Raw genomic sequence first — 144179 nt, forward strand, 5'->3', positions numbered from 1 at the left:
AGGCTGCAGGGTCTATTCATGCATCTTAAGTATCATAAAACAATAAATATATTTCACTTGTCAAAGTACTACTCCCAGGAAAAGCTTATGAACATTTCAAGGATTGGTGTGTGAATGGTGCAGCCCCTCATAAAGGGATTTTCTTTACAGCTCTCCTCATGCTCTGGTATTTGAGTACCCTAGAGCCTGCTGTAGCTAGACAGTGCCAGCATCTCCTCTAGGGTGTCCTAGGTAAGCATCCTTCATCCCTTCTGGAGTGCCAAGTGTTCCTGAATTCCTTCTTGGTTTGTCTTGCCCTTCACAGGAAAGGCCGTGCTGGATGTTTTGGACCCTGCTGTTCCCTGCCTGACCAAACCCTCGTGGGCAGGCTGGGAAGGTGCACCCACTCTCTGTCCTGGGGATGGGGCACAGCTGACAGGAGATCTGAGGGCTGTGTGCTGTAAGCCTTCTCACAAGTATTCATGCTAATCAGCCTTTGACTTTTGAAAAACATTTCTCCTGCTCTTGAGCTGATTTTTCTCTGCACAGTGAGGGCTTGGGATGACAACAAAGTCTTTAATGATGGCAGTATTAAATCATAGCACTCAGCAGTGCCAGGGCTTGGTTATAATTTAAGCAGAAGAACGTTTCTAGAAAAATTAATTAATTGCTCATATGAATACATTATTCTTTTTTTTTTCTGCTTAAGTCTGGCCAAGCAGAATTCTTTCCTAAGTCCTCCACCACAGCCCTTTGCAGATCATCTTTTCCCTTACAGATTTTGTTTCTAGTTACCTAAAGAGTCCTCTTGAGCCCTCAGGAAAATTTTCATAAATGCAGGAATTCAGGTGAAATGATTCTCTGACAATGCACTTTCTTATCCCTGGAGGCTACCAGTCTAGGACTGAAAGTGAGGAATTGAGCTATGCAAGGAATGAGGGTAATTTGGTGTCCGCCTGCTTCTCTGCTCATTCCATTTTCACAGAGGTATGACATCAGGTCCTGAAGCTGGAGTTGTGGGTGTACCACTCACTGGAACAATTGGTCACTTCTAGCACAGATCTTTTCCCCAAAAAGCTGAATATTTTAGAATACATCATGATATCGCTTGCCACCCAAGAGCTAAACTCGTGTGCCACCATCTCTGTCTACAGAACAGGCTGAGAATAAACACCTTCCTAAATAGGTGCAATCTGCTGGAGAGGGGGTGCATAAAAGCTGGCATTGTCTTTGCAGGGTAAGTGCTTAATACATCCAGATCACAGAGGGGGGGCCTCAGTGTGGAAATGCTGGAGGTGCTGCAGGCACCCTTGTTCTGCACAGCACCAGAGTGGCATCCCTGGGAGAAAGCAGATGTGTAAAAACCTTGAGAGCTGGCACTGGTAGCCTAAAGCACTGAGAAGCAGGGAAGTGTTTGAGGGAGGAAATGACTGTGGGAACTGAACTGCACCTTGAGGTGCAGTTAAGGAAAGTGTTAGTGAATGGAAGGTGTTATATCATGACCGGAACCCTTGTCTTGCTGAGTTTAGCTTATTTTGAAACAAAAAGAACACATGGCATTCTTGCATGCCAGGCTACTGGAGCATCTTGTGTTCCAGTTTGCACCATCTGCTCTGGATGAAGCAGCTCTGGCAGGCAGAAGGGAGGAGGACAATCCAAAAATCAGTGTTCAGCTTCCCAACCTTTGCCTTTCCCTGCTGTGGCAGCAGCTCTGGCCAACCTTCTGCCTGCCTGCACCCGTGTAAATGTGGCTCCCCTCTCAGCTTCCCCTTCACATTCCTTCCTGGCAGCCTTGGGGCTCCTGGCAGCTCATGGGCTCAAGAGCTGCCAGCCTCTCCCAGTGCAGGGCAGCCCCTTCCTGCGGGGTGAGAGCTGCTCTCGTGTCCTGGGCTTGGTGCTGGCAGGGCGGGGCTGGAGGGGACAGGGAACAGGGTTCCATGGGCACAGGACCACGTCAGGGAGACAGGAGGCACAGTGCCAGCATGATCTCAGTGCTTCCAAGATGCCCTAAACATGTTTTTGGGAACAGGGGTGATGGTGAGACCAGGTATCAACTGCAGGCCTGCTGTGGGATGCCCAGGAAAGCCAAACGCTGGCAAGAGCAGGTCCCAGCGGTGCCTGATGCTCGGGCCAGCGCTGCCGGCAGGGTTAGCTGAGGACAGGAGCAGAAGACAGCAGGACGTGCTCAGCCAGCGGGAGCTGCAGTGCTGTGCTCCAGCCAGAGGAGGAACATGGACTAAGGAATCAGCCCCTTCCCTGTCCTTGCAGCAAATATTTTCCCTGCTCCCCAATAAGCTGCAGCACTTTTCTGTCATCTGACTGCACAGGTTCTTGCAGGTTTATTGATGCTTTCTCATAGATAAAACCCTCAGATTTTTTTCAGCCTCGCCTCCTTTGCTGTTTCTTACGCAGTCCCTGCTCTGCAGTCCCGTGAGGACGGGCGGTGCGGAGCCCTGCATGCTGCTGGACCGCCCCGCAGTGCCCTGGCCAGCTCCTGCCCTCCGCCGAGACCTGCGCCTGCCAAACGCCCTCCCGCCACTGCTGCCTCCTGCTGAAAGAGACCTAAAATAATGCATTCGTTCAGCCAAGTCTGTCTTTAGGCTCGGGGATATTTTAAGGACTCTGCCACAGTCTGGGTTTGCACAACTTCTGTGAGCTGCTGTATCGTGCAAAGGGAAGGCACGGTGCTACGAGTCGGTGTCCATTAATAGTGTGCAGGTTGCTTTTTCTTTTGACACCCTAGGCGCAATGACTCCTGAGATCTTGCCATTAACACTAATGCAGTTTGAATTAGTCTGTCACAGTGGGGGACCCCTGACACTCAGGACCAGAAGCAAAACAAAGCCATCAGGTGCCCAGACCTGCCGTGCACAGCCTCAGTGACATAAACCACCCATCTAATGTGCTGCTTACCAAGGATGTCTGTGAATTAAACTCCTTGTTTAGGCAGGATCCCAGGAGACACTTATGTGCAAACCCCTTTGCTCTGCCCTGCGTGCACCATGGGCTCTGTGTGTGTCGGTGTGCAGCAGTCATAGATACAATCACGGATACAATCAGGGACACAGCTGTTCTTCCAGCAGCTCTCAATCCCAGCATCACAAACTGACTCTGGTGCTTCATTTTGTTTCTGCAGAGCTCCCCCCTCCCTGCGGCGCGTTCTGTACGAGCGAGCGGACGTGGCTCCTGAAGGAAAAGTACAGACTGTGCTCTGCTCCTGCACTGACAAAAATTGATCTCTGCATTAATTAAAGCCTCTATTGTAAGTGACCTCGAGCTGCTAATGCATTTTAAAAATGAAGCTTTGCCAACAGCAAATTCATACACGTAGGGGCGACCAGGGGGAGAATCCTGCCATGGGCTGTGATGTGTCCCAGGAGGGTGTCCGACTCCACAAGCACATGCCTGTGGCTCACCCTCAAATCCCTGTCTGACCAGGCAGGACACAGAGCTGATGTCCACAGCCACTTGCAGGGTTAGAACACCACCATCCTGACACCATCTTGTGCAATGGTCCCGTTGCCAATGGGTTGTCTCTACTCCCTCAGCCTGTGGCCATGGGATGCTCTTGGCTTTCCCCTTCTGCACAGGTTGTGGGCATGCAGCCATCGAGACCGTTCCCTATCCTCACATCACAATTCACACCCACAATGAGCGAGGCCCAAAAACAGCCAGGGAGGGAAGAAATTCACTCTGAGGTGGGGACTCCCTGGGGGTCACCCTTGAGCCCCTTGATGGGCTGCCTGGTGCAGTGGCCTCCAGCGTGCAGCACTGCATTGGCCCCACAAAGAAAATTCCTCTGTGCATGTTTGTATTTGAAGGCTTGGGGGCTGGAGTCACCTGCAATGAACTGACGTGAAAGGGGAAAAGAACACAAAAAGGCTCTCACAGGAGAAAGGAGGGATGTAGCTGCTGGAGGGTGTGGCTGGTCTCACAGGCACCATGGTAACACCACGGCTGCTGAGCTGCACCGAGCCCCGGCCATGCTGGGCCCTGTGGGGTCAGCAGGAGGGCTTGGGCTGGGGATCTACCCTGGGCTCACGCCACAGGAGTGACTGTGTGCTGTGAGAGCAGTTTTTGGGTACTGTCCCTGGGCCACGGCTCCCTGCAGTGATGCACTGGTTGTAGGACCATGGGATGGTGGGGACTGGGTATTCCCCATGTCAGCTGCTGCAGGCTGATGGCTTCCTCTGCTTTTTGACCTGCCTGGTGACCATTTCACCCAGCAACAAGTGCCTGACAGAGGCAGCAGAAACTCCTACCCAGGCAAGCTGCTTTTCATCCCAGTACTGGTGGAGGAGCCCCCTCAGGAGAGGTGAAATCCCAAGGGTGTGTGTGCCCTGAGCACAGGACTGCTCCTGGCTCTGCCCCACTTGCAAATTCACCTCAGCACCAGGAGCCCAGAGAGGCCCTGCTCCCTGCTTGCCCTGTGCTTTTGGCCTGCCTGTTTCCAGAGGGCAGGGCTGGTCCCACCACCACATGCTGCCTGCTACCTTTCGTCAGGGCTCTGATGCACCTAATGATGAATTCCCAGCCCTTTGAGAAGGGATTATGTCTTCCAGAGACTAGAACAAAATATTATAAACTTAAAATAGCTGCTTCCTTATGGAATATGCCAACAAGCCCTACTGAATACTCAGTAGAGTTTAAATTTGCATCCATTTGCATACATATCCATAATTTCTGCCTCACCCATCATCCCTGCTCCATAAAGATGCACTGCCTGACATTGTGGGCAGATGATGGTGTTTGACACAGGCCAGCACCAACGAGGCCCCTCAGTGCCACTGCCCCAACCCCCATCAGAGACAGGGAGGTGTGACTGTCCCCAGCCCTCAGTTCCTGCCTGCATCCCTCCCCAGGGACCCTGGCATCATTCCTTCCCCTTCTACCATGAGAAGACTTTCTCACCTCGAAGAATAACAGAATAAATTCCCAAAGGTCCAAGAGGGTTTCTTACCTATCAGTCCAGGCACAGAAGGAAGGAGCAAGGTCCAGAAGTTCCCCTGGGGATGGAATTGCTTAACCAGGATTGCACCTCACCAGCACCCAGTGGACAGGAGTGGGAGGAGGAATGGGGACCTGAGCAGAGATTCCCAGCACTGAGCACGCTGCTGGAAAGCAAAACAACCTTGCAGCTAATGGGTTCAGGCCCTGAAGGCTCTGGGTCATATTCTAAAATGTGTCTGAGCACTGAATTTCTGTCATGCATCCAGGGAGGCTTCCTTCAACCTGCTGTGTGCCCTGGGACAAATCCAGCACAGTGCTGGCTAAAGCATGGGGTGCTGAGCTAGACCCCAACTTCCCTGGATACCATCTGAGACCCAAATCTCAGTGTTGAACTATCTAAAAAGAACTGACACCTGCAAAATACAGTTTAAAACCCAGAAGTAACACCAGGGAGGCCATGTCCATGTGACTGAGTCCCAGCAGTGAAGGTTTGCTATGGTTTCCTTCACTGCACAGACATTTTTATTCAGGTGGGATCTGCTTCTGGCTTGAATCCCAGCAGGAGTGATGTGAGGGACTGTGAGGAGCTGTGAGGGTTGGAGAGGTGGTGATATCCCCAAGAGAGTGGTGTCTACCCCCAGCATGAGTCCACACCATCAGGTCTCTGTCTCACTGGCATCGTACAGAGGGTTGAGGTAGAACACCTGGAGATCTTTGGGTATCACTTCTCCAAGGTCAACATCTGGAGGCTCCTGCAACAGCAAAGGAGGAAAAACAAGCGATGGGGAAGAGAAGCAAAACCCTTGGGCAAAACCCTCCCAGGGCTGAGTCCCTGCAGCAGCTGAGAAGCTGGTGAGGGAGAGTAGGAATGTCCCAAAACCCCTCCTGGCCTGGGGAAAGCAGGGCCCCTCTCAGGGTAACCCCAAGAGGCTTTTGGAAGTGTCACAGCCCTCAGCAGCTCCCGCCCATGCCCCGAGCACCCCAGGGTCCCTGGCAGTGGTGACTCACCACGCTGAACACGGGGTTGTCAAAGCCTTTGTCACTGGCTGGTGCAGGGGACGCTGGCTCCTCCATTCTCTGCCAGGGGTGGGTCTGGCGCAGAGCAGGAATCCTGGGGAAGAGCTGGGCATCACCATCCACAACCCTCCCATCCCTGCAGCTCCCCCAGCTGAAACCTGGAGTCCTTAGGAGGTGGATGGGAAATTATACAGGGGCAAAATGTGAGGCTGGTACTGAAATGGGGTATTTGTAGCCCTTCCCAGGGAAAAGCAGCAATATCCAGCAGAAATCATTCAGCCTGGAGATCTGGGACCTGCATTCTGGAGGGAGGAGTTTGCAGAGGCAGACAACTCTAGCACAGGCTTCACTTTGGAGGAATCATTCCTTCCCTGTGGCCTAAATGAATTGCCACAGAGCTGACACCTGTTCCCAGTATAATCTCAACAACTATTAATTACTTTTATCATTACTTTTATCACATTATCATTTTAATCACCATCACTACTTGTATTATTTTCTTCATTACTTTTATCCTAAGGGTCCCAGTCACTGAGGACTCCCCTGCACTGGGCACCTGCTGCAGGTGGGCTCAGCAGCAGCCCCATGCACATCCCCTCAGGAGCTCTGAGGGAAGCTCTGCCAGGCCCCTTTCAGTGGAAATAAGGGAGACCTGCAGCACAAGGGACAGGCCCTGGGCTCGTGTTCAGTTCTGTCTCCTGTAGCTACTGACTACTAAATTCCCTCCTGCTGCTGACAGAGCTGGTTTCAAAGGCCTGTCCAGCATCCAAAGAAGCATCAGTGAAAAATAAATCATCAAGTAGCAATTATGGGTCTGGGAGTTTTATTTAGAAATTAAATGAAGGCATGGGTTTACTGCTAGGAAATATCATGTCAGCACGTGTCAAGCAGCAGGGCAAGTGCTCCTGGCCAGAGCCACTGCTGCATGGTGACAAATCCCAGTGGAGGAGGCAGAAGGGAACAAACAACCTGACTCGTGAGCCTGTGACACAGCAGCCCCACACCAGGGAGCTCAGCACCCCCTGGCAGACACAGGTGCACTTTGCACATGCAAATTTAAACAATTCCTGGCCCCTGGTTATCAAGTGTGCTAAGTCAACTCCATTTGCCCACAGCTGGGTACCCTGCAAAACCCTCCACAAGTGGAGGGTGCATGTGGGAGAGGCAGAGGTGGGTGCCCCAAGCACCTGCCATGGGCACTGCTGGGATGCCCTAATCACTGCCAGGCCCCATATCCACGCTGTGAGGGAAAATGGTGATGGAGAGGGGGTACTTCTGACTAGTCCCCAGCTGTGGTGCAGTCAGGTGCACCCTCCAGCCCTGCCCTGGGACCTGCACTCTGTACTCCATGCTGTGTGAACAAGCAATGCACCAGAAGCTGCACTTGCTCTTGGATGCTGTCTCCCTTTAACAGTTCTGAAGCTGTGGGACAAGTATTTTGCATTATTTTGATGCATTTCTATTGAGCTGCTGGCAGGTTCAGTCCTCCCCTCCCTAGCAGGGCTGCAAATTAATGGTGCCAAGGAACAGGAGATGTCACCAGGCACCATGACTAGGCTGTGCAGAGCTCCAGCCAAGCTGCAGCAGCCCTGCTCCCACCCAAGCACAGTGCACCCTGCCAAGAGGCAGCTCCTCCTGGTCATGGAGGAGAGTGAAGCAACAGTCCAAGAGTACAGAAGTGCCTTTCAGCCACCTCACCTCCAGAAAACCATGAGGAGCAGGAACAAGTTTTAAACTGACACAGGGCAGGTTTAGATTAGATATTGGGAACAAATCTTTACTGTGAGGGCAGTGAGGCCCTGGCACAGGTTGCCCAGAGAAGCTGTGGATGCTCCATCCCTGGAAGTGTTCAAGGCCAGGCTGGCTGGGACTCTGAGCAACCTGGTCTAGTGGAAGGTGTTGCTGGCTATGGCAGGGGGCTGGAACTGGATGATCTTGGATGTCCTTCCAACCCAACCCATGTTGTGGTTCTGTGAACAGTAATGCTGGGGGTAGCAGGGTGCCAGGGCATGCCCCTCTCTGGGAGTTCTGGGCAGCACTGTGTGCCCGGTGTGCCAGGCTGGAAGGAGCCTGAGCTGGCAGCTCCCAAGCAGAGGCAGCCTGAATATCTGCTGCTGGCAGAAGCCCCATACCTACCTCAGCTTTCCCCTTCTGTAGAGAAAGAGGATCCCTCCAAGGAGCAGGAGACTGAAGAGTAGCCCCATGACTGTCCCTGCTGTGATCCTGCTCACTGGGAGGCTCCCCACGTGCCCGCTGGCAGTGCTGCCAGTGGCCACTTCCATTTTGCCACTTGAAATGCCGAGAGCTTCACCTGGGAAGAAAAAGGGATGAGGATTGTACAGGGCAACACATCCCCACACCCATGGCACAGGGAGCCTTCAGCTGGGTCTCGTCCTGCCTGCCTGGTTGATTGCCTTTCCCTGGGAACAGGGATGGGATTCACAGGTGGATGGACTCAATGGGGACAAGCCCCTGTGGGTCTGCCACCCACAAAATGACCACCAGCTCCCCTGGCTGTGACCTGTGTGCCCATCAGCATCTGCCAGCTTCCACTGTCTGCCTCCACAAGCAGCATTCTGGCTGCAGAGCAGCTCTGCAGACTTGGGGGCCCTGGCAGGCACTCAGCTGGTCATGGTCAGACATGGCATGGAAGCACACAGGTATCCCAGGCTGCAGGAGGAGAATTGCCAGCAGGGCAAGGGAAGTGACCCTTCCACTCTGCTCTGCCCTGCCCCTCTCAGCTGCAGCACTGAGCCAGGCTCCTCTCAGCAGCACCCAGTGACAGGGCACGAGACAACGGGCAGATGCTGAATATGGTAAATGTTGACCCTTCCACTCTGCCCTGCCCTGCCCTGGTGAGCCACAGCTGCAGCACTGAGCCAGGCTCCTCTCAGCAGCACCCAGTGACAGGGCACGAGGCAACGGGCAGATGCTGAATATGGTAAATTCCACTTAAATACCTGTATTTATCTAAGTATTTATATATAAAAAACTAGTTTACTGCAAAGATGGTCAGTTGTGCAGACAGGCTGCAGAGAGATGCTGTCCAATCTCCATCCTTAGAGACATTCAAACCCCACTGGCCATGAGGGCTGCTGGCAGGGAGTACAAAGCTCTGGCCAGCAGTGGGTCTGGGTGCCCCTGCAGGGCACCTGCTGAGGAGGACAGGGGTGTTACCGTGCTGTGCTATGCTCTGCATGATGTCTGCTGCCAGCTGCTCCGCAGCGGTGCCCGCCTGCACTCCCTCTCTGTCATCAATCAGCACGATCTGGATGAGAGGAGCGGCGCTTCGGGACACGACGCCCAGGAAGGTCTGTGCTCTGTGCACCTTGGATATGGCCATCTGCACGCCAGCGTATTTGGGCTTCCCAAAACACAAGGAGACACGTAAATCCAGTGACAGGGTAGGAAAAAATCAGTCACACTCCAGACAGCCACGATGGGTGCAGCTGCAAGGCCCACCTGAACCTTCACGTGAGCCCCAGCACAGAGCTGCCATCCCTGTCACGGCAGCGCCGCTGCATTTCCCAAAGGAGAGGCTTGTACATCTCCTCTCTCCCAAGCTGTGACCAGCACCCAGCACGCAAAGAGCCCCCATGCAAGGAGAGCAAGCTGAGAAGGCAATTTCATGTATCACACCCATTAAAAGCTGTATTAAGATGTGTGGCTGTAAGGAGGGCAGGCAGACAGCTTTCAGCTCAGGATCAATAGAGCAATACCCTGGTATCGAACCTCCCAGTGCAACACAGAGCACATCTCCTCCCCAGCAGCCCCTGGCAAAGAGCAGGGATGTCATGCTGTAAGTGATGCTTTGTAGAGCATCTGAGAGCTGGCCAGTGCCAGTCACCCACCAGTACTTGCCTGCTAGGGATGGCCAGAGGCCAGGGAATGCCCTGCTGCAGGTTTGCACCATCCCAGCTGGGTGCACTGAGCTCCCCTGGGACCTAGACCTGCTCTCCTCTGTTTTCTAGAGCAGCAAGCCCCACTGCATCCTTCCCCACTGCAAGCCAGCAGCTCTTCCTGCCCTGAGCTCAGCGGATGGTGGGGCTGTGGTGGGGAGCAAGGACCCAGCTCCCACAGCAAGCAGGCACATCCAAGAGGTCACACGGGGAGTGTGGGCCCTGCAGGGTGCTGGGGAGTGAGCTGCACCTCTGGCACTGCTGGGACTGCATGCCCCAGACAGTCCCACAGCCATCAAGCCACTGGCAGGTGTGGCCAGTGGCTTGTGGTTTCATTAGCCCCTCCCAATCTGACAGGCTCAGTACCTGGCTCAGCAACTCTTGGACCAATTTGTCCTGGTACTTCTGCAGGTCAAAATCAGGAGTGAAATCCAGGTTAATGGTGGCCCCTGCAGCCAGAAAACAGAGAGACATTAAACTCACCACGTGTGGGCAGAGAGCAGCCACAGCAGCACAGCTCTGACTGCCACGATAGGCACTGAGGACCCTCTGGTACCCTGGGCAACTGCTTTGGCTGGGCTCAGAGAGAAACCTCCCCTGATGGTCTTTTTGTCAGCTGGGTTTGATAAAAGGCTTTTGACTTTCCAACATATTCCGGAGAGAAGTTCCCAGGAAAGTTTTCTCCTGCTTATGCCTCTGGGAAGCTCTTCATGTCTTGGGTTTTGGGGCCATGAGGCTGTGGTGCAGCAGCACTACCCTGGCTTTGGGGGGAAGGCTGAGAGGAAGGGAACACCTGTGCTTCCCCATGCTTCCCCACAAAACTGCACTGCAGTCATGGAGACAAATATTTTCCTGGAAAAAAAAATACAATTAAGCATTTGCTGAAATTTTAAATTGTCCTAAAGACCGTAAGGGACTATGCTTTTAGGAGCACATTGGAGAAACATATGGTGCCATTTTAATGAATTTGGTATGACATACCAAATATTGGATGCCAAGTATCCAGGTACAACTGTGCATGAAAAATTGCCCCTAGCAACATTTCATGCAGATTAATGGAGGAGCATCCATTGTAAGAGAACGCTGTCAATCTGCATGCTTTTATTTTAAATGAAATTAAACAAGCTGGCTGTTGGGGAGCTGACATTGCAGTGGAAAAGGGTGCATTTTCTCTGCATGTTTTTGGCTGCATAAACTCAGCAGAGCCCTATTAGCTTGACAATCTGTGACATCCTGACAGGATAAACCAGAAGCAGGGACAAAGGGCTGCGACTCAGAACAGGCTCCCAAAAGCCAGAATCTCTGCAGAGAGACGTGCTGGGAAGGTGGCACGATGAGATCTGCACATGGGACCCACAGATGGGACCCTTGGCAGCAGTGATACAGCAAAACTTCAGCTTACAAAGAGCAGCAAGCAGTCCCTGCTCCCAACTTCCCCCATGGAGCCAGGGGAAGCAGGCTGGGGCAGCTGGCATGGCAGGGAGGAGGAATAGGGTCGTGTCCCCCACTCACCACAGACCCCACAGCAGTGGCCAAGGGGCTGCAAAGGGCTCTGGCACGCTGGCTCTGGGCACTGGCTCCCTGATGCCCTGAGCAGGGCTGCGCAGATGCGGGGGCCATCCTAAAAGAGAGCAGGGCAGTCAGTCCTTGTCCCACAAACTGCACTGGAGCCCCCAAAATGGGAAAAGGAAGACTCACCAGGGTGTTCCCGCAGGCACAGCCAGACTTATCAGGACAGCCAGTGCCTGTCACCTGGAGAGTGCCATTGCCATGAAACTGCAGCGGGGCAGAGGGGCCCTCCAGGTACTCAGCCCAGGATGATGGGGTGCTCAGCTCCTGTGCAGGGAAGAGCAGCAAAGCAGGTGAGTACCCCAGGACAGGTCCCAGTGCTGGCCCCAGGCACCCAGCCATGCTGCTGAGACACCTGGTGTCACATCCGATGGCCATCACTGGGAAGCCCCACTGCAGGCAGTGGGAAAACCCTGCCAATGCACCCATTCCATCTTTTCCCCTGGACCAACAGAAAAACTCTCTCAAACCAAAAATAATGACAATGAGAAGGCTGGGCCTTTTCTTCTTTTACTTTCCACCTTTCTGCTGGCTCAGAGAATTCAAGTTACCAGCTTTTCACTACTAGGAGAAAGGGGGCTGGGTCTGAGCTGTTTCCTTCTGTCTGGGAAGAATTTCTATGTGCTTGGCATTAGCAAAGGCTGAGCTGGACTGACCAGCCTCATCCTGCCAAGTCACCGGTGATTCCCTCACCCACTCTCTTCCACAGGAAGTGTCTCCATGCTCTGGCACAACAGGCAGATTTCTCAGGCCCTGGGATGAAAACACTCATCACATAGCACAGAGTAGGCTGGGTACAAAGGGATAGAGAAGCTCAAATGGTCAGTTCATGAAAAGCACCTTCTCCTTCCATCTCATCACTCAGCAGCAGCCCCTGCCCTGAGGGACAGCCAGTCACTGGGTGGGTTGATGTGCTGTGGGGTAGTCTGCAGCATCAGCAGGACCAGCATCACTCTGAGCACCCAAGATCATCCACCTCTGCATCCCTGGGGCTGTGTGGGCTTGGGGTGAGCTCCACTGGGGCGCTGCCTTGATCAGACTTGCCTGCACCTGCCTGGGCACTGAGTCTATTACTCAAAAAGCAGCTACCTAATGCCTGGCCCCGAAATGGCAGATCCCAGCCAGCGCAGCAGCAGAAATAATAAATAACTTATGAAACGCCTGCCGCATCTCCCACTCCTGGAAGGAGCCTGTGTTTACCGCTGCAGCGCCTGTGATCTTCTGCTCCTCCAACCAGGAGGGACAGGGCTCCTGGGGACCCTGATTCCCGGGCTGAGGCACAGCAGGCTGCCAGCGCTTCTATAATTATCCCTCCAATCAATTAAAGAGCAGTGCTGAAGCAAAGCTGGGAGATGATCACTGGGCCACAGGCCATGTTAAGGTCGGGGGCAGGAGGGAGGTGTCCCCAGAGGGTCCCCGAGCAGCACGGCTGCAGACACATGCCTGGGATGGGAGCGACCCCTGGGAGCCACAGAAGCTGCCATTTGCTGAAGGTTTGACCTGCGCATATCGGCCCTTTTTAAACACGCACAGTGAGACAGCCTGCACTCCCACACTGCAGGGAGGGAGCCGATAACAAACTGGTTGATGCAAAAAGCCATCGAGGCCATCCACAGCAGCAGCAGCTCATGTAGCTGCAGCCCCGCGGGAGTGCCCCATCTCCCTGTACAGCGCTGCTCCCCCACTCGGGGCTGTGCTGAGAAGGCGTCCAGCCAGCTCCTCTTCCTGCCCGCCTTACCTGGCCCATGACAGAGATGCTGCGGAGGTGAATCACGGGCTGCGATGAGTCGGTGTTTACCCGGAAGGAGGTTTCTGGCTGGAAGATAACATCATCGTGGCGGCACGGGACGCGCTCCTCATGCACGGAGAAGAGGGGCGCGCTCGGCCTGAGCGCCCCGCCGGGACGGACATCCCGCCACAGCGTGGGGTCGAACCACGCGCGGTGCTCAGCGTCAGCGAACCTCGCTGCTCCACCTGCAAAAGGGACACAAAAGGCTGAGCGTGACCCCAACGCAAAGCCAAAGCCCCAGCAGATGCATCTGGGTTGGTAGAACCAGGCACTGTCCGGCCTGAAGTGAAGGATCTCTGCGGGCAGGGAGCTGAGAGCTGGCCCTGGCATCCCCCTCATGGGCACCCACTGCAGGCATTTCCCAGAGCTTGGCAAAGCTTCCCAGAACTCAGGGCTGGGGTCTCAGCCCAAATCCCACATCTGTCTGCAGGCTTCCAGGCCCAGATCCCACAGGATATTTTTTTCCCCATTTTTTAAAGTTCATCCTTCTGGTTAAGGAGGAGAACATCTGCCTGAATGCTGAGTAACAGCTAAATCTGATAAAAATGGCTGTGATAATTCATGCCCCAGTTTCCCAGCAGCCTGGCAGGTCTGCAGAAATGTGACCAGCCCTATTCCCTGGAGCCGGCAACCCCAAAGCCAGTGCTCAATTTAACTATCAATTATTTAACCATTAACCATTTCCCTACTGGTTAGTCTTATCATGCAGTGCTCTGATTCCTTCTCTCCCTTCCCAGCAGCTGAACCTTTACCAATTCAACCAGCATGCAGGTATTTAGTGACTGAATTATTTGCATTCATTTTGAAATCATGCTTTAGAGAAGTCTATTTGTGAAAGCTGTCCTGGAAACACCAGCTGATTTCAGGGGAGCAGTGCATGGTCAGCAGGAAAAGCCCAGTGCCAAGCACAGATGCTAGAGCATCCCTGCTGGGGGGCAAACAGCCCCAAAACAAAAAAATTATAGGGATGAAGGATTTCAGACTGGCTCCAGACAGTCTTAAGATACAATCCTTCCTCTGGGGAGACTGATTTAGACTTTTTCTCTCTTTTTTTTCTCTCTCTCTCTTTTTTTCTTTTTTTTTCTTTTTTTTTTTTTTTTTCCATTCAAAGGGCAGGCACAGGTGCTCTGTTTGAATACTTCCTTCCCTGTAGAGGAACTAAAAAGTTACTCGCTGCTGAAAGCATGGGGTAGTTCTTAAGCACCCAAAATACACTTCCCTAGAAAATAGCTTTCAGATAAAAGCAGGCATCAATGACACAAAGCTGCTGTCTCAGCCATGGGCTGGGGGAGGGGAGGATGTTTGTGTGGGGCCAAAGGCTAGCTTGTTGTGATGGCCATGGTTTGGCTCACCAGAGTGTAACTCCTAACTGTTTCTTTAGAAACACCATGGCAGAGAAAATAAGGGCTTTGATGTGGCTACATGCTTAATAGACACGGGAAAATACAAACAATATTTACCTCTCTGCTACAACTTCAAAGGCTTCCCTACTATAATTACCTTTTAAGAAGACAGGTGATCTAGGAGGAAAAAAAGATCTGATGTGAGGGAGGTCATCAAAGGAAAGGTAAGTATTGAAGAGGAGTGATTCACTTTGCTCTGAGGTAGGACCTTTGTAGAGGTATTTGGGCTGAATTTACATGATTCATCACAGCCTGATGGGTACTAAATACCTGAGTCACAGCCTGGATCCCAGCTGCCGTCGAAAGCTGTGAAGGCTGCACCAGCTGCCAGCACGAATTCTCCGTTCAGGGGCAGGTACTAGATGAAGGATGCAGAGTGTTACTGTCCTGCTGCCAGCCACCCAGGCTCGTTACCAAATAGCACTGCTAATTGTTAGGCTGCCTATTACACTCACAGTCTCCAAGGCACTTTACAGTTATCAGGAGCTACTCTTACCGTGCCCCATGTACATGGGAAAGCATCAGCTCCTGGTTTTATGGATGGGATCCTGCAATGGGGAGAGGCAGCATGATGTTATCCTCCACAACACAGAACAGCATCCAGAGGAGCAAGAACAGGAAAAAGCAAAATAAGCTCTTTGACAGTTTCTTCCTCCTCTGGTACACACTCGCAGCAGCTCAGGAATGGATTTATACATGGTTGGTACACCAAGAAAAACCCAACCTTATTCTGCAAGTGCCAGATGCTCCCTCACTTAATGGTTCCTACCTCCAGGGGCTGTGCTTGCCCCACAACATATAAATCATGGGCTCATGTTGTGTTTGGTACAGTGTCAGGAAGTGAATTTGCACTGAGCACAAGCTAAGGGAAACACACAGTGGCATTTGGAGCAGCCTGCCATAGCCAGACTCTCTTCTTGTTGGGTAGGACATCACCAGCTGGTAGACAGGACCACAGTACTGACCTGGCTTCAGCCTGCAGGGCCCACCCATTGATGAACCTCAGCTCTGCCATGGGAACCTTTCCAGCAAGCAACTGTGGCCACCTGGGTCACCAGCCAGCACTGCTAACTCTGGGACAAGCCCTGACAAAAGATCAACTCAGGCAACTCACCCACAGCAAACAGGTTATTCAGCCCAGCCCATCTTATTTTACGTTTAGAAATTGCAGAGGGAAAGTCATGGCTTCTTCCAGTATTTTAGAGTCAGTGATGCTCAAGGCATCCTTCTCTAATTTGGTCCATCCAGTATTTTAGCATCACTTCCAACAGCAGCTGAAAGCCCTCCCAGACTGAGTTATGCCAATGTACAGGGTCCTGTGCTCAGGTAGAAAAAGCTAAATGGGATTTTAAGGTTCATCTACTTAACTGGTCTTTAAATATGTATGTAGGTTAGAGAAAGCAAGACTTATGACTGACTGCTGCATGGTGGCCATGACAGCTCTCTGTCCCTGGCAAGTCTTGCCTGAGGATGCTCGGTCCCACTCAGAGGCCACCATGGGGAAGGGATGGGGGAGGTGGACAAGACAAAAGCTCATCACCCCCAACTGTAGGTGGGCACCTGTTAAGAAGTTTAGTGCCTTGTTGGTGCAGCACTTTGAAGGCCTAAGCCCTGGTGCCCCTCTCTTGGTTCAGGAACCATGAGAAGCCAGGACAGCAAGCAGAGGGTGGCTGTCACCAAGACAAGACCCACAGTACTCCTCTGCACCATCTGCTGTGGACCCAGCAATGCCATACATTGGGCTGGACAAGAGGGGATGACACTGGGAATAACTGAGGTTGGGGCAACATGCCCCAAGGGTGTAGAGTCTCCCCCAGCCAGGAAGAAGCCTTTGCCCATGGACACTGCTCCATCAGACCACAGCCTGTGTCCTGCCATCAGGTGCTTTGAATTTCTATTACTTTTGATTAGAGGAAATTTGTCCAACACCAAAGCACTGAAAAAGGCTGAAAGGTCTGCCAGGATACAAAAGGCATCACGTCCTTTAGCTGCAGATGAAAAAGCCATCAAAACATGCCTGTTTTGAGGCTCAGAACTTGGCCTGCATTCAGCTGGGTGAGGGCAATGCTACCAGCTTCAACCACAAAATGCTGTACTTTGGTTCAAGTGCCCTGGCTTGTTTCCCCGTGAGCTCAGGCAGAAGCAGGTGATGGGACATTTTGGAGCAGTCAGCTGCCACCCATGCTCAGGCCAGTGCCAGCAGCACTGCCAGCCCCGTCCCTTCTTCCAGACTGGCTGGGCCATTGCAGCCTGGAGCCCCTGGGCACTGCCTCTTGCCTGGTTTGCAGGCTGGCCCCTGCGGCTGGCTGTGCACAGCAGGGCCAGGCAGGAAGGGTGGCCAGCTGGCTGCTGGGCCATCTGAGCTGCTCAGAGTGGGGCTTTGGATGGGATGCAGCAGATCCTTTCACCAGCACAGGGTACCAGCTCTTCACAGCAGTCAGCTCTGGGCATCCTGCATGTGCTTGGGAGGGTAAGCAGGTCTGGATGGGCCAGCAGGACACAGCACCAGTTCTACGCAAGAGGAGAGCTGGGAGAATCGTCTCAGGCCAAATCTGCCTCATGCCAAATCGGTCCCATGCCTGCAGCACCTGTGCTCTGGAGACACTGGCCTCTGAGCTCTCTGGACAAGATGCAGCTTCTCCAGCCACCAGAGGAGATCCCCCTCCACTGCTGAGGCCAAAACCCCAGGCTGGCTGGCCTTCCAGAGGAAGCTGCTCATGTGCGTGTCAGTGTGGCAGGGAAATGAGAGTGAGCACACACCATGTCCCTTCACACCCTGGGATTACCCAAATACTGCAAGCACCAGCCCTGGAATTAAAATGCAACACAACATGATGCAAGACAGGGGACAGAGTCACCTCATCTCCACAAACATGAAGTTCAGGAAGAGCTCTGTACTTCTGCTTTGCCACAGGAATTTCTGGGGCTGGGCCCTGCAGCTACGGCTCCCTGCCCACTGAGGCAGCTGTGCTGCACATCCACCACCAGCCCTGCCTGAGATTCTCACCACTGGGCAGTGTTTCAGGAGTGTCTCCATCATCCAGTGGATCTTTGTAAATAATTTGCCCTTTCTTTTTTCCTAACATAAGTTAAGCATCTCAGCTCACTGCAGAGGACAAATAGACGCTCTGGTTGGGCAGTGGTTTTCTACCTTTGGGAGTTTAGTATGGAAATTGCATACAGGTTGGGCCACTTTCCAAGTACATTTTGAACTGAGCAATGACAGGTACCAGTGGACCAAAGCCAAAAAGCTGGCAGTTTCATCTGCTTTCCCTTCCTCCTGCCAACCTGTACTCCAGGGCCATTAATATAGCAAGTGTTTAGAGTCCCATTAGTCATTTTCCATCCCTGATACAGGTAAATCACTTATCTCCTCAGTTATCATTATCAAGTGTAATGACAACCAAAGCACAGTCATAATTTTTCTTATCAAAGTCTGGGGAAAAAAAAAATAAAAAAGAGGAAAGACCCCATGTGGCTCTTGGACCAGCCCCAGCATTGCTGTACCAGAAAGAATCTGCTCCCCCAATGCATAAGTGAAGAAGAAACTAACCTCCAAAATGTGAAAGGAAAAACAGCAAATTCCTGAGAGATGGCTTTCCAGTCAGGTGGCCTCTGATTGGAACCAGCCTCTGGCACATCCTTGAGTCGCAAGCATCAGGCTGAGATGACTGACAGGAGCACTGTGACTGGCATGGCACCATCACCAGGCCAGGAAAAATGCAGCACTTGTGCTTTAACCTGGGTGAACAACACTTGTGACTGCAGCCAGGTCTTCCCCCAGCCTTGCTTTTATTTGCAGTATTGATGCATTTGAATTCCTTGATTGGACGAGATGGTGCCACCATCCCCATCACTCAACACTAAGACTGCCTGGGCTCACTGAGCTCCACAGTGCTGCCTCCACAGCTGCACCAGCAGGCAGGTCAGCAGCCATCACCCCTGGGTACATCCCCCTGCCTGGCACCCAGCCCAGGAGCAGCTGCTGGCCCTGGTGCTGCTGGCCCTCCACTGAAAAACATCACTGGGACAGGCTGCAGGTGGGCTATGGCTCCAACACAGACTGCTGTAACCCACCACAAGCAATAATGCACAAGGGAAATTATTTCCATTCCATCTTTCCCAGTACAGCCCTGCTGGGGCAGTGGCAGCAGCAGGCAGCCAGGGCAGCAGCCGGGTGGGCCCTGCCCATTCTGCCCACAGGTGGGAAAAGCAGGGATTTTCCCAGTGTCTGCTGGGGGTCTCAGCACAGCTGGTGGCAATGCCTGGGTGATATCCAGCAGTTGGCTGACACCCCAGAAAGGCACAGGGCCAGGATCATCCACAGGTGATCTGGATAATCTGGATTCCTCTGATAATTCTGGAGCATTGCCAGGGGCTCACTTTCAGCCCAGCATTTCTTGGGTTCAGTACTGGGGCTTCAATTATTGACCTTCTGGTCCAGGTGAAGCTTTCACCTACACCCTCAGGACAGTGCCCTTCCCTTCAGCCACTCCACACCCCCAGTTTGCTGCCAGAGACAGCCCGTTCCTGCCACAGCCCTCGATCCCACAGAAGCTAGTCCAGGTCCCCGGCAAGGCAGGATGACCTCCTGCTACCCCAAGACCTCTGTGCAAGGGTCACCTGCTGCTGGAGCAGCACCTTGCTGCCCAAAGACCTCCCTGCCCAGGCACATGGTCCCATAAAGAATAAGGCTTTAACTTCCCAAAGAAACCAGGCCAGAACTGCAGCCTGTAACCCCATGAAGCCATGCTCGTGCAGGCTGCTGCAGCATGCCTGGGGCACAGAAGCTGGTGCTGCTGTCCATGGGCCCCATCAGCAGTGATGGGGGATGCCCACAGCCCTGCCCTGACCCCAGCAACAGCTCACCCCTCTGCTTCTGACCCAGAGCAGGCAGGAGCACAGGAGTGGAGTGCCAGGGGATATCATCATTTCAGCGTCATCCCCTGCAAGCTAACGAGGTGCTTGGCTGCTGTCCCTCCCCTCCAGCCCAGCAGCAGCAGCACAGCCGCGCTGTCATTAGTGCCAGAGCCAGCTCCCCTGCTGGCTCTGCTCGTCACGTTTCAGGTTGTGCTTCAGCACACGGGCTCCCCACAGCACCTGGCCAACTTGGCCCTGCCACCACATCCCCTGGCACAGGGTGACACATCAGGTTCCCAACACATCACAGTCCTGCCCATCCCTACAGAGAAGCTACAGCTCCTGGCCATGCCACACAGCTGCTGCCTGGTACAGCACCTGCCAAACCTCCCACAGGGCCCAGTGAAAGCCATGGGAGGATAAAAAAAACAAACAACAGACCCAAAAAGCCCATTAACTTAATTGCAAATGCCCAGAACAGACTTCTAGCTGAACAGGTCCCAATGGTGTACAGAAATCAGGTGTCACAGGGACATGGGAAGCCCCTTGGGTAGCTGAAGACATTGAGCTCTGTATGCAGAAGACAGAGAGAGGCTTAAAGCCATTTGCCAAATCTATTTCAGATTAGTTAAGCTCCTTTTCCTGAACTTTTCTCTACAGACAAGGTCAGAGAAAGCCAGAAAGAGGCTTGAGGCGTGTGCATAAGGGCCATGCCCAGCAGTCAAGGGATGGCAGACTGTCCATGGAGCAGCTTCCCAGCCAGACAGGCTCCAGCATCCACTGCAGCCCAGGATGCTGGCAAGCTGCTCTGCTCATCAGACTTTAGTAACTCCTCCTGCTGGACACCAGCCTGGAATGAGCAAATAGACTCGGGGAGATGAGTGTAAATGGCTGTTTTACCGAACTCCTTTCCTGCACACACCTCCATTGTAAACGCTGACACAGGAAAGACTGCAGGATTTCATCTTGGAATTCCACCCCTGAATTTTTTTATCCTCATCTTAGGGGAAGGAAAAATAATCCCTTTTCTGGTTGTCTCATTACCCCGCTGACTGGGAAGAGGTGGGGGAGGGAGCACCGGTGCCTGGGACTAGCGCGAACTGTGGCAATTCATTAGAGCCGGTGCCCCTGGAGAGCAATTGGCATTTCAAGATCAATCTCTGCCAGGAACCGAGCGGGAGCATCCTGCAGCAAAGCTGAGCACATTCTGCTCTCGCAATTAGGCGGCTAAAAATATAAGGCTGGGGGAAGTGTCCCTGGTCAGACCCCAGTGCCACTCCAAAGCCTTGCCCAGCCTTGCAGCCCCTCGTGGGGCAGGCAGGGAGGGGGTAGGGACAGATGCCGCCCCACAGCAGAGCTCGGGGATGGGGCAGAGCTGGAAATGTGATGTCAGGGCTGCTGAGTAACCCCAGCCAGTGTCCTGACCCTGGGGTCGAGCAAGGCTGCTCTGCCCATGTGAATAAACCCGACCCCTGCCACCCCGAAAACAGAAGCAGCAGCATCCATCCCTGGCCCACATGCCAGTGCTGGCCGGCACAGGGACAAACTGCACCAGGGCTGGTGTTACTGGGGCAAACACCAGGCTCACTGCTGCAGCCTGGCCTGGCTCCCTTTGGAAGCACAGACATAGCTAGAGGGCCCACTCACTCTCAGGAGTCTTCCTCCTCCATCAGGAGACAAACAAATCCAAAGTCTGCCTTGCCCTGGAGCACCCATGCCAGGCATCATCACCTCCATTTCCATCTTTTCTGCACATTTAGTCTCAGGCACCTCCAAAAGCTGGCTAAATACTGATCTGCATCTTTAGGCAGCTAAACACTGTAGAAAATCCAGCCTAATCACAACGGTTGTGCATCAAAGCCACTTATGCTTTAAGCTGGATTTGGATTTAATGTGTGACTGAATTAGGGATCCATTTGAAACTTCAAATAACTGCTGAGCTGGGTGCTCAGTGGGTGAGCTCTGAGCAGGGAGGCAGGCTCTGTGTCCCAACAGCCCTCTCCCAAGAAAGCATCTCCCAGCACTTGGCTGGGGCACACATGGGGTGGATGGGGAGGGGAGCTGGAGAGCTCACCATACAGAAGTGAGCTTTCACATGAATGTCTAGGACAGGAGCGATGGTGACACACGAGGACAGCCTGGCGCTCCACTCAGCTGGGGAGTTACGATGGGAGATCTCATGCTGTCCCTCCACCACCAGCACCAAGCATCCTCCCCTACACTTGCCACAGCAGGCACTTATCTTCATGAAAGTCACAGAGAGCCTAATCCCTCCTCAGCCATGAATTTCCTTCTATGGTACTATAGCAAACAACATTCTGCTTTTTTTTTTTTTTGGCCAAAGGCTGTATAGCATCTCCATGGTGACTCTAAAGCTTAATGTATTCTTGCTGATTTAAGTGATTAATGCTCCAGCGCGTGTGGCTGGCAGCCGAACAGGTGCAGCCCACCCTCCCTGCAAAAATCCTCATGACCAATTCATTTTCTAACCAGCTGGTTGCCAAATTTCATGCCATTTGCATGAGTGGCAGCCTAGCTCAGGTGGTGGGTTTCATTCCTTTTTCATCCCTAACCTTGGCAGTCCCTCTATCACCTGGTGACAGCAAAGCATGGCAGTGAACAGGAGGGAAGTGCCTGAGTTGAAATTACAAAGAAATATTAACCACCTCACTAAGAGACATGCTGGGACAGTTCAGAGGGAATGGCTGGGGCAGTGCTGCTCAGAAGGAAGGTGTGAGCTGCAGCACAGGTTATAGGCAGGGTTGGCTGCTCACCTGCAGTGCAATTCAGTGCAGGAGGGGAATGGTGCCCTCACAGCCCATGTGATGCTTCGTTCCCTCACGGATCCCCTTAGCAGTCCTCCCCATCTGCACAGCAGTGGGACTGCAAAATTCACTGTAACCCTGGAGCCTGTGCAGCTGCCTGCCAGCAGAAACCCCAAGGCAGCAGAGGGTCCCCGCAGGCTCCTGCCAGCACTCTGGATCCTTTGACAGGGATGAGCCAGGGGTCACTGGGGCATCCTGACCCATCCCCCAGTTGCAACAGGAGCCATCCACCCGAGCAGGGGGCAGGGCCATGGACGTTGGTTTGTGTTTGCAAAGGTTGTGTGGATCTCCCTCTCCCCAGCTCAGCTCTGCTCTCCAGCTTGGCTGCAGGAGGCTCAGCAGTAATGACTGACGCTGCTCTGCAATTATGCACTTTGCAGGCCTCTGATGAAAGTACTTTAGAATATTATACATTCATCTGTAAGTAAAATAAAATCTACTGGAGTGGTATTTTGCTCTTCTCTTCTCTGGGTAAATTCCACATCATTTATTACATTATATTTGTACGTATTTCCCCAGTACATTCTTTCCTTCAAAAATTCATATTTAAAATGCCATATAAATAAAGTATCTTTTCCAAATATTTGTAGAGGGATTAAACGTGGCACATGGCGTTATTAAAGCATCAAAACTATTAGTGGCGTAGACAGCCTGAACAAATTACACCACATAAATTTCAAGGGCTTCTTCAAATTTAATGGCCAATAAAAGAGCAAAGCTGCCCTAAAACCAAGAGAGGAGCCTCATCCACAAGCTCATCAGGTTTAGAGGAGGAGGTTTTCCAAACAGGATTCAGCCTATCTCTTCCTGACCCAGCACTGAGAGAGGGCTCACTGATGACCCATCGCCCAAAGCCCTCTCTCAGTGCTTTTCCCTTTAATTCCTCCCTGTTAAATTTTCGCTCACTGATGACCCATCGCCCACTGGCAGGCTGGGGCAGAAGGTTTGCTTTTCCCTTTAATTCCTCCCTGTTAAATTTTACCCTCCAAGCCACAGAGATTAAGAGCCCATTAAGAGCTCCTGTCAGCCTGCTCTGGGGCAGAGTTCCTCATGTGGGGCAGGTTGCTCAGAAACCCACTCTGAGCTGAGCTCCCCCCCAGTCTCATATCACTCAACACACACATTTCAGCAGGGTGTCATGCCCATCCTGCCACAGCTAGACTGAAAATACCACAGAAAAATATAAAACCCAATGGCACTTGAAAGAAAATTTCTCAAGCAACATTTTGGGATTTCCCAGAACAGTTTGTTTTCATTTCAAGATATTTTGATGTCAGCTTCACTTAGCTTCTGCCCAGGGCTAGTGCCTGCTCTGTCAGCAATGCTGTGGGTTGGTGCTCCTCAGCCAACTACTGCTAAACTCTCCATCACATGGAGGGGGTTTTATCCCTCCTTTGAGGAGAAAAAAATCAATTTCTTTCAAATAAAATTAGATTTTGCTGTATTCTTTCTCATCTCCCCTAAATAAAAAAAACAACAAAGCAAACAAACAAAAAACAAACAAACAACAAAACCAAACCAACCAACCAAAACAAGCAGAAATGGGCTTTTTGGTTCCATGTACAGAGAAATCCAGGCTACTGTAGGACTCCTGTTCCTTTCCTCAGCTGAGGCATCCTTGGTCTGGCTGGACCATGGAGGAAAGTGTCAAAGGCCATGGAATGACTTTAAACTGACAGAGGACAGTAGGACATTAGATCCTAGGAAGAAATTCTTTACTGTGAGGGTGATGAGACACTGGCACAGGCTTCCCAGAGAAAGTGTGGACGTCCCACACCTGGAAGTGTTCAGGGCTGGGTTGGACAGGACTTTGAGCAACCTGGTCTGCTGGAAGGTGTCCCTGTCCATGGCAGGGGGTTGGGATGATCACCTTTAAGGTCCGTTCCAAGCCAAACAATTTAGTGACTCTGTGGAGAGGGGAATGTGCCACCAGGCAGAGCTGCAGAGCTGGCCCTGCCCTCACCCACCATGCCTTACCATGTCTGTCAGCGCGTGGGGAGACCTGACGAACACCGAGACAACCTGTAAGAAAAGCAAGAATAAAGTCTGCTTTGCCCTGTCAGGTAAAGGGGCTTTTCCAATGCCTGACGGTGTTTTGTGGAAACAAAAATAAAATAAATTTTAAACATCTATACCTTGTCCTTCTCAAAGTGAACCACATCCCTGGCACAGGGGACTCTGCCTTTATCCCAGTTGGAGGCAGTTTCAAAATTGGTGTTGGGGATCCACTGCTTGTACACGGCAGTGGTGGCACCTGGGAGGGAACGGAAAAAACAGTTTAACCCAGTCCATGGGAGGAACTGCGAGCCTGCTCTGGGAGGTGCTTTAGGATGGCTTGGCATTTATAGGTCAGATTTGGGAATTTTCTATCCAAAAGCAGCTCCTGCATTGTCCCAGCTGAGCAGCCACAGCCTTTATCTACATGGGGGATTTTTTTTTTTTTTTGGCTGGGTGATGGTTTTAGCCACCCAGACAGGAAGAGAAGCAAGGGACAAACACTCAGCACGCAGACAGAAGGCAGGGAAATGTCCTGCAGGCAAAAGGTAAGAATAACATACACCTGGTAGTTAAGCAATCCATGCAGGGGGGTTTAGTTGTCACTCAGACTAATTAAACAAGTAAAGACTCCTCAGCCTTTGGTTTCCAGAAGGTACAGAGTGGGCATGCAGAGCTGTGATGCCACTAAGACAAGGCAAGAGAAGAAAGAGCATTTGCTATGGGACATGTAGCACAAGTACAGGCCTGGTTTCATGTGTTTGGAGCTAGAGATGGAGGATTCAGTAAGTGTACTTCAGCCTGAGGCACAAACATGTTGGGAAACAGGGTTCTTCCCCTTGGGGTTTCCTGGGACAGGGGCAGTCCTGTCCTTGGGGCCCCAGAGGGATGAGCCTGCTGGCCAGGGACAGGACACGGGAGGGGATTTTCAGTCTGACCTCTCTGTTTGCACAAGCACAGCAGAGCAGCCTCCCAGCCTGACATTTCCCAGGCATGGCTGGGGGATGCATGTTCAGCTGAAGATGAATGAATCTCCAGAAGCCTGAATTAAATGGCTTCAGGCAAGTGATTATGAGACACAGAAGAGAAAACGATAAAAAAAAACCCCACCCTACTTTTGTAATATTAATGGATCGTCTTTTCTGAAGGAGAAAGACCCACAAAATTAGAAAATATGTAGAAAGCCCGTGGTGGAAGGGGCTGGGGCACTGGAGAGGGAAGGTCAGCCCAGCCCAGGGGGGCTCGGAATGGCTCCAGCTGAGAGGAAGGCGCTGCACAAAGCCTGGCCCGGCTCCTCCAAACGATGTGGCTGCAGAGGCTCTATCAGAACACAGGGATCACCCTGAGGTGCAATCTGCGCTGTTTTACTGTGCCAGGGGCTCTGCTGAGACCGCTGGCTGTAGTAGCCATCTCCAGATGGACGGAAACGATGTATTTTTAACCAGAATGAAAGTCCTGGAGCCCAGGTGCAACCGCGGAGGGGCTCCCCTGCCTCACGCCGGGCTGCGGGTGCCTGAGGGAGCCCTCAGGCCGAGCGAACACACCCGTGCCGTGTGCTCTTCAAAACCCTCCGAGAGGGAATAAAAACATTACCGGCGCTAAGAACTGCAGCCAAGCAGCTGCTCGCAGTGTTGTGGGCATAAACACCTTCCTGGCTCAGAGCAAAAAAGAGCTTAAGAAGGAAAAAAAAAAAAAAAAAGAATACCGGACGGCAGTGGCAAGTTGTTCCATCCTTGCTGCGGTTCCCTCGTGTCCCTGCCACCCGGGAAGGTCGGAGCTGCAGCCGAAAGGCTCGGCCAGCCCCATGGCACAAAGCCTCACGGCCCGCAGGCCCAGCGAGCCCACAGCCGGGCCGGGCCCACCCTAGACACGGCTCCGCTCCCGCCCGGCTGCAGCCGCGGCTCCTCCGGCCGGAGGTTAACCCCTTCGCCCCGCGCCTTCCAGCACCCTCCCAGCCCTGGAAGTATCAGTGTGCTATTTAATCGGCCCTGTCTCCCGGGAAGCGCAGTCCTTGAACATCAAAGCTACATGCATATTCAACAGGGAGCGTGTCCTGCAGCGCAGCGCTGCTGACTTCAAATGAGAGGCTCAGCAGGCTCCGCACGGCCATCCCAGCCCCGGTCCCTGCCTGCCTTCCCCGTGCCCGGCTGGAAATGCCTTCTCCCGTTTGCCTGTCAGGCACGCTGGGAGTGACAGAGCCTGCAGCTCTGCTCCGGACCAGGGCTGAGGTCGCCCAGCGGTCACCCCTGCTCGCCACGGCGGCCGGGCCCTGGGCGTACTCACCCAGGAGCTGCAGGATGCCCAGGAGGGAGAGCAGGAGCTTCATGTCGCAGCCGGCTGCCATCCCTCGGCTCCGCGATCCCTGCCCGGCTGGACCTTGCACCTTCCCGGGCACGTGATGGGCCCAGCCCGGCGAGGCTGCAGGGAGTCCATCACAATGGGAGGCAGGCTTCCCCCAGCACGAACCTCAGCCTTGCTCTGTCCCAGAAGCTCAGCTCCCTTCCCACTCGCCCTGTTTGCTTGGAACCCGTTGGGAATCTTCCCAATCTAAGAGGAAGCAGCTGGGGAGGCCCCCCAGCTTGGCTCCCCAGCCACCCAGGTGCAGCTGAGGGGGGTCGGGGTGAGCACGCTGCGTGCACATCCCACGCCACTCTCCCCTGCTGAACAGCAGCTACCCCCTAATTACCAATAATGGCCTCCGTGTATTTTCAATTAGCTCTCTTGGAAGGGAGCAGCTCCCAGCCACGACTGGTAATTGTACTTTGGCCACCAGCTGATTTGTCATTAGCCGGCAGCGCCAGCGCAGCCCCACGCTGCTCCTGTGGCGGCTGCTGGCAGCGGCACCGGTGCATGGGGGTGCAGCAGGAGGGGGGACTGCACCACCCCTGCCGTCTGCCACAGCATGGAGCAGCGCTGCACGCCGGTCCAGGTGTGTTAGGAGAAAACAAGGATGGGGGGAGAGCATGGATGGTGGCAGAGGCAGATGCCAAGGAGAGAGGTGTGGAGCTCAGCTGCCCTTCCCCTGACACTGGTACCAGCAGGGCAAGGGCAGAAGATGAGTGAATGCAGGGATTTACTAGAGGCCAGAAGGAAACTGGTGAAGTTCTTGGAAGGGTCATCCAGTAGAAGGCACACAGACCACAAGAAGCTTTCACCTGACGTCTTCAAGGATTTAAGAGTGCAGGCATAGGAAGCAAACCATCCCCATCCCACCATTCATACTGCCTCTGCTTCCTAGCTTCCAGCTGGGCAGACTGACTGAGGTGCCAGGAGAGAAAGCTCCTTAGAGCTGCAGCTCTAAATTTGGGCATCAGCCAAAACACAGTCAGCACTTTCTACCCAGGGAGCTCAATGCTGAGAGATGTCCTCGAGGTGAAAGGCTCCTGCACTCTAATTACCACTCACAAATCTCTCCTAGGGGACTCTCAGGGTGAATGCTGGCTGCAGTGAGATGTCCTGTATTTTAATAGTGAGAGGAAAAATTAGAAATCATGGATACTTGGCAATAAGAACTTGGAGAAAGGACTGCAGTGAGCAGAGGGCAGGTGCTTGCTTGTCTGTGGCTCCAGCATCCTGCAGTACAGCCAGGATGGGAGAAGCTGCTCATGGGACCCTGTGCAGAGAGCAGTGCCACAGCCCCTGAAACCCAGAGTGCTGGAGTGTTCTCCACACCCTTAGTTTTACTTTCTGTACTCTGCAGCTGCTGCTTCTCAGTGCTGCTTGTGCCACCAAAGCTGGTACTTGATTTTAAATGAGCTGGAACTCATCTGGCAAGCAGGCAGAGGTCAAAAATCCCCAGTCTGCCTGTGAAACTCTGCTCAAGGATGGACAGTCCCTGCTCCAGCACCAGGGTAGGACAGGGCAGGGTAGAGGAATGACAGAAATTCCAGCAAAACTCATTACTGGGGCCAGGTGCTCACTGCAGCATTGCTGAATAACCTGGTCAGAATAACCTGAACCTCACTGCAGGTCTCTCCCCATGGCTGGAGTACACTCCTCTCCATCCCAGCTTTTGTTGTTGCTACTGTCCCAAGATGCTGTTGAGCCTCAGGACCAGACAGGCACAATGGGAGATTGCACAGGAGCAAGTTTTGGGTCAGGTGGTTACAGGGAGAGTGAAACAAAGTTGAAAGGAAGGAGAAATCAGTCCCCAGAAATCAAAGCAGCTGTCCTAATGCAGAGATCAGTATATTTCACTCCTTGCTGCCTGCCCATCCTTCTGCTCCCCTGTGCTGGCTGCCCACAATGCCCCTGGGAGGGGCAAGAACATCACCATCACAGAGGGCAAACAGCACTCAGTGGATGCTTGACCTTCCCAGCACTGAGTTATAAGTGGGCATCAAAGCCAAAAACACTGTTCTGCTTAGGGAGCCAGCAGAGCCACCTCCTTAAGCCCTTCAGGGACATCCAGCACCTCCCAGAATTTCTCTGTTGTACAACTGCATCTCTCCTCACTGCTTAAAAGTTGTGACCTGCAACACAAGGGACTTTCCCCAGTATGAGCACTCAGACCCAGGACTTTGCATCTGGACAGGGAGCTCAGTGCTGAGCACAAAGCAGTGATGCTGTGTGTGCAGGCCCCAAGGTGGATGGCTGCCCCCCACACGCTTCCTGCAGCCCTCCAAGCAGCCAAGCAGCAATGGCACCATCCCCAGAAAGTCATTAAGTGCATGGGAAAATTATTCTGTGGTAATTGTATTACATGCCATGGCCTCAAACAGAGAGAAGGGAGAAGTAAAGGTGTGCCAAACTGGCTCCAAACCCTCAGTGCTGAAGCCACCCACTCTGGGATCTGGGCTGTACACAGGCACACAATGTTTGCCAGTCTCCTTGGCACAGTGCAGCACTGCTGAAGGTTTGAACATGAACTTAGCTTAAATAAATGAGGAGAAATGGCCTGGCAAGGGACAGCCCCTCTAGCTGTTTTCTATCTCATGGCTTCCCTTAAAACAGGCAGCCCCTAGCATCAACCAGAAAAAATCCCCATGTGATATTTCCTTTAATTTAAGAAAAAGATAGTCTTGGGTGCAACAGCACCATCTATACTGCCAGAAGCAATCTCTGGTGGCAGAGGAGCTGTGTGTGCTGCTGGGAGAGGCACGGCCTCATTTCAGGACTGGTCAGGAGCTGAAGCTGAATACACAGTCAGGCTGTGGAGTTAAATCCCTCTTTGGAGCTCCACACCAACTCAGCAAGAGGAACTCCCCCAGCTTACAGGCCTCCAGCAGCCACACAGTCACCTTACCCTCGGGGCAACAAGGCAGGAGCAGTCACTGGACAGGGTCACATTTGATCTCAGAGCTACCTGGAAGCCACACCCCAGCTCACTTTTTATCCTGTAGTGTGAAGCAGGGGAACAAGAGCTTCCTGTTAGGGGTGTCCACAAGGAGCGAGATCTCTGCGGATGCAGGGGTGTGAGCAACCAGGTTTGCTTCTCAGCCCTGAGCCCAGGCCAAGCTGCACATGGAACCAGCCCACTCCATCCAACCCTGTGCATGGCTGGGATTTCTTTTTATCCTCAGAAAACTGAGTGTCTTTCACCAGCCATCACTACCTACCCCAGGGACACCTGCTAAAGGGGCCACAGCTGGGAAAATCCAAGTAATCTCTGCAAAGCTTCTGTGTTGGCACAAAGCAGCCATGGAGTGTGCACAGCAGTGTCTGCAGAGAGCTCCCACCTCTGCTCACACAGCCACGCTGCCAAAACACAGCTGCAACCAAACCAGCTGTGCCCAGACATTGCTTAACCCAAGGTGCAGCCTGCGGGGTGGAAGTCGGTTCCTGAGGTCTCTTCTGTGTTTGCCAGCCCAGCCAGTGGGAATTCCGTTCCTGGCTTGGGCCATTCCCCATTCTTGTGAGCATGCAGAACACACCAGAGCACATGCTGAGGTCCAGTGCTCACTGCCAAAAACCCTTGAAGGAACAAGAGATCTGAGAGGGCTCAGCTTCCCCAGGTGCCACATTTGTCAAGGGGCGGGTAGGGAAGATACTTGGTTTTCACCTGTTTTGGCCAAACAACAAGCCAGACACATTACTCAACAGGAACAGCCTCCAGGGCTCAATACAGGCGTGCAGGAAGGAGCCACACAACTGACTCAGGGAATAACTGGCTTTGGGGAAGGTTGGGGGAAATCACCTATTTCACCACTTATTTTGATCACTGAATATTTCCCCATTCTTTAGACAATTCCAGGGCTTGGTCACATTGAAGCAAACAAGGAGCAGGATACACAGGACTGAACATTTTGAAAACCTCTGACTTCTTACCAGACAGCAAGCAAACCCAAGATTTGAAACTCTGGAAAATTTCCCAAAAACTTTTTAAAAAACCCCTGCAATTCTTCCAAAAGATGGCCCTCGCAGCAGGTCCAGGCTCTGGCAGTGCTCCTGTCAGCCAGCACCCTCTGTAGCCCAGGAGCTCCTCACCCTGCTCTTCCTGGCTGTTTGGAGCTCCCAGAGCTGGCACTCTGCTCCTGTCAGCTTAAGTACCAGATGGTCCACTGGGAGAAAGCACCCCATGAAGATGACAGTCACCTTCTGGGACCTGGCATGAAGGAGAAACCTTCTATAAAGGCTCACTGGAGCCAGGAAGGGCACCACGTGCCATTTCAGTTATGATTCTTTGCTGGGGGAGGAGGAGTAGGGAGGTGAGAATTAGTGTTTCCCTTCACGTTTAAAGCAATTTGTTTCCTCTCTGCTTATCCTGCTGCTCTGTAATGATGGAAGTGACACATCTGAGCAGCAAGCTCCCCAATTTGGGAGGAGGAGACTCCTCTCCAGAGGACCCTGCTGGAAGGTAACCCACTTCATTAAGGCGAGGAAGCTCACCACCCCTTCACGCTCCACAGCAGAGATATGAAGAGCTCCAGGCAGTGCAGCCTCAAGTGCCAACGCTGGGAGTGCGAGTGGAAAGGCTGATGAGCAGGACAGCTGGCACACGGAGCATCCAGAGTGACACAGTGACTGCTCCCAGCAGCAAAGGGAATATCCCCCCTGCACGAGGTGAGGATGGCACTCCTTAGCCACCCTCCCCTTTCACCATGCCCACCTGCCTGCAATTGCCATTTCTCTGGCATCCCCACTTTATCAGAAGGCACTCGGCTGCCCAGCACTTTCAGAGAGCCTGTTCCAAACACCGGTATGGGCTGGCCAGGTCCTTCTCACATTCCAGGCCAGCAACGCGGTGGGGCTTTTGCCAAGACACTGCGGTCTTGTGTCTGAGCACAGGCAGGACATTCCTGCATTGCTAAACCCAGTACTGCCCCTGCAGCGATGGGAAGGAAGGGAAACGGCAATTTCAGTAAAAGAGGGGTGGGAAGGACAATAGGAAAGAAACAACAGTGTGGTGCTCGGTAGAAGTTACATGCTTCATACAAAACCCCAGGGGATCAGGGTTTTCATCCCTAGGCTGAACCTGAAACGTGGTGGAAATATTATTGCTCCACACATTCCAGAACTGTCTGGTGTTTTTACAGACTGCATCATGTTCTGTGACTTCGAGCACACACTTTGCACGCGGTTCTGAGCTGAGAAGAGTCACTAATGACAAAAGAGGAGAAAAAATAAGAAATCTAAATCTTTAGACATTTAAGCGATGCTTCAACTATCCTTTCCCATACCTCTTTGGGAAAGCGGTGTACCACAAATGCATAAAAAGCCATTCCATTTATTTCTACTCTGTTTGCATGAGGGCTCTCAACTCTGATGTTAGGATGAACACCATCACCTGGTTTATTCCAGCAGAGTTAGCACATGGAAAACAGGACTCTGACAGAAGTTATGGGAAGTGGAGAGGATGGGAAATGCCACAGTAAGGCTCTGTTGGGTGTGTGAGCACAAAGCACAGAACAGCCATGCAGTGGGGCTCATAGAGGAGCAAGGATGCACCCTGGCCATCTGCAAGTCAACAGCAGTCATTCAAATTCAACACACCAGGTTTTTTTAAAAAATATTATTTCCTACTTATTTATTTTTCCTTTAATAACACAGTTTAGCATTTCAGAGTTCAGCATTCTACACTCTTACACACTGTCCTTGTTTATTAGCATTTAAAACACAAAAAGACATAGCAAGACCTCCAAACACAAATAAATACAAAAACACAATATACAGTAAACTGAAATACAACATATAATAATGCTATTGGGAAATTAAGACATGTTGCTAATTCATTTTTTTATTATTATTTTAACAACATGGTTATTGCTGAGCAATAAATTATACATTTTAAAATTGTTTTTCCCCCCCTAAAAGAAAAGGACGAGAACCACTGGTTACCAGATCACTTGCACTGTATCCTTACAGCTATTGATAATTAAGACAGGCAGAATATACACAATCAAATGAGGCTGGCCTTCTTTGGTCTTTGTTTTTGATCATAAAACTGAACACAAGTGTACCGTTCACTGAAGAGTATGAGATTAAAGAAATGGATACACAAGTTTCAAACACATTAATTTGTACATTATTCTCAATCACTGATGTCTTTTCCATAGATAGTTCTCACAGAATTTCTTGGAAACAAATGTCAGCTTTAGTTTTCCCGATTTTTATGTTGTTCCATGCATCTTAAAGGTTATCCTACTTGTCTAAGAGAAATGGACCTACATTTAGCCCATCATCTCCTAATGGGGTATTTTTCACAGCTCTTTAGTCACTACTAATTCATTGGAGTTTTATACCATGTAGAAAAAATCCTGAACTTCCCCATTTTTTTTCTATAAAACTGAAAAAAAAAAAAAGTATTAACCAAACAACAGCGATAAGAAAAACAAAATAGGTGGATTACACGATGCATCAGCAACGATGGAAGCTTGTACCTTCCCATTCCACAAGTACAGATTACACAACTCTCTGCCAGTGATGCAGGTCATAGTTGGAAGATGTGTCCTTTCAGGTGCGAGCTATATTCAAATACCAAGCTCGGAACACTATGCAAGAAATGACCTTTACGAATGGTAATGCTGGTTTATCTCAGTAACCCTTAGACAGAGTCAAATTTTATCACTACGCATCGCACTGCCAGCAATGGAGCGTGTGAACACCGGCATTGCTAAGAAGTTAAAAAGTCCTTGCAGAACTGGCAACCAAATTAAAAGCTTAGTTCCAAAGGACCAAAAACACAAACACCACATAGAGACAACAAACCCTTCCCTGAATGGGTAGGTTAGTAAGCCACAGAGTCGGGATCCAGATTTGAATTCCACATCAAGTCTGGGATGTTTGAATCCAGGGTTTTGGTTCAGGTGCTTCTCTGTGAAATTCAGAACTGATTTGAACCTAAGGAACTAATCCTAACTTGGAGGGGAAATAATGAAAAAACACAGCCTAGTATCTACACTGACATCATGAAATGGAAGACAGAAGCTGCAGTCTTGACCATATATTAGAAGAGAAACAGGAATAGTCAGATCCCTTTTGTATTTTATAACTCTAGTCTTCTAAATCTTAAGAGGATGTCCCTGAATCAGCAATCCAAAGTTTTCCACAACCTTCCTATCTGGTGCTTCTCTGCAAAGGCCTGGATTAAGAGGCAAGAAAGAACAATTAAGCCCTCCAGATTTTGGTTTACAGAAAAAGGGAGAAAGCCCCACAAGGAAGAAATGGTCAGTGACACTGACTGGTAGAACAAAGATGAACCCACTTCACTGTACAATGGTATTTGCCCTCCTTAGTTAAGAGGGGCATCAAACAAGACTGGTTTTGTTGGACAATTCTGAACAGACAGAGCAGGACACAGGTTTGCTGCTGTTACTGACACTGACATGCTGTGCTGGCCTTCACTCCGTGCGTCTGGGCCACCACGCGTGTAACAACCCCAAATCATGACAGCTTGTATGTTTAATTCTAGCCCTTACTGTCCTGATGTGGGTCTTCAGGGTATGTCAACTTATTTTCCAGTTCTTCTAAGGGATAAATATATTAAAAGAGTAAAACCTCGTGATTCAGAGATAACGCTAGGGAACTGGAACCTCTCATTCAGTCCCGGCTCCAGGAGATTCCTTTTGTGACTGTGGGAAAATCACATCTCATCCTTGATTTCCTTGTTCCAAAAAAGAGAAATAGCACTTGCTATACACTGTACACAGTATTAAAAACTGAGATTAAACTGCCAAATCAATTACTTTTATTGCAGTAGCTTTGACTTCTAGGTCAACCAGAATATCAAGGTATTGACTGAACAGGACAGGAATTCCAGGGAAGAGGTCCAGATGCTTTTTATAATTTTTTTTCCTAATTAGAGGAAATAATTTGCAATCAAAAAGTTGCCCATCGCTATAGTTGTTTAAAATACAGGAATCTCCAAATTATCACAACATGAGGAAGAACATGTGTCCTAAATTACAATTCAGAGTCTTCAGAAAAGCTAAATGAAGTGTTTGCTACATACAGGTCTTCAAACCTGAAAGATACGAATCAGTTTGCCCTTAGCCAAGATCCTCCTTTAGCAGCAAGTTATATTTGCACCAATTGATCAAGTATAACTTGGAGGAAAGGGTTTTGTTTCATCACTTCTACATAAAGAAAAGACTTTGCATATTTATGTGCATGCATGTCTGTGTGTATATGTATGTACCTACACACATACAAGTAATTTACAGAGCAAAATCTAAGAGATTAGGTATGCAACCCAGGAATTTCCCCCCTCGCCTATCTGTATATTTGCATAGTTAAATCATATCAAAGGCATCAATACTGCAGTCATGTTTTTCACTCTTCTGCAGTGCAGGCAACTTTCCTTGTCACTCCCTACACGCTTCTCAGTCTTGGACCAAAGAGCACCAGTGTTTTAAAAACTGAACAAAACATCAACAGATACCCTGCACTGTTGGTGAAATGCCTATCCCAGGTGATGGAATACAAATACAAATAGGTGGTAGCTTTTAAACTCCAGCTCAGCAAGCCATAATCATGGCAAGCTGAGGAAACAGAAGCGATACAACCACAGCCTAACATTCATGGGTTCAGCACTTAAATCCCAGCTAACACAAATCTCTATTACCTTTGCATTTGAGAAATTCACCAGGCACAGAAACAGGCACATATCTTCATCTTTCCTTTTCCAAGTAGAAAACACCACAAGAAAAGGAAATAAGCTGCATTTCATTTTTTTCTATGTTTTTAAAAAACTAACGTGTTTTTCCCATCAAAAGTATGCCACCCACCATTCCCTTTTCCTATTGCACATTCTCTTTGTGAAGAACATCATTTACAGTACAAGGCTGAAATCAACATTGCATATTGTAAGTCAGCAGTTGAAGGTGTACCGTGTAGACAGTAACTGAAACAAGACCCCAGTTAATTAGCTCAGAGAAGCAATGCAGACATGGTCATGCATCATAATTGCAGGTTGGTCTTCAAACACCCAAATAGTTTCATCCTGCTTAGGATTCAAGACTTTCTAGGTAACAGGTGCACTCACTCTGTGCTGAAGAGTGTACACAAAGGGCAACATCCAGATTGTCACACACTGGAATCTCCCTAGAGGAAGCTGGAAACAGAAGAGGTTTGTACGTAACTTGGAGCGTCACCGTGAAGAAAGAACACCAGCAAGAGACTTCAGCTGTGTGCTGCTAAGAATTACTACTAAGTAGAGGACAACGTGGTTCCACTGAACGAGCTCTGTTCAAAGTAATGCAAATACTCTGGGACCCCCTGGCAATAGTGGCAGCCCCCAGGAGCTTGCCAGGATTCAAGAGTATACGTAGGGGCAGGGTTTTGTCCCAGAAATCACTTTAAACAGACAGTCCCTAGAAAACTTCGGATATCTCAGTCAGGAACAAAGAGAAAAAGGATAAAGGGCATTTCAGCGATGAGAGAAACAGTTAAATAACTTAAAAGTGTTGAGTAAAGCACCAGGTATCTTTTCCTTTCAACTTAGAGAATATACAGTGGCCTTGTTTTCACAAAATGCTACATACTCCTTGCTGGAAAGCAGAGGAAACCGATTTCTATGTACACAGTAAGAACTCTACAGAGATGGCCTGTGAGTTCTGTGGAGAAAGGGGTGTTACAGTCAAGGCTTCAGGTATTCCACAGCAGGCGGTGTCTACATTTGTGTAGCAAGATCCTGGATTTCACAGTACGCAGGGTTGGCAAACTGGAAATTCTCTGGCAGCTTCATGTAGTTTTAAAAAATAAGTGCAGTAGGCCTCCATTTTATTAACTGTGATAAAAAGCACATATGCAAAAATATTTTTATATCGATAGCACATTACTGCATTATAAAAGCTGCCCAAGTGAAGCTGAAGATTCTGGCAGCTGGTGCTTTTGGCACTTGGGAGATGTGGAAAGCAGCATAGAGATCTGTGAAATACAACAGTGACTGATGTTTCTGCTACAGTGATCGGCATTTAGATAGTTAGCAGTGTTCATATTTAAACTTCTCTGTGAAGTTTCTGAGTCAATATCCCACCAAGACGAGATATTCAGATCTCTTAAAGCTACTAGTTTAGGCTGTGTGCAGACTCAGGAAGACTTCCCTATTGGTTTTCACATTCACATGTTTCAAAGTCCTCAATCACCAAAGGCTGGAAATTATTTTTTTTCCTCCTCTTTTAAAGAGCTTGGATTTAGAAGCACAATTCTGTCACAGAAGTTGGAAACTGTAGTCACAAATCTGCAGAATATGCCGGGCCCTGCTTATACTCAAAATCTCCTCCAAGTCCCAGATTGAAACAGGATATAAACTGTTTTGAGATGGCCAAACGGTTTCATTTAATTTTACAAGACATGCATTAGCAATGGGAGGAGAGTCCTTTGGACATTTCCACTTGGGAATCCTGTTTTCAGTAAAATTCTGTGATGCACAAACACAAAAGCTCAGCTGCCTACATTCACAATTATTAAAATGACACAAGTTGAGCGAACCTTCGCCCTAAAGCGTAAGTGATGGGTTTACTTATGCAGCCTGCATAAAACTGCAAGTGCCATACAATTATATCTAGAGATATAGATGCAGGTATATCTGTAGATATTTATGTCTTGTGCAGAACATCCTCCTTCTGTGCTAGAAATTAAATGCTAGCACGTGCCTCCATATTTGAGCTTGCACCTGTTGACAGCCACGTACCATAGAGGGAGTAAAGTACCCGGACAATGGAAGGCAAGAAAAGGAAGACAAGTTGCTGCTGACAGTCAGGACAATCAGCAGCAGGCAGTATTCTAGCAGGTGCCTGGAAAACCCATGAAGACCACTTAGCATGCATTGTATATCCATAAATACTTCTTGCAGGCACTGTGTGTGAAGGCACAGCCAAAAAAGACAACGGCAAAGACAAGCTGAAATACAAAGGCATGAATTCAACTGCACCTTAGACAAAAATTGTGACTATGCCTCAAAAAAGCAGAAAACGGATACAGCCTGACACTAAAGGCTGAGATGCAATAGGTTTTTCAAGCCCACGAAGGCTGAAAACACAGTGGTGCAAGCCTGCTCTGCTTAAGCAGGATTTTAAAGAGCACCACAGTCAGGCTGTGTCTCTGGACTTGCTTGTCACAGGCTATTAAATAGAAGCAGATGAACACAGCAGGTTGCAATCAGCATGTTTCAGGGCTAGCAAACGCTTTTCACTACAGTTGAGGCTGTTACAAGAAAGAAGCCCATGCATTCCCCATTAGGATGCTTGTCTGCTATGAGAAGCTGCCACGAGCATCCATATTCACAGCCCCAGAGTTCTCAGATGGATTAGTTTCAAGTGATGCCACCTTACAGCCACAGGCATTAGAGGAAAAATGTTGCCTGCCTTTGCAGTGGCCATGGAGACTGTCTAGTCCAAGCTCCATAGGAGCACTGAGCATAACGTTTTGGCACCTCAACAGGATGGATTCCACCATGGCCAAGTCATAGAAGCTGCAGAAGCCAAAGCAGAGGGCTTTGGCCTCTGTTTCGTACATTGCAAGGTACCTAAGGGCTCTGAAGACAAGGCTAAACATTATGCCTGAAGTCCAATTAAACTACCATTTCAGATATCAGAATTAATCTGAATAAAAAGCTATGGTTTATAAGCAGCACAGCACATCTAAGGCACATGTATGCATGCAAGCCACCATCACTGTATTAAGACATTGCTGGTTTGTCTTGAAGCAATGGCTGCTAGTACAGAACAAACATAGAGGCTTTTTTCAGCACTAATCCTCCTCCCCAATACTGAAAATACTATATACTGCTGACAGCATAATGTGCAACATATATAGCTTGATTGGAAAGCATGGGGCAGAACTTTAAAAAATGTACAGGATTCCGTTTAGAACTCCAAAGTTCAACAAATGCCCTATTTTAGGGTGAAAACAATTATAAATCTGATAATGATGCACAGCATCCATGAGTGATTTTTCCTTAATTTTGAAATAGTGTCATTAACTACGACATATATTGTAGGTTTACATTTCTAAAGAGAAATAACAGAATTGAATAGTTTTTTTTTCCTATCACAAGTGATAACCAGTGTTTGATATCTTCTATTTTTTCTTCCAAGAAATATCAGTCTATCAACAGTTTTAAAATAAAATGTTTTCTGTAACAATAGAACTTTAAATAAAAATATGATTTTGATTCAGATACTTTTGAGAAGACATGGATACTTTTCCAAGATCTTCTGACAAAGTAATTATTAAAACAGAGACCAGATGAGGCCTTAAAAAGACAATATACTATATTTCAGACAAGATTGCACCTCAGTTTTTCAAAGAATATCATAATTGCAACATTACTTCATCTTCTTTTAACATGCTGACAATTTCCAGCTAGCCCACATGTGAAGGGTTTTTCTTGTATTCTAGCTTAAAAGAAATAAAAGTCAGTAATTGATTCAGCACATACTGTATATGTCTTTTCACCTCCAATTGACTAGATCATTAATAAGTTAAAAAAAATCCTCTCTGACCATAACCACTATCCTGACGAGGGATAAGTGATTCGTCAGAGCTCAAGTGTTGCTAGTTCTATTAAAAAATATACCATGGTATGATTTCTTAATGTGTTGCTACTTTCGCAATTGGACCCTATGCAGTTATGCCTTCAAACTCTTCCATCTGTTCCACAAGGTGGTTCTGTGAGCTTTAGGACCTCTGATTGAAGACAAACTGATACAAAACCCCCAAACGGAGTTGCCTTCTGTTTAATCCGCCTCCCCCAGTGTATGTCAGGGGTCTGGTAGATCCGATGTATCCACTATGACTTTAATAAAAATAGTATCATCTTTAATATACGTTCCATTCTCTAGAACAGTTTGAGCCACAAAGACAGGGCAGCCAGATGCAATGTTCATTTCTCCAGTTGGCTTCTTGAAACTGCTGCTGTTCGGATCTGGCTTGAAAGCATCTCCCAAGTGGCGTCGAGACGGTCCCTGATCCATGAGCATGAGAGTCACTTTCTGTTTGAAGGGCCAAGGAAGCAAAGCATCGTATTCTCCACGCATGATGACAAAAAACAGAGACAAGTGCGTCCCCTTTCCCATGCCATCCCCGTTCAGGTAAACTCTGGCACACATCTTGTAGCCAAAGTATCCAGTATAAAAGGGCTGGCTGTACAGGGACAGAGTCTTCCCCATGACTGCTTCTTGCTTCCGACGTTTATAGTCTCGGATTTTCCAGATCAACACCCCATTGTAACTGGCAGTTTCCAGGACCTGGAAGCGCAGGTCCATGTCAGCCAGCCGGATGTCGTGAACGCTCAGCATCTGGTCGTGCCTGCTCAGCTGGGTCTCCAGCAGGCCTGCCAGAAACAGAAAGGATGGGGGTGAGAAACTGCTGCTTACTAAAGGCTGTAATAATAATAATTTCATACCAGTGCTAGTACTGGGTATGAAAACACTTCCCTCCCTGAGAACCAAAGTGCATTTGGCCACTGATGAAGCAATTTCTACAGGCTCTAATTTGCTGGCCGATGTCTAGGTTAGCTGGGATTTTTACAAATGTGGGTGTTAATTGTACATGCAGTAAAAGTCAAATATTCAAATCATCTAACAGATTTTTTTCCTGGCTACTGAACAGTATAACTAGAGGCTTCCAGTTTTTGAAAGGAGACTTGGTAGCATTATCTGCAGATTGCTATTTAGCAGGTAAGACCTTAGAAGTTACACATCCTATGTAATCCCTCTGAAATTCAGAAGCATTCTTGATCACTCAAAACATTCTTTTTAGACACTATTTGTCTCAGAAGCAAGTGCTGTTACAATGCAAAGTTCTGCATTAAAAAACAAAAAATTTCAAGCTTAGATCTGTATTATATGGTCATTTATTTAGCTTGGAGTGAGAGCTATGTCTTCTGTGTCCCCTTTCCCTTTCATGTTACTCTTTTGTTTTGTTACTGGCAAAATTGACCAACACACAATACTGAGAAGCAGATGAATTCATAAGGCAGGGTTTATCTTACACAAATCTATTTAAATGTTCTTTGTCACAATCATTTAAATGCTTGCATGTGATCTACACTGTCCTGCTGAATTCCAGTCTTTATTCAGAAGCATAACAGCCTTATTCTTAAGCAGATCTCCGTTTTCTTAGGATCAAATACACCTGTCTAATAGAATCAGGATGGGTGGTTTCAGGTGGATAACCATACTGATCCATTCACAGGGGAGAAGAGTAGTAAAAAATGTCAATATACCACGACTATATTTAAAGAAGCTGCTGAAAGCTATTAGCTATCAAAGATCAATTGAGAAACTGTTTATAATGAGCTAACAATGCAGTCAAGACAAGAGTCAATAAAACAAAAGAGAAGACAATAATTAGGCCTAAGAAAAAGCATGGAAGCAATGCCACACCATCAACACATGAAATACACTATCTCCTACTCAAAAATCAGAAGAATCAGCATTACTGATGTTTCCATATAAAAGTCACAATGGGAGTGCCACTCAAGGGACACTGTTTTCCTCTCAACAGCACCTCAGCCCATTGTGCTCACACTCACTTGTATTCCGAGCTCCTTGCCCTGCAGTTTTATCAACACTTTCCAGCTCAGTCACTCTGTTCTGGAGGGATTCCACGCTGCTCTTCATGCTGTCAGCCTCCTCCCAGTTCTGTCGGAAGGGACGGATTTCTTTGTCCAGTTCTTTGAGTTTCTCTGCTTGACTGTCTATCACTCGCTTTATAAAATAAGAGCACACAAGTTAAAATAACACAAGGACATTAATTTACGTAAATTAAGCAAAGATTATATGTTGGTAATAAGAATGAATTCCAATATAAACAATTTTTGCTTTTGTCTAGTATTTAATAACACAAACCTTGAAAATTTAAAGGAATAGCCCAGGTATTTATGAAACACTTAAAAAATCTTTAGTGCTGCATATCAGAATTAGCAATAGCCTTGTTTTAAAAAAGGGACTTGTTAGTGTGTACCTATTTTCTAAGGCAGTTTGATTTTTGAGGTTTTTTTAAACTTCAATGTAAGAACAATTTTCTGGATGTCTCTATATTGGTATTATGGGCTGATACCTGTTGGGTTTCATGTGACAGCACTTAAGCAACAAAATATGGGCACAGCTTCCTGTGGTGTGGATCAAATGGCTGTGTTTATATTGGTTTACAGAAAAATAACTTATGCCTCCAGGAAAACATCATTATTCTTGCACACATGGAATATGAGTACACACATGTGCAAGCTCCCAGCTCACATAAATCAGTCATCAAAGCCTAAGTTATTATGTGCCCACAACCATATCAGAAGCCCTCAAGAATGTAAATGACCACTTCTGTCCCCTTAAGTACCTTTAAAATTCCCACTCTTACTTCCTAAACTGAACAACCCATGCATTTTGAAGGTATTTTCTGTTGAGTCTTTCTAAGAAGAAAACAAAAAAATAGCCCAGCTGGTTTTGGAAAGGCATGAAATATAACACTCAAGAAAGAAACAGACAAAAAGGCCAGTATTCTCTCAAAGAGGGACATTGCAAGCACCTTAGTATATTAAAATATAAAGAACATATTTCCCATCTACCTCAAATCCAATGCAAGAAATACACAGCACTTCACATTATCACAGCTAATTTGGACTAGCAGGAATTTTAGCCAGAACCCTATAATCAGTTGTGAAGTTCAAATGATAACAAAAATATCTGAGAGAAGAAACTACTTTTGCTACCACCTACAGTTAAATTCCAAAGCTAACTTTATAGCTTTATAGTTTATCATCATATAGAGCCAACAAACGTAAAAATGATTTTTCATTTCTTCACAAAAATAAAGTGGCAGTTGAGTACAAAACAAGAAAATAAATTTCTTTTGCATTTGCCTTCTGGTTGGCCATGTGGGATTCAGTGTTCCCCACTGATGGGGAAAACCCTTCTGCCCTTTGAGCGGTTTGCTTTTAATCACCTGGTTTCAGTTGTACTGAAAGTCTGTAACCATTAATTGAAGGTTGTCAATTTGATGAGCCAGCTAGCAACATCAAGTTCTAGGAGTCTTATTTTTTGGCTCAAAACAACTGAGCAATCTAACATATTTCAGGATTAACTATTTATTTCTATGTTCATGTTTTAAGACAAGTTATGTAACTCTCACTTCCAGAATTAGGGCTTTGTGAAGGAAAGCTGTGCACTGAATCATAAATGCCAGGGGTATGGGCCCAGTAAATATATGAAGCAGCTTGCCTGGACTTATGAAACACCACCTACCAACACAGTCACACCCTCCCACCTGGGCTGATGGTAATCAGACAGTAGAGCAGGGAAGGGCTGTTAGCCATATAAATAAGGAAACATACCACAGCATGGCCTGACTGCATGTTGGGAGAGCAGAACCAAAGGATTTGGTCACTAGTTCACAGTTAACATGCAAATGTAACTTAAAATATGCCCAAGTCTGATATTTTTCCTTTACTCATACCACACATGAACTTTCCAAGGCAAGAACAGTAACGTGGCCGGGGTTTGCACAATGCTCACAGCTTGCACCTCTTTGGATTAACACAGCATCAAACAAAATAAATGATCACATTTTTATATGAAAGGGGAAGTGCTAAACATGCAGAACAATTCTAAGCTATTCTTCTTGGGAGAAGTCTACCCAAAGCTGTTACTAGGGGCTCAATTCTCTCCATCAATCCGTGCAACATTCTACTTTTGTACACGTATAACCAATTCTGGTTTAGCTGCTTCTGTTTCACACTGGCAAATGTGTACCATTTTTATCTACTGTACCTTGATATAAGAATTCAAGAGATATAAAATAATCAGAAATAAGACTTCTATTTAATTTTTAAAAAGCAATGGGATCTCTGTCTTTTTACCCTACAGGGAGTCAACCTCCCTCCTGCTGGGAGATACTGATGTACTAAATCTGAATTAAATGCAGCAGTGGAGATTTTCACTCTAATTATTCCATTAGAAAGCACACGGATGTCTCACACTGTACTCATAAATTTTCAAGTAGATATCAATTTTCTGCATGCACTTTTCATTCTAGCAACTGACCTCTCTGGATCATTAATTCCGAGTTATGTGCTTGGCAAACCATTGTGAGCTCCTTTTGATGTTGATTTTCATACAGGGTTCTGTTTAGCATTTCTACTAACTTCCAGAATTTTAGCTATACTTACTAAAAGAATTTCAGAAAATGGCAGAAGGAACTGAAGAGCTGTAATGACCTTTCCATTGCAACTGATAGGTCGAAACTGAAAAGCTGAAGAACAGACTAGAAAAGGTACTGCTTGACTTGGAAAAGAAATCACGTGTCCTTCTCCTCTGAGGAAAGGTATTACTCATCAAATCATTTTATGTTCATGAGGCCACCGTTTCTTTTGTCCCTCAGTACCTCACGTCTCCACCCTGCTTACAATGGGCTTACTCACATGCTTCCATTTCCATATGAAAGACTGGACACTGCAGGTGAAAGTTCCTCTCCATATGACAGCAGCCAAAAAAAGTATCACACACCCTTGGTAAAAACACTTTCCTTAAAGACCAATATATAGAAAACTCATCTGAAAACAAGAGGCTCCTACCAGTGCCCAGACTCCCTTGATGCATTTACACTGTGTCAGATGCCTCACAGTGCAGATGATGCTGTGATGCTGCTGCCACTCCCCAGCCAAAAAGGTCACCTGACAACCAATACTGGAACTGTACCAGACATCAGGAGCATTGGTAGGTCTTGGGGGACTAAGCAAATACCCCTTGCTCAGACCTGGACTGGTTAGTGCAGTATCTCTGGCTCCCAGGCAACCACAGCTGCTCCACACAACCCAGGGGAAGAATGGCTCACAAAAGGTAACTAATTCCTTCTACTCCTTGTGGGCAACAGAAAGAGACTGATCATGTTGTCCAGGAAAAAACAAATTGAGGCATGTTTCCAGGATACCCTTAACAATCAGACTGAACCAGGAAATTCTGCTAAGTGGAAGGAAACAGGTTGAAATAGCATTGAAATACAGTTCGGCTTAAAATAACTAAATTGAAATAGCTGGCAAGAGGAAGTAAAGAGCAGGAGGGGGAAAAAAAAAAGAAAAAAAAAAGAGCAGAACATTTTCTCCAGTACTTATTACCACCACAAAGCCACTTGTTGGAATTTGCTGCTTTGTAGTGGTTTGGGGTTTTCTTTTTTCCTAAACCAATCACTCGAAAATTGATTTTGCTAACACTTACAGCTCGAGGAAAAAGATATTGCAATCTGTCATTTAAGACAATAATGAAAAACTCTGCTCTATGTTTTTTCCATTTCCACTCTCACTGCTGGCCATTGAGACAGCATGTGTAAGAACTCCAGGCTTACAAATTAACTTACCTCCTGGTAGATTCAATCAGCAATATCAGTACATACAAGGATTAGCTCCCCAGTGTCAGAATGCAATATTGCAGGCAGGCAGCCATATCCCAGACTATCATCAGACAAGTAACAATGACTAAGGCTGAGCTGGTTACTAAGTGGGCAGGTCATGGAAAGAAATTACTGCTATAAGGAAAAATGTTGCAGTTGCCAAACTTGAAGGTATCCTTACAAACCATCATCAAGGGTCTCCAGGCTCTGATCCCCTGAATGTGCCACCCTTCGAATTTTAGCCACACACCAGTTTGGATGCCTTTATCTTTCTTGAGTTATCAACATTTGCAGTTTATAAGTGAAGTGAATAGTAAGTGAAAAAGATAATTTTATTTACATTCCTTTAAGGTGGATGCTACAACAAGTATCTGATATTCTAGCAGCAGACATACTAGATTAATGTGTACATGATATCTCCACAATTCCTTGCTAAATATCTCCTGAAGTTTCCCTTATTGTGGTTAGTATCATGCAAGCTAATACAAATTCCCAGCACCCACATTCCAAGTCAGCTCTGAATACAGAGCAAGGAATTTCAGCTTGGGCTAACCACCATGCTAGGGCACCCTGAGGATTTCTAGTTTCATGCTGGCTTGTGACCAGCATTCAAAACACAGAACATGAAACTCAGACCTATCAGCAAAGGAATAACTAGATAAATTTTCCTCAGAAGAACAGAAATTTGGATTTTTAAAAAGTGTATTCAAATGCATTATGCTATGTTTGAATTAAATCCACACCAGACTAATCTCACTCACAATTTGCATTTTTTTTTATACCAGCAAGTAGAAAAGGAAGCTATGTAATACTCGACAACTTTAAGGTGCTAATCTTGTCCTTCAGTGGGACTTCCTTAAGCAGTTTTTTTAAGTAAAAAAAGATTATTCTTCCTATAGGATTTGTATTTTGTTTCCAATCTTTTCCCTTTTTAAACTTTTTTTGTTTGTTTTAACATAGGCTAGGCAATTGCAGTATTTTAGTGAAGTATCTTACCCCACTGAACACAACAAACCACATAAATTATCAGAATGGCTCTCTAATAATGTAAAAGAGTTTTAGTGAAGTATCTTACCCCATTGAACACAACAAACCACATAAAAAATTATCAGAATGGCTCTCTAATAATGTAAAAGATCTCCCCCCCATTTTAATTAGACCACCTCACTTCACAAGTGTAAAGGCACAGAACAGAGGCTACTACCATTTCTGCTTTAATGGGGAGAGTCCATATTTCTTACCTGTAAATGAAGTATTTTAGATTCATTATTCCGCAGCATTTCCTTCTGTCTTTCAATTTCTATTTCAAAGCTACAAATCTGATTATGTAAAGTTTGTATACTCTTGTTCTTTTCCAAACTTTCATTCTGGAGCAAGGCCACCTGGAAAAAATTCTACAATTACTCCTGCCAAAGTTTATTAAAATATCTATGTTAGTTTAAAACTATCTTAAACACACAAAAGGGATAAGATCCTAATAAAAATCTCTCTCCACGTATTGCAAATAAATAAATAAAACCCAACTTTCTGATAGCTAATTTTGCACTTGCACTGTATGGTATTGGTACAACTTTGGCTAAAGAAAGTGCAGATGGGACACAAAACCAGCAAAGAATTTGTGTCTAAATGTAACATTTTCTTTATTCACTTGTTTAATGGCTTGGTTTCCTGGTTTCCACCAGCTGACTTGGGAGTTGCTTGGAGTTTGGAAGAAACAACCTAATTCACTCTGAATTGGTGTTAAGAACTTGAGCCCTGCACCGAAGTGACACCAGAGACAAGCTGAGCTGGTTGGATCAGGGAACACTAATCTTCTTCACCTACTCCAATCTGTCCTGATCTATAGCAAATTTAAGGAAAAACATCTGCATGGGACTGACTTAAAGAATGTGATGGCAATGAAAACTCTTGAAATGAATGAATATAGAAAGGATCCATGCATTTGAAGGACAATCCAATGGTGCCTAATAGTAGAAAAGACCAAAGAACTACAGGCTGTGAATTACATTCTCTCTCTGTACTGACATTTTATGAATTTATTCATTAGTGACTCATTCTGTTTTTAAAACACGAGTCTTGTTAAAAGAATATCGTATTATATATCTCCTTGGGGATGAAAGTAATACAGTAAATATTTTCTGTCACACTGCTTAGTGCTTGTTCATTAATGTGGTTTGGAGAAGGGGGCTGCTTGGTGGTGGTGCATTGCTTTTTTGAGAAATGTAGTTTTCCCCCAGGCAAGATCATTCAGCAGCAAAAATGCAGAAAACAAACACTTGGCACAAGATTATGTTTGGACATGCCCTAACTATTCCACAGATAGATCTTCAAACGGATATGACACAGCACCACTTCAGACCCAAAAAAATCTTGATAGATGTTTCACATCATGACCAATTACTTGGAAGTTTCATGTTCTCAAAAAAAAAAAAAAAAATCTACTCCTGGCCTCTATTACAGGTGCTAGTTTGAGGTTAAGCCATTTTCACCCTCTGATGTGGGTGCCACTGCAGAATTCCATCCCCCTAACTGCCCTCTAATCAGACACCAACACCAAATCCCTTATGTGTCACTGCATTCCTAGCAGAACCCAGCCTGTTTGAAAAGGTAATTCATCTCAAATCTCTAAACCAGCCTAAACTAGACAAAGGACTGTCAAAGTCCACAGGCATTCAGCAAGTTCTTTAGATGGGGCCCAAAAATACGGAGATACCATAACATATATGTGGGTATCTACTTTTCAATATAGTACAGCACAGCGTGTGCATATACACACATTCTGCACTTTATACATGGAAAAAAAGAAACTCAACAGAAATGAGACAAAGCTAAGTTTGTCAGTGCAGAGAGAGAAGCAATACTGAGGCTGAAGGAATACATGCCTAGGTACTAGAAAAAATTTTCAAGAACAATTTTAAATTTAAGCCAGTACCTCTGCCTTCCAGATATTTAAGATCTGCTGGGTGGACGCTTAATTTTTTTGCATCCTTCATTTCCTTAGTGAATCAGAGTTCTTTAGTTTAAGTGTGATCTTCACATTTCCTTTTTCTCACTGTTTCCTCCCCAGGCCTCCCAATCACAAGGCAGTTATGCTCTGGGTCACTAAGCATCGCATTTCCATTTTTGTACAAGTTATAAAACGTGGGCCTATCTTGTACTGAGATTTTCCACACAGCTTTACAGAATACAAGAAAAGTAGAATTATGTCCTGTGGTCCTTAATCATACAGAACTGTCATTGCTAAGTCAGCAATTGTAGTTTGGCTGTGATTTGTGAATTAAAAAAAAATAAATTAATGCTAAATAGTTTCCCAACTATAGTTTCAGCATAAGTCTTTGGAACTTCAGTTTAAAAAAGGGTTTAAAAGAGAAACACAGCATCTAATTAGAAATTGCATCCTTTACTTAGTTGGCATGTTTGAAATATTCCTAGGAAAAAGCATGCTCTTATTCAGCAATTTTGCAAGTTAAGCTGTTGCATATTGTTGTTTACTAAAGAAGAATGGAAAAAACCATATGCCACAAGAAACTGTAGTCAAACAGGTTCCATATTTAACTCTCATAGTAAAAAAGAAAAAACAGTTTATACCAGTTTTCTGTAAGAATGTAATGAAGCTACAAAATTACGTTCAACTGATTATTTCCAACATTAAAAAACTGTGGGAGTTCAGTCTGCAATTCTACACCATCACAGGGGAAAAAAGCACTGAATTTTAATTCCCTGCACAAAGTTTTGATTCAAGATTTTACATCTGACCTTCTCTTACTACTCTTTACCACCAGCACCATTCAATACCAAACTCCTAACTTAGGACAAGCTTTGCAGCTCTGAAGACTTCCAGTCTGCCTACTCCACATGCACTGCTACAGTGTGGTGAGTGGGAGAAGAGAACTTCTCCTTTCCCCTCCAGACGTACCACACAGAGAGCCCCAAATGAAATCTTGACCCTATACAAACTAAGAAGACTTCCACTGGCTTCAGCAGGGCTGAGATTTCTGAGATACCCATCAGCCAAGGTGACTGTGCACCGTTGTTCTTCAGTGCATTGATTAATTTTTTCCTCAAAGAAGAGCACAGCAGTGAAGTTACAAATCATTTTGTTACCCTTCCCTAGAATAAAGTCACTGACATATGACATGTGGTTAGCTATTCTGGTAACTTGGCACTGGCTTGGGATTTCCAGTGATTCAACTCTTTATTATGAATAGGAAGAAGTCTATAAAGCAGGAAGTAAAAAGAACAAAAATGGACATATGATGATAAGCAGTTATGTCCTAAATGAAAGTTGAAACAAAAGTCAAGCATAAAACAGTAGTGAAGTGTATCATCTCTAAGGTCTGTAAGAGACAAACATAGAACCACTGGGCATTTTTTAAATGACAAAGTACCTCTCAGGACACTGAGAAAAGGCAGAACATGATCTATTCTGCAAGTCACAGGGAACGTGGGTTTTTTCCTATGATGTAAAATAAATTGTGCAGTTTTCATCAGACTAATGCAAAACGAACTAAGGATATGAATCTGTATCTCTCACAACCAAAAGATGTAAAGTTCCTATATTGACAAAGTTTCAGATGCAAAAGCAAAGTTGAGTAATGTTATGGATCGTCAAACTAAGAACTACCTACACATATAGAAAAAATTCTATCTAAAAGAATCTGTATTAGAACTCTGCCAGGTTCAATGGCTTCCTTAAGAGGCTTCAAGTTCAAAACCAAGCAGTTCAGGAACAAACACACTGGGGGCAAAAATCATATTACACTGTTCCAGTGAATGTCTGCTTTAAAACTACAATTCCTGCAGCTGCATGACCTTGCTGGAGACCCAGGCAGAAGAGATCTCTGTAGGCCAAGAAGGGAATGTGCTTTCCAGACAGAGTTTGCTTGTGATCTGCTCTGAGATGACAGAAATCATATCCTAATTGCCACTGAGCTTACACTGGAATTGCTACTTGTGAACTCATTTCAGAAAAGTCTGAAGGGGGCTTCTCACTCTTGAGCCTGCATTTGTAGAATACTTTGGTAATTCTGGGATCTTCTTTCCCCTAAAAATACAGAAACATCAGTTTGATGTCTATGTAAGACTTTTTCAAAAGGATTTAAAAAACCAGTAATCTCTTCTAAAGTTTTACATTTTTTAAATTAAAGGCTTGAATTTTATTCACAGAACATGTGGTTTGCTCATTCAAGCTTATTGACAAGATCACAGCTGATACAACTCCCAGCATCTCCCAAATCCCAAACAGTTTAAAACCTGGAGTCCCAAGGAAACACTGCAACATGAACTTCATGCTGGTCTAGCACTAAAGCAGACATCATCATGCCCATGAGTCACAATATATTTAATTTAATTAATCTGTGCAGGTCTTTAAGTTTGGAGAGCAAGAACAAAAATAAATAATATAAATAACCAGTTTATTACACACTGCTGAAGTTATGTCAGGAAAAATTATGAGGTAGTAAAGATAAAGCTCATTGTGCTGCCATGGCTTTCTGAACTCTGTTCTGTAATAAGGCAGCTCAGAGAGGAAATATAATACTATACTGTTTATTTATCTGAAGAAAGTGTTTTAATTAAGTTATCAATGAGGAAAATTGTCCATGGAATTGCGAAGCCAAGTTTCTCACAGCATTTTTTTATATAACAAAGGTACAAAGATATGCTAACTGGCTTGATAGCATTTGAAGCCTATTAGTGCTTTAGCTGTAATGCTGAACAGCTGTAAAACAGGAAAAAAGCGCTTCTTCCAGTACTTTTGTATGATTTAAAGAAGTCAATGAAAATTAGAAGTGAGTAGAAGATATACCTTATTTTCTAGAGCATTGCTCCACTCTTTCAATAAGTTAACATGCTGCACTGCTGAGCTGGCTTCATGTGCTTTAATTTGTTGGTTTGTTCCCTGTGACAACAAAGAATTTATACATTTTAGCCAATTCCACTTCTTTTAAACCTACAAAGAAAGAGTATATAAAGACATCGAACCAACACTACATATTTTGGTTCACAGGTGCTTGTTGCAGAACTGTAGAGAGGAGGGAAATCTACTTGGAATTTGCAAAAATCAGGAATACATTTAATATAGCAAGTGTTTTATACAACTGCTATGTATCTCCATCCAGTGTGCTTGATAACTCAGAAACAATAAAGATGAACAAGATTTACAAAATGAGTTGTATTTTAGAGTCTTTTGTGTAGCTTAGAACTAAACAAAGCACAATAAAACCCTTGAGTCATATAAAATCTGAAACTTCCAATTCCACTAACTGTAATTTAAAACTTCCGTTCTATTTCATTAACAGCTTCATAAGCATTACATTTTCCTTCAGCTGAATATTAAAGACAAATATTTAAGATAAATTTATCACTGGAAACTGCCAGCTTTACAAACTACACCGAGAATTATTACAATGCCTATTTTGTCATGTTTAGATGTTACCATGATTGTTCCATGATATTCAGATATGCTGCCTCTGCACAACCTATAAGTGCTGTTACAAATAATCACTGTATAGTTTACAGAACACACATAGATTATATACAGAGTACATAAGATGCAGACCACATTACTTACTTCATTTGTATTGTGTTGCTTACACCTACTTCAGTAAGTGCTTTGCAATGCAGAGAATATTAGCTTTGATGGTAGATAGTGCTGCAAAGCAACTGAAAGGGTTTCAATGATCCTCAAGGTATGTACTCTATATAAAGTACTAAAATATATATGTGGATATATGTACATATATGCACACATATACATACATAAAATGAATGGCAATACGTACAACATAACAGTGGGCAGGGTTACAGCATTGATCAGTTCTACCACTAAGAGCATTACTATTAACACTTAAAAAGATGAATGCTCATTATTTAACAGCCTGGAAATACCTGCAGGACATCATCTATAGAGACGTGTTGCTCCTCAGTGAGTCCTTGTCTTTTTCAATAGCCATGGGCTAACAAATGAATCATTCTATCAGATAAACGCCATTTTTTCCCGTCAGTGGTTTCTGAAATGTCCTGACTAATATTTTCATTACATAAGCATCCAAATTCCCCAGGATTTATGGTAAGTGAAGCAGAATATTGGAAGAAACTGGAATGATACTACTGAAACTAAACTCTCAGGTTTGACTTTATTTTTTTTTTAATATTGCAGGGATTGCCAGGATTAAAACCTAAAACTTTTTTTAAAAAATAAATTTCATGCTTTGATTATACACCTGTGTGCACACAGACATATTAATGCACATAAAAATACATGTTTTAAGTGTGCTAACCTACATGTAACCTCAATTAAAAATATTAAGACACACAAATGAGAGAAAATATAAACATACTTAGTTCAAGAAAATGCATTCATAGAAACAACTGAAGTTACTAGTTTATTCTCTGAAGAACTAAAGAGACTGTCCTCTTATCCTAAGTTAACAAGTTCTTCAAATGTGTCATATTCCTATTTCAACAAGATACACCTAATACCTGAACTCACAAACCACTGCAGGAATGTGTGGGCTTTTTGTGTTGTTTATTTTTAAAATGCAAAATCAAACATCTCCTGTATAATCACTTGGTGCAACTGGATGATTTTCTTAACGGAAACTAGAGAAGTCCAGAACTTTCATGTCAAAGAATTAAGTTCTATTTGCAGACTTTCATCAATTGGGAAGTATAATTGTTATATACTGACCTGAAAAGTGCAGCCATAACGCTTAAAACTACAGGTACTTGGGGCATTAATACATTCTGACAAATGTGCATTCAACTGCAATAGGAAAAAAATGTGAGTTTTGGCAAAAAGACTTTTGCATGATAACATAAAGGGCAGAGGTTATCAGGTTTGTATTGTGTGCCATTTGCAGAACATACAACACACATGTGTATATTTTCTCCAGTCTGCTCTCAAGTGCTAATTCTGTATATACACATATGTAAACCACACGCACATGCCAATACAGTATACAGTGTGATACATTTAATATACAGTGAAACTTCTACCAAAGACTATTTCAATGGGCAACCCAATTAAAAAAAACTCAAAACAAACAGAAAGAACATACTCTGTAATTATTCGATTTAATTTGACTTTCGTGAATGGCTAATCTTTTCTCAAAAAGTGATTTATTTTTTTTACTGGTGCTCTGAGCAAGTCTTAAGATCAGTTTCACTGTAGTAAAAGTACGTTTTTTTTCTAATCCTAATTTCACAAGGAACCAACTTTTCAAAACATAACATGCAATTCTCCGTGCCTAAATTTAACAGCAAAATTACACAAAAAAGACTAAACAAGTACTGCATGAAACAGACAAAGAGTTTTAGAATATGTACAGTTAAGTAACTTTAAAAAAATGCAGTACACGGGATTAAAACTGATTAGTAAAATGCCTGCATTTTTCACAGATTGAGATTTAGTCCAATATCTTGGATTATTACAAGCACAGACCATTTTTCATTTAAAAGTCAACCAATTCACAGAAGCATATACATATACATGGACAGCAGCAGCACAGATGGCAGCAGCTGGATGCAAACTGCCTAAAAGTTGGAGCAGAGAGACATTTTTGGAAAGGACAGCCTAACAAACACTCTCCTTTCAAAAACAGAGTCTGCAGTTTGTATTTCCCACAAAGCAGACAGGAGCCAGAGCCTGGCTCCTCAGCTGGCATCACTCTTTTGGGCTGCAGAATCTCATCTGAAATTCCCACACCTTAAGCCCCACATGACTCAGCTCATCCACCTCCCTGGAAAGAAGTGGTGAATCAACACTGCTCTCAATGTGTAGCTCTGGAACAGACAAAAGAGTCTTTAAAATCTCATACTGAGATGCCATCAGTCACTCATCTCTGATTCACAACTATTGTGTTCTAAACACTACCTGTAGAAATTCACAGTATCATTTCAAAAGACATGTAGTGGAGAAAAAAAAAATGAAGTAAGAAAGGGACATGTGGTCTAACAGGTTTTACAAGAACGCCACATTTTTCAACTTCTGAAAAGCAGAAGTCTGCCAAAGAGTTATGAATTAAACATGAAAATTGCCTTTTATTCTACAATAAGATATCCACTTGTACACTACAGAATTTTCTCAAACTGTTAGGCAGGCATTTTCCCATTTTCTCCATTAGACTTCTTGTCCCTAATCATGCAACCAAGAAATACATACATTTTCACAGTATTAGAAAAAAAAAATTAAGCAACATACAGCAACAGATGATGCAGGGCAAAGGGCTGTTTAAAGTTCTGTTCCTACCCATGGTCTCAAACCCCATTCAGACTCTGTGTGTAACAACCCAGCCTTTAATGGTGCAGCCCTTACAAGCACTCAGACACACCTCTTCTGAAAGTAACTGCTGAAGTCGGGGCTTAAGAATAAGCCAAAGTGCTCCAGAACCAGGATCTAATCTTGGCAGTAAGCACTGGTAGGGTTGGCCAGTATATGTATTTTCTCTTTTCTTAACAGCTCAATTTCTCTTAATAAATACAGTATCTATCATATATTTTGTATTTCATTATCTTGGAGGAAAAGACTGCATTAAACTTTGGCAGGATTCTTATGTGCCTTCTGCACTCTGCCACAATTAATAATTTACAAGTGCGACTGAAAAATTGTACGAATCCAGCTCAGGAAGTAAGTAGTAGAGGAAAGAGAAAAGCTCATCCTCAGATCAGAAACTTCACTTCCCTTAAAAGAGGCTTATTGAGTGATGAAGACTTTAGTAAGTTCTTCTCTATCTTTGGCAAGTAAGTTCTAATTTAAGGGATAAATTAATTACCTCAATTTTGACAGATGCTACTTTTATCTTTTCATGTACAAGAACATGGATCTCTTCAAAGCCAGGCTTAAAATTTTTTTATCTATTTATTACTGGAAACTTCTACACATCAGGAGAAACTTTTATGCATTGCTGCATCTGCTGTTAGAGTGTTGTACTCAACCTTACACCATTTCTCTAAGTATCAGTTACTATTTTACCCCCAAAATTTAATAGATTTAATAGTAATTTAAGTTTTTCCATGAAATTACACATCTGTATGATTTTTGTAGTCTTTGTAACCCTTTTCAATATGGACTGAATTTTAATTGTGTATTTTTATTTTAATATAAGCTAACTACCCCAAGATGCTGCTCTATGGTGCTGAAACGAGGGAAGGGCAGGGGGAGAGCTAGTAAAAACAAAAGCAAGAAGGACATGCGCTAATCTTGGACAAGCCAAGTGTAATAATGACTCAAAATTAAGAAATTGATTCTTTTAAAATAGTTTTTCAAAATCATTAAAAATATTTGAGTGTTATCACACTTAACTGTGTGGTAGAAAAAGCTTTTCCTTAGATCTCACTTTTTAACAAGGAAATGGCTTCTGGCAAAATTCTTGCGAGATCTTACTAAAGACATTATTTAATTTTTCAGCACAACACTGGGCATGACTTCTTACCTCGCTCCTCATGAGCGTTTTAACACTACATTTATGAGGACATGAAACCATGACACATGGGCAGTCTGTATCTTCATGTTTCTACAGAGGAAAAAAGCAAACAAACAACAAATCAGATCTTACTCTTTAACTAAGAGGACTTACCTGCAAAGAAAAGCATCCTACAATAATTAAAAATCCCACAAGATTTTTTCAATGTTATTCCTAGTTGCACAGTTACAGAACTGCAATTGCTTAAACATAATTTTATACTTTTCATGACAGTGTTGATATTCTGAAGCAAAACCAAGGGTTTCCTTGTGTTCTCCCATGCAAAGCAAATTTATTTGCTTACCATTTTATTGGTTTTACTTCATACAATGAAACAGTAGTCAAAGTTGAGCTTTAACCCCCAACAATAACTCACAAAACTGGGCATCTAGATGTCCTTTCTAGTGAGGGTATATACTGCATGGAAAAGTTCATCAGAAATATACACTGCCCACTCTGAGATTCTCTTTCCTATGTATGGATATTCCCTTCCAATTATTTTCTAATTTTGATTCCCAAACACCTGACATTAAGATTCACTGTTATACATCATGATGCTGGGCAGGGATTTTAACCTGAACCCAGATGACAGGTACCTCAGCACAGCTGTCAAACCCTACCACCCCAGTGAGGGAAGAAAGTCAGGCCCAAGATAACTGAATTTACATTTCCTCTCCATCTTCTCAACAAAATGAAAAATCCACTTCTCGTCAAGTGACACGACCCATTCAACTTGAAACACGCTGCTTCATTTCTGGTACTTAAGAAAAGCAAAGGAAACAACGCTCTAGATTTATAAACCTGTTAGAAAGGGAAGAACAAATAGCATGCCCTTCTTGGCCCTGTGACCAGCTCTATTCTTTGAAACAAAACCAAGAGGTAAAGGAGATCTGATCTCCAAGATGTGAAAGGCCTTGGTCAGAATTCTGGCCTAAATCTGACACTATCTGAGGCTGTGTATCTCCTCCTTTTAAAGCAGGCCATCAGATGCTGTCCTGAGCCATCTTCCCTGCTATGCTCCCCATTCACACTCGCTCACTTGGGCTGTGGCACAGTCCCAGTGGCAGGAACCAGGGAGCCCTCAGCTGCTGCTCAACCAGAGAGCTGGGACAGCTCCTGAGCCATCTTCAGTCTGTCCCCACCAGGGTACCCAGCCAGGAGCAATGCCAAGCCCTCTCCTCAGATCAGCCTGTCAGGGTGACAGTGACGTTTTTCTGACAAGAGGAGCCCCAAAGCACCGCTCCTTCTCAGAGTCAAGAGCTGGACCTGGGCTTCTCATTCTGAACACATCTGGAATTGTGCTGAAGGGAGACATCTCACACAACATTAGGCTTTAGGAGCCTAATGCCCTACACATGTCCTTATTTATTTATCAACTACAAACCCAGAAAAGTAATACTCCCTTCTAATGTTCATTCCCTAATTTTAATTCCCTAACCCACCCAAACCATCTGACAAAGGCTGTGACACTGAGCCTTGGTTCTTGGCAAGAAGGAAACATGTAACTTCTCAGCATTCTCTCCTGGTTTCCTCCTTGCTCCACATCCCAGTGTCCATCCACTGAGGCCATGGCAAGCCTTTCCAGAGACTTCAGGATATATCAGAGTAACCCCAGTTCAGAGGCAGAACTCTCTCCCTCCTGATCTCAATTCACCCAGCTGAGTACATAAAGCCAAACACCAAATCCAGCACAAACCACGGCACACGCAGGGCTCCCAGCACGGGTGAGGGCAGGGGAGGAGATTAACACAGCTCCCAGAATTAGGAACACATCTGGCTCCAGAGCAGTGACAGGGAGCAAGGGACAATATCTGGGGTCATCCCTGATGCTGTGCCAGTCAGCTCAGCTACACTTCAGAGCACAGGGCAGAGCCCAGATTGTCCTGGCAGGGTCTGGTTTATGGCCAGGGTTTCAGGGAGGAACCCAGGCATGAAACAGTGCTGTCCTTCCAGATCCCTGTCACACTTCTGCTGTCTAAATATCAGTGTTACAGGACTAGCACTTCCAAGCAGCTTTGTGGATTATACAGAGAAAAATACAGTGATCCAGAAGCATTTCACACTACTAATTTCCATTTTAACAATGCACCATCTTTATCTGTCAGGAGGTAGAAGATGGAAAGGGTAGGTTTGTGGCAAAAAGAAACCCTGAGTTTTTAGATGGTTTGAACAAAGGATATTAAGAGAAGTCACCGAGTGAGCATGCAGCAAGACAAATGCAATCTAAAAAAGCATTCTACTAACATTGCTAACTTGTTGGAGTCTGCCTCCAACAACGGGGATTTCCTACCCCACCGGTCACGGGATTCTATGAAGACATGAACCACATGTTCTCCAGTAAAATTTTTTGTTTCCATTTGCATACCTTTTTTCTCAGTCTGCTCCCCCTACCTCCGTTTTCAGTTCAAGTCACTGAGGCCAGCTTCAGTCACTATTACATTAGAGAAAATTCTAGGCTACAAAACCCAGAGATGAACTCGAGTTCATCTCTAAAAATCCAGTTTTGTCAATGGGGTGACAAAACTCAAATGAGAAGTCAAAAGAAACCTTACAGTACCTAAAGGGGTCTACAGAAAGCCAGTAAGGGACTTTTTTTACAGAGGCATGTAGAGATAGGACAAGGGAGAAGGGCTTTAAGCTGATAGAGGGCAGATTTAAATTAGATATTAGGAAGTTCTAAACTGTGAGGATGGTGAGGCACTGGAACAGATTTTCTAGAGAAATAGTGAATGCTAAATCCCTGGAAGCATTCAAGGCCATGCTGGTTTTGAGCAACATGGTTGAGTAGAAGCTCTCGTTCCACAGCAGAAGGATTGGAACAAGAATGATCTTTAAGGTCCCTTCCAAGTCAAACCATTCTGTAATTCTAAGATTCAAACATAGTGTCATAAAGCTTCTGATTCTTATTACTAAAGTATAGTGAGATAACATTTTAATCAGGCCACAACAAAGAAGCCCATCTGCATTTCTATAACTACTGAACTTTTAAAAATCTAGGAAAAAGCCCCAAAAATATCAGCCAACCCAGTTTGCAGAACATAGTTAAAACTCACTGATTCTGTCTGTTAAGACACCATACATTTTTTAACATCACTTTTTGCCTCATGCCAATCCCCAGCTTAATCATCATTCTGGTAGAACAGCATCCATAATCCACCTAAATACACTTCACCTCTGTATCAGAATGTACAAGAATAAATACAGGGCAGACTTAATTTTTTCTGTGTATTTTCATGTCTCAGCCACCTTATTCTAGGTAAGGCAGTTATTGAACTACCAGCCCCTGCAAGTGTGCACTCAAATAACAGAGCCAAACCTAAACCAGAACTTGGCAAGTTTCTACCTATGCCTTTTTGTAACATCTCCAAGCAAACAACACTTCTCATCATTGTCAGACTTTCCCTAACAAACAACACAAAAGAACACAAATAAGAATAAAATTTCATCACTCTTACTGTAGTAAGAAGGTGTGAGATCCAAGACCATCAAACTACAGAAACTATGTAGACAGAATTTTTTAAAAAATGTTAAAATCATACCAAGATAGATTCAGCATAATATCTTTCCATGTGAAATAACATAAACACGGTCAAGTTAAAATTCTATGTGTAATGTAAGCATGACTTTCTCAACCTCTGCTCTGTAATTCTAACCCTCAATATGCTGCCTATCAGACAAGCCACTCTGATGCCAAGAACAGCAGTAACTCATCCTAGGCCTGTCATGTACCACTGCTGGTTATGCCAAGGTACAATTTGCTTCTACATTCTTCCTTTTCTCTCATAAGACAGAATTGGTTTTACACTCTTCCCTTCCTCCCATAACAGATCACACAGTACACCCAAGAAGGACTACATAGAAGATGCTATTTTTCCAGTCAATTGCAATGCTTATGCTTTTCTTGCACAATATTTGATTGTTGTTATAGTAGTTGCATTTATTAACAAAATTGTAAAAAGAAATCTAAAAAGCATAGCAAAATTAACTTCAGAATCAATACCACACAGTGGATCTGAACTTTTTAAAATGCAGTATCTGAACATCAGAATAAAGAAAATATTTCCTATTCAATGCACTTTTTTTTTTCCCCAGGAAAAAGACATGTTTTGAAAGTCAGCCTATTTTCTTTTTTGAATTATTAATTCTGGCTGAGGGGCCAAAGCTCTTTTGCCAGCTACAGAGAAGGACAAGAAGAGTTGTTATTATTCTACATTAATGTAGGGAATCTTGAGATATATACACAAGAAAATACTGCACCTGCAACATAATCATTGGGACTTGGCTTTTACAGTATTTACAGGTTGTCTCCCGGTATTTACAGGTCTTCTCTACATGGTCTGGCAAATCTTTTCTCAGTATTTTTTCTTTGCAATCAGCACGAGGACATGGGAGTTCTTCAAACTGACAATCAGTCCTCAAATGCATCTGAAAGATTCAAAAAAAAACAACAAGTCAATCCAATTAAGTTTTGTGCATGTCTTCTATCCTTTGAAGACATCCAACATTAAATAACTCCTTCAGTAAGGAGAGTTATTTTGTGAACTACATCACACAAGAGCAAACACTGACAAAACTACTCAGGAATACATTTCTGACTGTACAGTCCCTTTACCTGGACAGCTGATTTCACTGCATTACAGATGTACATGAGCTACTCCTACACTAAAAGCATTCCAACACAGCACAAAATTCTACACAGGCTATTTAAAGAAAAAATAAGCACTCTTTTTAAAGGTATATTATTCCACATAAATACAGATGCTGCTTTAAGTTGTTTAGGTACCTGAGCTTGCTCACTCAAAGCAAGCATCTACACATCTCACTGCAAACTGCTGTGCAGCCATACCATACTACTGTTGAATTACTGAATTCCTGCTATCTCATGCCTTCACCAAAACAGCTACAGCTTATTTTGCACAACTCTGAAGAAGCCAAGTTTAATTTCATGCATAAACACCACATGAGAGGATTAAGATAAATAAAACCACACCAAAATAGAAATAAAATTTCTCACATTTGTCAAGTACACTTTAAGATTCTTCACTATTCTATTTCTCCTTCCAGCTCTCATTTGGTTCATATATTTGTATTTCCAAGCTTTAGTGCCAGACAATCACATGATTTTTTATAATTCCTTACAGTTCATAAAAAAGCTGAGTGTTAAAACAGTTTAAATCTATCGTAACATTCCTAAATCACATTAACCATCAGTGAGAGTAAATTAAGAAACTGACTGCGATTTTAATTTGTAAGAATTTTTTCATCATTCTTTAACTCAAAAGAAAGCTTATGACTGGTAGATTAACTTACCAGTAATTGACCCAAAGATAGCTGTTCCTTACAGCCCTTGTTTTCATTTCTGCAGTATATTTGAAGGGCAAGTAGTTCTCTCCTGCAACAATTATCTTTAAATACCTGAAAAATCAAAAATCACTTTATTTTAGAAACAAAAACCACTCAAGGATATGCAAGTTCAAATAAAGTAGAAGCCATGCAATTCAGCTACAGCAGCATCATTCAATTCTAACTTTATGTGCCAAAAATAAAATCCTGCTATTCTATTTTTCTAGAATGTGCACAACATTGAGGTTCCTCCACTGTGAAGCAGCTCAATGAAAGAGTATTTGGAAAGATACTCTACTACTGTTTCAGCTGTACTGTAAATACAATAAAGGGAAAGGTACAAGAAAGGACCAAATTTGCTTTTTGCTTGCCAATATTAGCCCTGCTCAAGCTAGAACTCTCTCCATTGTTTGGGGAGCTGCTGTATTAGGCACAACACCATAGGACAAAACAGACTCAAAGCACAGTAGTTGGGAGTGGAAGCGTTTCATGGATGGTGGTCCCAAAATTACTAGATTGGATGGCTGGAATACCTACCTGCACCTCAGTGATAACACATAATTACAGATATTTTGTAAGGTTTTGGAGGGAAGGAGGTATTTTATTTCACAGATAAGCAGCCTTTAAAAAATCTCTCATTTTAATGTTTATAAGCACTTTCAGCATTTTTTGTCCACAATAAAACTGGAAGAAGTTACAAATAGAGAGGTTGGGGTTTGGATTTTACTCCATAAGAGACAACACAACTGAAATCTCAAGGAGCCAACTGCAATGGGCAGGAACTAGAGAATGAGAGACAAGAACTGAAAACCATTACTGCTATTTTAAAGTGCAAAACCTAAGAGATAAACTTCTAATTGTTTTTCAACTGCTTTAATAGCCATTAAGAAATACCTCAAGAACCAAGCCCAACCTATGACTGCTGCTCTGAAAAACAGACTCCTGTGATAATGTGCACACTGCAGCACTCCTGTAATTATGGAATGGTTCTGCATGCTAACACTTAACCAAGAATTATAATCCACCTGCCCACAGTGACTATGAACCTATCCCCAGTATCAGTGAAGAAGGGAACACTGCAATCACTCTCATCTGATCCCATCTGACACAGGTCACTGATTTCTATTTACTTTTCAGAAGCGTGTGGGAAGTTTAATGAATCAACAAGTCTCATTTAAATAATCAATTGGCTATGCTGCAGTATCTCTTCCAAAGTAATTCACAGGGTCAGTATGCAGAGTTTTGCTGACTGAAGATAAGGTAAGCAGACAACCTTTAAAGTTTTTCAAAGATTATCTAAAAGCATTTCTGTGATTTAGGACTTCAGCATTCTGTGGGAAGAGAGGTGTCCAGTTTCATTTGATTTGCACAGTTAGTCTAACAGGTATTTAGTATACAATGGCCTTCTTGTCCTGTTCTAAAGATACTTGAAGTTTTGTAACAAATGTACACATTTATGTATATTGAGAGCCAGAAAGTCAGAGTTAAAAGAACAAATAAATTAGGCATCATGACTATTGGTCTGAGCTCCTGGAGAATCCATCCATGTTAAAACCAAATTACACTGAGCACTGTTCAGAGAACTGTTTTGCATTAAAACAAAGAGACATTAACGTACCCATCAACCTTTTCTTCAAAATGGTTACAAACACAAGCATTCATTCAGGCAAGAAAGACTACTAGCACAAATAATTTACTAAACACTTTAGCAATAATGTAAAACCACATAAACCATACACTAAGCCAGTAAGTTTTTCTACCTTCAACGTTTTAAAGGCAGCAAAAGTTTTGATGTGAAAAACAGTGAAGAGGGTATCACTGAAATAACTTATACATATAAAAAAGAATCTGATCCATTACCATTACTGTAACTCCCCACTGTCCTAATTCCAGTGGGGTTCACTGACCACCACACCACTCAAAAGAGATGAGTGAAACAGCAGCCACTGGTCTAGAGCCGAATCAGTGCTCACCCAGACCTGTCAGGTGCCTGCATCTGCAGGAGATGGAATATTTCTTATCGTCCTCTTGGCTGATGGGAGGACAAGTGCAATGTGTTGCTGCAGCTCCCAGCTGTGAATACAAGATGTGACACCTGTCTGGACTTTTTGGGATGAAGCTGACGTGTTTTCTACCATGAGGTGAACAAGAAAAATGAGCCACCTACCGCTGTAAAATGCATGGCTTAGGTTTTATGACAAACCTACCTTTTTAGGCAGCTTATTAGGTTTATGAAATAATTACCATATAACAGTAACACAACTTGTGTATGCCACACAGTTCAATACTCTTGAATAAGAAAGTATTTTAACAATACCTTATCTTTTACTATGCTTTCTTGACATGCTGTACATTTTGGACTAGAAGATCTGAAGAGAAAAGAAAAGAGAAAAACTATTTTATCTCATCTCAATTTTTGTAGTACAAAAATTTCCGTTTATGAGGCACTTAGTTTTGATTATTCAATATATTTTAAAACCATTAAAAGTGGATATAGTTCATTACAAGAAGAAAATACAATATTATTTCAATAAACTTGAACATTTGCGTTTTCAGTGGAAAGTATCTGGCATTCTCAAAGCAAAACCACCACACAATGTCTCCAGAAAACGGCACAGTGGTTTTCAAGTTAGCAAAACTCATTCCCTTTTTTTCAGCCTGCACCTGATCCAAAATTGTTGTCATTTCTCAATCTGTGAAAACAGGCATATTGTGTCTTCAATTATTGTTTTTCAAACAATACCTAATGAAAATTTACTTTCTCTGACAGTCCATTATGCATACTTGTAGGGTAAAAAGTATTTATGTCCATGTCCTTCAAGTCCGTTCTGGTTTTAGCAACTGTTACAGATGTTTGCTGCCTCCTCTATCTGAACTACTGCCTTGTAGCTGTCTTGGTAACTACCAAACTTGTGACCTCTTGGACAACAGGGAGAATCAGGAGCAGGGCTGACTGTGAAGAGAAAGTGGAGTGCAGAAAACTTGAGTTTCTACAGCTGTTTCTGGCTCCGACTGCCAAGTGTTGTACTGTAAACACCTTAGGATCATAGAATGGATTGGGGTGGAAGAGAGCAAAGCTCATCTGGTTCCACTGCCCTGCCATGGAGAGGAACACCTTCCACCAGAGCAGGCTGCTTCTTTCAAGGTGGAGTCACCATCCAGTGTTTAAGAAAAGACTCAGTGCCATGGTTTATTTGAGGTGTTAGGGCTGGGTTGGACTCAGTGATCTTGAAGGTCTCTTCCAACCTAGTGATTCTGTGATTCTGTTCCTTTTTAGCTCCTTTTCCCCACATGAAATGGGAACAGTCAAAATTATCTCCTTTGTAAAGCACCGAGACGAAAAGCATCAGGTAAAAGCTGTGTGAATTCTTCCATGAAGCACCTCACTGACAGGCTGTGGCTGCTAGCAGCAGTGCAAATCAATGTAAAAGGCTGAAAAAGTTCAATTATGTTATGTATTCTGTATGGTTATTTCAAATCATCTCACTGGCTTCTGCTTTTCAAACCAACCATTTTGTGTCTCATCATATTTCTGAGCATCTTAAGTACCTTGAAGCTTCAATATCTGTAATGCTTTTCATAAGTCAGAAAAAAAAAAAAGAATCTAAACTACATCAGGGCAGATAGTGTTTAATACAATGTCATGCTTTCCTTGCTCTTACTGAATTCACTCAAGCATCCAACTTGCTTTTTCAAACTACTCTTGCATACTGAGCAGGCATCTTTACTGCTTTATCTCCACTAACTCCCAATTCCTTGTCCTCAAACAACCCTGGAACAGAAGTTACTAGCATACAATTACTGTGTTTGTGTATGCAGCAGCATATCAACACTGAATGAAAAAATTGTGTGCCAAATACAGGACCAACATACACCCATTTTACTCTCAACTTTATGGCATGCTTTTTATTTAAAAAATAAATAAAGGAGGAGATGTAAATTTTATTTTAATAAAGGATTTGTTTACGACAAGCACTTAAATAAAGTGAAATAACTCAATGGCCTTAAGCATGTGTAACAGACTGGTTGGAAAGTCAGGAAGATAAAATTACACATATTCTAGCTACACTGTAATAAGCACATGTGCATGTCTCACAGCAGGGAAGGAAAACTGCCCAGACTCTAGCAATGCCAGAATTGTTACCGCTTAGATTGTCAAGGATCTGCGCTGCCAACCTGTTCACATCCAAGCATGGCAGGTGCTTGGTTTTTTGCAGTCACTGTTATTAACCTTGTAAGAGTCTTCTAAAGACACATCCTGAATAAGAAATAACTGCATTTCTTACATATCACACCTCACTTCACACTGTGTATCAAGAAAAAGAAAAGTTGGTGGGTTTTTTTGTTGTTGGTTTAAATTTGAAATGCTGTAGGCACAAAACTTGCAGGAGTGCATTAGTGAGCTGTGAACCCTTGTGTTTGGCCAGTACAGAGATTACTCTTTATCAGGAGGATTGAGTATTGTAATAACTTCCATACTCTTTTGCCATGCTGCACGTAGCCTTGTCTTAGATATATTAGACATCAGATTACAGTATTTCCAAGTGACATATAAACCAGCATCTAGAGTCAGAGTGGGCACAAAAAGTAAACAGGTCACCAAGGCCTCCAAAGTCAAATGCTCTGACAGTAGTCCAGTATGCAACATTCATCAAGCCAGGTATGTTCTGTATTTCTGCTTTTCCAGTAGTAAATGAACACATTTGGTGCTTATGTACCCCCGGAGACTGAAGTGTGCTGAACGGTCTACAAACACTACACAAAGTTTTGGTTTCACATTACTCGAATACAACCAGCAGTAATGCACCAAAGCTGAGAGGCAAAGAAATCTACTGATGCACAGGCACTTAAAACCTAGATACTCCCTGAATGATTGCACTTTAACTCTTATCTAGACTGGGCAAGACTGCACCTCTCAGCATTCATTTTACATCTCTATCGTTCACTCACCTCTTTGCACTCTGGCCCAAACATCTCAGTAATAGATGCCAGCCTTTCTGACCCTCCTGCAATCCACAGGACATGCAAGTCCCGTAACAAACAGGACTACAGGGAAACTCCACAAGCAGGTACATTTATCCAAGGCTCCCACCACCCATTCTGGGGCTGGGTCCACAGCCAGGTTAGGTATCACCATCCCAAGGAACGTGTACAAGCTCATGTCCTCACACAATTTACTGTGTGTGTTTGACACCAGATTACCCAAGTTGGAAGTCTTGTGAAACAGCTACTCCATTTGGCCTCTACAGGGAATGAAATTCTTACCTAACACATTTCTACATGTGATTACACCACCTTAACAACTGTTCCAACAATACTGATGGAAAGCTCAGTTGTCTTACCCTGACCCAGAGTAGATCAAAAATGTTTGCACCAGCACACAGATAACAAATACTCAAGCAAGAAACAGTGGAAGGCTCAACATATTCCTAAAGCTGCAATGGTGTTCACAGTAATGTCAGTAGTTCATAACATTTAAAGGTATCAACATGCTCTACCAGAACAAACAACATACCTCAGCAAGGCATTCATGCAGGTTTCACAGAACCTGTGTCCACATTCAGTCTGTTTAGGATTGCATAAGATGAGGTGACATTTTTCACATTTGTACTTATCTTCCACTGCATTCACAAATTTCTCTTTGTAGCCACCTTGCTCTGGAACATAGATGGATGCTGATGGACTGCGGTCAGGATTGGCCCTCTGCTGTACCATTTCTACAGATAAAGGGGGTTCTGACTTCTTACTGGGGTCCATGCTCTAAGATAGTTTCTGTGAATCAAAAGTGAGAAAAACTGAGAAATTAGGACCTCTTTCACCATTTAAATAAAACAAACAGAGCATCTGAGAGATTTCATAAAATCAGAAAGCATCAGTAACAGATCTGTGTCCACACATCATATGAACATACATTTTACATACATTACTGCCCAAGTACATTTAGCATAGCAAATCTGCAAAATAGTCTACATATTGAAAGGCTCTAGAAAGCAAAGAATTAAAACCTGCTCCTGAAAATGAAATGTTAATCATGGTCATCACTCTAGGAATGCACATGGGATTCTTTCATATTTTTCTCGCTCTGAAAAGTATTGCTTAATGTTGAAGTCCAACCATTAGGGGCAGCAAGAGGTGTAGTGAGGAAGGTACAGTACTGCATGTGATCCTGCTCAAATGCTATTGCAAAAGCACACAACCACCAGTGTCCTACACGGGGTACCCAGAGCCTGCCCAGCTCCCCTGCCCACTGTTCCTGTCTATCGCTTTGCAGTAGTGCAAGACACACTGGTTTAAAGTTTGCTTCACAACACCACACACGGGTTTTACACTCCAGATACTCCAACCTTTTCATGGCACATCTTCACCTGAAGAGAGCAGCTGAGCAAAGTCTAACTGATAGCAGAGAAGGGCCTATGTAACATGGCCTCTTGATTAGTTTACCAGGGCTAAGCACAACTGACAGGCAGCTGAGAAACTGATTAATCCAGCTGAAGAGTAAATTACAGTACCTATTATCTTGGACAATCCATCTTCTAGGTCAGCACGCAACGCATCAGCAGAGCAACAGAGCAATAACATCCCTTAATATTTTAAGTTTTAAAATGCATTTTCAGTCATTGCCTAGCTAATCTTGTAGTCAAGCAAGCATAAGTGCTCTTAGAAAGGCTCAGCATATCCAGGAGAAATCACAGTTGGAGGAAGCAGAATGAAGAAATGAGGCTCAGTTCACTTCTCAAAGTATGTCCACAAACACCACAAAGGGAGTCAATGCCTCACATTCTAAAAACACAAACCCTCTTGTACACTGTTTTTGTGGTATCTTACCTTCCCTTGCTAAGCCCAAAACCACACATTTGTAATGAAACATATTTACTTGTAGGTAATTTCTGCATCTGGAATTTTGGTACAGAATTCTCCATGCAAACTAAATGGGTACAGAATTTTCTTTGATTTCTGAAGCCATTATTTACAGAAACAAAAGGTAAAATCATTGTGACTCAATGCTGAGACTATTTTATATTTTTACAACACCGGGTGAGCAAGGGTAGAGATTTTGAGTGAAGAATTCTCACTTCATTGCTCCCTTCCCCAGGGGAAAGCCTCTCTGGTCTCCATCAAACTCAGAGAGAGCCCAAGGAACCCATCCTCATAACTCAGCACACAGACCCAGTGATTATGTCTTATTCTAAACCAGCAAAACACAAGCACAAAAAAAAAAAAAAAGAAAAAAAAAAAAAAACCAACAGGTTTTATGAACTGAAAAGCTCCTATAAATTCTGATCCATAATTTGAACTAATGTTAGTCTGTTCCTTGTCTGCTCTTCAAAGATTGCAGAGACCTATGTCTTGACAGAACAATATGTGAAAGACCGAAAAGCCTGGGCTGAACTGAAAGTGACTCACACTTCTCATTAATGAGGAAATTCAGATTATTTCAGACCTTAGCTAGAGTTTCATCAGCAAGCATAAAAACCCAGCAGTTAATAATGACACTGAAGAGGCAACTCAAGACTGTAACCAGTAAAAAGAAATGAGATTGATGCTGAGAACATGATTCAGACAAGGAGGTTCAGAGAAGTGCCATGAATGAGAAAGGAAAGCAGCTTACAAAGGTATTCTAGATTTAAAGGCTGCCCAAGGCGTGAGAGCTGCTGCTGTACATCAGTGGCTGGACATGGGCAAATGCAGTCATGAGCTCAGGACCTGACACCTTTCTGTGGTTATAAGAGAAAAGATTAGCAAGAGATGGAAAAGAGTGCAACTCCTTAAGTATCCAGACTGCTGAAACTTAGCTACCTAGGGACCTGATTCGTACGTGTGATTGGAAAAGCTTCATTTGGCACTTGCAGTTTAGCAATCTGTAAATGTTTCAATTCCTTGATTTACAGATATTAATACCTCTTTTCCTTCTGCAGCTGTGTATCTTTTTAAAATCATATTCAAGACCTCCACTATTCTGGTAATCCTTGAAGTTAAAAGCCAACTTCAAGCATATTGATTTATAGGAACAACACAGGGAACATTACTTTCCTTAAAATGACAGAAGAAACAAGGCATGACCTGCTTCTAATCCCCAAAAGAAATACAGAAATAATAGGTGCTAAAAGAGATGCTGACAGGAGAATTGTCAAGTCAAGAGAGCACAAAGTTCCCAAACTTGCAAGTCACAGTCCACAACTACTGAATGTCTGCTTCCCCATTAAGTTTCTTCTGAACAAAAAGAAGCTAAAGATGATTGCAGACGTGAAGTCTTCCAAAAGCATTATTTCTTCAAGGAAATTGAATAATTAGTCACAAAGACTTAACACAGACAGCACTGAATGCCAAATGAGCAGCAGGTGGGAGTTTCACAGAGATCCAAAACTGCTCCAGGCTGGACTGTCAGCTGTCAAGAGAGATTTCACACCAGAATAAAGTGCACAGGATGCCACAGGACTCCACTTTTGGAACTGACATCTTGGATATCTTGTCACAGAAAAGAAGCAGAAAGCACACTGACAAATAAAACATACTACAGGACATGCTTAACAGATTTGTCTGCCTTGGGTTTTGTATTTATTTTATGAAGTATGTCAGACCAGAAAAGCTAAACAAGCTCAGCAATAGAGCAGCCAGATTGGTGAGGAATTCTCTTTCACAATACTCTGAATGCCAGCATTTCCTTATGCAGCAAAACTGGGAAGCCATTCATGAAGTACTGTCCTAAAATACAACAGAGCATTGAGCCTGCAAGACCACCACAACCTTATTACAATGAACAAGCTGTATTTAACAAGGGGATGGGGAGAAGTGATGTCTGTGCCATCCAGCTGAAGACTCTGGTTCTTGTTCAGCAAGCTAAATCTTAATGCCTAATTAATCAGCAGCTAGTTCTTACACTCCAGTTTCTTATCTTTTCCTGTAGATAATCATCACAATGAAAGTATATGACTTTTAGATGTTTTTTAAAACAGTTAAACCTCGGACAACCACTTTTCAGGACAGATAAGCACATAAAAAGAGGCACGGTCACCAAGGCTGGCTCTGTCCACTGTTGCTTGTCTTTCAGCCATCTCTCCTGCAGGCAGCATATGCTGATATTCACACTTGAATGGACATGGTTCATGGCCATCAGATGGGTGACACTGTGACACTGCTTGCTCCAGTCTGGTCACTACTCTTGTTCAATACAAGTGGTACTCAAGTAAATGAGGCTGAACCTCAGCTGATACTTCAAGCTGTATATACTGCAGTGAAGGTCAGAACAATTTGCTGGTGCTTAACTAACACTAATATCAGTACAGAAACCTAGAAACTGGAAGCAAAAGTGAGTTTACTCACAAAGTTGTTCCGAGAATTAGGAAGCACGGGAATTCCCAAACAAAAGGCACTTTGCTCTTTCCTTATTCAAGCAAGCATGTTGTTCTCACTGCACAAATAGCAAACATCCAAAAAATCTGCACTTGTGTTCTGTATTAGCACATATCTTTATGATTTGTTCTTAGGGAATAAAGCCAGTTTGTGACACTGAAATACAACAAAGCTTCTATAAAAATTCAAAATAAATTTGCATCCTAATGAAAACAGAAAAAAATTAACTCTTATATAAATCTAAAACACTCCTAAAAATGTGACTGTACTAGGTACCACAGGATTTGGAACCTAGAAAGCTCTCCATGAAGACAGTTTCAGTATATTGACAATATGAAGCAAATAAGCTTTTACCACAGCTTTAAAATTCAAAAAGAGCAAAAAGCTATTAGAAATAAATGTTTTCATTACAGTACCTTGGAAGAAAATAATGCATGACACTGTTTAATTTGGTTATTACTACAGGACAGCAAAGCTTTTTGATCAAATTACAATTTGCATCAAGAACAGGAGTTCCTCAAACAGAACAGCACTGCATGCACAATATCTAAATTAAGCTCTGAAAGAGAAACCCAAAGTGGGACAGGGAGCTTAAGATCACAGCAGAAAAGTAACCTTTCCTCTTCAAAAAATTTTTGTACCTAAAATGTGTAAAAGCACACAAACTTCAGCATCTCATCCTAACTAGGCCATTTTTTTGGGTAGCCTGGGGTATAATTTTTCAGTCTAGCTTTTAATGAGATAAGGGATTGTGGCTGCGCTGTCTCTCCTCTCAGCCTCCCAAAACCACATCAGAACCAAGTGGACAGTGCTTCCATGAAAATGAACAGCTATAAGGGGAACAGAAAGAGAAACTTAATGTTTTTATAGTCCCTTGCTCCCAGTGAGCAAGAGGCTATAAAAGTGCAGGTCTGTCAGTCAGTCAGTGCACAGACACACACAAACCAGCCAGGAGCACCTGCTCCACCTTGCCCCACCAAGCTTCACAGCCTCAGTCTCCTTCTGTAAAAGCAGGGGTGGGCTGGAGATCTGGGTTTTGTTGTTTGATTGCTTTTTTGGGGTTGGTTTTGTTTGGTTTTTTGGGTTTTTTTTGAGGAGGGGGGAGTAGGAGTAAAAAAAGGGATGTAGAACACAGATTAGTAGGAAAACAGACTGCATCAGTTTCACTGCTCTTCACAGAATTTGCTTCCATACTCCACAGGATATCCTCAGAGACACAGACAACCAGGTACCAGGAGAGGGATTTCCAGATCTTCAGTCTTTCCAGCTCACTTGCTTTCTATCATCAAGAATTATTGCTTCAAGTTAGCACACAGAAACCTTTATCTTAAAATTAAATTATTAAAACAATCTAAAATTCCTCTCTTATATTTCAGCATTTTATAGCTTCTAATAAATTCCTAGAACATACTGAAAAGAATGTCCATCTTTCTTTCACCATTTTTAGACAAGTCTTCTGAGTTGGTTCTGCTTCCAAGAGCTATTAAAATATGCAACATATATTGGCATAAACTGATGTCTTTGTTAAAACAGTAATGCAAGCTGAAAGCAGTATATTGGTGACAACATATTATCAGTTTAGTCAGGGCACATGTCAAAAATAATAAAATAAGGCTGCCATGGAAATCTTTACACTGGAGCTCTCAAGCATGAAGGGGTCTAACTGCAGAGTATCATTCTCACAACATCCACAACAGCTCTGCCTGGCCTTCTGGCAAAACCCCACTGCTGAGTCTGGGCAGGGGCACTGAGCAACAGATAAATAAAATGCAAATAGCTTGAATCACTCCAAAAAAGACTCAGGCCATGACTGAGGGAGCACTGGAGTGACAGGTTTGAAAGCAGACAATCATCCATATTTGTTTTGTGTGAGGTCAGAGGTCTTGGCATGTCCACTCCTGCTGTTTGCACAGGGGAACTACTGATTTATTTATTTTTACCTCCATGCATTTTCCATACTGGAAGTGCTATTTACTATTTCTCCAGAGCATACATATATAGGACCAACTAACCAGAGGTTTAGGTATTTCCAGGACATGCTCTGAGAGAACATTCTGAGGAGAGTAAGGAAGGGTTGTTAAGTGACCCACACTGACACAACCTTACACAGTGAGAAATATGAGACCACTCCTCCCCTTCTTTTATATTTACACTCAAATGCTAAGTCTAATTCCTGTACAGAAATGAAAGAACCATTGATATTTAAAACTTTTTCTCTGTGCTAAAACAAATAGGCTATTTTAACTACTTTAAACTTTGCCCTACGATTTCATAAGCATGCACCTTCCTTGCTGTGAAGAAGATCTGGAGATCATCATACACATAATAGAACAGATGAAGACCAACAGGAAAAATCAGATTATAAGCAAGTAGGCCAAGCGTTTGAAAACACACAGAAGATGTGCACTGAGTATTCTCCACACAGGAAGCTTCTGCCACTTGCAAGCTCTCCACAGCCACTCATCAGTGCAGTATCCCAGCTGCTGAGCTTGGAAGGCACCTCTGGAGGTCATCCAGCCCAGCCTCCTGTTCAGAGGAGATCATCTTCAAAGTCAGGTCAGGTCCACTGCTGAGTTTTCAAAACTCCCTGGGTGAAGAAACTGAAACCTCTCCCAGCACTTAACAACTCCCTGTCAGGAGTTTTTATTGTAGCAATTATGATGTGATATTCTTAGGTAGCAAAAAGGCTTGTTCTGATACTTGAACTGCTATGATCTCAAGCAATTAAACCATATTTCACCACAATCTCCACAGGCTCTAGCCTGTAGAAATTATTGAATAAATAGGAAAACATTTTGGTTTGGAAGGTACAGGCTATTCCTTCTTTTCCTATCTGACCTAGAAAATCAGAAGCATAATCAAAAGATGCTATCATGAAATTCTTGCAAAAGAACAACCATGTGTGTCACTTGAATCACAAACATTGTGTATTTCCCATGTTCTAGTTTGCAAGATGACTGAAGAGCTGAAAATAAAAGGCAAGTTATGTTTTACATAGCTTAATTCTTTTAACTTAGCTATTTTCTTGGCTGTATTTCTTTCAAAAACAAGTCTGCACAGCCATGTGAAGTGTCTTAGAGGATTAAATCAAACAGCATCCTCCCAAAAGGGATCTCAATTTAGCAAGTCTGCTGGACTATGCTGTCATGAAAAGAGCTCTAACATATACTCCCTCCTGCTCAGTGTAACAAACTCCTAGATTCTAAATAAAGGATAGATTTGGAAAGTAATTACATTAGCACTAAGAAGTTAGATTAGTAATATTTATAAATAATAACATAGTATTAACATAGTTCAGAATGCCCAAAAAGCCATGGACTTACACTTTTAGTAACTATCCAATAATATGCTGAATACAATTAACATTTAGTCAGACACATATTTCACTGGATGAGAGAAAAGAAAAAAATCACAACCTTTAAAAGGGCTTAAATTTTATCTATTTTAAAAAAGACAGCAGAAAAGGTAAGTCAGTGCAATTAAGGAAAGCTGATTTTGATGTGACACTATGTTCAACTCTTACTTTTTTGAAAGTTCACAGCATTCCTTTGAATCATGACACATGGGTTGGCAGGACAGCTTTAAGATTCAGACTGAGGCAACAGTAAAAGTAAAGTGTTGGTATTTTGACTTATACTTGCTATCTACAGCTCTCAGTAATTACTTCCTAATCTCACTGGGCTACCAAAATATAGTATAAAGTCATCTGAAGTGCAAGAAATCAAAAGCATCTTTTAGAAATCAAAAGGACTCTTAAGCTTTGAAAGCCTGGGTCACAAGACAGCAGATAAAGAAATGCCATCCAAGCTCATGATGAGTATTCTTCTGCATTCCCAATTCCAATTCAGGTTCCTGTACATTTCCTCTTTTCTCTCATGCACCCCTAGACAAAGCTATTGCATTTCACCTATGAAGTTAACCCCCAGCTGTGATCTGTATTTCTATACCAGGCTTTTAGTAGAAGCAGATAAAGAAGAGGAAAGATCAAAAGATAACCAGATGATCACAGAACAAAGTATACTTTAATCTCTTCCTCTGCTGTTTAGGGGAAGTCCATGATTGAGATACATATGACAGTCCTATGTGGGGGAAGTGGCTGAACACTATGAATTTTTGATTTTTTTAACTTCTGGCTCTGTTTACAAAGGAAATGTTTTATCTTCCACAGAAGAAATACACTCAGATAAAATATTCCCAGAAATGCCATGAAAATAATCATATTTGAAATTAAAGGTAGTTTCCTCTTTCAAAATGGTTTTATATGTGCTTTGAAGAGAGAACTAGGAAAAACCAGCTCATATTTGCATTCAGAGTACTCTGTTTTCATGGAAAGCTATTTCCATCAATCCAGATTTCATCCAATTCCTGTTTCACACCAGCTATAATGCTTCCTTTACTTTTGCTGCACAGCACACAAGTCTTTGGTTCACATGATGCAAGTGTCAGATCACAGACACCCAAAAGCCCAACTGCTCACTATGATTGCCACTTCTGCCTGCTGTGACTGGGCAACGACAAACCCAGCAAGGATAACAAGGGTAAAGGCAAACAGCATGTCCCAAACATTCTCACCCTGGCATGCAGTCCTAGAAAATGATGTCCCATCCTCTAGTGACCCATTCTAGTCCTCTTTTCCTCCCAAGGTGTGCCTTCAAGAAAAATCTGCTGCATGAATAATCAGTAACAAGTTGCTTATAGCAACTTAAGACAACCAAGTCCCTTCATCTCTGAAATCACCAAGCAGGAATCAAAAACTTGTTGCAGTATTTTTGTCAAACTTTTCTTTGTTCTTAAACCAAGACCTCTTGATCAATGCTGTTCTTTCACTTTCTGTTAATCAAAGAGATCCTCAGCTTCGAATCTAACAAAATTTCAAGTCTATCAGAACAGCAGAAGATATTCTCCAAATCAGAGTCTACCTATCTACACTGCTTCTGCCAAGTGCATGAAGAATATTTCTGTATTGCCAGTTCCTGACAGAGTACATCTATACTGTCTCTTAATGAATCCTGCCTTGAAATCTCAGTAGAAGTAAAAAATAAGACAGGTAGTACCTCATCTTCTACAATTAGAAGTATGTGAAGGCAAAGGTGTCAGAGACCAGCAAATAAAAAGAAAAAAAAAACCCAAAGCACTTCAAGAAGCTTATTATAAATAATTACTGCAAAACTGCCTTCTCAGGAATACCTACAAAATACAACTTAATTAATTTTAAAATGCAGCTCATCTTTAACAAAAATAGTCCTCCCAGGAAATTCAGAACACAGCAGTTTAGAGGAATCTGGTAAATGAAACAGAATGCAACTTCAAGTATGGCTTGGCACTTTTTGAACTCAACACTGAAATGAAGTGCTGTGCAACTAGAAATGACCATACCAGAACTTAAAACCACAGTCTCACACTTCCACAGGAAGTTCTTTCCACTCTAACTAAAGTAAGTTTTCTAAGCCTACATCCAAAATTCAAAAAAAGATCTATCTAACCTGTCTTTTATGGAAATTAACTCACTCTCACAAAACATTTCCTGCTCATCCATTTTATCCCACTGAACACAGCATACTAGGAACACAGGTAAGAAAGACAGACTTTTTTACACTGCCCTACATACTAATCAAACTGTAGAAACTAACACAGCATGTGGCATCATCAGAATATTTTACTGAACACATGCATGAAAGACATTCATTCATGCACACAACTCAACCTCTCACTATCCTGAGTGAAATTTCCCACCATTCTAGATTGTGTCTTCAGCTGGGTCTGAATCCATTGCTTCTTATTTAGGAAGGAAAAGGAAAAAAATCAGAGTAACAGTAACTCTCTTTTCATTTTCCTGTATTTTATTATTTATCAGAATGCCAGGGTCAGGGAAAAAAATTGTCCACTTAATGAAGTGATAGCAGGTTTAACTTCAGTGATTTCAATGTCTACACTGTACACTTCACTGTTAAGATTGTATTATCTATGACCAACATCTTGGAGTTTGGGAAAAATATGGGAGGTTTTTTGGGAAAAATATGGGAGTATGTTAAGATTCTTATATTAGATGGAAAAAACCCAACAACCAAACCACATTTGCAAAGAGAATCTGGAAGAAAGAAATTTTGTTAAGATTTTTTTATTAGATGGAAAAAAACCCCAACAACCAAACCACATTTGCAAAGAGAATCTGGAAGAAAGAAAAAAAATTACATATAAAATATTTAAAATCCTCTAAACAACTTGTGCCAGAATTTCTAGTTATACTAGAAATTTCAGTTTCTACAGCTCTAGTAAAAAAGTATTACTGAAGTTGAGTTTTCAGGAAAGTCACAGACCCTTTACCCAGACCTGTCATAATATTAATAATCCCAACTTCACATTCACTGCTACCTAAAGCATTTCTTAATTTTATTAAGGTGTTCATGGAGAAAGCTGTGTTTTCCCTAACTGAAAATTTAGATTCAAAAAACATGTTTCCCAGCAATGTTAGAAAGGAAGGAGCATGTTGCTTTCTCTTGTAGTAAACATGGACTTTAGGAATGTGCTACTGGAGGCCAAGTGCATGTAAGACACAAACTCCTGCTGGTGTATGACCGTGTTCATTATTCCAACTGTAAAGTGTCATTAAAAGACTTTTAGCTGGACCCTGCAATGCAATATCCTCGTTTCTCTCACAGTTTCTACCTCTTCTTTGTGACTACTTTGCCAGGTAACAAACTGGCTTGCCAGTCTTGCCAACCTTAGATGTTTTATTTGCTGCCTGCAGGTTTACACCAACTGCAGTTCTGGAGGTTTCAGATCAATAAATATCACTGACATCTTGAGAACAAGCCACCTACCTCTACAGCCCTGGGTCACACAGGACACTACCAAGGACCAAAATACCCCACGTCCCTCTGAAGGTTTCCCTTGAACTGGATTAAGAGAATTAACAAAAATCAATGAAGATCTTATCCTTCTACAACATACCTAGTGCAGAGGTTGTAAAAGTAATTTATAAATTTTTCTGACTGAACTTCACATTACTACCCAAAACCAAGTGTTTATCTCTGTTACACAGCCAAAAAAGTTTAACACAAGTGACAGCAACCTTTCAAAGACACTGCTGATAAAACTGTATAGTACTGCAGCTGCTTCAGAAACACATCAAAACTGGTGCATTCCACACCATCCACAAGGCCTTAAAGAGATGTGTTTTCAGATTTGGAATATGAAATGGACAATTTTAGTTGAAAATTCTTTTTGCGGGCTGATCGCCTGAGGGCTTCTTTAGTTAATATTAATGAAATCATGTTCACTTCTACCAAATAAATACTTAATAAAGCAATTCTGTTTAATGTATTAATGGCAATCTAACCTTTAAACATGCATTTTTATTTTTCAAAATTCAAACCTGAAAGCCTCCAGGTGTTACTCTAGAAACTAAATGAGAATACTCAGATTCCTTGGAAAATTTATGCTCATAAAGAATTATCTACTTGTTATAAAGATTCAAACAGGCACAGTTTAGATATGCAGAATGGAAAGAATAATTTACAACTGGAGCAAACGCCAGATTTAAAAGTATGCAGAGGACACTCACTGATAGAGCAAGGGGCTTATGTCCTAAGATTAGAGCTTCTAGGATCTTGCTAATGACACTTCAGAGGAAAGAGTGCTGATTCCCACTTCCTGCAAGTAACTTGTATCTAGGCAATGAAGCTTCCAATATTACAGCAGCCATTTGGATTTTTCCCCACCAATTCTACAGAACTGCTATGTGATTTTAAGACCTCATCACTTTCTTTCTCCCTAAACTGTATAATAAGCAAAACATCGCTTAACTTTTATAGCATCCCCTAGCCTGAAGTATTCTACATCAGTAGAAAGTATTATTTTTGGACTCTTCTAGCAAGATTTGTCACCACTCTAAACCCTCCTAGAAGTCTGGATAAAAAGAAATAGCTTGCCCACATTTCTTAAGTGTCATAAGAGATTCTTTTTTTTAACATGCTACTTTGCAACTAAACTGTACACCGATGCTTTGTTACCTTAGGAAGCAATTTCAGGACCTGAAAACACTAGGTGAGAACTTCCACCTTAACAATATAAATGATTCTGAGAAGAATCCTTTCTTCAACCTGCTTCACACTGTTTTGGAAGTTCTTTTATGGCTGCCTTTAGAAGATCCCAAAAGAACATCTAACTTAATCCTATTCAGAATATATATAAATGCACTTCCTGTAATATAGCATAAAGTCACAAAATACATTAAAAATGCTGTAATGTTGATCCATCAAGCCAGCCTCAAACCAGTTCCTGGAATTCTTTTCCATCATTATACAGCATCTACAATATACTACTGGATAGGCAAGAGGGGAAAAAAGGGAGGGGGGAAGGTAAATCCAAAGACTCTGTTAAGCATGATTCCCATTTCCTCTGTACATCTGCTAAATTGACAAGCAATTATTTTGAGGCCAAGAGCAGAAAATTCTTAATGTTTTATCAGAACACTGAGTTCTACAGGTTAGACAAGCATCATAGTGTCAAAAAGTGGGTTTTGTCTTGGGGCTTTTAAAAACAATTTTCCATTTTTCAAGACAGTTACTCAGGGGAAAAAAGAATCATTAAACTAGGTATATGTAAACTCACACCGCATTTTTATCTTTATATGGCCTTACTACTTTGCTAATTTATTCTCTGGGGTATTGACTGCACCAGAGTTACACTTATTCACTGACAGCTGTGCTGGTGAAAGCTGAGATTAGTTACAGTGAAGGCTACTCCACTTATGGAACAAGGATGGGTTTTGTTATCAATCCAAACAGCCTCTGTGTCTCTGTGTGAAATAATGGACTTCATCAGTGCACTAGCACAAGACAGGGCTGGCAACAGCTGTAATTAAGGCAAATCCACAGCATCTTAAGTTCAGCTGAGAGAGGACAATCCTAAGTTTCCCTCACTTTCCACAAGAAAATGTTACATCTTTAATGATATGTCATCACCCAGTTTTTTAAAACCATCTCCAGATAATTTTATTTTAAAAGTGACCTAAGCTGAATGTAATAGGCACGTAAGAGATCATCTCTCTTAGTACAAACTTTTTGTTCTCATACACTTTCCTTTATATAGCCCCTTTTTTTCTCTCATCTCCTCAGTTTTGACCAGGAATTTCAATCAAGCTCTCCACTACCCCATTCAAGGTTTACTTTGATGCACTACACAAAAATCAACAATACAGCTGCCAGGAGAATATATTGTAAAAATCTATTTTTCATCATATCAGCAGTGCAATGATGAATTGCTGAAAGGATTGCACATGAAAATTCAGACCAAGGTCATCAAAATAACTGCTCATTCTCACAAAAGACTGTATTACATTTTTTGACGTAGAGGAGGAAATATGTGCATGACTAGAATGAAAACCAAAGGAAAACAGATTTCCAAGCACCCACTTCATGGCAGTAGTAAGCCTGTTCAAGGTAAAAGGTTCTCTTCTACCCAAATATTCATGCTTTAGGAGGAAAAAAATAAATCATAATATCCTTAATAAATGTAACAGCAATTTGTCTCCTAACCAGTACCTGGCAAGCTTAGGAAGTTTGGACTGAGTTCAACCATGCACTCAAACACAAGGCAAAAAAAACCTTTGAGAGAAAGTATATCGAACCGTAATTCCAAATAAAACTCCTTCAAAGTTTATCCAATGCTGTCAATTTTTTATGTTTGACAAATGTGAGAATTTTCCCAGCAGCCAAAAAACCCCTTACATTAAAAACAAAAGGATTTTACTATATCAGACCCACAGAAAGCAGTGGCAGTGCCACTGAAGAACATGCCATATATGTGAATACAGCTGGAGGTAGCACAAGTCAAGTTACAAGCATTAGAAGTTTAAAGTTGAGTGTCCAAACTCACAGTAACACAATTCCATTAAATGTATGTATTTTCTTAGGCTCTAACCTTTAGAAAAGGTTCTCCTTAAGAACAGGTTATAGGACCCTTTCTCATTTAAATGCTTCTTCGGTACCAAAGATGCTGCCAGCACAGCATAAGGGTTGAAATCCTTTAGAGTTCTTGCCCAGCCTTTGTTCTTACTGCTTTTTCTAACCTCTTACCTAATTACTTGCTGACTGGTAAACTATCAGTCTGGAAATTATATGTTCCTTCTCATGTAACAATTGTCCTTCACAGACAACAGAAGAGACTGTAATATTAAAAATGGAGTTAGCTTAAATAAAAGCTCTTGATTTCCCAAGTCCATGCAGCAGCTTTCTTGATCAAATCTGTATACTTCTCTTCTTCCCACACCTCCCCCAAATTTGGAAGACTCTCTGATTGCTTACATTTCCTTCGTTTTATTTGAATCTCATTTGATCCGCAGCTTGAGAAGAAAGAAGAATAGGCTTTCTCAATGCTCTGATAGGGTTCTCTTTACTCCTGCCAATAAAGGGAGCTTTGCTACAGTCTGCCTGGTTTCTTTCTTTGCCCTGAAGAAAGAAAGAGTTTGAGTTACATTACCTTCATTCAAAAACGCTTTAACAGGCTTCTCAGAATCTATCAAGTTACTTCTTTAGTTTCATTAGACCATCAAATTAATTCTTAATGATGAACTTTAAAAATAACCTAAATGTAAGATAAATAACAAAGAACAGGACACAAAACATATCAATGTGATTTTTAAACTATTGTTTTCTTCTGCTCCACTATTGCTCACAAATGACTCAACAAAATAGCACTAAAGGAAGACATGCACAGTTAAAATCACAGCTATAATTTCTTGCTTTCACGCACACACAAAAACCTCTCCTCCCAGATACACTGCAGGTCATTACAGACTGTACAAAATCTTAAAAGCAGTGCCATTTTCTTGGAAAGTCTGATAAATTCCATTTGAAAACACCAGCTCAATTCTGAGAAAGTAATTAAGCGTTGTGCAGAGTGTTTCTTTTAAAAAGCACCCCACGACAATATTCCACGAGGTCATTGGAAGTAAGCAACTTAGTCTGGGGAAGTTTGTTTGATCCTGGAATTTTCACAAGCACAGAGAAAAAGAAGAAAATGGTCCAAAAGCATAATTAATACAAACCTTCATCAGTATCTATGTGCACTCCTAAACGTGACAATAAAGTTCAACAAATGCAACCACAATGCCCAGATCGCCACCACAAAAAGCCCGACGGCCCCACGGCCTCTCATCCTTACACGTCAAGGCCAAATTTCGTGAGCACAGAGCAGCCACCTCACCTGGGCAGGTACAGCACAGAGCCAAAGCACATTTCACAGGAATTTCACCCTCCCAGCTGCTGTCGGTGAACTTTGCACCCACCTAGCCCAGCGTCCAGCCGCGCACCGTGGCCAAGCCGGGCAGCTACTCCGCGGTGCCAGGGCAGCGACGTTCCCGGGCGGCGCCGGGCAGGCCGGCACTGAGGGCCCGGCCGGGCAGCGCGCTCCCCGATGTCATCCTGCACACAGGAATGGCCCCGGCAGTCACACAGATCGGCCTCAGCAGTCACACAGCTGGCTACGGAAGGTCACAGTGTCACAGAAATGCTCACCTGGCCCTGCACCCACCAGGCTTTCGCTCCCCTCGCCACAGCTGAAGTGCGGGGCTTTGTAACACGAGACCAAGATAGCACTTAGCCACGAAGGAGGCTGTAAAACTCGCACAGGGGGTTTCGTGGCTTTCTGATTTTTTTTTAATCTTAGTCATGTGCTACAATTCACCTTTGGTCCTCAGGAAGTGGAAAGGAAAGGCTACTGCTGCTAACAAAGTAGCAGCAATGCTACTTTGGACCACAACCAGAGTAAGTAACGTGCTAATGAGTGGTTACGGATCCTGGCAAAACACACACAGGCCAATGAAAGCCCAATCTGGCTCATTCTAGAAACACAGTACCTGGAAAAATAGCCCAGCACTGAGATTTACAGAAAACTCTAAGAATAAATGCTTACTCAAACAAAAAGGAGATCTGCAACCATACACTTTCCCCACCAAAACAGTATATAAATTACAAGTCAGCCCATTATAGCTACAGATGTCATGAAAGCAGTACAAATTTCTGTACTAAACATTTGCATATTAACTCAGCAAAAAAATGAAGTTCTAAAACTCTTAGGTGTGACATGACTCCAGACACCAATCATATCAATGACCCCAGGCCAATGCCCCTTCGTATTCTTAGGTATAAATCCAAATTAAGTGCAGGGAGTTTTGTGCTTTCAGCCTCTCCTTTCCCTCCCAAGTCACCAACCAACCCCTTCCAAACCACAGAGAATTAAGGCGCCTCCAAAGTTTCATTCTTACTAAACAAGTGCACTCCACAGATGAAAAGCAGCACTATGACAGTGCTACACCCTTAAAAATCTGGCATGAAAAAAAAAATCCAGAGATATTGGTAAGACATAGAAAGGATTGGGGATTTAGCTCCTAAGATTAACATAAAAAAAGGAACATTTTCAAAACAATTGAAAATAATTGATCTTGAAAATAATTCCGTATTATGTTGGAAAACCAAAGTGAAAACCGACTAAAAAACACTCTTTTAATACTAATGAAGTACACATAACTGTTTCTCAACTTGAATACACCAGATAATTCAGGGAAATTATTACAAAGAATTTCAATGAATTACAAGCAATAAAAAAAGGCAATCAAAACTTTTACTTTCCAACAAGCACAGTTATTGTTGCATGCTACAACATACAGAAATTACTTCCATTATCCTTTATATGTTAGTCAACAAAAAGTACCTTACCTTATTCTCCACTGTCTGAGCACAGAGGATTAAAAACAAAGTATTAGGCAGAAACTGCAGGTGTTTTGTATCAAGAAGAAAACCCAAATCACTGCATCAATAAGCTTAGTGGCTGTCCAGCATGCCATGCACTCTAGGGACATTAAATGGAAACTTATTCACATCCTTTTTTCTGCAAGCTTCCAGACTTCTGAATTGGAAATCCAACAGCAGCCGTTCATTACCTCCTCCAAAATGCAGATCTCAGCAACACCACACTGCAAGAGGAGCCACCACAGCTTGATTTTCCCTCCTAGTAATTCCCTCCTTGCCAACTACTGCACTGCAGTCTTTCTGAGGGCTGTGCAAAATGCAACTGGGGGAGGGCTGAAAGAGCCCAGCAAAGAAACACAGCAAAGTTCTTTCAAATAATCTCATGACTTCCTAGTCGTGGGCTGGAAGGCATAAACTGCAGTTTGGTTGGGATTGCTTAGCATTTTCTCTGCTGTTCCTCCTCATGCTCCTGCCTACTTTTTATTCCATTTTTCACAGGATAATTTGAGGGTAGTACTTTGTGGAAAAACTAGAAGGAATGAGAGGAAAATAATAAACAATTTTGTTATAATACAGCTACCTTTAATTCTCATAGCCGTAATATTCTAAGGGATTAAAACCAAAATGTCTTGTAAGGTTCAGGATGTTTTGGTGTTTTCTCAGCTCAGGCAATGGGGAGATACTGGTGGATTTTTTTTTTGCTTTCATTGTTAAATTGGGGAGTTTAGTCAATTAACTACTTAGCACTTGGATGCCTTCCCTATACAATTAAAACTGCCGTGATTACACAACAGCAGTATTTGTGAGACAAGTGCCCAGCAGGGGCATTTGTAATTATACCCAAGTGTTCCACAACAGCAGCAAAAGAATGCATCCAAATATTAAAGAAGCTTTCACAGAAGCAGTGGGGTTGGAAGGGACATCTGGAGACCATCCAGGCCAGCCCCCTCTGCCCAGACAGGGTCAGGCAGAGCTGCCCAGCACAGCCACCCATCAGGTTTTGAGGATTTGCAGAGTGACTCTACCACCACACTGGGCAGCCTGTTGCAGTGTCTGAGAACATCCACAGCCTTTTCTTGTATTCAGATGGAATTTTATCCTTTTTTTTTTTTTCTCAGTTAATGCCCACTGCCTTTCTGGACACTGGAAGTTTAATCTCTAATTTGAGTTACCTCCATCCCCCTCTACAGCTGTGTTTAAGAGCAAAGGGAACAACAAGGAGCCCTCGGTGTCAATCAGAAGTTGTTGGCTCATTTGAAACAATAGGCTCATCACTGCTTTCCACCCCTCCTTCCTTCTGCATCCTGCAGAGCCAGGCTCCAGGCCAGATCTTTTAGCTCATCGCAGCTGCCTACCATCAGCAACCTATTATCCCTGAAGATCCAGGTCCTCCTTGGGGGAGCATCCTGCTCAGTCTCCTCTGGTTCAGCCTCACTGGAACATTAAGCAGGGCTGAGCACCTGCTGGCAATAACATGGAAAGCTCAGAAACCTCCACGTTCCTCTGGCACCTCCTGTGCAGCCCCAGGAGAGGGGCAGTAGGCAGCAATCAGAGCGTGTTCTATGGGCATGAGCAGGAAGGAAATGAGAGAGTTTGGAGGGAGATGCATCCTTTGGGGGTTTGGCTCAAAGCAGTGCTAAGGCTGGCTGGTTTTAGGGGCGTGTTTGAAGGTTCTGCTTTCCCTTAAAAGGCCAATATAATGGGCAACATAGGTATAGACTCAGATACAATGAAAACAACTACTACCCACTCCCTCACCAACAGATGGAGGTTAATTTCTCAAAGCTGTGCACATGTCCTTTGCTTACTCTTTGCAGGGGCTGCTGAGTTCTCATGCACTGAAACAGTGACTTTACAGTTTTTCTTCTAACATGGCTTAGTTAACATTGACATGCCTGTAGTGGATAATATATACCCAGTTTAGGCTCCCAAGCAAAGTTTCAGTTAGTTTTATTTTCAATTTTTATCTACTGAAAAGAATTTACCACTAAAGGTCATCTTCAGCTTCAAATGCCTCCCTTGGTTTGCAGACCACATGACATAAAACATTTTAAAAACATGATCACAAATTTGAAAAGGGGAAAGAGAGGCCTGCTGGCTTTGAAAGAGAAGAACAAAAGCAGAAAGCTATAACAGACTTTCTGCGTGACTTAATGCACTTCTGTATATTTCTACTCTCCTTTTTTGAGGAACAGATCCCCTTTCTCTGATCTTACCTGGGCACCTACCAAGTTCCCATCTCTTCATATGTATTACCTTGTATAATAGGGCTCCAGTCTTAAGCTAGGAACTGTCAAAAGTGAAAAAAGAACTAGAAATAAGGAACACAAAAACAATTATATCTTGATAAAGTTGGGAAGAAGAAGGACTAAAAATATCCCTTTCCCCTAAAAAACAAACATAAATAGGAAAATAAGACCTTTAATTTTTTTTTGTTTGTTTCTGCAGTTAGTCTAAGACTAGCACCTGAATACTTAACCTCTTTTGCTTCAGGACAGTGAAAAATTACTTCAAGACAGCCATGTGTAGCCTAGTTGCTTTCTGGCAGGCATTCACATACCAGCACAGAGGCACACAAGATTTCTTAGGAAAATGACACTAAACATCTAGCATCAACTGAGATGTGGCCAAGGGAAAAAAAAAAAATCTCACAGAAAGATAGCAGGTCTGCTTCATAAATTGTTCATGGTCCTGTGTGGGAGAGTAAAACAGAAAGAGAAAAGGCCAAAAGATTGTTCAACTATTCCAACAGACTACTTCCTTTTCCTGCATCCTGCAGATGCTACTTCTACATCACAACCTAAAAAGGACTCGTTATACTGTTATGTGAACCTACAAAAAACTTATTGTGACAAGAACATGAACTTTTGTATATAAGCATCATCATTAATTCACATAATTTATTACCAACAAGAAGTTCTTAGTCACAGTGCTTAACATATGGTCTAGTACTAGTATAGTAAAAAGGTTAATTTTTATGCCTTTCCACAGAGAATTCTGAAAGAGCCTCTCTACCTTCCAGCTTTACAAAGCTGTACCTGTTCCGAGGAAAAAGCCACAGAGTAGTCCCAGAGCATCAGCTGCTGCTCCTCTGCAGAGACACAACCCCCAGCACTCACCTGAAGGACTGACGGATTTCCTATGGTCATGAGAGGTTGAAAGGAGCACGTTTCACTTCTTTTATCCATTCCTAATTTAAAGCTTAAACTGAAGGCAAACAGGACTAACTTTTTTTTTTAGAAGCATAATTTCTTTTTAAACTCCAGAAAAAGTAGAATGGAACAAGGAAGGAAAGCACAGTCCCAAACATACTTAAGGTGCTGTTCTAAAGGATTCAGGACATTTTCTCCTCTTGCAAGTAAGGTTAAATGCAGTTTTCCAAATTGGGCTGTGGCTGACTGAGGAAGCTGGTTACCACCTATGAGTTCTAATAATATTTTTAATCTATTTGAAATCAAACATCTCAGAGGAAGATTTTTTTTTTTGTGAAATACAGATAATTATTTGCTTACCTTCCTTGCAAGTACAACTGAAGAAACAAAAAAACCCAGCCTCCATATACTATCATGCAACTTAAGTCCACCAGGCAGAATGCAGAACTTGCCAAAAAGTCCATTCTGATTGTGTGCAAGGCACACAATGAGACAGAACAATGCTACAAGAGGGTTTATTTATAGAAATGAGAATGAAACTTGTTCTGACTTTTGAGGTATCATCTTCATTCATAACTAAACCAAACCCAGGCACTGAAGACGATTTTTTAAATTAATATCATCAACTTAAAGATGTGAAAATGCAAAGGAGAATGAGGTACTTTATGGTGTCATGCAATGATACTAATACTAAAAAAAACCCCAAAAACAAAAAAACCAACCCAAAAATCCCACCAAAAAAAACCCAACTCACACAACTGCCATGAGGTTTCTCAACATACATATTAAAAACATACACAGCAGAAGAATTGTTCCTACCTACCTGTTTACATGAAAAAAATTCACAACACAAACCCCAGTGACACACAAGCCTGCAGTCTGTGCTTCCGACTGATTAATACATTGTTTCCCACTGCTGAGAGCTGGTCTTGATTCAGTTAAAGCCTAAGCACTTGGGCCTTCCTGCTGGGAAACAAACAAGTCAAGTCGGTTTCAAGCATCTCCTATTAATACACAGAAACAATTCTCACAAGCCTGAAGGCAAAAAAAGAAAAACAAATAGTAGGTAAAGGCTGCACTAAACCATAACAAACTATGGCAAATCAAAAAGCTGCACTGAAACCTACTAGTTCACTAGAAAATTCATTGCAAAAGTCTGTTTACTTCATGGAGGAAGCCATCAGTGAGTCAATATCTACAAGAATGTTTTACATAATGGGAAAATTTTTATTGGCCAGAGGTTCACAGTGTTCTTAAATTTCCAGAAACTGCAGATGTAAAGATACTTCTGTTAACCTAAACCAAAACCAAGAAAAGAAACTATCTGAGATGACACTCCATTTCACAACACAGCTCTAGTGCTCTTCAACCTGCTCAGCACAGGAAAGACTTACACTCTGATATTAAAGGATGGAAATGTGAACACTGGAAACAGAGTTGGCTTTTAGACTACCACCAAATGGCATTAAAACATGTTAGCCAGCATAAAATCTTGGCTAGCACATGGCTGCCATTTCTGAGCTGTGACACTAAGAACTGAAGTAGTTTAAGGAACCAGTTTTACTCTTGTAGAAAATTAGTGAGCCAGTTAGAAGGTATTTACAAGAAAGCATGATACCATCTTAGTTCTTCCATTTTCACTTTACTTGTAAAAGTGAATAAGAGAGCCAAAAATCATTAGACAATAATGAACTGAAAGGAGTTCCTTCCTTCTTTTAACAAGGAAAACATGCTGCAACACCACTACAGTATAAAATCCAGTTTACTCAAACTAAAGTAGGTTGAATGAAAGAATCCTTCCTCAGTTTTCAGAGGGCTGATAACAGTTTAAGGATTATATTTAAAAACCAAAGAGTAAATTCAAAACATTGTACAGATTATATTATTCCTCTTAATCTGCTAAAAATTACCAATTTCAAAATGCAAATTATATTTTCGTTTTTGCTTTTAAAATATTTTGAATTATACTTAATAGTAAGCATTTTTATCAAGCAACTTTTTGAACCTTGAAATTAAATAAGTATTTTAAAATTAATGTCATGGATCATACATGCACAGATATCAGGATTAGAGTTCTAAAAGAGACTAAGTTACGAAGCTGCTCATAAACTAAAGCCTATGTGTTAAATTTCAAAAGCACAGAGGTCACATTTGTTTTAGTACTGAACTAGTATAATTCTATTGCCATGACAGTGCAAAACAGCTTTCCTAGCAGGCTACAATGCATTCAGGGGCACACATGATCAGAAGCTCAAATTCAGAAAATTAAGTTCATGTTCATTATGGAGTGCCTTAGTGCTGGCACTCCATAATGCAATATATGAACAACTGTTTCTATAGTTCTTTTTTTTAATCTGCTTTTGGTGATAACAAATCCTTTCTAAAGTATTCTGTCCTCCTGAAACATTCTCGTCCCCCACAGTACATCGTGACATCCCATCTCATTTTTCTTCTCACAAAAAATTTACCTATGTATTTGCCAGCAAAAGCCACATTGATGGTAACAGAAGAATGAATGAAAAAGGTCTTCTGACTCAAGTAACTATATGCTTCTTTTTAAATTGAAACCTAGTGATGCGGGCTGCCTCCACTGCCCAACAGAACCAACCTGTCATTATGGAGAAAGACAAAAAAGCACACGCAGAACAGAAAACAGAAAGCATGTTCCTTTCTGTTATCTGCTGATGCACTCATTCATCTGAAGGCCTAAATCCTATGCCTGGAACATACAGACCAAGACCAGCAATGCTGCTGCACTGCTCAAGCAAAAAGCAACATCTCCATGTCGTAATTACCAGAGCGTTCTCTTGGGTCCTCAGCACAGCTGCCCATGTGTCCATCAGTTCACATGGAGGGCAAACAGCAGCGCAGTTCTGTTTCCTGGGATAGTGAACACTGCTCCTCACCTGCAACCAGACTCTTCTGGCCAGTCCTGACAGTGCTTACACTTCACCATCTTTACCTGCACACAGATGGAAGTCCTCACCCTCCATGAACTGGCAGGCTGCACTCCTGACTGGCCTTACTAGAAAACTATAGCAAGAAAAATACTGGCTTTGTGGGCCTGCCTCAGGTCTTCCACTCAAATCTCAAGAGCAAGCACAGCTCTTCCTGCAATGTTAAACATCTGGAAAGCATGCTGGAGCAAGCTTAATCTGCTACTTTGCAAGATGGCCCTACAGAGCTCAGAACCCTTGGAGCTACTCTTATAAGCTAAGGTAACACCATAAAACCCATTGCCTCGATTCAGATAGGAACATAATGGCAGAGAAGCTTCAGTAATTCTTTTCTAATGCTGTATCTCCACATGGTACAGGGAAGAATGTCAGTACAGTAATCTGAAACACGAAACTCACAATACAAATTAGGAAAAAACCTCCAAACAAAACAAAATAACTACACAAGAAATAAAATACTATATGAAAAACCTAGAGCAGAGATAAAGGACAAATTAGAAAAACAAATCCTTGCAGCAGCAACAAACAGCTGTGTTCCAGCCTATAGAACAGCCTCTGATCTAGGCCTCTGGTGAATGAGAAAAAGGAGAGGATGAAAGCAGGCAGAACACCACTCCACACCTGAAAGACTCCTAATTCTGTAATGGAGACTTGTGTCTTTCTACAGTGCTCTGCCTGAAGTGCCCTGTATGGCATATTGGCTCCCCAAACCTCACACCTCCAGTCCAACTCTCCCCAAGTCTGAGCACACACTGGAGACAACCCTGAAGCCTTCTGTGTTTGGACAGCCACCAGAAACAATTACACCCAGGCAGATTGCAGGCAGTGGCGACTGATTTAACATGGGGAACACTCCAACATCTATAACCCCATGCATTTCTCCCTCATTCAGTAGCAGCAGCAGCAGATGAGTTCTATCAGTTAACATCATGCTGAAAATTCATCAGCCTCATTTCAATTCTCACGCTGCCTGCTTTTCCAAAGTTAGTCTGGATTGCCTAACTAGTTCTGCCACAGTCACAGCAAAGCTGTGAGACTGACAAAGAGGACTGATTGACCACAGTGGGATTCTGCAGGAAGAATGACCCCAAGTCACCACTTATCCTAGTTAGTGAAAAGGGATTAATACCCTACATCATCTTAGAACAATGGAAGCTGAACTATTCTGTATTAATTAACAGCCATTATACACTAGCCTCTTTACTCTTCCATCTGGATAAGTAGGGGAGCTGTAGGGAAACACCACTTCAGAAGTCACTTGCATCCAAACATTAAAGCTCTCTTAAAAACATTTCTATTTACAGGAAAATGAGTAGAGACCAGAAGAACAGAGACATCAGTTTAAGGAATGCATCATATGGGCTAAGGGAGCTCTAACAGGGAATAAGGCCATACAGAAATGTTATTAAAACACTCACTAAATGCTCTTGTTTCTATCTTACTTAATGTATGTAATACTTGGCAATAGTCCTGGTAACTTACTACAACATTAAGATATTGGTACATCTTTATTTGGCCTTCCCACCTCTTCATTGAAATTTACTATGCTTGCAGTAGTGAAAAAAAAACAAACCAAGAAACAAAACAAGACAAAACCAAACCCAAACCTAAAATCATGACAAAATCTGGGTTTTACAGTTCACATCACAATGTCATATAACACAGAACTCATGTTCAGCACTGACTTAAACACTAGGTTTAAAGGTAGAAAGGGAGTTCCAGTACTCTGCAGCTCTGGGCCTGCTCTGAATGATGAAGATGCATGATTTCATTTTGGTGTCAGTAACAGCATCAAGCCTGACACATTGCATCTATAGTGATAACATCAGGCTCTAGCATTTCATTTAATAACTCAGGACAGCCATTCATATTTATTATCAAGAGCTTTCCTGTACATCAATAAATTCTTGCCCAGGCACATGGGACATGTATTCATTTCTCCCAAGATACCTGTGCAAATAAAATCCTTCATTTATTCAAAATCTTGTGCTTGATCATTTATTTACTACTTTCTTTTTTTTTTTTATTTTTAAGCAGAAATATACCATCCCAGTCATTTTTTGTGGGTGTATCACAACCCTGCTCTTATCACTTCCTAGGCCTCCCGCCACTTACGTTCTTCACCTAAAAATAAACAAGACACCAACTCAATACTCTACAATATGTTGTCACTTCTTCCCTGCCCTGACTACATCCTCTCTGATCAACATGACAGTGGGATATGCTGTTGGATGCCATTTTGTCACTCCTCAGTCTGGAGTCCAAGTACAGCAAAATGCAGTGACCAATCTTAGCCTGTAAACAGAGTCAGTCTCCCAACTCTTGAAAGTCAAGGCAGGAGGGAGGAAGCAAGGCCAGGTTTTGTTAATTTTTATGCATCTACTAAAACAGTGCAGAATACTATTAGCCTTCTCTCCATACTCTATCCTGGACAATGTCAGAATCAAGGCTTTCTATTCAAGGTGACCAAGCACAATTTTCTCCCTTCCTGATGGGTTTCCACCTTCAGCTTTGGCCCCACTCACCAAGCCAATCACGTCACCAAGGAAGGACAAGTTCACATTTGATACGACGTCGTATGGCTGGACATCACAGCTGCTATCTTTTAATTGCCCCTTTAAGGGTTATTATTAGCCAGCTCTAAGTTATTATTAGCAAACTGATAAAACACTAATGGCCAAGTTCTCTCACACAACAACTTGTCCATTTTTCCACTTATTACACTGAGTTATTCCAAAATAAATGATTAAGATCAAGAAGAATCATCCCCCTGCGTATTACTTGAACCTGTTCTATTACTTACTGTTAATATTTTGAGGAACTAAGTGCATCTGACAATCACACATTTTAATCCTGGCCAAGGTTAGAAAGCCAACAAAGATTTTTGCAAACTTCTCTCTTTTCTCTTCGAAAACAGAAAATTGCATGTGACACCCACTGGCTCTCTCACACCACTTCAACAGCTGTTAAACTCAGGTCAAGACTGTTAAGCTAGGCTTCCAGCTGCTAGAACTGAAATTATTTAAAGTTTCTAACTCTAAGAAGTGGATTTTTGCTATGCTACATCTTCTTCAAAAGAAAGAAAAAAGGATTAGTCTCAGTTCCTTACAAAAAAAATGCATCTCTTGCATTTTTTGCTCAGTGCTTTTCAATGCTACTAAACTTTTTTTGCTAGCTGGTTATAGTTATCTTGATTCTGTAAATCACACTAAAATTACTTCTACCTGTAATGAAAAGAGAACCCAATGTGACTGACTTGATTGCTTTTGGCCAACACCATTTCTAAAAATTAAGTTTGGGGGTTTTTTTCTTCTTACAGCCCTGTGGTGTGGGAGAATTCAAAGACCTCAGCAAGCTCATTCTGCTATCTTTGAAGCAACCCTACCAGCAGAGTACTTAACAAATTCACTTTTAATTTAGTTCGTATCTCAGCTCTAACTACTGCAGAGAGAGACAAGTGTCTAATCACAGGTGTTTAGTACAATTCCAGATGCCAAGTCTTGTGTAGATAAAGAATTTAACCGTATCTCATATGCTCTCTTTCCGAGCATCAACTTCACACCACAGGGGACAACCTACAGCATTTAAGATGGTACTCAGTGCCTGTGTGTGCTGGCATTATCTTTGCTCCCTTAGGTTTTTCTAAAGTCAGTAGTCAGTCAGGGCCTAAGCAAAGAAAGACCATCATGATGTGTTTAAGTCATAACACAGCTCTTTAAAATGCAATGCTGGTAGACAGAGTAAAAGAGATCACAGGAACTCAAAAGATTCACAAGAGCGTTTTTGAGTGTTTTTGCTGTAATAGTCTAATTAATTTTGGGATTTTAAGATCAAATATTTCTTGAGACTGCAGTTCTTTAATGCTACAGTATCCCCATCTACATGGCAGCAGGGTATGAACATAATGGAGTCAACACTTGCATAGATGAGAGCTGCAACAGAGGCAGCTGCTAAAATCTAAATCACCCACACAAAAAGCATATGATTGATTCCTTCCATACTTCCTTCCCATGATGACAGCCTGTCTTTTTAGTATTTAATCACTTCAAACTGAAAAAACCCATACCTTAGCAAGTATTCCTATATTTGAAAAGTTTATTTTAATAAAAAGACCTTAAAAAGAAAAATACAGACATGGAAATAGTTCTAGGCAGAAGCCTGCTTCTATTGGGTATATAAATATTTCAATCCCAGCAGCACCACCTAATGGAGAGCTCACCAATTTTCCCCCTTCTTTAACATGACAAATATTTGAGTTTGGAGGTGTTAACAACTGGTACTTTAGCACATGGCCTAATTATTACCCTATAAAATCTGATTAGCTACAAGAGAAGCCAAACCATTTCTCCATAGACAATCAGAGTCTTTTTTTCTGCACACACCCACATTGCATTCATACAGAAATTTCTTAAGTACACAAGATCTTTGTTTAACCAGGACATAAGATTTTAGTAAGATTTTAGTTAGAAATTTATAAAAAAAACCCCAAACAACAATAACTGTGCAACAGTTCCAGCTGCCTTAGGCATGTTTCAACTTGCCCTCAGAAAGGAAAACAGAGGTGTCATTACCTCTGAAGTGTACAGAACATAGACAAACCCCAACCTAAGATGAAGTTATGCATTCCCAGACATCTTCAGGCTGCAATCCTGCTACAAAACACCCGATGGGAGATGTGCAGCAATTTATTGTAAGCATCAATAAAGTGTGCAGCATGATGCCTGTTGTAAACACCCATCATTTATCTCTTGCCAACAGACATGACAGAACTTATGTACAACTGGATACACAAGAAGTCGGTTTTTCCCTCACTGCCTTTTGTCCTCCGTGTTCATTATATAAATCACAACACTGTAAGGAAGGGTTCAACTACATTGAACTTTTCCAATTAACTCAGCACATGGACACTTGTTCTGGAATAGCTGCCTTTTTATGTATGGCTCAGAGGACTTTCAAAGTCTGTCTGCCCGAGCTCATCTCAAAACAGTCAACTAATATACTGAGAGTTCATATTAAAAAAAAAAAAAAACCTAAACAAAAACACCACCAAAATCTCAGTCATTAATTCTGCAAAATTACACCATCATACTTTGGCTATATGTACTAAAAGCTTTATTTACACAAACAGGATCATTCCAAGCTTCTTCCTCATTTATTTTGAGAGAGACTCCTCTACAAAAATACACAGAATGCAGTGGGTAGATATTTATTTGCTTGTCCTAAATCTGTCTTTACTAAGCAAACAAAAGCACACACAAAACCAACCAAACAAAAAAAACCCCGACACAACAACAACAAAAAAAATCCCAAACATCAACCAAACCACACAAACTACCAAAAGAGTAAATCCCCCAAAACTCCCTCAAGATCTTACTGGCTAAAATACTGAAAGTTGCATGTCTAAATAATCCTTTTCAAAATGAAAGTGCAGTTCTCAGGAATTTGCAAGAAGGAAAGAGGAATAGGGGAAATTTATGGTGCCAACTAGTGAAAAATATCTGATGAAATTCAATGCTCAAATAATAATATACTTGCTTTATCTTCCTAGAGATTGCAAAAGAATTCTTCTGTCCATGCTCAAAACCACACTGCTACAAAAACCACCTGCCAAACAGTATGAGCAACACAACAGCAATATCTACTAGCTGAACTACAGCAGAGGATTCATTGGCATTTCCACCACATATTGACACCATGGGTGAATAGTGAGATGTATTTGCTAATCTGAACTATAGCATGCTCAGGTTCTGTAGATAGAAACATGATTCAACTCCTGACAGAGAACAGGATACTACTGACTTCAAGGGATTCTGCATGTCATTAACTTCAAATGAAGTTAGCACAAATCCTTTATTCCCCGCTCCCCACCAAAATACTAAATTGGAGAATGCAATGGAAATGCTACTGCATCAAAGGGTTCCAAAACTGCTAGACATGCACACATGCAACTCAGCAGTCTTCATTTATTTAGTTATCCAACCTCCTCCTACTCAAACTACCAGATGGCAATATTTTGAGAACATGGCACTTTACAACCACAAGGACTTTTACCTTCATCTACTGAACACAGAACTGGTATCCTAACCAAGTTCAACCACAACAGCTGCAATGATAAAAACATTCCCTGAACAGAAAAGAGGACAGTGGAAAGGATGGAATAAGAACAGGTGTACAGGTGTAGAATCACAGACATAGATACTTCAGACAACAGTAAGGGTACACTGCAGTGTGTCTTTGGTGACCTGGAAGAGCAGAGCACGTTAATTCACCTGGAGTGGGAGGTGAGGCAGACAGGGAATCACAGAAGCAGGTAGCTACAGAGAGGTCATAGAAAAGTGGATTTTGCAGACAGAAATTACTTGCCAGAGTGTGAAAATAGGTACCTGGAAACAGGTATTTCAAGGGAAAAAAAAATAAAATTACATAAATGGAAGTAAAGGGGAGAATGCCGTCACTTTGCTCAAGTGCAAGGATGAAACCACCTTGGAATAAAAGTCATGCGTTAGCAACTCTAAAATTGCAACAAATCTAATCGAAATCAGGTCAAAATAAGTCACTTCTAAGAATCAGAAGGACCAGCTGGAGAAATTAAGAGCATTTATACTGTTTGGACAAACATGATGGAAGAGAACTACAGCACAGACAAGAGCAATCCATTGGTAACTGAAGAGCTTAAATGCAGGAAGAGGAGTCACTTGGGATGGTTTAAAGTAGATTAAAACAAGAACAAGTTAAATGAAAATGATGAAGTTATACTTCCTGGGCAAAAATAAGACTTACATCTGCGAGTCATTAATTCACAAGCCTCAACACACAAAGCAACCCACTCTTACAAGGTTCCTCTCTGTGGAAAGACACAGAGTGGGCACAGTCAATCTGGTGCAGCACACAAGATCTTCATTATAAAAATCTCTAATAATTGCTCTAATTATCTCTCTCTCACATGGGCAGAGATCAGGTTACAAAACAAAATCCATTCACATTGCTAAAATTTGGTTTATGCGCTGAGCTTTGCTGTTACAAAGTGGCACAAGTACCATGCAAGCTGGCTCCATAAAATAAGCAAGAAAATGTTACTTTTCTAGAACATTCAAAGGAGAAAGCCAGGAACAAGTACAAGCACGGGAACAACTACCACTGAATAAATGCTGTCCTGTACACCCGGCTTCACAGAGCACTGCATGTTTGCTGTGGGCATCAATGGAAGAGCAAAGCAAGTGCTGTGCTGTTTCCTGTCCCGGGACGCTGACGGGGCAGGATGGCACAGCTCTGCTGAGAGGCAGGACTGGATGCCTCCACACAGCACTTGTAATTCACTCACTTTATCAACAGATGACGCCTGCACTGCCCTGCTGGTCTCAGCACCTCATCATTTTTATGTCCTCAGATCATAGGAAAGTACCGCTATTCCCATGTTACTGCAGCCTAGGAAAATGGTCTGTATATGGAGCAAGAAGCTAGACACAAAATAGCTGCATCAAAGTTATTTTCAGAACCCCAGTCAGCTACCATCTAAACCTGCACAACATCCAAGTTTCTCTTTTCTTTACTAGCACATATTCCACACTTAAGAAAACATCCTGACAACATTGATAACCTCAGGAAGAACATCAAGTTCAAACGCATGAGAAAACAATAAACAAAACAACAGAGGATGAAACATCAGCAGACTCTAAGTCTTTACTCATCCTGCTAATCCTAACAGAAGTCCTGACCACTTGACTGAGACATCATGCTTCCTCTCACTCCTTTTCTTAGGCACACTGAGTTTTGATTTTTCCTGGCATGGCAAAAAGTTAAGAGAAGGAAGTGACACTACTCTCAACTGGCCTGTGGTTTGATGATGAGAATGCTCCCCAGGGAAGTAGGAAACTTGGGCTGGAATCCCCCTTCTGCCCCTGGGACTCGGACATGATGTCACATCACTCAGCACTGCGACATCAAAGCCCCTGGCTGGTTTGGCCCTAAGGACACACATCTGCAGGAATGACAGAAAGCCAAAGCCCAGCCTCCAGGTCTCCTGGTTTTACACTGGCACCTGCAGCAGACCATCTTCTCTTTCTTGAGAGGTGTCAAAGCTTGCAGAAACAAAGTGGCAGCCAAGAAGGCACTTATCTTACACTAACATCTGCAACACACTTTGCAAGACAGATGCAATCCAAATTTCTTGTTTTCCTAGACACCTAAGAAAGCTGTAAAGACTCATGGCATTTTGAGCTTGTCTTTCGTGTGCATATCTTACTTTATCTACAAAAATATGTTTTTCTCATTGATGCAGAAACCAAAACATGAGACAAAAGTCCTGTATTACTCCAAATATTAATTTTTTCTAATTATGAGTACCTACAGTCATCACTAAAACATGTAAAATGGAAGATTCATGACATCTTTCACAAATATTTTTGAGAAGTGTTTACTATTTGTGCATGAAAAGATTCACTTCAGAGCATATACATTACTACAGAATTAGTAGCAACTTTTATCATGGCAATCCACAGAATGTTTCCTCTACACATCAAAGAAAACTATTTTACTATTTTATGAAACTATATAAAATAATACCAGAACTATGAAATATTCCAACTTAAGGCACTCCTGCTATGCCCACTGAGATTCTATAGCCTGCAACTGGCAAAAATTCAAATCTTGATGCCCAAGTACACAACACCCCAAATTTCAGTAGAAGGAGTGACCAGGGGATGGAATCCATCACACACACATACAATACTGAACTTCTGCAAACACAAACATGTTGAGACTTTGCTTCCCAAGCTGCCTTGACTAGATGAACAGCAGAACCTGAAATTGTACTGAAATCACATTTTATACATGCAGAGTAAAGCAGCGGGGAAGAACACCAGCATGGAAATCAAAGGCTTAGCATTTTTTGGGGGGTGGAGAGGATTAGTGACCTACAGTTGTTGTATATAATTTTAGAGACACTCGCCCTGTTAACCTAGTTACAAAGCCAACAGTCAGTAGCAATTTGAAGTCACAGTGGCAATGATATTTTTCCATCAGGGCTCCAGAAGAGAAGATGTACATGAAGAAAACAAACGCCCTCAAAAACTAGATAAATATCTCTCCCTCACTCAGACACATATGGAATTCTCAATAGCAAAATCATCCTTTGCTTCATTTTCTCCTTAAGTTCTAAGATGTTTCCACTGGATACTTTCCTTACTTCCCTTAGATATCCTGAGAGCTTTTTTGCATTTATATCCTTTTCTCTTCTTTGCCATTACAAAAAGAGAGAGAACACATCTTGCTACATTGTAGGCACCTAATGATAGCTCATTATAAGGTGACTCCCTTTTTCTCCCAATTCTCTAGTCCTTCCTCCTGCTGCAAGAAAAAAAGACCAAAAAAAATGAAACATTTGTGATTTGTCAAAACTAAATATACTCACCCTAAACTATCCATTTATGAGGGCATGGGATGCCAGCAGGCAGAGCTGGGAAACCAGTTATATCCTCTCTGCCAGCCCCTTACTACTGTAGTTTCTACAGCACCATTTCATCATCACAGGTTGAAAACTTTAAGATAAAACCTAGTGCAAGTACAGCACTCCCTCTTGTACTACAATCACACCTTTATTCTGCTGCACAAAACCACACAACTCTCCCTCCTCTTGGCTTCTTTTCCCCATATTTCATCTTAATATCTACAATTTCTCCCACCACTTCTGGTGTTCCTGAGCCAGACACCAAAAATTCAAGGAGGTTTCAGATACAAGCATTCTATTCAGAAAGTATCCACAGCTTAAAGAAACAAACAAACACACACAAACTCAAGCCTTAGCAATTCTTTAAAGGAACTGTGCATCAGTATACAGATACCTGAAACCAATGTGTAATGAGCCATCTTCACACATCATAAGATGCAGCACCTTCAACTAAGAAACACTATCATAATAAAAAAACCCTAATAAAATCCAGTAACTACATCATCTAAGAGATAAGAGATCAGAATGTTGTATTTTTACAATATCTATTCTTACAAGGCCAGTTTAGGATTGGAGGGGATTCAAGTAATTCCTATTTTTAAGCTGCCTTTTCATCTGAAGAAGAACTATGATCAGCTGCTTATCAATCAAAAATCAAGGTTTTTGGCTTTTTGTATTTTCAGCATTGCCATATCTACTATAGAAGAGCTGGACTTCAGTACCAGAAAGACATTCCTCTTCTCTCCTTAAGTGTTCATTATGGACAAGAACAATGTAAAGACCTAAAATACAACATGATCCCAAGATCATTTAAAAGACAAACTGAATTTACATGGACTAGTAAGACTTCATAAATAATCTTTGGTCACTGATGCTGATGTATCAACAGTAAATATGCTTACACGATACTCAAATTCTCGGAATCCATGCAAGAATGGCTTCTCAAAATTGGTATCATCAAACTTAATTACAGGAGGACTTCAGGAAAGCCTAAAGACTGAGTCATTTAGCACCCCCTTTTGATTAGAATTAATTTGCGTTGATACCGAATGCACTTTATGATTCTATATTCTAGGTCCAGCTATTATTAGAAGCAACTCACCAAGTCATATTTCAGTAAAACACCTACCATTCTCGTGCTGGAACAACCCAACTTTTATAACCCCCTAGTGCTGCCTGCTTGCAATGCCCAAGCTCATGATACATCAATGTTTCCGTTACCAAGCTCTAAGACAAGGGGTTTCCCAGGGCAGCCATAAAAAACTGAATCCGTCCAAATGTTCAAGTATTTCTCACCTTAAATGAATAGCCCTCTCCCTAATCTCCACAAATAGCATTTGGATCTCAATCCACATGTGGTATGAGCCAATGGCTCGTTTAAAAGGACAACATACAGTATATGGTATGGTCTCTCCAGTTCTGAACAACCAGCAGTGCAGCCTTTTAATCCAGGCTTCTAGGCAAGTCAATGGCCATTTTAAATGCAGATGTTTACTAACTACTTCAAATTATACTATTTCATTTGTCTAAGCTAGACACTGCTAGTATGCCTTTGCACCATGCACTAAACTCCTTTCCAGTCTATGAATGCAAGTCCAGATTAGTGCTCAGTAATGCTACGTGCATCCTATGGGACAAATCTGCAAGGATAAACACACCATTCCACTCAAAAAACAGAAAACACGTAAATTACAATATAAAGCATATAAGGCTCAGATCTCAACAAGCTAGAGAAGTCACAGACCCAGAGACAGCATATTTCAAATTGTATCACTGGAACTTCCCACATTTTACTACTACAGAAACAGCAAAAGATGAAAGATGCCCTAATGCGTGCTGAAGATCCTCGCAGAGGAGCACATACAGTCCGTCACGTCACACACAAGCTCTGACCGGCAGAACATGAGATTATGCCTCTTAACGTTAATACAATTTCTCCTGATTTTCTGCAGGTAATTCAGATCTCAGTCACTCAAAATACACAAATAAATCAAGACGTAAATGCCTTACCTTCCTATTTTACAAGCCACTGCAGTTCTCAGATTATGAGTCAGTCATAGGTTAATCTGCAGAGGAATGACTCAGTATAAACTTTTAAACATTCATGATTTTTTTTTTCCTAACCTACAACACGGCGATTCATTCAACGCGCTAAAACGCGGCGTCGCGAATCAGCGCACGAAATGAATGGCGTGAAAACAAAACACTTTTTCTTTCCGCTCGCGGCAGGCAGACGGGGATAGCGCAGCGCCGGTGCAGGCAGGCGGACTTTGCGAAAACACAACTCCGACGAGGGGCAGCTCCGGCTGCTCCGGGCGCAGCCCCATGGCCGGGGAGCGGCGGGGGCTCCGCCGCAGCGGCAGCCGGGGGGACGCGCAGCCGGGACCGCGCTCCGCGCCAGGCGCGGCGCTGCCGGCAATGCCCCTTTAAAGGCCGTCGGCCCGCCCCCAGCACTGCATATGGAGGGAGCCAGGAGCGAGCGAGCCTTCTGCATTCAAACGACACATCAAACGCCGCAAGCGCCGCCGCGGCTCCCAGCTCCGCTCCTGGCCTCGCCTCCCTCCGCGCCCCGCACGGGCACACGCACCGCGGGGAGCGGGGCAGAGAGCGAAGGGGAGCAGGGGAGGGAAGGGGGAGGCAGGGATAAGTAAGCGAAAAGGGGCACCTGCAAAGCCCTGGAGTGCGAGTGCGTCCGGGCAGGAGAGTCCGCGCCGCTCCGCCGCAGGCTGATCTGTCCCCGGGCACCGGCCGCCGCCGAGGTCCCGGCACGGGCTGCGGGTGCAGCGCGCTCGGCCCCTGCCTGGCAGCAGATGCCTCGGTCAGCGCTCAGTGCCCCCGCCGGAGCGCCCCCGGCTCCCGCCGCCCGCCCGGCCCCGTCCCGTGCCCGCCCCGCGCGGGAGCCGCCGCCACGGCGGCAGCGAAGCTCCCGCCCTCCCTCCTCCTTCTCCGCCGCCCAGCCGAGCCCAGCCGAGCCCCGCGGCCGCCCTACCTGCGAGCGTGTGCGGGGAGCGGGGCGGCGGGCGGCAGCTGGAGCCGGGCGAAGGCGACCGCCAGCCCGGCGGAAAGTCCCGACCGCTGTGCGCCGTCTCCCCCCGCCCCGCACTTCCTCTCCCGCCCGCTCGGGCTGGAAATCCCCGGCGAAGCCCGCTGCTCTCCCGGCTCCTCCCAATCACCGAGGGCGGGCCCGGCACAGCCGCTCAGCGCGCAGGCGGCAGCCGGGGGCCGGGCTTGCCCTGGCCGCTGGCCCCGGCTGCACCTGATGCTGCTGTCACCCCCTCCCGCGGGCACGGCTCGGGCGAAGGGGCCCCGCGCCCGGGGAAGGAGGCGCGGGCTGGGCTGCGGCGGGCGGCGCGTCCCGCTCCGGGCCGGCGCGGTGCCGGCGGAGCCGGGGGGGCTCGGCCCGAGCGCGGGCGCTGCTGCTCGGCGCTGGGGGAAGGAAGGGCGCGGGGGATGGCGCCGGGACGCGGGGCTCCGGGAGAGCGGGAGAGCCGCTCGCTTCCCCTGCCTGTCCCGGGGGAGATGCAACAGCCCCGGTGAAAGAGGCGCCTCGAACACAACAGCGTTTATTAAACAAAGAAAATACCACTGGGAAGAACGGGAGGGAGCGAAAACAGCAGCTGGGTGCGGGAGAAGGGTCTGGAAGAGATCAGGAAAGAGCAGCGAGCCTGAGCCGCTCGCCCCCAGGACAGCCCGGCCGGGGCGCCCCGCAGCCACGGCCGTAGTGCCAGCGCCGAGCCCCGGCGGCGGGCAGGGGCTGCGGGGCGATCCCGGGGGTGCGAGCAGCGCCCGCGTCCCCTCCGCGGGCGACCGGGGAAAGGGGGCGGCGCTGGCAGCCCACAGAACCTGCCGCTCCCGGCAGCCAGGTGAAATGAATGCCTGCGTCGTGCTCCGCTGGCTGCGCAGCGTGTCCCGGCCGGGGCGTGTGCTCCGCCCGTACCGGCGGTCACGCTTTCACGCGGGGCATCCGTGGCTGTCGTGGCTTGTCGTGTCCCCGCCGCCTCGCCGGGCTGCAGGGAGGGAGAGAGGGAGAGAGGCGGCTCTGGCGCAGAAGCGGCGCGGGGGTTCAGCCGGAGCCGGGAATGCCCAGCCGGGGATGGGATGGGATGGGATGGGGGCTTAGCCGGACCTTTGGTCCATGGTGGGCTGGAGGAATTGCCCCACAGGGGCCTTCGGAGCCCTGGGTGCAGCGGTGGGGCTGGCAGCCGGGAGAGCCGCAGCTCTAAGGAATGTGCAGAGCTGAACACGGAGAAATGTGTGGTGTTTGGCTAATTTCAGTGGGATGAGGTCACCGTCCTTTTTGGACGTTGTTTATCGAGGGATCGCTAGGGAGGAACAGTTGGATGCGTGATCCTGAACGGACAAGCTTTGCGTCATAGTTGCCGCTTGCAGCATCTCCACGCGTCCCGAAATCCATCCTGACCCTCCTCGGTCTTCATATCCCCCGGCTCTCCGCACCGCCCACGCCACGCTGCCCTGAAACCTCAATATCTCTAGCTCCGGCACTGTCCTCACCAGCCGCTAAATCACGAAGCCTGGCCGCACTGCTAATTCCCTCCTGTGTGCTGTTTTTCTCCTCATCCCACTTCTCTGCTTTCCCTCTTTCCCCTTCTCTCCCGCCTTTGCTGCTGTCCCCAGTCAAAGCCTGGCTTAGCTGTCAAGACAACTGCGGCTTTTGAAAGGATGCCGTGAACCTGCCATCAGAAAGACAGTCTCAGACGGATGTCTTGCATGTTCTCATCACTTGTTCAAGACTGCTTGGCTCTGGACCAGCAGAAGGGATTGTGCACCAAGCCTGGATTTCTCCAGCAGCAGGGCTGCAAATAAGTTTCTATCAGAGACAAACCTGCAATTTCCTCCTTTGCCACTCTTTTTGCTGTTGTATACGTGTCCTCTTGTTTTGCCCTAAAAAAAAAGAAAAAAAATGGAGAAAACATAATAGGATTCCAGTGCCTGTAGCTCTAGCAGCTATGCTGATGTATTCTTCCCCAAAGAGAGAAAACAAATTCTTATACTATTTAAAGATGTCAGAAGCCTTTTCACATTAAAAAAAATTGTCTGTTGACGAAGGGATAAAGTGATGATTTGATGAAATACTTAGCATTTCAATTGCTTTGGTGGTTTTTTTTTCTTTTTCCATACTGTGACTCCAAAATTTTAGCGATTTCTAATACAATTATTACAGCAAGATATGTCACCAATGTTTAGTCTTTAATTGGTTTGGAATTCTGTGTTACAAGCAATGTTTACTCTGGGGCTTTAAGTGTTGTCTCAAGGCTGCTGTGATATGCTGAACACTTCTGTTTGGCAGTATTATTTAGAATATAGTTATTGGAGGGATAGCTACTTAAAACAGGAGAAATTGTAGTAAAGACCATGGAGTAGCTTTGTATTTTAGTAAATTGTTTGAAGAAGTAAAATAATAGTGCATTACATTGGAAAATCACCTGAGAGGAAAGAATAAAAGAAATCCACTGAGAGAAGAGTGATAATCCCTTACAAACTTGGACAGGGATACTTATCTCCAAAAACTATTTGGAAGACATAGAAGAGCAAATGGCATGTGATTATGGGAAACTAATTTCTCAGCTACAGACTGGAAGGTACCACTGGGAACTGGTAGGGCTTAAATGTTCTGGAGTGTTGTAGAAACTCGATTTCTCAAGCAAACAGTCCATGAGAGAGGATGCTATTTTAGGACTGGTATTAATAAGCAGCAAGGACCTTGTAGAAGGCCAGAGTGTTGAAACTGATCATGAACTGAGTGATCACAAACTAATCCAGCTGAAGTTAAACTGCAAGAGGAACAAATGCAGATATTTGACTAAGACTTGGGATTGCAGAACAGCAAACTTAGAGGAATGGGGAAAATTCCTGAGGCTGACATGATGGATGAACCCGATGATGATTTTTACTTAGAGATAGTGGAAGAAGCAGCAAATAACAATTGCCAAAGCAAGGATTTGTCCAAGGTTAAAAAGGCTAGAAGCAATACCCTGTGCCTAAAACAGTATAGTGAAAGAAGGGGGGTGGTGATGCTGTAGCCTTGGGTCTACTGCTCTGACCTTACTATGGGGGTGAGTTCCTCCATGAGAAAATGACTGTGAGCTGCCAGCAGAATGGCTATGGAAAAGACTCACTTGAGTCTATGATGCACAAACATGGTATTTTTAGTGGAGAAAGGGAAGTATTAATATGGCACAGTACAGCAGAGGAACCTTGTTTGGAAAATTGCGTCCAGTTCTGGTGACTTACGGTCAGAAAAGATTGACTCAGGTTGCCACAGGTGCAGAAGAGGAATACTTGGGGTGGCAAGGAGCAGAGTATCTCTATTCTTCAGTGGGAGCTGCAAGCAAGCTGACTTAGCTTCCTCAACTAGCCAAATTAAGCCAAAATAGTGTGATTCAGGCAGTAAATATCAAGGAAAGAGTATTATTTAAATGAAAGGATTATGTTAAAATGGTGATGCATGGTCATAAATTGGTCGTGGGTATACTTAGATTGAAAAGCTTTCTAACCATTCCAAGAAGCAAACAAACAGTACTCCAGGAACAAACACCTACATGGTTTTAAATCAGGGCATGATGCTTTGTTGTGTCCAAAGGGGATCTGAAAACAGCTGAGCTGCTGACCTTTGACATTGTACTGTAATCATTCCCAAGTTTCAGGCCTACTTCTGGTCCTCTGCCCCATCTACATTTGGCTTGTGAGGTTTTTTTCAACTGCCTCTGAGGCACTGGAAGTTAGTCAGAGACAGGATGTAGAAAGGGCTGGTGACATTAAGTCATCAGGTGGTTTGTGGTGGATCTTGCTCACAGGCATACTGTGATTGCCAGATTTGTGTCACCACAAAACCTTTTCCCACAGGTGAACCTGGCAAAGAATTGTCTTGTGTTCCCCTTGCCACCTTCTCAGAATCTTCTGGGAGATCTATTTGGCAAATATCTTGTTGCATGGGTACTGGTTATAGTCTTCTCTGATATTGTGCTTGAGAGGTTTAGCCTTTTTTTTACTGCAGCTCTAATTTTATTACCTCTTATCAAAAAGGGTTTGGTGACTCTTGATGAGTGGGGATGCAGAAAAGTTATTGCTCTGATATCTCCTAAACAAAATGGCCATTATGTGTTTGTAGAGGGGGATCATTCCCAGTCCTGTCTTCCCAGAGGTGGCATCAACAGGTTATTTTTAATTCTGGAAGTAAACTTGAGAGAGGGAGAGAGAAAGAGGGCAGCAAACCATTGTTTCTTTTGTGAATTTGCTTATTGCAATTAACAGTCATTCAGCTGAACATTTGTAATTTGGAATGGTACAGTACATCCTTATTAACCCTGCTGTTTCAGGTGCAATTTGGCACTGCTTCTGTATGGAATGCTAACTCTTAAGTGTCATGGTTTGTGTTCTTCATGTGGCTTCTCCACAGTTTCTGCAGAAAGTGGTTATGGTTTTTGTCCTAATCAATACCTATTGTGGATCTGAGCAACACTGAACAGGAGCCAGTTTCTACATTTCTGGCACTGAGGCAGTTTCTTGACTTGCAGCTTCCTCATCCTGTGCTCTGGATTGAAGATGCTTATTAACAGAATAATAAAAACATTAAATTTATATTCTTTTATATTGCTGAAGCAATGCCCAAGAGGACCTGTATTGTGGGAATACACATTCATTTATTGCATCCTATACATGAGATAGGGGTTCCTCAGGGTTTATTTCCACTGCTACTAGGCAATAATGTCTAATGTGATAGCCCATTTGTTTAGGGAAAAGAATTCCCCTGCCCAAGGTATGATTTTCTACTTTAATTTCCTAAAAAGTGATGGTTTTCCAAATGACAATCATTTAAGGTGAAACATTTCCCAGCTCTTCCAGAAGTAAGTTATATGTCCCTTTCTGCACTTGCTATGTCATATTTTTCTTTTCTTTTCTTTTCTTTCAAGTTAATTTTTATTCCCAAGTCAACTTACAGAGCTACTTGGTACTTGACAAGGAATATTAGTAAGGCATAACACAACTGCATCTTTGTAATCTTAGGGCCTTCTTACTCTCTTGTTGAGACTATTAAAAATATGTTGAGGTCCCTGGGCTCCCCTATTATCAAGACTGCCATTGTGCCCATGCCAAATTGACTTTGGAGTCAAATGAAATTTTGGAGGGCATGTCAGTGGATTCCCAAAGAGGCCTGCAAAGTGGTTCACGTGAACTCAAAGCTGCTCCTGGAAAAAGAGACAAGATACAGCTGCACAGCAGGGAGTGACTAGAGCACAGCAATGCCTCAGCCATACATCTGCCTCTTGGTATGGCTGCAAAATCAGAGCTGTGGTGGGAAGGGTGCAAACTCAGCAAGATCAGCTCTCCACCATATGGAGATTTCCCTGTGACAGCTGAATCTGAATATAACTGATAAAAGCATCTTAAAGGCTGCTTTGTGCCTTCAGAGCAGCACAAAGAAGCTTTATCACGAAGAAGGATTTGGTCCAAAAGATCTCTCCAGACATAAAGTGTCAGTTATTATGCTAGTTTGTAACTAGCAACTGCAAGGATTCTGTTGAAACCTGGCAAAGTAAAAGGCTGACATGAATATAACAGCTGTATTGATTTATTCAGATGCCCTCATTTTCTGGATGAGACATCTTTAGGTTGTCCTGATATTCTTAGGATCTTTTGTCCATCAAGAATCTCAGAATCTAATCATACAAGAGAAAAAGCCTTACCTAACATTGTCAGAAAGACCAGGTGGGTATACTTTTAATGCTGAGAGTCTTTCATTATTGTAGAAATTGTTACAGGTTCCTCTTCAGTAATCAATACTAGCTCTTTCTTCAGAGTGATGTAACTACTTTTGCTTTCACCTTTTCTGCATGTAGTCATGGGAACACCAAACAACCTGTGAGAATCAGGCTTAGGAATAATTTGAGCATTTGAGATGACTGGGAGGTGGTCACTGTCTCATCATTTTCCTGGTTGCCCGCTTAGCTGTGTGCCTTACCCCCAGTGCTGTCAGAGCATCAGAACAGGTCTGAGAGGCTTTTTCACCCTCCCTTTTATTGACAGTGCTCTAGGCAGTTCTAAAGGGATATTTCAGAGGATTCTGGAAGGTTGTTTGAACCTCTGGATGTTCTTTTGTTGTGAGTAAACTGTCTATAAAAGGTGCATTTCCAAAGCCTGAAGTATTCTGTCCTGAATTCACATGCAGCCTGACCCAGGCGGACCAGCCAGACTTCAGTACTGAACAGATTACACAGGATGGGACCTCTGTGTTTGCTGCCCTGGCAGATTCCTGAAGAGTATCCAGTCAGGAGAATCACCATATAAAGAACAGTTGTTCTGGAAGCCTAGAGGAAAGCACTTCTCTTGTCAATGGTTTTCTTTGCCTTGGCATACATCCAGCCTCTAGTGGATCCACACTTATGGGATTCAAGATGTGCACACCTGTATGACAGCAGAAAGTCCTTCTCTCTGGCTTTTACCTTAAAGCTTGTAGTCTCTTGGTCTGCCTCTTGTGACTCCACAGTTTTTCCCACTGCTCTTAGCAATTTTTTCACCTTGAATAGGAAAATGGTAATTCAGATTTACAGTTTCCCAGGTACAATTCATTCTGTCTCATGACAGCACGCATAAAATGAGGTAACTAGAGAAGCAATAATTATCCAGCTGTTTGTCTGGAGACACCTCTGAGCTGGATTCTATTTATTCACCTGGGTCTTGAGAGTTAGGAGACATCAGCATATTCACTGGGTGATATTTAGAATTATTTCACTTTCACCTATAATTTTTTATCACAGGGGTTAGGGAGGTTTCCAACCTGTGCATATGAACAAAAATGACTAAAAGTGCTCCAGGTGGCATTGGGAAGAGAGTGGCTGTCTTGGGATGAAAGCAACTGGCTGTCTTAGCAACCCCCACGTACTGCATTGTTAAAACCCAAGGGCAGGTATCTAGTTTAAATGCATCTTTAGGGAAGCATGATTATATTCAAATATTTTTCTTGCTGAGTTTCAGCATTCTCTATATCAAATATGCTCAGTTTTCAAGTAAAAAAAGTAAAATCCAAGTGCTCTCAGGACAATTTCAGCCTAGCCCCTCTGAATCAAGCTTCCCTTCTTCTCCCTTCTTACTGGTTATGATGAATGCTCTGCAAGCCACATTACACCCTAATCAGCATTTGCATAATCTTTACTATCTCTGTGATTGCAATATGAGGGGGTTATATATAAGCTAGACAGTAATTAACAGGAGCTAGGAAGAGCCCAGCTCCAATGATTAGCATGAGGCAGCAATGATTCAAGAGCTGTGAGCCTTTCATGTGCAGCACTTGGAAGAGAGCTACCCTGCTAAGGAAACTACTTGGAGTTTCTTAATCAGGAGGGACTGTTCAGATTTTTGGGTGCACCTGCTGGATATTATGTCTTCAATTACTGGAAATAATCTTCTACAATTCCACTGCTCTTTTGGTATTGGAGGGATAACAAACAAGTTCTGTTGCCACCAACCCACACAAGAGCCATGTCCATCAGAGAAGATGCCCTTCCTGCTCTTCCAGATGCTGAAAGACCTGCTTTGGAAGTGGTGAAATGCCAGCCAAGATTCTGCAAAGGTCTGAGCCAGGAGTACTAGAAAAATTCCCTTGGAGCCTTCAGATGATTGGAAAGGAATGAGCCCAAAAAAAACTGGCTTGAAGATTTTCCACAGTAAATATATGGGCTACTTCTCTCAGCAGAGGTCATCTTCTGTAGCCATGGGATGTGTCTCAGTCACAGAAATCTCCCTGCTGAAAATTGGGCAGAGGGGGAGTGACACTTTGCTCCAGCTGCCCTTGAAACGCAGAAAAGTTCCTTAGGCTGCAGCTCCACAAAGAACCCTTAGAGCAGCAGAAGATTCAAGGATAAGTCAGCTTACAGGACAGACTTAGTAATCTGCTGCCAGTGTGGAAAGCAAGGATTCTTTTCAAAACAAAATGAATTTTGCATTTATTTGTTTGTAAGAACAGATAATAATAGAACAGAACCTGTTGTCAAACTGCAGGCAAGCCCAGACACTCTTGTAATTTTAGCAGATGGAGCTGAAGGAGCCCCAGAATATTCTAAGGACAGCCCTCTCACTTTAATAATAGCAGGCAAATGTTGTCAGTGGGTTTGAGGACAAGGAGCTGCTGTGTTCAGCCTCAAAGAGAATAGCTGAGCTCTCAGGAGCCTTAGGGAGCTGAGACAATGGGACTTCACCATTCCCTAGGTCACACCACAGCAGTTCCCAGGTCCTTCCATTTTTCATCCTTCCTAGTTTGTAGCCCAGAGAGATAAGAGCCTTTTTCTGATCCTGTGCTACTTTCCTCAGTTCAGTCCTCAGTGTTTGCTCCAGCTGCTAGGAAAAATGCTTTCACATCCTGAATTAAATGCTCCTCTGTTGCAGACAGATGCGACTTAAAATGCACAAAATATTATGTCATCTTTGCACTGAATTAGAAGCCACAAAAAGCAAATTCTTCTTTGGCCTCATTCTTACCTGGGGAATGCTCATTTGTCTTTGTGCCATTGCTGCAGTCTGACACCAACATAATCCAGAGCAGAAAGAGGCTCCAAACCTCTCCTGGTCTGTTTAAGATACTACACAGTCATAAAACCAAAGCCCAGTATCCCTCCCTCCTCCAGCTTCCTCAGGGTATCAGGAAACATTCTGGTCTGAGCTCCAAAGTGGAAAGCTGTGGTATTTGCACTCACTTTCCTGGAGTTACTCCCAATCCATACTGTGGTAACACTGTCAACTCAGCTGAGAACAGAACTATTTTTCATTAGCTGGGCCTCCCATTTCAGTGGCTGTGGAGGAGAAGGTGGCAATCTGCATCTTTCCCTGCAGAAAGAGAAGTTATTTCCAATGGTATTGCTGCTAAAATATAGCTTTGCATCTTTTGTAGACCTCAGGAAGTTCTTTATTTATAAGGGCATTTCCAAACTTCAAAGACATCTGAGGAACTACAAATTGCCAATTCTCACAATCTTTATTGTAAGTTTTGTGGTATTTGAGGCTTTTTCCTCAAAGTACCATCTCTTGGAATGATGTGATTATGTAAAAACTCCCATTTTTATTTCATTTAAACAAAAAGGCAGTCATTTTCCTGCTTTCATGGTTATAGACAGAAGCATAAAAATATAAACTAAGCACACTGCAAAGGCTGAGGAATCAGAAGGCAAAGAAAAATTAATTGAACATATATTCTCTACTAAACATTATAACTAGAAGTCCCTTTCCTACTTTTTTTAAAGATCTGACTCATTATTTTTAAATTACTCAGCTTGGCAATACCATATAGATTCATTATGCTCTTGGATAAAATTCTTTGTCACGCTAAAGGCTAAATTGAGCCAAGAGTAACTTCGCTATCAACAATTACATGTATTGTCTGTTCTCAGCTTTTTAAAAACATCATCTACCCTTTACAAAAACTCTGTAACACAATGAAGACTAAAGCTTTCATCTAGGCAAGCTCCAGTATATGACAAATATAACAATTGAAAGGCACAATGGAAATAGAAGCTAATAAAACTTGAAATAGGTGAGATTTATTTCTTTAAAGTCTCACTTCTCTCATACCCACCGGACCACAGTCTGTACACTAGGGTAAACCCAGAGTAAATCCAGCAAAATAATCTGACTTTATTGTTCACAACTTATATATTTTGTAGTGAATTGATATCAGTTCTGCTAAGTGTATTTGTCATTCCGTTTCTACTTCCACAACTTATACCAAAATCTAGTAACAACAATGTGACTGGGGGACTGAGGAATCACTAATATTAAGCCTGTGTGTGCAACTTCAGCTTGTCTGATATCCCTTCTGCCCTGCTTCTGAATGTGTATTCTGAAGCCCTTAATGATGCAATCATATTTTTTCCACAGGATCTGCTACCTCTCTGAGTAAGAGATCATTCTGATGAGGTTTGGATATGAAACATGCAGCAAGAGGGACTCCTGCCTTCCAGATCTCTATTTAACTTTATCCTTAAAGAGGAACTTGGTGCTACAGAAACCAAGCCCTATAGAAAATAGGTGAAAAGTGGATATTTGCACACTTAGCTGGTAAGGAATCCAGGATTGCAAAGAGTTTAACATGCTGTGCTTCAAACACCTTCAATGAGAAGGGGAAAGTGTGCAGCCTGCAGAAGAAACACTATACAGGAGTCATACTTACAGTCCTCTAATTCATAATCAGAAGGTGTTATCCATTATGCTACCAGAATGCTGTTGGCAAGGTCTTTGCTTGGATAGATGCACCCTATAATCAAAGTTGAAGGATGGATAATGAAATTTATTTCTAAAACCCCACCTAACTTCTCCCAAAAATAACAGAGCAAAGTGAAGCCATTGCCAAGCTGATATGAAGATCAATTGAGTGTTTGTGAAGCCCTCAAGAGCAGCAGTGATGAGTACTAGAGAGAAAATTTTAGGACTTGAGCTAGCACATTGCTGACGAAAAGTAAGAGGAATAGAGGTCTTACATGGTTACTCTCAAATCCTCCAAAGCCAAGAGCACTTATCCTTCAAACCCTCCTTTAAAATCCTGTTTACTGCCTAAGAGAATCATCAAGCTGGGATTCAAAGGGCAGAAAAAAGTATGTACCAGAGAAAAACAAATATATAGCACCCTTATTTAGGAGGAAACAGATGGCTTTTCAAACAAGCCTGGATAACACAAAATAAATATGTAGGGCACCACACATTAAATGCTGCAGATAAAACAAAATTACTAAGGGGTCCTCTGTCCATCTTGTATATCAAAGAAATTCAAGTTCTTCAGAAAGAATAGTATCCCACTAAGGACTGCATCATAACACTGTCTTTATTCTGACATGTTTCTGAGTCATCTGAATTTCTGAATCACCTGAACTTCAACCTCATTGTCACTTGTTCATGTGGATTTCTATTTTGGGTTGAGGGCAAGGAGAGTGACGACTGTTTTTTCTTTTTCTTTCTTTTTCCTTTTTTTAATTGTGTCATCCAGAGTAATTCATATTCTCATGCTCAGTTAGAGGAGACTCTTTACATCCACTCCACAGACTCCTACTGCTTGACCTAAGAGAGCAGCTGCTCACAGAGCTGCAATGCCTGGTGCTCTGGAGGAAGAGCTTCTCTCCTGTCACCACAGCATCACTGCCCTTTAGCCACAGCAGAGCAGTGAGGCTCAGCAGCCTGGATGCTTTTCCATGCCCTGATGGGGGCTGTTGCACATCTTGATGGGCATCCCCTAAAAGGGACCCTACTTCCTCTCATTCTGCTCATTTTTCCTCTTGTTTTAACTTCACTCTCCATTTCTCAGGGATCCCATCCTCATCCCAGTCTCTCTCTCACTATAACTCCAACTCTTGATTTTCCATCCAAGTACTGGTCTCTTTCTACACTGTCAATGCCTTTGCACCAAAGACCAGCCACCTTTTAATCATGTTCATTCCTGGTTTTTCTCCCTTGCACTTGTGCAATTTCCCTTTCCCTTTATATCTCTGTCACATCTAAGCCTGTGCCCCACACCAGCTATCATTGTGACACCTTTGCCAAAATAAACACCCAGGGGTGGGTTATTGGAGACAACCATGCTGCAATCTGAACTCTTGCTGGTGCATGAAAACTGCAAATAACACAAAATGTTGAAACAGGATTAAAAAAAACCATGCAGGAACAAGGGACAGTATGTTTGTCTGTTGATTCAAGTTCATAGTTTCATTGTCCATCATGCAGTGCACTTCACCTGCACATTATAGGAGGGTCCAGGAAGCCTGAAATCTGTCTAGAACTGCAAGGTTTGAGAATCAAGAATTTTAAAATGCTGTGATCTGCTGAAGAGACCAAAGGAAGGGGGCTAATTTGGCTCAACACATTTTTTTTCTGCAACAGTAGGCTTGGTTTTACAACCCAAATGGAATGGCAATATTCTGGTGAGGGTATTTATTGAACAGAAAGTAAATCCAGACTCAGTCCATTCTATAGCCTTAAAAATTAGGCAAAAAATACAAAAAAACCCCAGACTTCTCATGGCATAGTCAAAGGCCTTTTCTCATTGAAGAAGGTCAGGGAAAACAGGTTTGAAAATGTAAAATTCAGTTAATTTCTAAAGAAATAGAGAAAAAAAAAGACAACACCAGATGATTTTACCATGAAGCATTAAAAGACGCAGGTGCAAGTAAAAGGGTCCCAGTAACCCCAGTAAATACAGCATAACCTGAAGCCTGCAAAGGGATAGCAATAACACACTTAATAACCAGTGTCAAATTCTTGTGCCCTTGGAGTATTCCAGTAATAACTGGAATAAGACTGATTTTTGTCTCTAATCTTATCCCTCTCGTTTCCCACAGTTCAGAGAAACCCTGCTGTCTGGAATAAAGTTCTGAGAAGACAAAGACTGAACAAGTCTTGGCATGACTAACTAAATTAATAGGGATGGCCTGGGATGCTGAGACTCAGAGATAGGTACTGTAATATCTGGAACAATTCTTCTCCCCTTTGTTGTCCCTCAAGAATCTCTAATTAGTTCATGCAGCAGATAAAAGCTTTGAAAGGTCTTCAGGATCCTCCCTTGTAGCACAGTTCCAGCTCTGCCTCAGTGCTCTGCTGATAGGCAGGAGGTGAATGGATCTCTTTGTCAAGTGCTCTAACCCCTGCCTCTTGTGTCATCTCCAGCAGCTGACACAGACACAGCACAAACAACAATAACACAACAAAGCAAAGTTCCAGGCACCAAGCTGCAGTTTGAATTCTGAAAGGAGACAGGCACTGCCTGGTGGTGTGCAGTCAGATGGCTCTCCCAAGAGAAGGGATGGATTTAGAGCTTTGGTCAGGTGGCCTCTTGTAAATGTAACTGTGGCAGTGTAAGGAATGTCCTTGTCCTTCAGCTACAGCTCCTGGCCTGAAAACTGTTGCTTTCCCTTAGGAGGGCTGGCAGAGTTGCTTGTGACATGACTGGCCTGCCTCAGGGGTGGGCTGGTGCAGCATTGCCCTGGGGCAGGTGAGCAGTGCTCAGTGAGCTGCTGGGGTGTGACAGTGGTGACCTCAGGCAGGGACATGACCAACTCAAACAGCTGCAGGGATGATCGTGTCTTACATTGATGCAGTTTCTTCTAAAGTGCTAATGTATATCCAAGGATGTCTCCTCTTTGCAGTGCCTCCTAGTTTTCGTAACTGGCATCTCAGTATAATGCTTTTTGGGATCTTCTTGGGATGTTACCTTGCCATCTCCAGGCACTGAGGGGGTCTGTCACAGACCTGCAGATCCTCCTGTGGCTGGTGTTCTAATTACCCCATCAGTAGGGCAATCCTTCACAGCAAGAATTGCCTTAGCAACTCAAAGGCACTACTAAAAAACAAAGAAGGAGGGCACAAGGAATTTTTTCCCTGTACCAATCTCACTATAAAGTTGGTCAAGTTTAGCCAAGAGTCACTTGTATCAAAAGAGAATATTCTTTAACTAAAGTTAATTGTAACTATTAAATGATGATCCAAATAATAACTTGAAATGAATCTTTACAGAATTAAACCAATAGCAGCAGAAAGGCTTGGAGATGCCAGATGGTGCCTGCCCAATCTTTAGGGTTCCCAGACATGAACAAAGCCAGCAAAGCCTTGTAAACTTGAATGTCTTCACTGTCAACTGACTTTGCCCTCTCTTCTGCCTCCCTCCCTCATCATCACTATGGTGACTACTGTATTGCAGCCTTTGAAACTCTCTCTTTCTCTCCCTTATTCATTCTTCTTCCTTTAGCATCCCTTTTCCTTTTGACCCAGTCCTGCCCTTTAAATGATAGGATCAGCTCTGGACTGAGGCTGAAGTCATCCCAGCTGTCCAGCCTGTCCCTGCTGCGTGCTTGTCTCATTGCTCATCAATCATCTCCTGAACTACCTCGGTTTGCCAAGCAACATTTTAAGGCAAACTGAAATAAGCAACAGTTCACCTTGAAACACACACTCCCAACCGTGACAGCCAAAGAACTGAGTGACAAGCAGCTGTGCAACAAAGGGGAGGGGAACGAATGTCCTAAGGTAAACTTTCCCTTCTCTTAAAACAGTCTCCTCTGTAATACAGGCAATGAATGCTCATCCATCTTCCCCTTATTGATTTAATCCTGTGTCCAAACCTACCTTTTCACATATTCTGGAAGAGATGCTGTTTCCCTCCACGTGTCACCCACCATCACGTAGTGCAGCGACTGATAGGAGCGGGGTTGGGGACGAGAACGAGCTGTGCTGCTTCTGATGCAAGGCACAGCCCCAGAGGCTCAAATGTGCTAACTCAACTTCAGCTTGGCAAATGAAGTCCGAGGCTTCAGGCAGAGCATCTCAGCCCTGCGTGCCCCCCTTAATGTATTGGAAGGGAGAGAAAGTATTAAAAGCATCAGATATGTGAAGGATCAAGTACAACTGTTATTTTAACGTGACTTGCTCCCTTTCACATTTTATACCGATTTCCTATAGAAATAAAGCTTATGAGACCAGCTGGGAAATGCACATCTCTCACCCTTCAATCTTCTTTCCCCCATTAGCCAATTTCAAGAGCACTTAATAGAAAGTAAAGTCCTTCAGGCTTAAATTAATTTTTACAGGATTTATAAAAAAACAGTGGCCAGGAAGCAGAGACCATGGTTTGGACTTTCCCAAGTTGACCTCTAATGATTTTGCTCCTGTCACCCTATTTCTAGAATATCACTTTGCTTTCAAATCTGAGGGGGGGGGAGAGGAGGGGGAGGGAGGGGGGGGGCAGGGGTGAATTATGTGTGGAATGTTGTAAGGGCAAAGCAAAGGGGAAGCACAGTGCCATGGTGAGTACACCAGTGCATCAACCAACGCCATCCACAGCAGCCACTGTGGTGCTGTTCAGGGAAGGCCCAAGACAGGATCCTCACAGCCACCTTGGGCAGCATGCCATGGACAGGCATAGGAATAGGAGGGGAATAGGGTAAGATATTGCAATGCCAGAAACAGTGTGCAAAAGCCAGGAAGCCTCATGTAGCTGTGTAACTGTGGTCACACTGGTGGGACCAACGAGCTTCTTCTGAGCAGCCCACTTTGTGGTCCAGTCAAGGACTAACCCAATCCTGGCCTAAAGGTCTGAAGTCTCACTTAATATGAGCCATAAAAGGATATTGTAGATTAGGGATATGTCATCCAGGAAATGTCTAAATATAGCTTTACATGAACTGAACACGGGGTGCTGACAATGACTGCCACGAATGTGCAACCTCGGGATAAGGATGAAAAATTAATCAATTAAAAATGTATAATAAGAGATAGCAGCCATTGAGGAAGTGCACTGCACAGTGCAAAGGGCTGATTGAATACCAGGGAGCAGCTGTGGCTCAGTTCTTCCACCTTTAGCTGCTGTGTCATGTAAGCCCTGGTACCAGTGTTAGGAACTGTCCCCCCTGTTGAGCACTGGGGTGAGCTCTGTGCTGCCTAGAGATGTGAGAGAGAGCTGCACAGGGGCAGCAGCAGGAAAAGGGCATTCCCTGGCTGGATTGTGGTCCCTGCATGGATGGCCAACAGTGGAGATGGGCTGTTGGTGGTCCCATCTCTGGAGCAGAGCAAGTTCTGTCGCATGTTGTGGTTAATGGGATGTGAGAGACCCTGAGAGCTCACCGATTGTGGAGGAGTGGGGTGAGGCATTGCCCTGTTTCCCTGGAGCTCCCCATGTGCTGGGAGTTGTGCCTGCTCAACCACAGCCCCACTGCTATTTATGCTGACAGCAGCAGCCCCTCAAAGAGAGTGATCAAGTCAGGGGAAGGGATGGGTTAAAAAGGAGGAGGAAATGACAAGACAATCTCAAGAGAAACATGGAGCAGCAGAAAAACACAGAGGCTGTAAAGTGCAGAGAAGATGGAAAGCTGGATGAAAGGCTGAAGGCAGCAGAGCAGCTGTGGGGAGGTCAGGAAGGCAGAGTGGCTGAAGAACATAGAAGTTGCAGGGCATGACATGCTTTATGATTTATGATTTATGCAGAGATAACAGTAGATTTGAGTATAATTAACTTAAAAGTCAATATTGCCCTTTACATGATAGGAACACAGATCTGCAGAGAAACAGGCTTCATTATTTTTCCTGCTTACAGGATGACCTACTCCCAGGGAAAGTCACTCTCTGACTGGCTCTTGTAAGGTACCAGAGGTGACAACAACTGTCCATTTTGGCAAAAAGGGAAAAGGTTACTTTAAATGGGCCACAGGATATGTTGCTCTCCTTTGTTTCTCCAGAGCTAAAATAAAAGACAAGAGCACAGAAATGGAGGGCAGGAGGGAAGAGCTGCAGAAACAGAAAAGACAGCAGCTGTTGGGGTGCTGACTCTTCCCCTCCATCTCATTGTGAAAGAAAGGGCAGAGCTCACACTCTTACCATTTCCTCTGAGATGATTTGTACCAGCCTTGGGCTGATCAGGGCACTGCTCAGCCTTCCTGAGCACCCTTGCAGCACTCTAACAAAAATGCAACCTTGGCTGACTAATCCACTCTCTGAAATAGGGGCACAAGCAGACAGAGAAGAGGAAACGGGGAGAGGGAAGAAAGAAAATAAGAAACTGAAGCCAAACAATGAAGATATTGGCTAGATTCTTTCCTTCAATTTCCCTAACTACATCACTTTTCTAAGATGAAGTAGATTACACCCATTTTAGTAACTTAGCTGTTTCTGGGGTTTTGAGAAACGCTTGGGCAGGGCAGCCCTGAGAGCTAGCTACTCCCCCAGAAATGTTTACTTCACCTAGTGCCCACTGCAAGCCCAATATGAGCAGAAATCTCACTCACTCATTATTTAGCCCTTATTAATGACCTTTTAGTTTGCCATGTGAATTTACAGAACCCAGAGTCCATGACAACAGGCTTTTTGCGCTAATCAATTCTGTGGTTTTTTAATAATTTCATTACTTTTATTTTTTTAAAACCTTGTGGAAGGGACTGAGTTCAGCCCTGGGTAACCCCAAATACCTTATATCTGTTGATTTTCACCTCTCTCTATTCAACCACAGTTAGTTTTGCTATAATTTAATGTTGTGGACTCTTACAACTGCTGCATTTAGAAGCACCCAAGAGAGTCCCCACTGCCCATGGCTGGAGCCTGTGTTTGGGGCATTTTGTTCATGGTGGTTTTTCATGATAGTGAGGGTCACAGCTGCTAACTCCTCTCTCCCTGCCTTTCAGTGGTGTCAGTCCCACCTCAGCCATCCCAGCACACACACTTGCTCTAAGAGTACAAATGCAAGGAAAAATAAGTTGTTAAAATATTGACCCTGCAGTATGGAGTGAAGCAGAGAGTCTCCTGAGAAATCCTCCTCTGCTGCATTTTATTAAACAAAAATAACCTGCAGAGGCCAGCGAGTGGAATATTTGCCCAAGCCCAAGCAAAGAGATTTGATTTTTATTGTACTTTTGCCTCTTTCCTATGAAGGAAGGAGGATTAAAACACCTCCCCAGGTGGACAGGGGAATCTGAGCAGAGCCCAGCATCCAAGTGAGGCAGCTGACAATGGGGGATGGTGCTGGGGCTGGTGGGGGAGAAGGGTCAGGAGCAAACAAAACCAGACAGGCTTTCTGCAGCACTCAGTGACACACCTGCATGAAGCCACCCAAAGGACTGATCCTCCAGGACATGTTATACATCTTAACGTTATGCCAGCAGAACTGAAGCAGAGCTGAACAGACATTTGCCCCCACTCCCTGTAAACTTTCATGAGTCAGCTAGGTGCTTGTTGTGCTTTGGATCCATTATTTTTCATGACCTGGTGATTGCTCCAAGAGGTGCCTCAGAGCTGAAGGACAAAGCTGAGGAGCAGAGGTGGGCAAGGACCACACCAGCCCAAGAACTGAACCAGTAGTCCTTGACAAAATGAAATCATTACTTAATACCTTTTTAATGCTTTTTTTCAAAGTGTAGAGTCCAATAATTAAATCAAAGTTATCTAGAGACTAAACTATATGTATTGGTCTCTCTAGATTCTCCCCAAGCCCCCAGAGATGGCACCTGTGATACTGGGAGTTCAATGCCAACACTCACAGAAAGACATCAGCCCCTTTCAGTTCATTTCTTGCTCTTCCATGGAAATTTCCACTTCCAGGCTCTTCACTTCATACCCCTCAAGCAAACTTATCTGCATCTCAACTTTGGAAGGTTACTTTGGGGAAATTATTTAATACTGTGCTGTATTTGGGATGTTCAGGATTTTGCAGTGAGAGCTGGCCCATTCCTTTATTAAACAAGGAGTCATCAGCATGTTTTCAAGCTACTCAAGCATCAACACAACCTGAAGTGGTCCTTTCTCACACATCAGTGGCCAAACCCAGCCCAGAGCTGCAGCTGCCGAGGTGGAAAGCATGGCAGCTACCTACTTGGTCATCAGCTAAAATACCAGATTGCAAGGCAAGGCCCAGGCATTTGTGCCACTAACATTCAAAATAGATGACTGCTTGTGGGTCACTAAAAGCCCTTCTTTTTCTCTATCTAAATTACTTATTTCTTGGGTTATTACCAAATCTTTTTAGCCTTCACATGCAGGAATTGCAAGAAGAATTTTTATTTTGGTGACAGACAAACAGAATATCCCTGGGAGAGCTGGGAAGCCCATGCTTCTACAAACATTGGCACATGGGTTTCCACAGGCCAGCACTGCTTGAGACTGTGTGAGCAGTGTCTGGGGAAGCTGAGACACTGCAAAGGAGCAACTTTCCTCCTGGACGTGTAGTGTTTCCAATAAAAGGATGTTCTGTTCTCTGCCACCTCTAAAAACAACACTGTTTCTGTCATCTCCAGGTTTGTTTTGCTACATCTGATATTTTTAAATTGTTTATTAAAGCACTGCTGATTTAATTGGTTGTTTGTAATAGCATGTGTGCTGCTGGCTCGAGCCAGGAGCCAGAAGGCTTCTCCCATCCCCCTGACATTGCCAGGCCTCCATGCTCACAGGAAAGCCCTTGCCAGTCACCCAGTACCAAACCTCCCCCGCGTGATTCCCTGCCACCACCAGCTGGGGTGAAACCGCTGTGAGAAGTTGTCTCAGAGACTGAAATCATGCACAATATCACCTCGCTTTAATTTCACCATAATTATCAACATTTGCCTTCAAATCCTATTGCAACCACAACACAGAAAGAGTTTTTGTAAGAGTCTCCTCTCCTCACTTCATTTACCAGAATCGTGATGCTGCAGGACCATTGCACTGGAAACTGTTATAAGGAAAACTCATTAAATTTCATTGCAGAAGTGATCAAATATGAAATGTATAGAGCAAAATAATTTCAAGGAAAGATCCTAAAAGAACTCATTTCAGGAAAATGAAAATGCAACTGTTTCCATCTGGAAACTGAAGACTATGCTTATGTAGTTACAATGCTAAAACAAAAACTAGTAAAATACGGAAATCATCTTTGTAATAATTAAATGAAGTCATTTAACTATTACATTGACATATATTGACATAATGACAATAGTCATTGATAATTAAGAGACTACTTACACAAAATACACTAAACAAAAACAATGTTAAAATACAATATTAAGACATCAATACACAAAAGGGAGATTCTAAATTAAGTCAACTCTTTGTTTAATGCGATTCTTATAAAAATTACACTTTTCCAGAAACATACTATTTTCCAGAATTTAATTTTTCTCTGCACCAGGCTATAGGGTAAAAATGAATAAATGGTTGTTTTTCACTGTTTAATTAATGCTCCATATCTCACACCTACTGATAAATGCTTGGGACTCCTGGTCTCCAGCAATGTGAACAAGCTGCCAGGTCTCCATTTCACTCTGTCTTTCTTCCTGTCACCTTGCACAGTCCAAAGTCACTTCTGCAGAGGAATGGGTGATGCTGATGTCCCCCTGCCCCACGTTTTCCCCAGAACCAAAAGCAAATAACATGCCATGAAGCCCATGTCACCTTTCTCTCCAGTGCTGCCCTTCCACACAGAGGAGATGGGCATTACCTGCCTTACCCCAGAGATGGCAGGATTTGTGTCTGAGCCCATCACCCACCACAGCAAAGGCACAGAAGGGACAGGGAATGCACACGCCAGGTGCCACAGAAAAAAAACAGGAGGGCAATGGGAGAAATATGAGCTAGAGAAAAGGATGGAGGAGGCAAAAGTTGAGGAAAGGAAAGTGAAACTAAGAAAAGCACTTACTCCTCTTGAGGGGGAGGAACCAGCCCCTGGAAAAGTCCTTATTTGACAAAGCTTTCCTTCTGTTTCCAAATTCCTCATGCAGAAATGTAGACAAGAAAAATCTTCCTCTTGTCCTTGACAAAACAAATTGGGATGTGCCCTATAAGAATAGCTACTAAAGGAAAGTCAGCACTGGTACAAAAGCAAATGGGTCTGAGCTGGCCACAAATCCGTTAAAGGTGGCAGCGAGAAGCTGGTGGCTCTGGGGTGGGAAAGGACAGGAGTCTAATTAAGGACTTTGATGCATTCATTTAAGGGATTATAGAGTGTGATCACCTCCAAAGACAGGTAACTTGTCTAAATGGTGCCCAAGACCCCCACCTCTGTTCCCAAATCCCACTGTACTTTGCCTCACTTTTGCCAACCTCTCATTCTTCCATGGACCCACACTTCAGCAGCGTGTTTCAGGAATAAAGGTCCAAAGCACAAAAATTTGGGTGCTATTAATGCAGTGCCACACAATTTTATACAATTACACACATAAGACCAACTCTTTCACTTAGAATACAGGGCCTACCAAGGACTGCAAGAGTACATACAGATCCATCCCAAAATAATGCTTTCTGTATATTTCAGGAATGAGCCTTAACTATACTTAGGATAAGGAATTTGTCTTCATGTGATGAGCGTGACCTCATCTTCTACAAAGGGAGAGGTTGTGAGAAAGCAGACACTCCTCTCATCCGCAAGGTCCAAATCACCAGTATATTTCATATATTTAAAGTACTGATCTGGAACCCATTGCTGTAGTGTCTGGGTGCCTCATAGTCTGCCTAAAAATAAACAAATATCAGTTACCCAACTGGGTGACTCATAATCATACACGAGCCCCTTCCAGTGTGAGCAGATTGCCTGGTTAATTAACTTGAAATCTGACTAACAGATGATCCTAATACCATCCTCAAACTACCATCAAACCACTTAGTATGTGTAAAAGGGTCAAAGTGCACAAAGCTAGTAAACTAATTGCCTCTTCCCTCGTACATCATGCACTAGGAAAAATTCCCTGTTCCCATCTCAGAATTCATCCTTATTGACAAGAAATGCTCATAGAGCTCTTTCTGTTCTACATTCAAAATATGGGCAGAAGGGCAGGTTTTCATCATGGTACCAGTGAGAACGGTTCACCAAGGCACGAACCCAGCAAAAAATTCAATCCACTCTTGAAATATTTGCTGTGATGCTCATATATTGTGTTGTTGATGCTTCTGATAATTTAACCTCACCTTCCATCCCCTCCACATTCTAAAAAATACAGAGTCTATTGAGAGAATCCTTCTGAATCTTGATCTCATGGGAAATACTTGCTTTAAATAATGCAACTATTTTTAAATGAAAATGTTTCTGAATGAGCAGAGCCCATTGTGACTCGGTAAGTGATTAATTTCCTTGAGTTTAGGTTTTTGTTTTTAAAAACTCCTCTCTTCCTATAGGTATACACACACACAAGAATACATATAGAGAGATAGATATAGAAAAGTACAGGTATACATAAAAATATATAGGACCACAAGGATCCCTCTTTACCAAGCCAGACTCATCCCAGAGGGAGCTTTGCTGGCAAGCACAGGAATCTTTGCTGTCCTTTGACTCAGCAGCAGCCCTCACAGTGCCAGCAACATTAGTTTAGTTACCATTCAAAAGGGCAGAAAAACATATCTGGGCTTAATTTCCTTAGAAAGCTACCAAACTCAATTGTTCCAAGAAAAATAAAATTCACCCTTGGGGGAAAAGCATAAACCAAAACAAAACAAAAAACCCTACAACTAACCAAACACATCTACAGATCTTGTGGCATCTCTATGAAGTGTTACAGTTGGCCACCTTTAAAAGAAAATTGAAGTTTAAAACCATGTCTTACTCCACATGCTGCTTGCTTTCCAGTCTAAACAACTCCTCTGGGCTGGAGCAGAAAGCAAGGGGGATCCTGAGAGACACTCCTTATCTATAATCATCACCTATAACTGCATTTTCCTTTAGCTGGCTCTAGCATTTTCCTGGCTAAACCCCACCATTCACATGCAGGGAAGACTTTTGGGAAGTCAATACAGAACTGCAGCTCTCAAGTCATCCTGAATTGACTTTTTCAGCCTCCCTGCAGGTGCCAGCCATGGTTGCTTTTTGACATCCCTGCATTACATTGGCTTTGTTTGTACAAATGAGTGAAGTTCTTCCCCAGTGACTGATTTGAAGACACTTATTACTACCAACAGCTGCAGGAACACTCTTTTTGCTCAAGACATAAAAAGGTGGAGTTTGAAGCCAAACAAACAGACAGGCAAAGAAAAGCACTCTGAAGTTGATAAGACTCCTACCAGATTCAGTGGGACCAGAAATTCACCCTTTCTGCTGGGGGCTGGCAGGTGTGTGCAGCTGTGCCTTGGATTTGGGGTTTATTTCCAGCTCCCACCCCCAGGTCCAACTGGGCAGCCCTGCAGCACTTGCACACAGCAGGGTCAGGTGTAAAACCAGAGCTCACATCACAAAGAGGTCTCGTATCTCCAGCAATCCCTGCATTTTTCTGCTCAGAATTACATGCTGGCCAGCATGTTTAATGAATGAGAAAAACATCTGGTCTCATAACTGCTCCTGTGGGCTCCACAGAGCTGAGCTGAGGCAACTCTTCACAGCTAAATGTGCACGTACAATGCTCCTCTCGGTGCTGCTGCTTGAGTTTTCTATCAGCCTTCCAAAATGTGTGAAAACAAAGATAATTCAGGTTTTCACCTTGCTTTATTGACTGTTTCAAAGTGATGTTCACCAGTGCCTACATAATTATCTAAGTGAGATAATACAGCAAACACCTTTCAAGCTGCAGGGCTGCACCAGTGGATGAGCTGTGCATATCATTTGTACTGTGAAAAATAGTGTTGAGGAAGCAGGGATTTGTGCTAAGTTATCAATCAAAAGTTTTTGGGGTTTCTGGGGGAGGTTCTTGATTTGGTTGGGTTTTTTTGGTTTGGGTTGGATTTTTTTTTTTTGGTAGGAGTTATGAAATGGCATGAAAACAAATGGAAAAAATGTGTTGTAGAGGCAAACACAATGCTCACCACAAAAGACATCCCAAAGAAAAAAAAATAATTCCCAACATTGTGCTATGTGGGTTTTGTTTCAGGAATAATAATTAGCATGAATAGCATGATTATGCAGTTTCTGCACTGACAGGAGTCTGAACAAAGGCAAGAAAATCTTCATGTTGTGGGGTTTTTTTCCCATTTATTTTAAGATTCTTGTAAATGCCATGGGATATTTTCAGCCCGGTATTGGGATTGTGGTAGAAAATGCAGACAGTTTCATGTGCTACACCTGGCCCTTTTCTCTGCACTACATGCTTTTCTGGATAAATAACTGCAGTTGCCTTTTGGGCTTCCTTGCTCTAGAAAAGATCTACACAGAGCTACAAGGGGAAAAAAAACCTAGCTGATTTTACATGAAAGTAGCAGCAAAACAAATTATACAGTGGATATAGTCAAATCTATCCACTGAATACACGAGAAAAATAGAGACATTTTAATTATTTTGAGTAAAAGCAGTGTGATGCTGAAACTGGTAACATCCTTTCATCATTAGCAAAGGCTGCCAGTCTTTGCTGGGGGTCAGAGGCTTGTCTCTATGTAGTGGGGATTTCTCATTGAACACAGGTACACACAGCCCTGGTTGTTGAGCTGGGGTCTTTTTCTTCTTCCTCTAAGTAAAGCAGGAGATGAAATAAGAAAGGAGATGGCACAAAACCAACAGATTACTTTAAAAGACATTCAGACTACAAGTTTTATTTCTGTCTAAACTAAGTCATTTGTGCCAATGCACTGTGTGCTGTGACCATTAGACTGCAATAAAGGGAATTCTGCCGTGAATGTTACTGAAGGAAAATAGCTTCTATTGTAACTCCCACCTTGGGAATTGTGCCTGGATTTGTTTTTTGAATGGAGGGGTTATCTTTCTTGCTTTAAAGTTCTAATGTAAAAAATACCTTTATATCTTTTTTATTTGTTTATTATTAATTGATTTCAGTGCCTGGAAAGAAATGCATGCCTTTTGTTTGGGTGAAACCCGGTGGTGGAGTAACACCCCATGCTAGGGGGGCTGCCTTTGCCATTATCCTCAGGATAAGCCTTTCCTTTTGTTCCACTCTGTGATTTGGTGACATGTCTTAACAGCCTGGGTTTGGCTCCTCTTGCCTTTGTATCCTGAAGCAACAAGGGCAGTGAGTTCTATCTCAGAGCCTGCATCAGTGCTCTCCAGCACACAGGGCTACACTCCACCCATGCAGGCACACCTGCTCTGGACCATTCCAGCTCATGGACATCAGACTTTGCTCCAGATGGAAGCAATTTGCCAGGTGCTACCCATGGATGGCTGGAGCAGATCAGAAATAGGTGCTAAAGTCCATAGAGACCTCATAACTGAGAGAGCTTGGGACCAGGTTTTTGTCATGGTACCAGTGGCAGAGGGACTCAGAACACCTTGTGATCATCTGGTCATGAAGAAAGGACTATGCCCCAGCACTGCTGCTGTTTGGGGTCACTGATGGCAGGCAGATGGATTTCCAAAATCCTCTCCCAGGCCTGGACCCTGTGATTCAGTAACCAGCTGATGCTGCAACACCCGTGCCAGCCCCGTAAGCCCCAGAGGCATGTCCCCTCTGTGCCAGCAGTGTGTGTCTGTGTGACACCCAGCCCTGCCCTGCCTCACTCTCATATCACAGCCCTGAAATACCTGCTGAGCACCACCAGCACCAGCAAAACCACATCAGTTCCCACACTGGTTTACACCAGCAGCACAAACTCAGGCTTTGAGCACAATCCTGAGGTATTCTGGAACCTTGCCATGAGCAGTGTCCTAAAGCTTCCTCACCCACTTATTCATCCAAAATTCAGGAGAGAAGTTACAGCCCATCATCACCCTTCTTTCTACCAATGCATCATCATCCAAATTTGACTTTGTTAGCATCCTTCCCCAGGCATATTCAGGTTGTTGTTACCTTTCTTGTAAAACCCAATAAACTTACACACCAAACACACAGGCAGTCCAGGTCAGGTTCAGGCAGGGGTCTCTCTAAACTCACTGTGCTGGGTTTTGGCACAGGTAGCCAAACCACTCTGATGAATTCCAGGGCTCTCTTGGTTTGTATCACCTGATTGTTCCTGTTCCAGGCCAACACTGCTGGTCAGCATCTCCAGGCTGTGTTACAAGGTTTATCCATAGGGGACATCTGAAGAGCAGCTGCTCCCCTGTTCATCCCTCTCCTCCCAAAGCACCATGGCATGACCAGGTCCAACATAGATGGAAAGGCTGCTCTGCCCCTGGGCTTTAAATAAACCTTGAGTCTCAGTGTCATGGAGCCGTGCTTGGGATCTTCATACAGTAAAACAGACAAGTGCAATCAATCAAATAAACAGGTAGTACTGTGTACAGCAAAAAGTTCTGTTTTCTACAAACAACATCTTAAAGGTGAAGCTTGATTCTTACCAGACACCCAGAGAAAGATGAGTTGCTGTTCCTTTCCTGTGTTAGGAGTGGTAACAGGTCTTCATACTCATGGAAATTAGGGAGCTTGGTATTTCTGAGGCCCCTGAAATTTCATCTCATTTGGTCAAACGAGTTAAAAATCTGAAGGGGACAGAGTGATAATATGAGCACATAGCATCACTTGCAAAGTAGTCATTTAGCCTGAGTCACAAAGACCTCTCCTGCAACTTCTGGACCTCTGTGAGAGCTGAGGGCAGGACAGCAGGACATGTGCCACCTGGACCTTTCATGGTGGGAAGTCTTCCAGTGTGCTGAACAAGAGCACAGCAAAGTGTGTGTCACTGATCTCAAATGGGACATCTCTCTGTGGGCATGAATTCACCTCTGTTTTTTCCCTGCTGGCCCACTAACACCAGGGGGACAATTCACAACATGGGACTTCCATTCACCGCTGCACAAGTAGTAACATCCTGCAAAGCTTGAGGTGGTCCATTCAGACTTCAAACCACCACCACAGGATCTCCTAGAGATCCTCTGATAAAGCCCTTGGTCTCTGTGGCTTAGTGGATCTCATTAATATAAAACTGCTCCCCCTTTCCTGTTTTCCCTTTTCTAGCCCTCACAGTAAGAGCAGAGGTTCAAATGGCATGCAGGAGAGCACCCCAAAAACTTGAGGTTTGTTTCCTCATTTTTTGTTTCAGAAGCAGAAATGCGTATGAATTTGCAAGTGGTTGGTTGATTCATGTTTTCACAAGAATATATTTTCCTTCCCGAGCATCCCCACCTTCCCCAGATATGGGTCACACCTCTCAGCCAACACCCTTAAGGAAATGCAGCTCATTGCAACCTCCTTCAGCTGGAATATCTCAGACTGGCTCTTAAGAGATAGCAAACAATGCCAGCAAAGTTCTTTTCAAGTGATACAACTGCATCAGCACTGGGAATTTGCCAGCACAGATATTTTCTGGCAAAAGAAGAGTGAAAAGCCACTGCTCCAACCAGCACAACAGCACTGGCAAAACAGCAGGAGAGACCATTGCATCCCTGATAACATCCATCTCCTCTGTTCCCCTTCCCCTGGCCCCATTTTCTCTCCCCATCACTTACACACAGTTTTGGGTCTGCCCAGGAAGGGGAGGGTTGCACTGCTATCTTCTCATGTAGATAAAATGTCTCATGTAAACAAGTCCAAAGGATCTGTGGGAGATGTGGGCTGCATGCTGCAAGACAATTCATTCACTCATCACCTCCTTGAGCCCCTGACCCACAGCATCTCCTCAGATCTGGTCTGACTACAAAGGCTTTGTTTCAAAGGGAAAGCTTTGAATGATCTCTGTGCCAGAGGAGATTCCATGTTGGCCCTGAGAGCTGCAGCACTGCTGCTCGGTCTGTGGGGCACTGCTGAAAGCACTGCAGAGCCAGCGTGGCTGCAGCCCTGTCACTTCAATGAGCAGCGAACTTCAGGGGGGGCTGGGGCTATTTCATCAATAACATTTATTCCTCTACCTCCTGCCTGTGAAAAAGGAGAGAAGTTCAGTTCTGGACTCTGCACTAATGCAACTGTAAAATGACAGTTTATAAAAAGCCCAGAAAGGGGAAGCTGAGGGGCTGTTTCAGCAGCAGCCACAGTCCAGCCTTGCTGCAGTGACCCAGGTGGGTTCCCCTGAGTGAGGACACGCTGACAGTGTTACAGCTTCTATCATGATGCTTTGGCAGAGCACAGAGCTCAGGGAGGCTTGGCACAGCCTGGATGCAACTTCCAGAGCCTCTGCAGGCTCACACCTTGGCTCTCCTTTCAGCAGTCAGCACATGGTGCAGCCTGACAGTGCCTGGAAGGAGCCTGTGCCACACATGCATGCAAGCAAACTGAGGAACACGTAGGAAAAACAAAGTATATGAAGTCACATCTCTGCTGGCATGCAGGTGAATCCTCATGATAGACTCTAATCCTTCTTGTTAACATACCTAAATTTCTTACTAGCATTTAGCAAGTTGATGCTATTTGGACAAAATGCCACAATCAACATATAAGTTGGCAGGCACAGCAAATTGAAAAGGCTTTGAATAATGTTGTCCCAAATCCTAGCTTGAAAGCTTATAGCTTACAAACAACACAACATGTAACAACATTGTGTATTGATTTCATTAAATAATAGCATTGAGGGGGGGGAAATTGCTCTGAATAGCAGCTTTTAGGAAAATCACTTTATAGTCCATAGCATCTGATAAAAAACAGCGCTAGCAATCGAGACCAAGGGGAGAAAGAGCTGAATCAGAGGCCCTGGGGATGCAGTGCCAGTCTCTGCTGCAAGGGTGTGGGAATCCTGCAGCAAATTTTACTAATTCTCCTCCAGCCCTGCAGTAGCAGCATGTGACTGCAATCCCCCAGCCCTGCTGTGCCCTGCATGCCCAGGAAGTGCTGCTGAAATCCTTCATGGCCAGACACAGCACCCATCCTCCCGAGCAGCACTGGTGCTCAGGCTGGGCAGATCATGCCACAATTAACTCTGCCAGGATAAAACACTTCAGACTAAAAGAGGAGAGATTTAGATCAGATGTTAGGAGAAAATTCTTCACTCTGAGGGTGGTGAGGCACTTGCACAAGTTACCCACAGAAGCTGTGGCTGCTCCAGCCCTGCAGTTGTTGAAGCCCAGGCTGGATGGGGCTTTGAGAAACCTGGTCTAGTGAAAGGTGATCTTTAAGGTCCCTTCCAACCCAAGCCACTCCATGATTCTATAATTTGGGTAGGGGCTAGAGCAGCACTGGTGGGGTTTCACAAGGACAGCTAGACCAGACTATAACCAGGCAAAGCTGTCTAGATGCAGGTGTTGGTCCTCTCCAAAAGTGAATTTTTGTCAGATAAATGTACCCAAGGTCTCCTCTGCTTCCCTTACCCCAAACAAGCCCTAGCAGGAAAAAAGCTGCCTCGTGCATATCCAAGTGGCATTTTCCATCACTTCTGTCTCTGTTAACTGCTGGATCTCATAACACTTCCAGCTGGTCCGGCTCTGTGGGGGTAAGGCCAGAGCCTGGCCTCCAGAAAGACAAGTGGGAAAAGCCTCAAATATTGACAAATTAGCTCATGCTCAGAGCAGCACGAACTGTGCTGGGTCTGTGAGGGAGCCATTTAACCTCACCATTAAGTTTCCATCAGGTGACACCACTGCCCTTGCCAGGGTGGATCCCAGTCAATTGAGCTTGTCACCTCCCCATCCCTGGCTCCTCTCATTCAGAGCAGTCTGTAAAGGCACAGACCTTGCCAGCCAGAAGCACACTATTAGTAGCACTGTTATTATTAGCCAGTCTTGTATTTATTTTTTAGGAAGTCCTACTGCTGGACTGCAGACCTGCCTGCAATGCTCTTCCAAGGGGGGGCTGGGGAGGGCAGACTCCCCGGCACCAAACCCATCATTAATCTATTTTGAAAACAAGATTGTGTTTTCCAAATAGCACTGCATGACTCGCTCCCATTCTGCCAACACATTTTTATGGTGGTTTGGGATTTTTAGGGGGTTTCTCGGTGATGGGGGAGGAGCTTAATGACTGATAAGTGTACTAGTGTGCTTGCAGCCAGCCCGGAATAGAGCCTGTGGAATAAAACCCTCCTGCATGGGCTGGGCAGCAAAGTTCTCTTAGGGCTGTAATGCATTGCAGCTGCAGATGTGTCCATTGCAGTATGCAGCAGTATCTGGAGGCAGCAGCATCAGTGGCCCTGCCCAAGTGCAGGGGTCCCAGCTGTGTCCCTGCTGGGACTAAAGGTGAGGCTCAGGCTGCGGGTCAGAGCCGCTCGGAAGGGTTTGCAGTGCCTGAGCACGCACCAGTGCTCCAGGTCCGAGCGGGTTTGCCCTCACCTCAGTGCACAGCAGCTCAGGGTGCAGAGCTGGTTCGGTGTCCCAGCTGCTGCTGTTGGAGGAGACGTGTGTTGTGTCCAGCTGGGAAGAACTGAGCTGGCTGCCGGCAGGATGGGGAGGGACAGGCGCAGACCATCGGCTTTGCAGTGAGGACAGTATGGAAAGCGAAAGCCCAGGATTTTAGCGGGTAGCTCTGGACCCCTTTGGGGAATTCCCAGCATTCAAGATGCTGTTTGCTTCCTCCAGGGGTCCCCTCGGGAGCCTTGCGGCAATTACCAATGAGCGTGGTGGAGCACAAACCTGGCTGGGACAGGGCGGCAGGCTGGGTCTGCAGCGAGGCCTTCCCGTGCCCGGGGAGCCCGGGGTGAGCTTCTGCCCCTGCCCCAGCCCGGCCTGGCAGGGTGAGAGCACAGGCCTGCAGCCCAGGAAACAGAATCTCTGCTTCCAGCAGCACCTTTGCCTCCGCATGATCCTGTGCAAGGCTCCATGCCTCAGTTTCCCCTCTGGCTCGCAGCCCCCCACCCTTCTGGTGAGCTCTGGCCGGCAGGGAGGGGAGCGCTGCAGGAGCCCTCACACGGCTCTGCCCTGAGGAGAGGCAGGGAGAGCCAAGGGGCTGGGTAGGTGTGCCAGCTCTACAGCAGCAGGAGCAGCAGAAAGCACCTTAGAACCTGGGTTTCCCACAACATTAATTTAGAAAAAGAGGAAACCTGGGTGAAGGGGAAGAAATTAAGAAAGTCAGGTGGGAAACCGGGTGGGTGATGAAGTCACACAACTTGGGAAACTGAGGCAGAGACAAGCTTCACTTGGGAATCAATTCACTGACAGTGAAAAGCCTTTTCAGCAGAGGCTCTCATCCACTCTTGAGACTCAGACATTCCTGGCAATGAGAATTCCATATGCTGCTTCTAAATGTTGCAGAAAGTCCCAGCTGCTGCAGGGAAAGGAGCCTTCCCCCCAGGACAGAGTCGGGCCGGCTCAGGAGAACGTGAGTGTGCTGCAAAACCAATCTCGGGGACAGGCTACTGGGTGCTTCGCTCATTTGGAACAGCATTGTGCTTATTCATCTTTGTGCAATGTCCCCTGTGATTGCACACGGCTGCATGCAATACTGGGGAAGTTAGGAGAAATTCAATTATATTGATTTACGGAAGAAAGAGACAATAACAAATGTAACGGGTAGTTGCTATTCCATATTTTATCGTGAGCCATTAAGACTTCGGGTTCTAATATCCTCTACCTTTAGAATGAAATTAAAACAATCATTTTCAGGGTGAGGTGCTTCTCCACGCGGAGCCTGGAGCTGCCAGCTAACCAAGCGTTGACACACATAAATCAAGACCTCCTCAAATCTGGGTGCCCTCAGATGCTTGCTAGAAATCAACCGGAGAAGGTTCCTCTCAGTAAAGGTGCTTCTTGGTACAAAAGATGCCGAGCAGGTTGCACACTCATATTGCACACCTAGTCATGGGCTGCATAAGTACACAGTGGCAATCTGAGTCTGAGGAGGTCTCTGTTTAACATCCATGCTTCAAAGACCTACCTTCTACTTACTGTTTAGGAGAGCAGAGCCTACAGCAGGGAAATAGAAAACTCAAAGTTAAGCTGAAGCAAGCAGAGAATTGTACTGGTCTGTAGCATGTTCCAGCTACCAATGACCAAATCCTGATTGATTTTAGGGGAGACCTGGGGGAAAAAAAGGTTTTTTGATAGAGGTAACAAAACCAGTCACCCAAAACTTGAGGCTACCAGCTGAGAAATGCCTGGCATCTCCTACTGCTGGATACATATATCACTAGAGGCAGCTTGATGTGCCGCTGCTCTGACACCAGGTGTACAGCTCTGTTCCCACAAGGAATAAATCCCTGAGCCTCTCCTAACCAGCTTTCTTCCTCTGACTCACCTCTCATCAGGTTTTGCAGTACCATGATGGCTCAGAAAACAAAATGCAAGTGATTCTCCAAAGCTCTTTCTTTCAGCAAGCATGGTGTGAAACCACCCCATGGATGTGTGCTGCCAGTGCAGGAGTTTTCCTCTCCAGCATTCAGGTTCTGCTGGGGACACACAACCAGGCAGCTGCTCTGTCTTGCAAGGGCTGAAAACACAAGTTCTTTTCTATGGACAAGGGCTAAAAGGCTGTTGAGACACATTCCAGCACTGTAATATTGCTCTGAATAGAAAACAATAGAATAAAACTCTCATTTCATGAAGTAGAGCATATTTATGTTAATTGTGGTTTAGAAGCTCTGCTCAGGACTTGAGTGAGTGACCATTTGTTTGCATCATCTTAAGCTACCACTGCATGCAGTTCATGGCAATTTAACAGAGTATTTATAGCCAAGGTTAATAATTTCCCTGCAGTTTTTCTTTGCTCCTTGTCACCACCTGACACCTTGAATGGCTCCTGCCCACCCACTGCCTGCACTGAGCATCGATGTGCTGCCAAAACAGCAGCGAGGCCTCTTCCAGCTCACCTGGTCTCAGCTGAGTGATGGGAGCAACTTCTGCTGACCTAAAGCACAGCCTCTGATGCTGCCAGTGCTGAAGGCTTCCCAAAAGCGACCCTTAATAAACACCACAGCAGCCTGCACACCCCTCAAGGGTCTGGTGGGACTCTGGTGCAGCTCCCACAGCACATGAGGAAGACTGTGAAGGCACCCAGCCTTCCTGCAGTGAGCAGAGCAGGGTGCTGCTTCAGCTCACAGCTGCCTGGCACTCCTCCAGGTGATGCTTGCTTGCTTTTCAAAAGCAAGCCACCCACAGCCAAGTCCTACCACAGGGGGTTTCCCCAGCACTGGCTTTCTGCATGAACCCAGAGGCAACTCGTGGTCCAAAAGCACAGCTGGCTGGAAAGTGACCACCTGAGCCCTGCACATGGGCACTGCCCAGAGCTCTGCTCCTGCACACAACCTCCCAAGGGCTTGTGGTTTCTACCAGCCAAATCTTCTCTCTGGATGGGGAGAGCCTGGAGGGCAGCTGCCTCCATCAGGCTCTTCTCTGCCATGGAGCTCCTGTTTCACACCTGTTTAGGTGCATGGATGGATGGATGGATGGATGGATGGATGGATGGATGAGTGCCTCCACCTCCTCAAGGATGCCCAGCCCCTGCAGGGCAGCTCACTGAGGGCTGTCTTGTCCCATCCTGAGCCTGAAGCTGTCCCCTCCCACACCTTCAGGCCATCTCTGGGGAGAGGTGACCTGGTGTTTGGGTGGAGGCCAGGCAGGTGGGAGGGGGCTCTGGGGCATCCCTGGGGTGCAGGGCAGAGGTGTGAGGGGAAGCAGCAGCTGCACGCCTTCCCTAGGGAGCAGAGAGATAAGCTGCAAGTTTCAGTGCCAGTTTCAAAGTCAGTGCTTCTCACAATTAACCCTCTGACCTCCCTGCACGCCCTGGCAGGGTCAGACAGGGTGGGTTGCTCAACTGGGCTTTGTACATCTCTGAGGGTAGAGATACTGTGTTCTCTCTGAGGGCTCTGTTCCCATGTTTGCCACTGGTAACATCCAGGCAGGCTGGAATTTAATCTCAGTCAATAGCTGAAAATGTCATCAAAGCTGGAGCAAAGCTGGTCTCTCTCACCCTTACCTCAAGTCTCCTCTGTTTCTGTGTAAACCTGTCACCCTCTGCCTGGCTTAGTCCAGCTCTGCTCCTTGGGAGCCTGCACCATCTCAGGGCTACACCAGAACAGCAGACAGTCTCTCAGCTAGACCTACTCCCCTCTCTGAGCTCACCATCCATGTGATAATTCACAGATTCAAATATTCCACCTCTTGCCATTTAACCTTTTTCAGCAAAGTTAATTTGCAGAGGCAGATTGTGAGCTCTGTGGGACAGAAACCACATTTTTCTACTGTGTTGTACATAGTAACAGTTTCTATGTAATATTCCATAGAAATAATAGTCTTTATAAGACAGGCTAAATATAACAGCTCTAATGAAGTTACCTCTGGTCTTAAACATAACATGCCACCTTTCCAGCCTGCGGGGCTTCAGCACACACATTGTTCCCCTTTAGCAAAAATAGGGGAGTAGGATGGTTGTTTTTCTGTCCTCAGGCAGCTTTACCTGCTTGCTTTTTGTCTACAAGCTGCTTAAATACATCCTTTACTTTCCAAATATCATATAGTGACCCTTAGGACATGTCACATTTCTCTTTTGCCACCTCCTCCTGCCCAGGCCGTTTCCCTGTTCTTCCCACTATTCCATGACCTCCTCTCCCTCACCCCTGCCACTGCCTTTCTTGGCATGTCCATCCCTCACTATTTCCCAGCACTACCCAAATCTCAGCAGAAAACAGGTCTGCCACCTTTTGCTATGCTCTTTTTTTTTTAATTTCCTGTGAGTATACCTAAAAATGAGGAGATAAATCTTCTATGAAGGAAAACAAAATGATTCCCCAACCTCAGGATAAACAAAATGAAGCCTTTACTGGTTAGCTAGAGCAGAATTGAAAGTTCCCTCTAAAAGTGTCAGCATAATAGCTTAAAAACTAAGGATACTAATGACTTCAGGTGATGAATTAGGCAGCTCAGGTTGATTGCTTCTTGTGAGTTACATGGCGTGACACACAGTGCAGCAACACAGCCATCCAGGCTAAAAACATCCACGGTCATCTCCAGGGCTGCAGACAGTAATGAAAGACAAGGGATTCCTTCCTGGCCTGAATTGAGAGTGCCTTGGATCACTGCACCCTAAAGATGTGAAGTTATTAAATGTGTTTGTTGGGACCATCTGCTCGCAGAGCTGCAGCAGGCAGGGGAGGCTGCCTGCTGTGGCTGCTTGTCTGTAGCTGCTTATCTGGAACCCGAGTCACAGTTGGCTGCTGGTCCAGAACTGAGAAGCGAAAGACACCCAAATGAAATGTAGTCAGCTCGAGCTTTGGCATTTCACTCATGGCCTACCTTGCTTCAAATCTCTTACAACTTCTGCTACACATGCAAAGGAAGAGAGCGCTCCAGAAGTCACAGATACTCTACAGATACACAGAACCAAACAGTGGCTCAGCTAAAATTGAGTATAGATGTGGGAAGCTGGGGCAGGAGGGAGAGCCTATCTCAGTATTCTATTATGCATTTCAGGCTCACAGATAGTAATAGTCTCATTTTCCTTTCCCACCTACCACCTGCATTCTCTCCTACTGCAGGCAGTGTTTGGAGAACCCAAATAAACAGAGTACCCCATGATGTGCCAGTGCAGATGCAGTGGTGGCACTTGCTGTTTGCACACAATTGCCTTTACTGTGTAAAACTGACTTCATGCTCTTGTAAAACAAGCCAAAGCCCCTGTCCCACACTCCTTCATGAGAGCAGGTACACCTGCTATAAATGTACCTATAGAACTCTATCTATTCTAAGGGCAAAGAAGGCACACTCATTATTTGTACCCAAAGATGGGCTGGATGAGATTGGGGAGAAGTTCCCTTAAAGTACCCATTTTTCATTCCCGGCAGAGGCCAGACCCAGGCAGTAGCACTCTGTGCTGTGCACTGCAATAGGCTGTGGATCACTGTGTGACATGGGGCTGTCCTGCACCCTGCCAAGCTGTCCAGCAGCTAGAGACAGGAGACCTCAGTGTCTCCAGCCAACCTGATGGGCTCAGGACCTTGGTGCACTGTGCACTGCTCTTCCCACTGCTCACTGCAGGTCAGGAGGTCACTCTCTTTGGCAACAGTGACCAACACAAGTCACAGCCACCAGCCCTGTGGCTGAGGTTGTGTCAGGCAGCCTCTGTGACTACCTTTGCAAAGGGCAACCGAGCAGGGTGGGGGCTAATGCCACTGGTCAGCTGGCTGGCTCCTGAGGAGTGCTCCAGATAGCAGTGGGGGATTACCTGCTGTAGCATCCTGGCTGGGTGCCTGCTGCCTACTCTATCACTCCCTTTGCCACTGGGACAGGGGAGAGAATAAGATGGAGAATGACCAGCAGGGTAAGATAAGGCAGTTTTATTACAGCAAAAAGAAACAAATGGAGATCTGTGCATGCAAGAGCTGAAGAGGGAAAAGGTCAGTCAGTACCTCCCATCAGCAGCGATGTTCAGACACTTCCTGGGAAGCAGGAATCAGCACACATAACAGTTCCTCTGGAAGGCAAACACTGAAAACTCACTGAAATGAAACTCATTGAAATGCCGCCCTTCCTCCTCTCTCCCTTAGCTTATATCTCTGAGCTGACATCATACAGTGTGGAATACCCCTCTGGCTAATTTGGGTCAGCTGGTCTGGCTGTGTCCCCTCCCAGGATCTTGCCCACTGCCATTCCCTTTGGTGGGAGAAGGAATGTGAGGACACTGCTGCTGGGCAGTAGCCAGAACACTGGTCTGCTCTTATCAACGCCCATCCAGCTACCAATGCAAAGCACAGCACAGTGAGGGCTGTGAACTCTGCCTCAGTCAGGCCCAATACACCTGCCTAATGGGATCTCAGCTTGGGATGTTCAAATTACAAGTAGCAGGTCAATTTAGGGAATTAGACCTGGAGCTCTGTGCTTGCAGGAGCTTGAGATGCTCTTCTGAGCATGACACTGTCATGAGGAACAAGGCACCTGCCAGGCCCAAGGTCTCCAGGCTGGGGCTGTAACTTGACTCCAAAAAAAACCAAAAACCCATGTAACATTCTCATTTTCTGTTTTACCACTCAAGAAATGCTGTGTTTTCTCATGTGGCCAACAGCATCCAGCTGTCACTGCTGAGTGAAGGCAGTCACAGTCCCCCTGGCATGCCAAGCTGAGAGTGTGGCCACAGCCAGGGGAAGAGCTGCACCAGCAGGACTGTGGAGAGGCAGGATCTTCCTTCTGCTTTGCTTTCTATTCAAATGTTTTCTCCTTTTATCACTTTCATTCCTCCCCTAACCTTTTCCTGCTGTTTTCTTCCTCCTCTCTCCTTGGTCATGAACCCACCTGTGGTTCCTACCAAAGCCAGTGGATTCAGCCTCTGGCATTTGAAGCTCCCAACACTGATCCAAGCTGTGCTCTCTCTCAACCAAGGATCATCAGCTCCCCACCAAGACTGGTCCCCAGTCTCTGCACTTCATTTCCCCCCACAGCTTTTCCTCACCAGTCCCCAGAGCCCCCCAGCTGTCTGGGTGGGGTTAGATTTGGAGACTGCCAGCAGATGTCCATGGTGGCAGAGGGCAGCCTTTGGCTGGATCACTGGAACAAAGCTCTGTGGCTGCCTGAGCTTTGATGCCAGGTCTGTGAGTCCCTGGTGGGTGCACATGGTCCATCCCTCTGCCCAGCTGTGTTTGGACCCACAGCTCTCCCCTGCCAAGCTGGCACCTCTGCTCACATCACCACCCCCTGCTCTGCTTCCAGCACTTGCTCAAGAGTCAAAACATACTCAAAGTCAAATGACATTCACAGTGATTGGATACCCATGTCCTTCATTCCCACCCTGTTTCACTGAGGCACAGTGAAAAAATACTCTTCAGATTCAGCTTATGCAAGAAATTCTTTCATTAAATGCTCACCAGAAACCCCTCACCTTATTCTTGCTGCTTATGCAGCACAGGACTTGGCATTAATCCAACCTGCAGCCACCAACAAACCAAATTTGTTGCTAACAAACATGCAGAAATGCCTGGCAGCTGATGCATCCATGACCTTGTCTCTGGCATCACAAGGAATTACTGTTTTCCCTTTACCTGATGCCTTCTGTTCCACTTCCCAGGACGTTGAACAATCAATCATGGGGTGGGGAGGGAAGAGGGGAAGCAAGGAGCTGCAGGACATTTGTAGCCCCAGTGAAAAGCATCAGGATAACAGTCTGGCACCAAGTCATTCTACAGAAAAATTAGCAACGATCCCCACTGCAACAGGAACAGGAGCTGGCTGGATATTTGTCAGGGTTTTGGCATGTGTGGGTTTGGGTTGGTTGGGGTTTTTTGCTTTTACACAAATTAATTTAGAAATGGAATGCAGAGGTGCCTCTTTTATAGTGGCTCAGCTCAGAAAAATGTCGATTTGCAGTTTTTGTGAGGGTTTAGGTGATAATGTTCCTCTTGCTTTCACTGTAGCAGCTCATTTCTACACCGTGGACACACCAGTTTCCTTCCTCTTTGCTCATTTGTGAGGAATATATGTCAGCTATATATATGTTGTTTGTTTTCTGTGTTTGTATTTCAGACCTCCTTTTTTCCCCTCTTCAGGCAATCCTTATTGACAGACTAATAAATATTACAGCCTCTCTTTCCTGTGGATTAGGAGGGCTGCAACTATCCGTTCAAATGCTCAGAATAAGCCATTTTTTCACTGCACATAACAGGGGAGGGGAAGAAAAAGCATCATAACCCACGAAGGGCAAGCAGGCAGGGGAGCAGTGTACACAAAACACTCTGTGGCAGCTCTGGACTTGCACTGTACCTGTTCCTGAAAGCTTCATTTGTCATTTCAGGGTTTTGTATAGCAGAGGATCCAGCTGCAGGCTTGAATCACTGTATTCCCATCTGGGCAGCTCACAGAAATCATCCAGGAGGAAAGACACACACCAACCACCACAGGCTTTATTGTTTGCAGCAGGCCAGGTAAGAATGGGTGCAGAACAGCAGCATGCCTGTATTTCTGCACACACAGAGCTGGGGCTGAGGTTCCTGAGTCAAGAGCAATCTTCTGGTCTTCTCAGGCACCCAAATATCTCAGGTTGCCACAGCCTCACCTGCTCTCCCAGAGCCAGTGCTGCATTAGTTAATTCCATGCTGCAGTGTGGAACAAGACAGGGAAAAGCCACACCAGATGTGTAGGCAGGATTTGCATCACTGATATATTATGTCTGCAAAATTCAATGCTCTAGGAAAGGCCAAGGCATTGGTGCTTACTAAAATCACTGCTTTTCCTCAAAAAAAACCAAACTTGTTCCTTGCCTTTCCTGCAGGGAAATTACCCATGGACTCATGGTAACTTTGAGAGGACAGGGCATCAAGTGGATAAAACTGACAGGAGTAAGGGAGAAATGAGATACAAAATTAAATAATGGATTATAACACTTGTCTCTTGTCTGTAAGAATTTGGAAAATAAGAGACAGGAAGGTGCCCAGCACCAGAAATACCATCAATAAAAGCTCATGCAAGATTTTATTTTTATGAAGACATGCTCAAAAGGAAGACAAGCAAAGCATGGCTCTAAAACAAATATAATTTTTCACAGTCAAAAAGATTAGTCTTGCTCAATAGTCTACAGCTAAGTGGGAAGAGCTGGTAATTAGGTGACACTAAAAAAGAAAGAGAACTCTGCAGTCACAGAAAAATGTTGGAGGAATATCACTCTCATATAAAGACAGAAACTGCTGAGGTCTAAGATGGGAGATTTACATCTAACTCAGTATACTGAAATGCCTAATTTAGCAGTAGGTTATAAGGGCTGTCAGAGACACCAAACTGGAAAAGACCCTGCTGAAAAAAAGCCTGATAAGGATTCACTATTGCTGAGAATCACAGCTGCAAATCCTGGCCAGAAACCCATGGTGGACTGAGCAAGCATATCCCAGCACCAGGGACTGGTACAGAACCAGAACTGCGAGACCCAAGACAGATTTGCAAAGTCCAGTGTCTTTGCAGAAAGGGTTTTCCACCCAGTGTGAAAGTACGCGTGGGCTTCTGCAGCCCTGCTGCACTGACAAGAGCCCAGTGCAGAGAGAAATGGACCTGGGAGCAGCCCCAGAGCCACCAGCACTGGGGGAGGAGGGGAACCACCTGCAGGGGTCTCTCCAGACCCAAGGCTCTCAGCGAGTGAAACACCAGTGTGGGGGTCTCTTATCACCTGGATACCTCTGTGAGGGGGTAGAGGCTCACTACAAGGGCTGGCAAGAAAATGTGATCGAGCTCACTGCTGAACTCAGCTAGCACAGTAGGAAATTATTTCTGTCATAGGCAGAGGCAAGCTACAGGTCTGAGGAAAACAAAACATTGAGCACTTTGTTTCAAGTAGCAAGTTTCTATCCCAGAGCTGAAAACATCCTAAGCTTCAGCACCTGGACTCCTCTCCCCCAGCTTGGATGGAAACCTGAGTGTGCACTGACTGTCCAGCATCCCCCATGGTTTAAGGGAGGAGAACAGGCACCTTTGGGATGCAGTTCAGCTCACCTGGTTTAGAGATCTAACTTAGGAAAGCATGAGTTGTGTCCTAGAAGAGGGTATTTTTCTTCATCAAATCAAAAGGGAGGCTTTACAAAAGGGAGTTGGTTACATGAGTGATATGGTCTACACATGAGTTCGTCACCATCATCTGAAACCAGTGTGGGATTCATCTCATCTACCTGAAGAAAATTTCCTATCACACTACAGGAGCTTGCAGAGAAAAAATAAAGAGAAGCAGAACCAAACAAGGAAACAAAAACAAAATGAAAGCCCAATTCCAGTAGCAGGTAAAAACAATGCAGAAAGAAATACCTCTAAAGTAAAATGAAAAAGAGACAGAATAAAAGAAAGACTTAAGCTAGTGTTTCTGAACATACTGGGGGAAGCCAGATTCACAGGCCAAGGCTGGCAAAGGCTTGCTTATTCTGGGAAAATATATATATTGATTTTGGATCGTTGTCCTTAAAATCCCAAAATAGCGTGATTAAAGATTACAAAACAGTAACCATGTGTCGAAAGTCTATCTGCCAGTCACAGCAGAACAGCTATGGAAACAACAGATAAACAAAGCACAGCTCGTCTGTTACAAGTTAAATTGTTCCGGGGAGGGGAATTGTTGTGAATAAAATCCTCTGAGCCCACAGCGATTTGGCTCAGTGTGGGATCTCCAGCTTATCTACCTCAAGGGAAGCAATGCCTGCTGTCCCAGTCCAGCAGAGAAATGTATTCTGAGGTGCCATTCTGTGTGCTGGGGGCGATTCCACCCTCCTCCAGAGGGATTATAGAGGGGCCAGGCCAGTGAGAGCCCAGGAAACCCTGATCAGGTTCGTGCAGGCACAGGGAGAGGGCAGCTCTGGCTCTCTGGGTTGGAGAGCGAGGCTGGCCAGGCCCATGGCACCTGGAAGGGCACTGAGGGGACAGCACAGGGACACACACCTGGGGTGCACTAGGGTGAGGAGGCCAGCCCCAAGAGCAACTAAATCCTGCTGAATTGCTTGTTCAGTGCATGTCTGTCCTTCTGCCCCTCCAAACAGTGGGGCTGAACTGCAGCATCCCAGAGCAACCCAGCCAGGGCAGTTTTGGGAACAGCTTGAGTCTGCAGCCAGGGACGAGCAGAAGATGCCTTTCTTCAGCTGGCAGGAGGATTTTTTTAGATTTATCTCATTCACTGCGAGATGCATCCAAGTCATTATTCCAGTCAGGCAACGTCCCCTTCCTCCTACACTACAGCCTGTGGAGCACCCAGTGCTGGGCACCTCCAGGCAGCCCTGGGGCTGAGCTCTGTCCAGCTCCCTGCAGGGGCAGGCAGGCTGCTCCCGGGGCAGCCAGCACTGCCCCTGGGGCTGCAGCTCCTCTGGGTCTCCAGTGCCTCCTCTGCATCCACAGCACTGCCACTTCAGGCTCTGCTGCAAGCTTGATGTTCATGTTTGGACACCAGGAATTTTTAGCCCCTGGCACAGGCACAAGAAAGAATGGAGAAGGGAGAGTGTGATGGAGAAGAATTTGATGCTGTTCTGAGCACAGTGAAAACTACAGAAAGAAAAAATAATCCTGCAGAGGTAGAAAAACTGATTTACAGCTGAGCTCATTCTTAGAATGGCAGCCACCAACATCTGCTAATGGCAGTGAAAGTCCTCCCACTTTGGCTACCCATCAGCTTCTGTATAAACTCATCTGAAGGCTGGCAGGCATTCTGGGATGGCTCTTCCAGTATGTTTTATTGCTTTGGCACTTTCAAAGGGAACAAGTTTGTGTTCCTGATGGCCAAGGGCCACACGTAACCTTCTGCCTCCCCTCCCACGGAGATTTAAACCCCCCTGCATCCCCTGTCCCACTCTGACTCCTTGATGCTGCTCCAGGCTGATGAGTCCTGGCTCAGCACCCACCTCCACCAGGTCCCTGCCTCCCAGAGCAGGGTGACAGCACAGCATCCAACCTTCCTTCCACTGGTCAGGAGGGAGGCTCAGGTAACCAAGCCCAGGGCAGGCATTGCCTGCAGCACACAGCAGCCACCCAGGGCACTGCCAGCAGGCCAGGAGAACAGCTACAGCTTCTGCTCAAATTCTTCTGCAAAGGACTCAAGATGCTAATGGGCTTTAATTTTCCATGAATTTGCAAAAGCAGTATCCTGTAAAGCTGCAGATGATTGTTCATGCTTCCTCACCTAGTCTAACATTTATTATATTTTTCAAACAGACATTAGTATTAATTTAATCTTGATTTTTTTTTTTTTCCTGAAGCAGGCTATAATTAAATATGCTTTTCCCTGTGACATTTGCTGGGATATAGTGAGGCCAGGGCATTTTTAAAGACTCATTCAATATAACTAGCATTTCAATTAGTGTAAGCACATGAAGTAAACATTTAAAAAAACCAGCCTAGTCATTTGAACTCATCCACATGGGACAATTTTATTTTTAATTGACTGCAGTTTTTTATTTTTTCAAAGGATAGGAAGTCTGATTGAGTGCTGGAAGTCTTAGCAGAGTATGCATGCTAAAGCATGCTGAATTACGTCTCATTTTCTCCTTAGAGCTGTCATTTATTTTCCTTTCCACAACTGAACACTTAATCTCTGTGTTCCTGCCCTTACGTGGGAAGGTTTTCATATAGGAAATTTCCTACTGAGCAGCACTGTTTCACTGAAGGAAGCTTCTCTTTTGGTATATCCCATCAACATGCCTGAGCATTGACTGGGAAAAGCATGAGCAATATTTCCAATACCTTACCCTTCCTCTTTAAAAACAGTAACAGAGAAATATGGTATTCATCTCATTCCTCTATTTCAGGGAACATCTCTTAAAAAACACAATAAAAGCCTCCTTTGGGAGTTCACAGGTCCCAGCTACCTACTGAGAAGTGGGTTATTAAAGCAAGAGTCACATCTCCCTGTGCATCAGTGCAGCATCGCACACCAGACCCCTGACCTTGCTCGGGGTGCTGGGCAGGAGGCAGCAGCACTCTGCAGCAGGAACAGCCATCCAGCCTTTAATAAGTTGTCTCAAATTACCATAGGAGCCATTAAGGAAAGAGACATTTAATTACAGTTCTCTGTTGGAGGGAAAAAAAAAAACCAAACCCCAAGCATCATTTTAATCCATCTCCCACAAGCAT

General features: G+C 44.2%; 2 protein-coding genes across 15 annotated transcripts; both read right to left on the reverse strand.

Moving 5' to 3' along the window:
- Positions 1 to 5389: 5389 nt before the first annotated feature.
- AMN (amnion associated transmembrane protein) lies at positions 5390 to 26774 on the reverse strand. 2 transcript variants are annotated; one of them, XM_039712702.1, is made up of 12 exons: positions 26570 to 26774; positions 24427 to 24545; positions 24269 to 24313; positions 14874 to 14964; positions 13153 to 13388; positions 11544 to 11681; positions 11358 to 11466; positions 10212 to 10294; positions 9124 to 9310; positions 8083 to 8257; positions 5938 to 6040; positions 5390 to 5681 (listed from the first exon to the last, which is right to left on the reverse strand). In XM_039712702.1, the coding sequence occupies exons 1-12, from the start codon at positions 26628 to 26630 to the stop codon at positions 5586 to 5588; spliced, it is 1443 nt and encodes a 480-aa protein (XP_039568636.1). In that variant the 5' UTR covers positions 26631 to 26774; the 3' UTR covers positions 5390 to 5585. The 2 variants fall into 2 exon arrangements, with proteins under 2 accessions (XP_039568636.1, XP_039568637.1); XM_039712703.1 differs by having other exon boundaries at positions 14877 to 14964; positions 26570 to 26773.
- Positions 26775 to 32222: 5448 nt separating this feature from the next.
- Positions 32223 to 101674, reverse strand: TRAF3 (TNF receptor associated factor 3). 13 transcript variants are annotated; one of them, XM_039712545.1, is made up of 17 exons: positions 101502 to 101673; positions 101178 to 101312; positions 100523 to 100578; positions 86934 to 87076; positions 82926 to 82940; positions 81497 to 81691; positions 80514 to 80657; positions 66371 to 66627; positions 63173 to 63224; positions 60823 to 60927; positions 59770 to 59937; positions 55483 to 55563; positions 52740 to 52814; positions 50856 to 50948; positions 46291 to 46431; positions 41205 to 41379; positions 32223 to 40001 (listed from the first exon to the last, which is right to left on the reverse strand). In XM_039712545.1, exons 8-17 carry the CDS (start codon positions 66610 to 66612, stop codon positions 39430 to 39432), a joined length of 1704 nt encoding a protein of 567 aa, XP_039568479.1. In that variant the 5' UTR covers positions 66613 to 66627; positions 80514 to 80657; positions 81497 to 81691; positions 82926 to 82940; positions 86934 to 87076; positions 100523 to 100578; positions 101178 to 101312; positions 101502 to 101673; the 3' UTR covers positions 32223 to 39429. The 13 variants fall into 13 exon arrangements, with proteins under 13 accessions (XP_039568479.1, XP_039568475.1, XP_039568478.1 ...); XM_039712541.1 differs by adding an exon at positions 80286 to 80374 and having other exon boundaries at positions 81497 to 87076; positions 101502 to 101674; XM_039712544.1 differs by lacking the exon at positions 82926 to 82940.
- Positions 101675 to 144179: the final 42505 nt, after the last annotated feature.

Source organism: Passer montanus, unplaced genomic scaffold (genome assembly GCF_014805655.1).
Source record: "Passer montanus isolate IOZ18808 unplaced genomic scaffold, ASM1480565v1 scaffold27, whole genome shotgun sequence".
Classification (NCBI taxonomy): Eukaryota; Metazoa; Chordata; class Aves; order Passeriformes; family Passeridae; genus Passer; species Passer montanus.

Coding starts and splice junctions, on each gene's coding strand:
- TRAF3 (XM_039712549.1), bottom strand. CDS start 66,612: ATGGACCCCAGTAAGAAGTCAGAACCCCCTTTATCTGTAGAAATGGTA. Junction 59,938..60,822: donor TATCTTTGGGTCAATTACTG/GTAAGTTAATCT, acceptor TGAATCTTTCAG/ATGCATTTGAGGACTGATTG. Junction 55,564..59,769: donor TCCCAATGATTATGTTGCAG/GTGCAGTATTTT, acceptor TTTCCTCTGTAG/AAACATGAAGATACAGACTG.
- AMN (XM_039712702.1), bottom strand. CDS start 26,630: ATGGCAGCCGGCTGCGACATGAAGCTCCTGCTCTCCCTCCTGGGCATC. Junction 24,546..26,569: donor GGGCATCCTGCAGCTCCTGG/GTGAGTACGCCC, acceptor GTTCCCTCCCAG/GTGCCACCACTGCCGTGTAC. Junction 9,311..10,211: donor TCCAAGAGTTGCTGAGCCAG/GTACTGAGCCTG, acceptor TGTTTTGGGAAG/CCCAAATACGCTGGCGTGCA.